The sequence below is a fragment of the Aulonocara sp. 'chitande type north' Nkhata Bay genome, linkage group LG12 (assembly GCF_057382095.1).
Source record: "Aulonocara sp. 'chitande type north' Nkhata Bay isolate Kocher_YH1m ecotype deep benthic linkage group LG12, A_spYH_male_GT1.1, whole genome shotgun sequence".
Classification (NCBI taxonomy): Eukaryota; Metazoa; Chordata; class Actinopteri; order Cichliformes; family Cichlidae; genus Aulonocara; species Aulonocara sp. 'chitande type north' Nkhata Bay.
The window spans coordinates 17,107,289-17,249,739 of record NC_141355.1 but is presented as its reverse complement, the minus strand read 5'-3'; the positions used below and the strand labels follow the sequence as shown (position 1 = coordinate 17,249,739).

At 40.5% G+C, this 142,451-nt stretch overlaps 11 protein-coding genes across 18 annotated transcripts in view; 6 read left to right on the top strand and 5 right to left on the bottom strand.

The window, feature by feature from the left end:
* Window positions 1-12,427, bottom strand: part of abhd17b (abhydrolase domain containing 17B, depalmitoylase) — a 13,597-nt gene extending 1,170 nt beyond the window's left edge. Inside the window, exons 1-5 of one of the 2 annotated variants that reach the window (XM_086313940.1) lie at window positions 12,256-12,427; window positions 11,831-12,131; window positions 10,248-10,724; window positions 1,504-1,683; window positions 1-937 (exon numbers count right to left, since the gene is read on the bottom strand). The exon at window positions 1-937 is cut by the window's left edge and continues 1,170 nt beyond it. In XM_086313940.1, coding sequence (XP_086170066.1) covers window positions 718-937; window positions 1,504-1,683; window positions 10,248-10,714 — 867 coding nt within the window. In that variant the 5' untranslated portion in view covers window positions 10,715-10,724; window positions 11,831-12,131; window positions 12,256-12,427 and the 3' untranslated portion in view covers window positions 1-717. Of the gene's footprint in view, window positions 938-1,503; window positions 1,684-10,247; window positions 10,725-11,830 lie in introns of both variants that reach the window. The other variant, XM_086313939.1, reaches the window with a different exon arrangement.
* A 314-nt stretch (window positions 12,428-12,741) lies between these two features.
* On the top strand, window positions 12,742-19,367 carry lg12h9orf85 (linkage group 12 C9orf85 homolog). Its single transcript, XM_086313938.1, has 4 exons — window positions 12,742-12,911; window positions 13,793-13,899; window positions 15,255-15,368; window positions 16,771-19,367. Exons 1-4 carry the CDS (start codon window positions 12,810-12,812, stop codon window positions 17,012-17,014), a joined length of 567 nt encoding a protein of 188 aa, XP_086170064.1. The 5' UTR covers window positions 12,742-12,809; the 3' UTR covers window positions 17,015-19,367.
* A 5,668-nt stretch (window positions 19,368-25,035) lies between these two features.
* On the top strand, window positions 25,036-33,844 carry gda (guanine deaminase). The gene is made up of 14 exons (XM_086313937.1): window positions 25,036-25,311; window positions 25,834-25,922; window positions 26,101-26,272; window positions 26,480-26,567; window positions 28,335-28,440; window positions 29,415-29,442; window positions 29,535-29,642; window positions 29,843-29,950; window positions 30,051-30,148; window positions 30,268-30,335; window positions 30,820-30,966; window positions 31,144-31,262; window positions 31,365-31,392; window positions 32,510-33,844. Exons 1-14 carry the CDS (start codon window positions 25,051-25,053, stop codon window positions 32,572-32,574), a joined length of 1,485 nt encoding a protein of 494 aa, XP_086170063.1. The 5' UTR covers window positions 25,036-25,050; the 3' UTR covers window positions 32,575-33,844.
* Window positions 33,845-35,245: 1,401 nt separating this feature from the next.
* On the top strand, window positions 35,246-40,459 carry LOC147317204 (uncharacterized). 2 transcript variants are annotated; one of them, XM_086313936.1, is made up of 5 exons: window positions 35,246-35,472; window positions 37,457-37,711; window positions 37,860-38,026; window positions 38,122-39,323; window positions 39,739-40,459. In XM_086313936.1, exons 2-5 carry the CDS (start codon window positions 37,474-37,476, stop codon window positions 40,130-40,132), a joined length of 2,001 nt encoding a protein of 666 aa, XP_086170062.1. In that variant the 5' UTR covers window positions 35,246-35,472; window positions 37,457-37,473; the 3' UTR covers window positions 40,133-40,459. The 2 variants fall into 2 exon arrangements, with proteins under 2 accessions (XP_086170062.1, XP_086170061.1); XM_086313935.1 differs by having other exon boundaries at window positions 37,449-37,711.
* Window positions 40,460-41,188: 729 nt separating this feature from the next.
* On the top strand, window positions 41,189-47,143 carry entpd4 (ectonucleoside triphosphate diphosphohydrolase 4). 3 transcript variants are annotated; one of them, XM_086313931.1, is made up of 13 exons: window positions 41,189-41,390; window positions 41,757-41,875; window positions 41,955-42,152; window positions 42,234-42,439; window positions 42,560-42,710; window positions 42,824-42,927; window positions 43,288-43,347; window positions 43,521-43,825; window positions 44,103-44,269; window positions 44,380-44,704; window positions 45,386-45,471; window positions 45,583-45,744; window positions 45,952-47,143. In XM_086313931.1, exons 2-13 carry the CDS (start codon window positions 41,859-41,861, stop codon window positions 46,184-46,186), a joined length of 2,016 nt encoding a protein of 671 aa, XP_086170057.1. In that variant the 5' UTR covers window positions 41,189-41,390; window positions 41,757-41,858; the 3' UTR covers window positions 46,187-47,143. The 3 variants fall into 3 exon arrangements, with proteins under 3 accessions (XP_086170057.1, XP_086170058.1, XP_086170059.1); XM_086313932.1 differs by having other exon boundaries at window positions 41,190-41,390; window positions 43,521-43,675; window positions 45,952-47,141; XM_086313933.1 differs by having other exon boundaries at window positions 41,191-41,390; window positions 43,521-43,651; window positions 45,952-47,141.
* A 4,782-nt stretch (window positions 47,144-51,925) lies between these two features.
* On the top strand, window positions 51,926-58,093 carry slc25a37 (solute carrier family 25 member 37). Its single transcript, XM_086313930.1, has 4 exons — window positions 51,926-52,545; window positions 56,236-56,464; window positions 56,815-56,871; window positions 57,298-58,093. The coding sequence occupies exons 1-4, from the start codon at window positions 52,351-52,353 to the stop codon at window positions 57,831-57,833; spliced, it is 1,017 nt and encodes a 338-aa protein (XP_086170056.1). The 5' UTR covers window positions 51,926-52,350; the 3' UTR covers window positions 57,834-58,093.
* An 8,749-nt stretch (window positions 58,094-66,842) lies between these two features.
* Window positions 66,843-68,046, bottom strand: nkx3-1 (NK3 homeobox 1). The gene is made up of 2 exons (XM_086312879.1): window positions 67,799-68,046; window positions 66,843-67,554 (listed from the first exon to the last, which is right to left on the bottom strand). The coding sequence occupies exons 1-2, from the start codon at window positions 67,983-67,985 to the stop codon at window positions 67,157-67,159; spliced, it is 585 nt and encodes a 194-aa protein (XP_086169005.1). The 5' UTR covers window positions 67,986-68,046; the 3' UTR covers window positions 66,843-67,156.
* Window positions 68,047-73,635: 5,589 nt separating this feature from the next.
* Window positions 73,636-74,962, bottom strand: nkx2.7 (NK2 transcription factor related 7). The gene is made up of 2 exons (XM_086312878.1): window positions 74,707-74,962; window positions 73,636-74,183 (listed from the first exon to the last, which is right to left on the bottom strand). The coding sequence occupies exons 1-2, from the start codon at window positions 74,960-74,962 to the stop codon at window positions 73,636-73,638; spliced, it is 804 nt and encodes a 267-aa protein (XP_086169004.1).
* A 12,367-nt stretch (window positions 74,963-87,329) lies between these two features.
* Window positions 87,330-94,168, bottom strand: stc1 (stanniocalcin 1). 2 transcript variants are annotated; one of them, XM_086313928.1, is made up of 4 exons: window positions 93,862-94,168; window positions 92,051-92,193; window positions 91,727-91,938; window positions 87,330-91,214 (listed from the first exon to the last, which is right to left on the bottom strand). In XM_086313928.1, the coding sequence occupies exons 1-4, from the start codon at window positions 94,040-94,042 to the stop codon at window positions 90,914-90,916; spliced, it is 837 nt and encodes a 278-aa protein (XP_086170054.1). In that variant the 5' UTR covers window positions 94,043-94,168; the 3' UTR covers window positions 87,330-90,913. The 2 variants fall into 2 exon arrangements, with proteins under 2 accessions (XP_086170054.1, XP_086170055.1); XM_086313929.1 differs by having other exon boundaries at window positions 92,051-92,190.
* An 18,909-nt stretch (window positions 94,169-113,077) lies between these two features.
* Window positions 113,078-115,128, top strand: LOC147317198 (E3 SUMO-protein ligase ZBED1-like). The gene is made up of 2 exons (XM_086313080.1): window positions 113,078-113,546; window positions 114,098-115,128. The coding sequence occupies exons 1-2, from the start codon at window positions 113,078-113,080 to the stop codon at window positions 115,126-115,128; spliced, it is 1,500 nt and encodes a 499-aa protein (XP_086169206.1).
* A 24,156-nt stretch (window positions 115,129-139,284) lies between these two features.
* Window positions 139,285-142,451, bottom strand: part of ido1 (indoleamine 2,3-dioxygenase 1) — a 6,850-nt gene continuing 3,683 nt past the window's right edge. For all 3 annotated transcript variants that reach the window (XM_086313927.1, XM_086313924.1, XM_086313926.1), the window contains 5 exons: window positions 142,291-142,390; window positions 142,053-142,170; window positions 140,799-140,850; window positions 140,549-140,697; window positions 139,285-140,461 (listed from right to left, as the gene is read on the bottom strand). In XM_086313927.1, the coding sequence (XP_086170053.1) occupies window positions 140,064-140,461; window positions 140,549-140,697; window positions 140,799-140,850; window positions 142,053-142,170; window positions 142,291-142,390 (817 nt within the window). In that variant the 3' untranslated portion in view covers window positions 139,285-140,063. The remainder of the gene's footprint in view (window positions 140,462-140,548; window positions 140,698-140,798; window positions 140,851-142,052; window positions 142,171-142,290; window positions 142,391-142,451) is intronic.

Here is a 142,451-nt window from a genome sequence, read left to right as displayed (position 1 = left end):
ACATGATTTGTAAAAGTACACTTCCTTGTATTCCTAAATCTCTGCAATGTATCATACTACACATTTGGCAACACCGACACGGAAGGGTAATATGTCAGTTTGTCTTGTACAGTTCTTCAGTGACAGTTGATACGTGCAATATTAAGTAGAATGTTAAGAAATATATAAGAAACAGTACTCAAAAAAAAGAAAAGAAAAAAAGAAGAATTCATGGTGACTGCAGTGCGTTAGTCTGACTCTACAGACAGATTTGGTCTGAGTTCAGTTGAATTTGAGTGAGTCTGGTCCAGCACAGCTTGTCAAAAGTTTCTGTGGACCATGTCCTTCACAAAAGGCAGCAAAAATGTGGCACATACACAGTCATACATGGCAAGTACACATGGTTTGTTGCCTGTGCACACGTCTGCTTCTCCTTTTATTCACACACAGAATTTCACAATGTGCAATTTTCAACATGATAGAAAGAAAATTTAAAAAAAAGAAAGGAGAAAAAAAAAAAAAAAAAAAAAAAAAAGAGTACTTCACAGCTGCAGCGTGTGGAGCAGACGGTGTGGGCAAGCCCGATTTATGGGCAGTCAACCATCAAAATGTTGGTACAACACACAACTTCTAGTTGAATTAGAATAAAATGTTGTACCCCTCATTCATCATTCGGCTTCTCCTTAAATCTGGGGCGGTGTTCTCTTCTTCCCTCTCCGCCATTTTCCCCCAGCTCCTTTACAAGTTGACTAGCTCATGTGCAACAAACTGCTTCAGTCTCTCCAGGTACTGTCCATAGAGCTCCACATCGTTGTGGCCGGCCCCTTCTACCCAGAGCGGCTCCACTGGGCGCTGACAGCGTTCATATAGTGCCAGCCCGTGGGAGAAATCAATGACCTCGTCTTCTGTACCGTGGATCACGAGTACTGGTGATGTTACCTTGGAAATCTTGTCGATGCTTTGGAGAGAGAGAGGGGGGGGAGGGAGAGAAGAAACAAGAAAGAAAAAAAAAGAGAGAGGAAACATGTCAGAAATAGGGAAGTTAAAAAAAAAAAAAAAAAAAAAAAAAAAAAAAAAAACCCACACACAAGAAAGAAAAAAGGGAAACGGAGGCTTAGTTAATGTTCTTGCTACTAAAAGTATTCTCTAAATGAATGAATTAAAACAATAATTAACTGGAAAAAAAAAAAAAAAAAAAGGAGCACAGCTAGTTTCCTGATTTTACACCAGGGGGAGCTATTGAATATCTGCTTTTTTAAGGACTCTCCTGGGTGCTTAACTAGGAAGAGAGGTGGGAGGAAGGAAGGGGGGGGCCCATAAAGAGAAAAAACAAAACTTACTTCCTGAATTGCTGTCTTATAAATAAATCCAGTTTTCAACTAAGCTGTGTGCTTTCCTTGGCACATTTATTCATACAGTGCTGCGTTATTAAATGCACGTGAGGCCGCAGCCCTTTAAGTGTATACTGTGTGGCAGATTTAGCCTGACTACCACATATGCCATCTGTCCGTACGGTCCACTCACTTTGGGAAGGCATCAAAGCAGTATGTCTTCTTGGTGTCAGGGAAAGCCACTCTCATGCCAGAGGTGAGCGGGGAGTGGAGGATGACTGCAGCAGTCTCATAGCGAGAAGCCAGGTCTACAGAGGGCACGGTGCCAATGCTCTGACCATACACGATCACATTCTCTGGACGGATACCATACCTACAAGGAGGATAAACAGTACAGGAACATCACCCTCTGCTTATCGTGAATAGGATATTTACACTACTAGTAGCTAGATACATTTTGTGTGCTCATCCAGACACTGGCAAGCATCCAGTTGGGCCTTCAGTTAATTACACAAAGCAGCTTAGCTGGCAAAACAAAAAGAGCAAATGCTTTATTTTAGGATCCACATTTATTTATCAGAAAATGAGGCTTACTCATACACTTATCAGTAAAACCATCATGTCAGGGACTCTGTGATTACAGTGACTCCTAAAACAAGCACACCAAGATGTGATCAAGCTATAGCTGAGTAAGTCTGTCTTTGTGCTGCTTTTCAGGGCAGCTTAAAAAGAGGACCACCCCTAATGTCTCGTGATTCAGAAGGGGGGGGGGGGGGGGGTGAGAGCAAAAGAAGCTGAAATAGAGCAAAAGGGACAGATACTGTATTTAGGGTGAGGGAGAAATAAATATAGGTGGGGGGGAGCGGCATTCCACAGCTGATTACAGAGAACGTGACCCACTCTTGCTGACGACCTGAAAACTAGTCTGAAAACACTGCATTGCTGCTGTCTCTGCCGCTGCACTGCTGGATTTTGCACGGTAAAGTCACAACATGACAAATAAAGCTCTACTCTAGTATTAAAATTAGGGACTTCAAATGAACACTAACATTAGAGCCTTAGCTCTGCAGCACTCCTATAATACACTGATGACTACACGAACACCAAAGTCTAGCAGCGCTTTAAAACGCTGTGATGGATTAACATACTTACACCCTTTGCAAGAGAACAACCTGCAATAATGTAGTGTTGCTGCTATTAAAGGTAACAGACTTTAAGTGCAGGGTGATGTATTAAATATGGAAATGTACACACAGGCGCAGCAAAGTCTAGCTTGGACACAGTCACGAGCAGCAATATAGGAACTGTTTATTGGTATCAGCTGGTCTTTACACAGTATAAATAGGGGTGAAAAGGTTGGCACTGCATGGGAAAAGCATTAGCAAAGGCTGATGCTACAGTATTAAAAGCAACTTGACTTTCAGCTGACTGCAATGTACACAATTCGAGGAATGAAAGCCTATCTTGGTTATACAACACAATATAGCTGCTTAGGTAACAGACGAATTGTAAGGACAAGAACAAAATGTCAAGTCTTTGTACAAAACTGTAGAAGAATGACAGCGCCCTTTCTGATGTGGCAGCGCCTTTGCCTGAAACTGAACCATAGTTTGAAAATTGCCAAATTTGACGAATGGATTATTAAACTTAAAAATAAAAAATAAACAACACTCACTATAATCAAACTGCCGTCCCCCTTCCCGTAGCCCTACTGAAGAAAGGCCATTTCTCAGAAGCTAAAAGCTAATATAATGCTAAATATTAACCTAATTGCCTGATTATGAGAATTTTTGGCAACAACTTCTGTTATTTATGGCATGTTACTTTAGCTTCAAATAAAATAAATAAATAAACAAAAAAAAAAAAAAAGGAAGAAACTGTAAGGAAGGTAAAAATTAAATAAATAAAATTAGAAAAATCTGAAAACCCATCATTCAGCTGGACTGCTGAGAAACCTCCAAGGGCAATGGCCATTTAATTTGGGCTTCTGATGTAGCCAGCAAATAACTGGGCCATGACTTCTTGTTCCATCCTTCAGTCACTGTCTGTAAATGGGATGGCCATGGTTTCAAGACTGAATTACAGCAAATGCAATTTGTCTTTTACTCTTGACACCAATTGTGTACCTGCTTACACTCAAAAATTATTAGTCACTAGAACTCCGACAACAAAAATAAATCAGACAGCAAACAAGAATCATTTCCACATATAAAATGTAGTAGTAGTAGTATCACCTCCTCTCTATAGGCATCTGGGAACTGAGGAGAACAGTTGCTTTGGTTTAAAGAGCAAAATGTATATACAAATCTGTGTACACTGTTCAGCATTAATGGTGCACTCACAGATGTGAAAGCTACCCTTGCTATGTATCCTAATACCGGCATACAGGCTTATGAACCCAATGATCCTATAACAGCTATCAATGGGCCAAAGAGCAGGGAACACCCTGGAAGAACCTACCGCAGAGCCAACACAGACAGAGATAGTATTCATGCTCACAATTACTCAAATGGTAACATTTATAATCACCAGTTATCCCAGCATATACCTCTTTGGACTTTGGAAGAAAGCCAGTGTACCTCGGGAGGGCCCATGCAAACAGGGTTAGCACATGCAAACTCTGCACAAAAAGCCCTCAAACCAGGAAGCAGGAACGTCTTGCTGTGGAGCAACAATGTTAAACACTGGCCGGGATAAGGAACCTTTAAGATGATAACTACACATTGACTGTTTCCTAGTCTTTTTATTTAGTTGCTTAAGTCCCAGCCAACACCACACTCCACTGCCTTTCGGCTTGCTCCATGGTTCCGAGTTGCACCAATCCCTCAAACCTTCAATTTAGTCCCTTGACACAAATCCATTCTATTATGCATCACGTCCTCCCTCATTCCCCTATTGTGTGTCTCACTCCCTCTTGACCACCCACCTCTTGCGCATTGAAGACCAAAAATATCCTCCTTCCACAGCCGTCACCATCACAAACATATGCTCAGGAAGTCCTGCGCATATGTACAGCAATTTATAAAAAAAAAAAACAAAACAAAAAACAAACCACAGATTAGAGTACCATCTGCACTACAGCAGGGGAATTCTTCACTGAAATGCTCAATGATCCATTATTACACTTTGTGTACAAGTACATAGGGGTGATGTGGACTGAAGTCAGTGAAAGTGAATTAAATCTATTAGTATGTGAGGACATTAAGAAGAGTTTGTTTCTGTGCTGAAGAGAACAGTCAGGTGAGAAATCAAACTCCACCCAGATTACTTCATAGATAAAGCCGGCTTGTCTCCAGGCAACTAGTGGTATTTAAAGGTAAGAAAAGCAAACAAAGAGCATCGAGCTGCCTTCCTCGTGTCTTGATGCATGCTGATGTTTGGGAATTTCTCCCCTCCATTCATTTCCAAGAAGATGGATAGTGCTTGCGACCTGGATCAATAAGATTATTGATGAGGAAGTGAGTTTCCTGTTTGTTTTTATTGGCCACAGTGTGGAAACACCTTAGTCTGAAAGCTCAGGCATTGGTTGCTAGGCTACCACTCAATATTAGTCTAGTAGGATTGACTGCTGGCATGCCTTCACCTCCAAGGCAAAAGAAAACAATACAGTGCCACTTCATGTTTAAACACACAAATACAGCAAGGAATTGGACCAGAGGCCTTCATCAACTACTCGCCCACTTCCGGCACTTGATTTCACAACATATAGTTTCATCGCTTCTAAAATAATCTTTTTCATTCATCCATTAAGCACACTCCTAGTGTGATACTGGAGGATGTACGTGTAGAACCCTGCTGACTCACATTATCTCACCCACTCCCAGCTCAGGTGAAAGGTGTGCCGTATCCAGTGAGGCATGGGAGTGTTTTGGTGGCAAAGGCTGTGTAGTTGTGCTTACACAGTCAGCAAAATGACAGGTGGCTGGCCTCTGTCAGTACAGAGTAACACAGTAAAGTGAAACCCACACGAGTAAGTGAATACTCAAGAGGAGGTGAATTTGCACATTGCTGAATCATACAGTGAAAAAACATTGAAGGATGCAGAAAAACAAGAAAAGGAGAAAGTGTCAGGTTACAGTGTTCAAAATTCAGTCAGAAAAGAAACGCAGACCGCTAGAGTTGAGAGCTCATTTCTTCTTAAAAGCTGGAAGCCTGATCTAACATGAGATACAAGCACGAGGTATGTAGGCAACCGACTAATGTGAAGCCATGCAGAGAGGCCTTTTGATGTGATAATGCCATCTAGTCGATTCATGTTCAGCGAGGTCAAAAGGCTGAATTGTACTCTCCATCACATACTCAGTCAATTATAAATCTGGCACAGCCCTCAAGATCAGGCAGAGACAGCTGAGAGAAAGACCAATATACTAGAAACCTTATTTAAACCAATCTAAAGATTCTGCATGCAAAGACTAAAATATTGATAAAACTGTAAAAGACTCCCTACAGACTTAATTTTGGAAACAAAATTAAGTCTGTAGGGAGTGTTAAACTACCAAAATATAATTCAGTGATAACCAAGCAAGTAATCCTAAGTGTTGATTAAAAAATAAAATCATAAAAGTCAGTCATTTTATCTTTCTGTGAAAAAAAAAAAAAAAAAAAGCCCAACGCAGCATTAATATGAAGTCGAGTTACTTAGAATTGAATCTGATGTACTGCAGCACTGGCCTAAAAGCAGAACTGAGTCCTGAACTGATATGGTACAAGCTAGCAAAAGGGTGTTGTTGACATTAGCCAAATACTACCATCCAGAACAAAGGAAGAGTGTTGATGTTAGATTTCTGATAGTGGGAATATTTACATAATGTGTATATAAAACGTAACAGGAAAATGAGCAGAGCTAAGGAGAGAATGACACAGTCAAGGCTATAAACCAAGAGATCCAGGGATCAAGGGAACCACAAATTTCAAATGGACGCACATCATTTGCTTTAGCAAAAAAAAGAAAAAAAAAAAAAAAAAAAAAAAAAGCTTTGTGTGTGTAATGTTGTAAATTTTAAGACTGATTTGTAAACACAGAATGTGATGCAATCAGCTAGACAGCACAGTAAGTGGTCAGGTTTGCTCCAAATCTGATTTCAGTCAGGAGTGGGGTTGTAACCAGCTGGGGAAAAAAAAAAAATTAATAAAATCAAATCATTAGCATTTCATCACAATGTTTGTTTGAGGGTTTTTTTTGTTTTGTTTTACATCCGGGTTTCATTTACTCAAGCAAAAATAAGACATTTGTTTAAAAAAAAAACAAAAAAAAAAAAACAAAAAAAAAAAAACCACACAACCAAAAAAAAACAAAAAACAAAAAAAAAACCAAAAAAAAACAACCCTCTTAAAATAAAAAACATTGATTTCTGTGAAATAATGTTAGGTTGCTTTTAATGTACGCAGGAGATGTGTGCTTTAGCGTATGGTCACCCCCCAAAGGCATGTGCAAAGCAAGGAAAAACCCTGGTATGACCACATTCCTACTACCACAAGGTGAAACGTCATCCAACTCCAACTCTTCCTGCTAACCAAGAAAACTTGAGAGACCTACATGTAGGTGCAGTGATGTTAGAGTAACAATGGAAAGAATGAAAGCTTAATCAGAAGCGTTGCTTCATGTGACGTGGGACACACCATGTCGACAAGTCAGCCAACTTTGCCCAACTAATGAGAACTGAGATCAGATATTGAGGTAATGCACTTTGACACTAGGTACATCTGATGTTATTATCAAGATACAGATTAAATGCTACCTGCTCCAGTGAACCCATGTGACAAGGAAGCAGCTGAAAGTAGCTATACACACACAGACACAAATACAACTAGTGTCTACACTGGCCTTTAGACTGAAGAGAAAAAAAAAACAAAAACAAAAAACACTACAACTTAATGTCCTGCATCTGTTTTGCCTTGTACGCAGAGAGTGGATTTTCTAAGAATCACATTGAAAAGCTAAATTCTAAAGCTCTAAAATACCTTGATGTCTCATGACCTTTTCTTAAATGCTGACCATTCGGGTACAGAAAGCTTTCTCAGACACTCAGCACCTGCCCATTACTAGGACGGACAGATTACAAATGTGTGCATCTGTAATAAAACACTGATATGAAGCACAGGACTGAAAAAACAAAACAAAAAAAAACAAGTCATCTAACCTTGTTCAACTCGTCTTTGTTGCAAGACCCATGGGTCACGTAGTTTAATTCTGCTGTGGGACTGCTAACCATGTGACTACAAAGCACGAGATATGCAGTCAAGCCCCAAGGTTAGGCCTTCAGGAAAAGAAAAAACAAATTCTTGTTCCTAAAAGGCTCATCTTATCTCAAAGACATTTCTTCCAAATAAACCTACAAAACCATGAGAACCTGTATTTGATGCCCTGCTTCAGTGATCGTACCTGATGGTAGCAAGCAGTGTAAAAAAGTTAAAGTGGCCTGAAGGTGTTAAATATGGAGCCGAGTGAGTAGTGTTAGCTTTTAAGTCAATCAGCTAATGACAACATGTTGCCTTTGCATATTATAGCTACAGTCCAAGCAGTTTTACCAGTGTAAACTAGATTGTTATTTTGACTTGGAGAAGTCGTTAGTGATGTTTAAAAGAAGGGAAAGAGAAAAAAAAAAAAAAAAAAAAAAAAAAAAAAAAGCGGGGACAAGCAATCAGGTCATTCCAGGAGTGTGGTTTCGAACGGGTGATGAGAAAAGAAAACAATCAAGCCTATACCTACAGACATGTGACTTTTAACCACCAGAAAAGCAGGTTCTTTTTCATCTTTACAGCAATGGCTTGCTTCTTAAATGCAAAAGCCTTACCGTCAATTTTCTAGTTAAACTCTGTAGCTTCCTTATATAAGAGGTCCTTATTTACAGAAGCCCATTCATTAGATTCTGTGAAAGTGCTTGGGGAGGTTCACATCAAAAGTCAGCAGCTAATAAACTGTAAGATTTGTTGTCAGTGGCTCTTAGCAGTGTTATCAGCACTTTAAAGCTCTGCAGTGCCAAAACCTTCATTTAGTACAGAAAGAACATACTCCCACACTAGCAATAACACAGGAGGAACACTCCACACTTAAAGAACAGCTTTTTTTTTTTCCCCCCCAAAGGCTGATCTCGATCATTTTGTCTCCTCTCTTCCAGCATTTTTAACACTTCTGAAGTCTCCCCATCTGCTCTCTTAGTAATTTGTCTTCCAGCAGGAAACATACAGACAAGCAGTCTTACTGGATGAAATTTTATCTTTCCCTTCTCCCAAAACAAGAACTCACAGATATAATGGACATAGTACTCACACACACACACACACCCTCCACATCCTGTTTCATCGCAGCAGGTTGATGTTTGCTTTCTTGCTTCTACCCTGCATGTATAGGTAGAGCTTCAACTAAAAATTATTTTCATTTTTAATTCATCCCCCCCTAAATACGTTCCAGCTAGCTGTTGTGTAAAATATCAGGAACACAGTGAAATAGGTCTACCACAGATTCCCCAGATCAAAGATCTACCTTCATCCACTTCCCCCAAAATATCTTAGGAGCGGGAACTAACAAGTATTTTGGGCTTTGATTCAATAATCTGAAAAGCGACTGATGAATTCTGTTTACGTTTCAGTTCTACTTATGTTTTGTTTGTGGGTTTTCAGTACAGGCACTCTACTGGCAAACCTACAGACTTCAAGCACAATGTGGTGACACAAAGGACAAAAGAAGGAGATGACGAGATGGTTGGAGACAATAAGCAGACGTCCTTAAACACAAATGGAAGGAAGTGAAGGCCACAGCGTTAGACAAACTGATAAGCACTGCTTACATGTAAGACGACCTTATCTGGGGGAAGGAACTGAAGCTGAACAAGAGTTCACACCTGCAGTAATAAACTATTCATGAGCATGAGGACCAGATACAAGTGATGCAGAGAACGAGTTCTTTATACAGAGTCTTTCATAAACCAATTACTAAGAAGTTTGATTCTTTAAAAATAACTATCGAAGTGTAATAGAACAAGACTTCAACTGCAAACTGAATTCCTGCTGGGTCGTGTGCACTTTGAAACCACAATAAGATAACAGAAAGTCCTGAACAAGTAGGTTATCATCAACTGGGAAAACATAAATACCAGTTTCCAATCAGCCAATAATTAGTCACCTGTACAAACATGTAGCAGAGCAACCGCTCACACCTACATATTATTGGAGGAGGGGGCGCAGCGTAATCACAGAACCCACGTTTCTTCGCCTACAAGAACATCATGTCATCCCCACTAAGCCATTCCTCATCATCTTCCCTCATGATTTTGTGAAGTTCTGTTAAGTAGTCATCCCTCCGCCCCCAGCACCTTCAGAAGTTCACATCTTCTCATTTTTGCCCTTTTCCATCTAAATCATCATTTCCTTCACTAATCCTCATCATTTAACACTTTCTAAAATGCCCCCATATTTCTACAGCATGCCAGAAACACAGGTTGACACTGTTGTTATTCATAATATTCCTGTTAGCAATACAAAGCTGCCAACCAAGACATAAAACAGGGACCTGCTATTAATATGACTAATAAGGCTTTAAATATTACCACCACACACACTGTAGGGGATTTTTTTATTTTTTTTTATAACCATATTCCTTACAGTTTTTTGTGTTATGTCACTTCACTTTCCCCTTCAGATACTCTAATTTAAAAAAAAAAAAAAAAATCCAATCATTTCAAGTACTGTGGGAACTTTACTTTTCCCTAAAGTTCATCGGGTTTAACTCCTTGTTTGTCATGAGTCATCTAAACGGCCATTTAGGTTCATTTCTCCATGCTATCACATCCTATCACATCCTAATAAACAGGTTTTGAGTGACTGCAGGAGTCTTGTGCATTCACAAATAAGTCTCTTACAGGATTCTGCATACTGCTCAGTTGTTTTAATATCACGTCATTTTATATTACTTATCCATCCATTATAACGCTTCATTACCGTGATCGGAGCGCCTGCCAGGCAGCATCTACATCAGCGTACAGGTTCTTCTCCGAAGGCTTCCCAGAGCTGGCCCCATAACCAGAGTAGTCGTAGGAAAAAACGTTGCAGTTGATCCGTGAACCGAGGCCAATGTAGAAGCTGCTCATCTGGCCCAAGTCCACTGCATTACCGTGGGAGAACAACAGAGTATACCGGGCGCTGGGTGAGCAGCGGACAAACATGCAGGCAATGCGGCTCCCTCTTGAGGTGCGTGTCATGAAACACTCGATGGCCTCCTTCTCACGGGCCGAGTACTGCCAGTCAGCACGCTCGGAGAGGTGCAGCGTCCATCGGCTGCCACTGTCATCACACATGAGGCTGTAGGTCGGCTCAGGGGGTAGAAAGGCCAGCTTTGAGGCGATCTTGCTGGGGCACGGTGGACAGCAGAACAGGCAACATAGCTCACTGAGCGATAAGTGGTTCATCCTCAAAGTGCTGCAACAGAGAGAACCAAAAGGATTAAAATAGAAATATCCCATAGTGAGGAAGAAAACACACCGATATGCCAATGCATCCCACAAGAAAGATGCTACAAAAGCAAATCTCTGCCAGAGTTTCGAAATTAGGTTTTTCTACATATACAACTATATCTGTTAAGCAAAGCAGGGGATTTCTTGGACGAGGGGCTTGAGCCAGGCTGCTGTCATTTTTAAAATTTTATTTTTTATTATTACACTAAACAATCTCTCTCTCTCTCTAAAATGCAGAGCTCTCTCGAGACAGGATTTTAAAGGGAGATGACCCTAGCCGAGTGATTTTTCTCTCCATGTCTACCCTGAGGCTTCACAGTCACTCAGAGAATTAACTTGAAAGGCTTTTTTGTCTCTCCCTGCACCTGGACCCCTACCTTAGGTTACCTCTTAAGATATTCTAGCTACTATGAAACTGCAGCAGTGATGTCAGCACAGCTCCTTTTTGGTAAAACATATGGCAGCTGGAGGCAAATCTCCAAGTTATCTTAGCCAGTCATGCTGCTTTGTAATGTGACTCTTTAACCAAGCAGGGGGAAAAAATGCTCACTAATATCAGATTATGACAATGTGTTATATGGATTACCTTTCCTCTTTCCTTTGGCGATAGCTCCTCTGACCAGCCACAGCACTTAGCAGCTTCATAGATGGACATTTCTGTCTGATATATTCATAAATCTTGCAACTGATTTGCTTAGATCAGTCTAAAGAAACGACGCTAAACAGCTGCTGGAAATTACTTGATTAATCTTACTCACACGCTGCTGATTTTTAACTCAGCTGAACTGTCTGTATGATACGTGGGTAAATAAACGGCTGTGTCAGGGATGACTGAGGATGGGGACGACAATGGAGCCTATTTGCTTCCTACATTCTTACCACAAAGTCCATTCCAAGCAGAGGCTAAACGGAGCCCCGCGGCGATTTACTGTAAAATGGTGGTGGATGTAGCAATGTGTTCACAGAGATTACAGTTACACCAGGCTATTTGTGAGGGTTTCGTTTCTAGCAGCTACAATTAGCTGCAAAGTATGGTGTACCAAGTGTACATATATTCCAAAGAAAGCTTACCTGGACGGCGGCTGGGGGTTTGTTTTGGTTTTCTTTCTGTGTTTAAAGGTGATAGTACTAGGTAGACGTCACCGCAGTCTTGAGATATCTTCGCACCAAGCCAACTAATTTATCTTCTCGACACCTAGAGCTTGTCGAGGTTATCCTTGGCCAGATTATCCTCGGTTAGCGATGTCAGTTTGAGTGTGTATTATCCTTCTTTAATTAGTATTAGCTGGCAGCTTCGTTCTCCGGACCACACAGTCTTCTGAACTGTCGTTTCCTTTATTTTCCCTCCTTTCGGTTTTCTCAACATACGGTCCTGGACGATAACGACATCGACTCATTCGAAACGTTCAAGTTTCTAAAGCACAGCAGTGAAGCTGATAGGAAAGATAACAGTTTAAAATTCACTCAAATCTAGCAGACGTGTCCGTGCAGCTTACCAAACAATTCACAGCAGTATCACCTGCCACCGAAACATCACTGCTTTCGTTGTGAATATCGCCCAGCCCTGCTTGTTATCTTGGCTTGAGGAAAAAGAGGCGTTCATTGACAGCTCTGTGGACCAATGGGAAAAGAGGTCGACAAAACGACTCCCCCAATGACTTTGATGTTTATGGGCGGTCCTTCTAGACGCCGCAGTCTGAGGATTTAAGTTTTTTAGGATTGACAACCAATCAGAAATTACTATTGGAAGGCATCGTCCAATCAGCGTCCACAAAGGTGTTTCTAGTTCTAGTCGGTGATGTCATTGACAAGCTATAATTTATTAAGTGTGTTTGTAAATGTAAAAAGAAATTCTGACTTTAAAAAAATAAATACATACATGAAATATACTGTTTATTAAAATAACAAATTTTTCTTTCCTTTTTTTACGTAGTTCTCAATGACGTTTCATGACGCGTTCTTACTTCTTCCGGGTTAGTGCTCTTGCTCGGCGGCATGGTGCTTAGTTTGTGTATCTGTGTAACGTGTGTGGCTAAAAAGGTTTAATAACATGAGTTCTCAGAGAGGTAATACATCTCGATCGCGGGGCCAGAAGCATCAAAACACAACTGCGTTTAAAAACGACAAGTACGGAGCGACTACACAAGTGAAGGTGTGTCAGCTTTGCTGAGCTAAGTTATTTAGCCTTGTATTGCATTTTGCATTTGGGCCATTTTATCAATCTTCAGAATATTTTCGGCTAGCCCATTTCAGATTTTTCTAAAGGTTTTATGGTCCAAAGTTTGGACGTGTGTGTGCTGTGAATTTTTTTTCTTCGTGTATCAAATACTTTTCAAGATATTTGAAAACTTGAGGTGTCCTACCATGAATTTAATTTCGAAAAGTATTCTGTGTGTTTAATTTTGCATTATTGTGAAACACAATTATATCTAATAAATGTTCAGAAATTACCTGAATAGTCTGAAGACTTCAATGTGAAGTTTTTATTAGCGTTCTTGAATGAGTCTTGAATTTATTATTTTATTTTATTATTCTTAGTTTTTCTATGTTATAACTAGTCAATACATTCTGATACATGGTAAGAAAGTAAGAAAGGCTAGTGAAAGTTTCTGACTTTTATCTTTAATAGTTTTTGAGATACTCGTGTGTCACGTCATTTTACCATAGTGCAAAAAAATAATAATAAAGTTGTGTGTGTGTAGCTATACTTGTACAGAAACGATTATATAAGCTAACTATGCACAACAAAATTTGTAGGTAAATCTTCAAACAGAATGGTGATTTGAGACAGAGTGGTCTTATTGCTTAATTAATGCTTCCAATAAGTGTTAATTAAGGAAAGTTAAACTTATTCACAATATTCATTTATTTGAGAAAGGCTGAGACTGTAGGGAGTTTGTACTTTTTTCTTCCTGTCATTTCTGCCAGTGATAAATCATTTCCTGTGAAAACTTGTTTATAGCTCTTGCTTTGTTAAACACACATAATATTTGAACATCTCTATTGTCTTTGCTTCTCTAATCTCAATTGTAGAAGGCAAATTCAAAGATCCATGATGGGCTTTGTCAACGCTGTAAAGGTGTTCTTGAGTGGAAAGTTAAGTACAACAAATACAAGCCGCTAACACAGCCTAGAAAATGGTAAGTATACATAAGTATTGCAGACTTTGATTTCAGTACGCAGGGCTAGGGGCAAATTCTTACAGCTGTTCATGAAAATGCACATCAAGTAACAACAAAGCAGTCGGTGAATTGAAGAGTTTATTTCAGTTTAGGGCTGCCACAAACGATTATTTTGATAGTCGACTAGTCACCGATTATTTTTGCGATTAGTCGACTAATCAGATCATCATCCATTGGACATACAGCTTATTGCACCAGCAGCATCTGCTCTTATATAACTATCATTAGCTTACAGCTTTAAGTGTTTAAGGTATGTGCTAACTAAAAATAAAGACAAGATGATAGTTTATTAAATTTTAATGAAATCTGCAGATTGTTGTGGTTTAATAAACTCCTTGCTATCTAAAATATAACAGGACACCGGAGTAAATTCTTGAGCATCTCACACTTCTGATAATCAGCTGTCTGCTTGTAAAAACTTTAATCTCAGCCAAACCGATTTACTCAGGAACAAATAAAATACTAAAAAAAAGCCAAACAATAAAATTTTGAAGTTATCTAAGTGACTTATATATATATTTAACCTGAGTAGCGAAAGACGGCGGTGGGTTTGAAAACGATTTGCCGGGAGTCCGGTGTTCTCACGGCTCTAGTTAGCCTAGCCTAGCCTCCGGCTAGCTATCGAGCTAGTGGGTAACAGACGTCTCTGAAAACGTCGGAGCACTTTTGAAAATATGTGGTGTCTTGATAAACTGAGCAGATATTTGAGGTTTACACAGCTACATTCTCGCCTGAAAATATGTTAAACATTTATTTTGTGACCCAGAAAGAATAATAAGAGTAAAACCAACTAGCTGCCACCATTGTTGGAAACTGAGCTGGGCCGCGCTATGAATTCTGGGACACAGCTTCTTCTTCTTCGGGGTTTAACGGCAGTTGGCATCCTTGTACATGCAGTGCTGCCATCTTCTGTGTCAGTCTGTTATTACACTCTTAAATCCTGCTACTTATTCCTGCGTCTTTCAGGATCTTACAAAGCTTCAAACGACACGTCGACTATTAAATCAGTCGTCGACGATTTTGATAGTCGACGTAATCGTGACTAGTCGACTAATCGTGGCAGCCCTATTTCAGTTTATCAGCTTCTTTTTTTTACCTGTGCAAAAAATGAAACTACACCACAAACATTCTTTGCTTATTTCATATCGTGCATGATTTTAGCCATCTCATTTTTTCATAGTGGCAGACTTTGAAAATTAGCCACTAAATATTTTATCTCCACTGCTTAGAAGAATTTTCCCAACACATGGATATATTGTTTTAAGTGGCAAGTTAAATACATTGGTCTTAATAACTGATTGTTTTTTTTGCAGTGTCAAGTGCTCCCAAAAGACAATAAAAGATGCGTATCACATCATTTGTAAGCCCTGCTCTCTTCAGCAAGAGATCTGCTGCAAGTGTGGGAAGAAGGAGGAGATTGTTATTCCGTAAGAGGATAAGTTTGCGTGTGTTTTGTCCTTATATACATTAATGTACAAAGTACGAACTCACCCATCATTTCTTCATATTTTGCTTCCAAGGTGCCAGAGCTTTGTCCTCCGCTCAAAACCTGTTTAAAAAAGGTCTTGAGCAATAGTTCCTCAGGCTTTCAGAAAGTCTTTCATAGTTTTTCTTTGAACATTGGCTGCTTTGTCCACTCATTTCCAGTTCAGTCCTTGTACCTGAGCATTTTTTTTTTAGGATTTTTTCTTTGTTAAGCCACTTAATACTGACCTATGAATCATTCAAGCTTAACCCCCCCCCCCCCCCCAAAAAAAAACAACAACAAAAAACAAAAAAACACTGCTAACCCAAAGGAATAAACCAGTGTCACATCTCCATTTAACAGATATTCAACAAACAACAAATTGTATGTTTAGGCGTTTTGTTCCCATTTCCTTAGCTGAAGCTTTGAAAGTGCCAAAGAGAAAACTGACAGCCAAAAGAAAAAAACCCAAGAAATCTTGCATATGGTGTGCAGTATGTCTGCAAAGAAATTTGACGAAATTAAACAAAAGAAGAAGTGCCAGGCCTAAAAACAAAAACATATCTACAGCAGATGAACAGTATCTAAAAATGATGTTCTTAAGAAATGGGGAAAAAAATTCAGCAAAGATCTGACACAGGACCTGTGAGATGCATCTGTTGTGTTCACTGAGGCGTCATTACAAATGCTCTCAGTGGAAGGGTGGTTGTCAAAAAGCCATTCTTAAGGAATAAGGAAAGGCTGAGGTACGCCGCATTACACAAAAACTGGACTGAAAATCAGTGGCAACGGGTCTGATGGAGTGATGAAACCAAAGTTTTTGGTTCAAATCATCAATCAAGCTGTGTGGGATCATCTTGTCAGAGAAAAGGCAGCTGACATCCAAAGAAGAGCTTTCAATTTTCAATGTTCTGAGAAAATCAAATTTGATGACACCAGTTTATTTTTTTTCCTTTCACACTGGCAACAAGTTTTTAAAACGAACATGAATTACAGGAGTTTCTACATGTGTTAGATTCCTAAAGAGACGGGATAACACCGAAGTGATTTAAGCAAATGTATTTTCATCTTTTATCACTGACAAGCACATACACATAATACTGTAACTACTGTAAGTCTGCCACCTTGTGGAGAATAAGATACATTGTAGCCAATACTTGACCCTGAACATCATTTCATGGGCTTCTCATATTTTTAAGCATTGCTTTTGGCATCTAAATGCTTCCACTAAGTGTTAATTAAGGAAAGGTAATTTCCTGTAGCTTGTTGAGTTACTGACTTTGTGACAACGCAATACTGGAAGATTTGGATTGTTGGTGCAAAGTTAAACAACAGTTCTTATGTCTTTTTTCTTCACCGTGTAGGGTGAACTCACATCTGGAGCAAAACGAGCAAGAAGTTGATGAACAGAGAAAAAAGGGATGTCGACGAAGGAAGACAGACATGGATGGTTTGGACAGTGATGATGATTATGATGATGATGAAGATGACTTTGATGACTGTGAAGAGGAGGAAGATAAAGATTTAGACGAGGACTCTGCAGCAAAAAAGCCACAGAGAAAATCTGCTGTGCTGCCGGACCTGTCGCCAATCAATATTGAAGATTAAACACAATAAGAGTTCTTTTCAAACCTGTGTAACAAATGGGATTTTTTGGGGCAAAATACAGTATCGGGTTTGTTGCAGAAGCTCTCTTAGATTAATATATGGCAATAAGCCGATGCTGCCTGCTTGAATGCAGAGCATGAAAAAGGAAGTCAGGTGGTGAAATGCACAAAAACTGCCAGATGACATCAGAGGGAGCAACGTAATTTTTCTTTTTAACTGAGTCGGTGTACTTTCTAAAGAATCTTTAGTTCTGTAAATTGTTTAAACTGCCATAAATAATGTTTTATAGCCTTTCATGCATTTTGCAAACATTTTGCAATAAATCACACTGGTTAGTAATGTGTTTGCAGTGTTCAGCTTTATGCCGCTGCTGAGCAGTTAGTACACCGAGAGATGTTCCTAATATTTTGGCTGTTGATGTTTATAGGTTTGGCTATCATAAACTGAAATGTATCCAAGACGCACTGTATATGTTTTTAGTTAAGTAGCACCAATTATTGCCGTTTTTTATTTGATTTTCTTTTGTTTTATTTGTGTTTAAATATTAAAATCTTCAGAATATCACTGATTCTTCTAAAATGTACAATCACATAAATGTAATACAGCAGTTTTTCCTCAGACTAACTTTAGAAACACTGAAAATCTTGATGTTGCTGAATTTGAAAGGAGGATATCTTGAACATTTTGATTACAACTCACATTAGTAAACTCACAAATTATGAAAGGCTCTTGGTGTGAGGAAAGCTAGAACCTCTACTACACATTTAAACATTTATCATATTCTATACAAACATTCACCAGTGTCATCTGCTTTTTGTACATACACTCATGAGACACTTTATTACGTATATCTCGTCAGCACTGAGTTGGACCCCTTACGCTGGAAACATTCCCCAAAGATTTTGGTCCATACTGGCCTGATGGCTGCAGATTTTTCAGCTACAAATCTATGTGATGAATCTCCCGTTTCACCACATCCCAGAGCTGCTCTACGGGATTGAAATCTGCTGATAAGTTAAGCCAATTTGAGTGCAGTGAACTCGTCATTTGCCAAAACATAGTATGCCAAAAAGATACCTCTGTTACACCAACAACGACCAGAAATGTTGATCTAAGGCAGAATGGTTGCATGCTTTCATATTGTCTGTGCCAAGTATCACCCTACTGTCTGAATGTTGCAGAAGAAATGAATCATCAAACAAGAGAACATTTTTCCAATCTTCTATTGTTCAATTTTGGCGGCTCTAAGCAATTTATATCCTCAGTGTCCTGTTTTTACAGGCACTGGGTGTGGACTTCTATTGCTGTAGACCATCTGTTTCAAGGTTGAACATGTTATGCGTTCAGAGATGTCCTTCTGCATACCTCAGGTTGTAATAAATTGTTATTTGTTGCCTTCCTATCTGATTGGTTTTGCAGGAAAATCCCAGCAGATCAGTAGTTTCTGGAACACTCAGACCAGCCTATCTGGGACCAACAACCATGCCATGTTCAGAGTCGCTTAAATCGACGTTCTTTCCGTTTCTAATGCTCGGTTTGAACGTCAGCAAGTTGTCTTGACCACGTCTACATGCCTAACTGAGTTGGTGTAATGTGATTGGCTGGGTAGATATTTGTCTTAACGAGTGGTTGCATTAACAAAAAGGCTCGTAAGTTTGTTTGATGAGAACTGTTACACATACACTCATTTTGTTTCTGTAGTGTGAAATCTTTAAGCCGACTTTCCGTTACTGAATAACCTGGAGTTACTTGAAAGCAGGTCTTTTTGTGCGTGCTGGCATCATCTAAAATTAACATGTGTTGTAATTTATCATGTGGGCTTCATACATTTAAAAGCACGTGGTGATGTTTCAAATACTAATTCCTCATTAAAAAATGAGTCATTGTAATAAAGGACAAGAGTGGGTGATCACATCACTGGGCTCCAAGGGTTCCCTGGAAAATTTGTGTCACATGCCTTTGTTCTGCTTATATACTCATGACTGAGAATTAAAAAAAAAAAAAAAGCCTAATTTGATGCTGACACATAATTTTTTCCAACTAAAGAGCTTCCAGAAATACATTAATAACTGGATGAGGTAACAGCATCATCATGAGACCCGCTGATTTTCATTTAAGTTTAATGCAGTGCAAACCAACAATGCCAGTTCAAGGTTGCCACACATAAACTCCACAAAGAAGTGGCTGTATTAATAAAGGAAGAGAAATTGAATATGTGTTTTTGAAGGTGTAACATCTAATATTTTTATACTGTTAACCGATCTGTTGTTGCCTCACATGTCATGTTGTCACCGTCTGGCTAGCAGACCGTGGGGGTGTAGGGAAGGAGGACCCAGGCGCGGTGCTCTGTGTGTAAACAGTGCGTTTATTTACAGTGTATGAAACTAAACAACAATAAATCCCCGTGCTTTCCCCAGACTCCCGTGTCGTGTCTTCTCCCAGTGTTTGTGCTCTCCGCTCCCCTGTCTCAGCACTCCCCATGATGGCTGCTGTCTGGCACTCCACACCTCTCGTGGAGTCTAATGGAATGATCCCGCGTCGTTGGGAGCTCCAAGACTCTCCTAAGTAGCTCCCCCGACAAGGCCTGATCAGCAGCAGGTGTGTGGCTTCGGGTGTGGCCAGACCGTCAGCAGGGCCACACCCACCAGGCCAGAAGGCGCCCGCCGAAACACATATACATATACACACACACACGCAAACAGGGAGAAGGACAGCAACACCAAATATACATACAATAATAATAATATAATTCATAACTGTTCAGGTGAGGCTTTCAAACGTAAAAATACTGTACCAGCTGTCAAGCATGGTGGTAGTAGTGTCATGCTCCTGGGCCGTTTTGGTATCGGCTGTACCGTATGTTGCACAAAGTGAATTGAATAATGAAGAAGGAGGACAGTGACCCCAAGCACACGTCAAGCTTGGTTTTGAAAATGGATAAAGCAGGCTAACATTAAACTTCTGGAATGGCCTTCCCAAAGTCTCGAACTCAACTCTATTGAAAAAGTATGGACTATGCCTAAAAGTTGAGTCTGTGCCAGGAAACCAACCAATTTAAATGTACTCTGTCAAGAGGAGTGATCAAGTCTTCAACCAGAATTATGCCAGATATTTATTGATGGCTACCAAAAAGCATCTAGGTGAGATGCAACTTACTAAATGACGTTTGACCAAATATTTGTGGGGATGTATGTATAATTGAGCCTGTATGTGTACTTTTGAAAATCTATAATAAATTCAAGTTTGTGCCAGGAGTTCTTGGTAAAAAAAAAAAAAAAGGAAAAAAAAGTATGTTGTAGATCATTCCACCCTGGAAAGGGAACAGTAATGATGAATGCCTGTAAACATCTGACCAGAGCTGTGGGTTGATTGGGGTGGCTGCAGCTCAGGTAGACCAGGTCATTCTACTGATGAAGGTTAGTGGTTCGATCCTTGGCTCCTCCTGTCTCCATGCCAAGTATCCTTGGGCAAGATACTAACTCCAAGTTGCTGATTGTTGGGAAGCACTAAAAGCTTAGAAGAAAGTGATTGGGTGAATGCGACATGTTGTACAGTATAGAGCGCTTTGAGTACTCCAGGAGAGTAGAAAAGCGTTATATAAGAATCAATCCATTTACCATTGATAGTTCTGTTTCTGGGGTCATCAAATGTATCTAATTAATACAACTTTTGTATTTGTCGGAAATTATAGGCTGTATTTTTTCAAATGAAAGACTAATTTTAAAGACTGTTTCACCTCTGATTGCTTATACAGGGAGTGCAGAATTATTAGGCAAGTTGTATTTTTGAGGAATAATGTTATTATTGAACAACAACCATGTTCTCAATGAACCCAAAAAACTCATTAATATCAAAGCTGAATGTTTTTGGAAGTAGTTTTTAGTTTGTTTTTAGTTTTAGCTATTTTAGGGGGATATCTGTGTGTGCAGGTGACTATTACTGTGCATAATTATTAGGCAACTTAGCAAAAAACAAATATATACCCATTTCAATTATTTATTTTTACCAGTGAAACCAATATAACATCTCCACATTGACAAATATACATTTCTGACATTCAAAAACAAAACAAAAACAAATCAGCGACCAATATAGCCACCTTTCTTTGCAAGGACACTCAAAAGCCTGCCATCCATGGATTCTGTCAGTGTTTTGATCTGTTCACCATCAATATTGCGTGCAGCAGCAACCACAGCCTCCCAGACACTGTTCAGAGAGGTGTACTGTTTTCCCTCCTTGTAAATCTCACATTTGATGATGGACCACAGGTTCTCAATGGGGTTCAGATCAGGTGAACAAGGTGGCCATGTCATTAGTTTTTCTTCTTTTATACCCTTTCTTATTATTTAAATATTTAAATAAAAACAAGCTGCTGATTATTTCACATTTTACTTGTGAGCAACGGCACATTTAAATCTTACAAATATAGTTATTTGGCTTATATCGTGATAGATATCGTTATCGCCTGAAATGAAAAAAACATATCGTGATATGAAAAAATCTCATATCGCCCAGCTCTACATCACCATAATTATATATACAGCTTCCCCAAGATGCAAGGTTTTATTTATTTATTTTTTTTTTCCTTTCACTGCATTTTGATCTGGTAGTAGAGCTGCTCTTTGTAATTCAAGTACAGCTACTGGCAATACACCTGTTTATTCAGATGCTTTTCATTGAAGTCTGGGCCTGCAGTCACTGTTATCTGGCTGCGTCATGTAGTTAATTATTTTTTCCTCCTCTTACTCCAACTCCCTTTGTTGTCACTCTTGAACTTTGTGGCAACACACTTTACCCTGTGCTGACTAAAGCAGTGAGGGTGGCGCACTGTGCTGCTTTTGTAACTTTGGTTTGGAGGTGCACGCTTTGAACAGTGTTATCTTTTTTTAGCTTTAGGTCTTGGGTAAATCTGTGATTTATTACTGACTTACCTCTGGATTTCCTGACACACAGCTCTCTCCCTTTACGGTCAGCAGGAAGTGTTGTTTTGTATTGATGTATAGAGTTACTGCTGGTAACATTAGTGCCCCCAGATCCTGCTGTCATTAATGTGCGAGTCATTCCCTTTTTGTATACCATAATTATCACATTTTCTAACAGAGTGGGAAAAAAACTTTTCTAAGTCAGATTAGATAGTTTATGCCACCTTCTCTTTAGACGATCTCTGGTTTTTCTCCCTGTCACTGCAGTGTTGTGCATATGTTTGTAAACAGCATCGTAGTGGTGAGGGCATGTGCTGTGTCTTAGTCTAAAGCCTAGATGCTTATTATGCAAGTTCCATTACACTGACAGATTGTAACTGAACATTACAAGCATTGGTGACACTTTTCATTGCAGAGCCCAAAGGTTTATTTTTGTGTGCATTTACAACTGTGTTATAATCATTTTACGTCAAGGAGTAGTGGCTATTTTTAGCTGGACTTATTTAGTCACCCCGTCTCCTGAGACAGTAGACCACTGCTAAATGTTACTTAAGACAGCCGCTAATCCCTCTAATTTCTAACAGGCATCTCAGATTAGACCGTGCAAGACAGCAGTGGATCAGATGCCTCTGCTCTGCTGGGCTATACACACACGTGCCCGCCTAGTCTCTGCTCTTTATTCTGATTCAATACAGGCCTCAGCTCTTAATTAAACTTCATATCTCATCCAAGCAATTGCTTTTCATGTCATAACACTAATTACTGAGCAATGTGCTCTGCCAGCTCCTTTTTCTTATATGCAGAGAATTTAGCACTTCATTGTGAAACTTCAAGTCATTTAATTCATGTTGACAACAGTAAAATGACTAAGTTTCCTCATTCATGCTGACCCACACAGGATGGAGGACTGAAGCCCACATGATTTCATATTTAGTGTGGTTTCCTGTTAAAAAAAAATATTGCTGTACTCTATGAACGTCTTTAACAATGCAGCTCGTATTGAGTAATGCTGATAGTAGTAGAATAATAATAATAACAATGATAATTGAATCTAAAATATCCAGATATCTGCTGAGAGATACTCAGTTTGTGCTTTATTTATTAGTGTGGTATGATTCCTGGTGGTTTTAGTTGCTATGGTTGTCACTGTCATCATTGTGACTAAACGTGGGATGATATATTCTCTCACTTCCTGTCTTGTCAGTTTTGTCTTCTTGCATCTTTTTGGCACAGCTGCTTACTCACACAGTTTTGTTTCAAGGTCTTGTGACTATTGTGCCAGCCAGCTAACTCACCACACAGTGTTTACAGGGAATGCAGAATTATTAGGCAAGTTGTATTTTTGAGGAATAATTTTATTATTGAACAACAACCATGTTCTCAATGAACCCAAAAAACTCAATATCAAAGCTGAATGTTTTTGGAAGTAGTTTTTAGTTTGTTTTTAGTTTTAGCTATTTTAGGGGGATATCTGTGTGTGCAGGTGACTATTACTGTGCATAATTATTAGGCAACTTAACAAAAAACAAATATATACCCATTTCAATTATTTATTTTTACCAGTGAAACCAATATAACATCTCCACATTGACAAATATACATTTCTGACATTCAAAAACAAAACAAAAACAAATCAGCGACCAATATAGCCACCTTTCTTTGCAAGGACACTCAAAAGCCTGCCATCCATGGATTCTGTCAGTGTTTTGATCTGTTCACCATCAATATTGCGTGCAGCAGCAACCACAGCCTCCCAGACACTGTTCAGAGAGGTGTACTGTTTTCCCTCCTTGTAAATCTGACATTTGATGATGGACCACAGGTTCTCAATGGGGTTCAGATCAGGTGAACAAGGAGGCCATGTCATTAGTTTTTCTTCTTTTATACCCTTTCTTGCCAGCCACGCTGTGGAGTACTTGGACGCGTGTGATGGAGCATTGTCCTGCATGAAAATCATGTTTTTCTTGAAGGATGCAGACTTCTTCCTGTACCACTGCTTGAAGAAGGTGTCTTCCAGAAACTGGCAGTAGGACTGGGAGTTGAGCTTGACTCCATCCTCAACCCGAAAAGGCCCCACAAGCTCATCTTTGATGATACCAGCCCAAACCAGTACTCCACTTGCTGGCGTCTGAGTCGGACTGGAGCTCTCTGCCCTTTACCAATCCAGCCACGGGCCCATCCATCTGGCCCATCAAGACTCACTCTCATTTCATCAGTCCATAAAACCTTAGAAAAATCAGTCTTGAGATATTTCTTGGCCCAGTCTTGACGTTTCAGCTTGTGTGTCTTGTTCAGTGGTGGTCGTCTTTCAGCCTTTCTTACCTTGGCCATGTCTCTGAGTATTGCACACCTTGTGCTCTTGGGCACTCCAGTGATGTTGCAGCTCTGAAATATGGCCAAACTGGTGGCAAGTGACATCTTGGCAGCTGCATGCTTGACTTTTCTCAGTTCATGGGCAGTTATTTGGCGCCTTGGTTTTTCCACACGCTTCTTGCGACCCTGTTGACTATTTTGAATGAAACGCTTGATTGTTCGATGATCACGCTTCAGAAGCTTTGCAATTTTGAGACTGCTGCATCCCTCTGCAAGATATCTCACTATTTTTGACTTTTCTGAGCCCGTCAAGTCCTTCTTTTGACCCAATTATGCACACCTGATATAGGGTGTTGATGTCATTAGACCACACCCCTTCTCATTACAGAGATGCACATCACCTAATATGCTTAATTGGTGGTAGGCTTTCGAGCCTATACAGCTTGGAGTAAGACAACATGCATGAAGAGGATGATGTGGACAAAATACTCATTTGCCTAATAATTCTGCACTCCCTGTATATATGCTTACGTCTAAATTTGCGCAAAAGAAACGACGGAAAGTGCGAGCTTTTTCTGTCTTTTGCGCTGATTTCTGAGTGGTCATGTTTCTTTTTAGAAACCTTGACCACTACAAAGTTTACTATTCAGCAGAAAGCATTGACTCGTGGATAACTTTGATACTTTGCATTACGCACCTCATACTAAGCCAGGATAACAAAGGCAAAACATGAAATTCATCCTTAAGCTTATCAGATCACACGTTACAAGTGTTATAACATATAGACGGGACGATCCCGACATGCACACCCTGTCCTCTCATTGGCTGCTCAAGACCTCTGCCGTCAGGTGGTGTTTGGCACTGGCAGAGGACAAATACCCGACTCGATCCCGCTGTATCTCACTGCTGCACCGCGACTTACATGGAGAAGAAATGGCGAACTCCGACCGAGCCGACACTGCAATAGCCTTCGTCTACAGGGGCACGTTTGTCCACTCGACTCAGCAAACGGCGCTACAGATCCTGAAAGATGCGCTCCTGGGAGTGGATGCACAGGGAAAGGTTTGTGGAATTCCAGAATACATTGTTTGCGTTTTACATTTGATAAATATCTTGATGACTATTTTTAACTGACAAAGGGGTAAATCAGGCTTCAGGGCGTAAATCTGGTATAACAGGCAAGGCTATTTTAATTTTCTCATATAATTAGCTGTTGCTGAGCAACTTTGGCAGTATGGCCAACAGTAAACCCCCTGGTACAGAACACTTTATATTATAAATAGACGCCTACAGTGCACCTGCCTGATTACAACGTGTCTAATAAAAAAAAAAAAAGATATATAACTTTTAATATGAATTTTTTTTAATCCATAATAGATTCTGGTCTCGGTTGTTGTGGACAAAGGAATATGTTTGTAAACTGTTGATGAAAATACATTTTAAGCAAACGTATTAAAAATATACAGCTGTCTATTTTCTTCCAAAGCCTCCCCCTAAGCTCTCAGTTCTCTCAGCTTGCTTAATTACAAACACCTTTCTGCATGTATGCTTTTAACCCCGGTCTAATTTACATTCTGCGGTCAGATTGCTTTTATTAGGGAAGGCAAGGAGTTAGAAAAACTGTCCCAGACCTTTGGATTCAAAACATCTGACATCACTCAGCTGGCACAACAGTAAGTTTATTATATAATCTTGATGTCATTATAGTAAATCAGAGCTTGTTTGCATTATATTGTCACACATATAGATATAAAGAAAATGGATGGATAGATGGATGCTCATCTTGTATTGGAAGAAAGTGATTTCTTTCATATGTCATAAAGCAGTTTTTTTTGGCTTGCTTCATTCTAGTGAGTTCTTCATGCCAGGACTTGTAGATACCCACATCCATGCATCACAGTACAGCTACGCTGGCACCGCATTGGACATGCCGTTACTGCAGTGGCTTAATGCTTACACCTTTCCTGTGGAGTCATGCTTCAAGGACTTGGAGTTCGCCCGCAAGGTCTACACTCAAATAGTGGTGAGTTTGCCAACATCAAGAGACAAGTGACTTTGGACACTTATTTCTTGATGTGAAACTTTGAACATTTGCATCAGTTCAAAGTTGTTGATTAAAGACATTCAACAAGCCAAAAAAGAAATCGGATTGTGACTCAGCCTGTGAGTTAAGGGTCTCAGAAGTGTTGATTTGGTCTTAATCCTGTGATATGATCCCTGTGCTTTACAGAGAAGAACTCTGAGAAATGGAACAACGACTGCATGCTACTTTGCTACGATTCACACTGAAGCTTCTCTTTTGCTGGGCCAGATTGCAAGTAAGATGTCTTATACTAAAACACATGCACAAACACACACTTTGAGCTGAATGTTTATTTTGAAGCATTACAGTAGGCCTCTTAATTCTTTAAATGTATATCACATTTGTTTTTTATGTGTAATAAGCTACGATGATATTTTTAAATTTTCCATAATTTAAGATGACAAGATAAGGAAGCGGACTTTACTGAAGGCTGTGCTAATAATATAAAAGTGCCTAAAAATCATCAGAATACTAGTTTGTCTCACTTCTTTACAATCATCATCATGTGCAGTATGTTATGATGCTTTGACTCAGACTCAGTTATTTAATTTTTTTCTTGCCTTTCTTCACTCTAACGATATGTTTCATAAACACTGCAGAGAAATGGTCCTTCACCTTTATACCCTAGCTTTATCTTGTTCCTGTCATATTATATAACACTGAACACACACGCACATGAATTTGTAATGATGTAACCCCAACGCATCAAACCCTGTTATTGGCAACTTTACAGAGTCATTTTGTGCAATCAGGGGCATTGAACTCTTAACTTTGAACTCTGAACTGTTGAACAGAGGCATGTGCTTGTGTATAGGCAAGTTGGAGTATTTCCAAACCGTACATTTAACATGAGAAAAGCTTAAGAATATACTTGCAACAAACCAATTTGTTCAGTCCAGGTTCAAGCTCGGATACAGCGATATAGTTTTTCCGACAGATCAGACACAAAATGTTTTATCATAGCTGGACCACATAATTTTAGAGTTATGAAACCACACCTGACAACAGAGGTGTAGATCTGAGATTTGTAGTGACTAGCCTATCAAGCTACACCCTAAAGCATGCCACAATGTGTAATATTGTTCTCCGTAATTGAGAGGGCCATTTATTAAAAGAACATCATGTTCTGTTGTATGGGCTTGAAACTTGTGATCGAGAACATAAACAAACTAGGCAAATGTTTACTGAGGTCATATATCAAGTGAGCAGTAGCGTCATCATCCCATAGAAGTCATTCACTTCACTTTACAGGGGGAAATAGAAATTTTTCCATCTTATATACACAGATAATAAACAAGCAAAGACGAGACACACCTAGAAAGCTTAAATCACGTGTGGGCATGTCCATGGATGAAAAAGAATGCAGCTGTCTAACGATGGGATGTAAAAGAAAGGATGTAAGACGGTTGAAAAACTGCACTAACTTCTGTAACCTGATCACCTGAGGATTTTACAGCACAATAATCTGTTTAACAAAGCATTTTTTAATGGTTGCAAACAGTACATCTCTGGGATAAACTCAGCCTGGTAGCAGGAGTATTCCTAATTATTTCACTTAGCTGCCTCCGTATCAGGCCTCTGGTGTCGTGCTAACTGAACGACTGACCTAAACTATCTTTAGTCCTATCAAAACAAAAAGCCATATTATTGCAAGCGGTGCTGCTGAACCCGTTTAGCACTAAAATGCACTAACTTCCACATTACACAATATTTATTTAGAAAATGGCTCTGCGTGCATTTATATCAGATGACTGGCATAAGGAGTTAGAACAAGATTTTACTCTGACATGTGTAGGGCCTTTCAAGGACACACAGGTGACATTACGGAGGCTGTTTATTATATGTGAGCATCGCAACTGCACAAATACTCTTCATTTAACATGAGTTGACAATGACTGAGCTTTGTCCTCAAAAATCTAATTAAATCAAATACTCAGTAACAGCTTTGAAAGGATGAATGTTTACTTATGTTCCTGTTTACTCACTGATGCCTTTCTTGCAGATGACTTTGGACAGCGTGCTTTGGTTGGCAAGGTGTGCATGGACAGGAACGATTGTGTGAAACATTACAAAGAGACCTTGCAGGACTCTCAAGACGAGACCTGTCGGTAGGTATTAGATGCTTAATACCGTAAAGCAGATGTTGTGTTACAATGTTCTTTCAATGTAAAGATATTCCATGACAGAACAGGTTTGGTTACTTTGTAATTATTTAGTCTGGATCGTAAAAGAGGCAGTTAAGCTTTAAGCCTTTATGTCAGAGACCCTGATACAGATTTTTCCAGATTGATGCCAAATGTGTTACAAACTTTTTTTTTTTTTGTGGGAGTTAATCTGATATCATAGACAGACATGTCAACACTATATGGTAAAAAGAAATACTTTTTCAGTAGTGGAAAAGAACAGTGAAGGTATCACCTGTTTGGTTGTAATTGTGGTCAAAAGTCAACATAAACTCATGGGCTTGGCTGCCATGGTCTTTTTTAACTGATTGTTTTCTGTGGTGGAATGATTGTACAGCACACATCTTTGATGAGTGTAAAAGCCAAGAATAGGTTCCAAAAGTTTAGATTTACATGGGATTTTCAGTAATCAACACAGCGTCAAAATATTACATACGGTTTCAAATATATAAATACACTTAGCAAGTTGCACCTCAACCATAGTCTTCTGGCATGATTCTGGCTGAATATTTGACCAACTGGTAGAGTTCCTGTGTTTCCTGCACAAACTCTGCTTTTGAGCGTAGTCCACAAATTCTCAATGGGGTTGAGGTCGGAGCTTTAAGAAAACCAGAACCTTAATGTAAGGGATGCTCCCTTATGGCATAACCTTGAATCTAATTCTACTTAGGATCTTTCCCTGAATTAAAATTTTAAGGTCCCAATTTAACAGAATCACACATGAAAACAAAATATATGACATTAAATCACACAAATATGCCAGTTGTGCTTCAGTACACATGATTACCAGCAGATCTGTTCTCAGCACAAGTTTCAGTTGCAAAAATAGATAATTTTTGATATCAGTAAATGTATCTGCCACAGATAAATAAACTACATTGTTAATTTGCTCTCTGAAGGTTCATTAAAGAGCTTCTGGAGAAAAAGGTAAGATTCTTTAATACAATAAACAGGACTTTTCAAAGATATTAGAAAAAATACGTTTTCTGATAGTCTCTCCTTCCGTCCTCTGAGGGCAGTACCCTTTAGTGAAGCCTGTGGTGACTCCCCGTTTCGCTCCATCCTGCACAGGAGCGTTGCTCGAGCAGCTGGGAGAAATCGCTAAAAATAACAACCTGCACATTCAGGTGAGTCAAACTAGGCTATGTCTGCAGGAGACTTGTATTCCAAAGAGACAATGTAACGTTGGGACGATGAGGTAAAATGCACACATACATGTTTGGCGTAATGCAGCAACTGTGCTGCCACTCAATCTGAATGCTAGAGCTTTTGTCAGAGGTTTTCTTAAGCTATCACTTGAATATCTGATGTGTTTCTTCATTGTCAGAGTCATATCAGTGAAACTCATGAGGAAGTAAAGCTTGTAAAGGAGCTGTTTCCCGAATCAGAGTCTTACACAGATGTCTATCGCAAACACAACCTGCTAACTGACAAGGTTAGTACACTCCTGCCTGCACACGATCAGACATTTTTACACAAAACATTATATAAATACTTACAACCACTGACACTATTAATGATGGGGTGATTCACAGACAGTGATGGCCCACGGGTGCCACCTCAGTGATGAAGAGTTGGCTCTGTTCAGAGAGACTGGAGCCTCTTTGTCCCACTGTCCCAATTCCAACTTTTCGTAAGTACTTTATGGTTTCTAGAACCATATCTGACCAAGAGCCATGAAATAAAGTCTATGAAGTTTTACATAATGAATGAGTTTGATTGTCATCTCTCTCTCTCTCACCATCTATCCAGGTTGTGCAGTGGAGTGTTAAATGTCCGCAACGTCCTGAAACACAAAGTAAAGTTGGGGCTGGGAACAGGTGGGAGAGCAGAGCAAGTGTGAACACAGTTTTAATTTTGCAAACAGACCAATTCACACCATAAGGAAGTCATAAAATGATGTGTGATGATTAAGCTTTTGTAAACTCTGGCCCACACTAGTGCACATTGTTATTAATTAACTAATCTTCAGCAACAATCACTTTAAAGTTTTATTATACAACTGGGAGCTTCAGAATCCAGCTCAGCTTAAAGGTGTGAAGTTAAGCTCAAAGTTGATAAAACTTTTGATTTAATAGATGCTTTTGCTGCAGCACGAAGTGGTGGGGAATAATAAGGAAAAGATCCAGGAATCAGTGATGTCACACACTAACACTAGAATGGCGCCACAGCAAATGTTCAAAACGTTTTTACGATTATAGGGAAAACCTGACAACGCCGTCCTGGAAATCCTGACAAACCAAGTGGCTGCTTTTCATATTTTTTCATTGCCCTGTCCTGTCTGTGTCTGTGGTGCTGTACCAGATGTGGCTGGAGGCTACTCCGCCTCTATGCTCGATGCTGTGAGGAGAGCTCTGGATGCATCTAAAGTCTTGACCATCCAGGACCCAAAATACAAAACACTCAGTTTTGAGGAGGTGTTCAGAATAGCCACACTGGGAGGCAGTCAGGGTAAGCCATTCAAAACTAGAAGTTCTTTAGTAAACATTATGATTAGCACTATTATGATAACAGAAATAGTAATAGGCATGTGCTCAGTAGCTATGTAGTCATATATCTCATCTTTTTGATGAACTAACTGTCCCCACATTAAGAAACTGTTTATTTATTATGCCTGTCTTTCTGTAGCCTTGTCCTTAGATGACCAAACAGGGAACTTTGAAGTTGGCAAAGACTTTGATGCCCTGAGGATTAATGTAGCTGCTGAGGGTGGGCCTATCGATCTCATCCAGGACGAGGAACCAAAGGTTGGTCTAAATTGGTTGAAATGAATGAATTAAAGCAAAACAAACTAACTAAATAAACTCTAATTGGAGTCTCACAATAATCTATAATATCTTGAATTTCAGATTCTTTTGGAAAAATTCTTGAATTTGGGTGAGTGTCACTTTCTTTTTGCTCCAGAAAATCTCAGTTTAATGTGACTTTGATGTGTTACGAGTAGGGATGGGTATCGTTTACGTTTTATCCGATACCGGTGCCAAACCGGTACTTTTGAAACGGTGCCGGTGCTTAAAGAATGGAGAACACAAAATTGGTCCAAAAACCTCTCATGTTCAGCTGTTTTTTTTGTTTTGTTTTTTTGTAAAAAGATAACAATGTGTGCCTTTTCTGCAGCTATGGGGCATATATGGTGTCACTCTTGGCTGGAGGCAGTGCTTAATCAATGGAAAAAACACAAACTTTGTCCAAAAACTTCTCGTGTTTAACTGTTTTCCACTTTTTCTTTGGTCATTTTAGCCTTTTTGGCCAAGGTGAAGGGAGTATCTGCCATCAAACAAGAAGACAGCTGCATGTAGCTATGATGGTGTTTGCTAGTTCACCTTACATGCATTAATGTAATAACGTGGTTAGCCTACTCAGCGTAAATTACACGAACAACATTAAGCTACTCACGCAGAGAAGAACGGCTGCTGCTGCATCAATATCCTCATCATTTCTGCTACACTGGCAGGGCTAGGGGCCAGGACTCTACTCTTCGGGTTCTCTGGGGATGTTGCAAACTCCGAATCCGATAACAGGCACCACACCCGCAGTAGATGTGCACGGTGTGAGGTCTCGCAGCAAGCTATCAAATACGGCGCATTTCTCGGCTTTTAAAAAAAAAACGCTATGCGTCGCCAGGTGTTTCATCGGATTTGAGGAGTTACCTCCTTTGACAGTATCAGCTTAAAGCACTTGTTGCAGGCTGCTGAGTTTGCATATTTTGCTGTGAAGTACAGACAGACTTTGACCGCTTCGCCTTGGGCATTTTTAATCTGTAGCTCTGCTCTAAAAGAACGTACGTACCTGGGCCCGCCTACTATCCTCGGAAACGTAAAATGATTGGCTAGAATCTAAAGTGTTTCACAGCTCAGGAAAAAAAGCACCGAAATGTTCGCTGCTTTTCGGTCTGGTTACTACCGTTTATGTCAGATGGCACCGGATACCGGTACCCATCCCTAGTTACGAGCCATTTGCTTTATGCTTATCTCCCTTTCTTTTTCTGTGTCAGGTGATGATCGTAACATCGTGGAGGTGTTTGTAGCTGGCAGGAGGGTGGTGCCGATCACAGAATAAATACAACTGTACCTGTCTCACAGCCTAAAATACAGGTCCAGGATATCCAACACGACAGAAATCAACCCTGTGCCTGCAAAAGAGACAAAATTGAATTAATCAGAGCATAAAACAGAGACTGTATTTCAATTCACACAAGCCCAGTGGTAACCTGAGCTGGAATACAGTCTGCTGCATGAGTCTTTAAACATAACTGCTACATTGTAAAAAGGAGAATAAGGGATTTAATAACTGAACTTTGCACTTTTTTAGACGGTTGTTGCCAGAAGAGAGCCAGGTGTGTGTCATTTTTGCCTACTACTAATGCACCACCACTCTCTGATTAACAAAGCACTTTTTTAAATCTTCCATTTGTTCACAAAGTCATCATGCTTATTATTTAAACTTCTTCCTTAAATTTTTTTTTTTTTTTTAAATCCTGGAGAAGTTTTAAATACTAGTTTTCTATTGCGGGTTGATGTTTCAGTGTCACAATTGTCCACGAAGTTTTGTGCTTGTGATTTAAAGATGCTCAGTGTGCCACTGCAGTGCCTGACCCGATTATCTTCAGTGGTTGATGCTCCAATTTTTAATGCTTGTGCAGCTAAAGCATCCACCCAGATTCTTCTACTATGAAACCATGCTGTTTCTTTTTAGTACCACTTACCTTTCCAGCCTTTTCTTGTCCTCTGCTCACTGTTTTGAGACGTGCTGCTGATGTCATATTCATAATCAACCAAGATTTATTCATAAAATCGTACATTTTCTCATTTTAAACATTTGATATGTTTTCTGTATTTTATTGTAATTTAAATATGGGTTTTTACATAGAGTCCCATCTTTTTGGGAACTGGGGTTTTGCTGCTTAATAGAAAGCTCTTGACTGAGGTCTTACATTTTAAATTGTGAGACTTTTTCTATACATATATACGATAAAATGAAACATTTCCAAACTTTTTTGTTACTAACTTACCTGGTGGTCATACAAATCCATAGTCAGCTTTAATTCACTGAGAATATTTTCAGTGTGTCAGTGCTGCCAGTTATAGTTCAAACAGACTATGTATAGGTTACTGTAACAGACTTTTTCAGCTGTTAGGGAATGAAGAGAATAATAATTTGAACTTATTGCATAATATGTATTAGCTTTAATACTTGTATTTAAGACAAGTCTAATTTTTTTAACTGCTAATTTTTTATCGCACTGTAATAAAAGTCAAGTCTTGCAAACTTGCTCGTCTTTGATGTGTGACATCATCTGTGATTGAAATAAAGAATGACGCCAAGATTGTATTGATTTCTTTTGATATTTAATTTGCAGTTATCAATTTATTTTTTGTGGAATAAAAAAAATACACACTGGCCCTTCTTTCCAGCAAAACAGGCAGCTTACACATCCTTCAATTAGCAATTTTATACAGTCTGGGAGAGACAGCCTGGAGACATGAAGCTGGCTGTAGTGGCATGTCCTACTGACATCAAGGCTTCTTCTCTCTTTTTTTTTTAAAACGTCCCATAAAACAGAAGATGTCACGCTAAAATTCACAGCCACTCGTGGGAGAAAACGGTAGTCGGAACAGTTACAGTATAAAAGCATCATAAAGCACTTTTATCTGAAATAAAAGTAAACAAAACAGAAACAGCGTTTTTATTTCACCCATTGTAAACATACAACAAAACAGCAATACAATTAACTTGATGAGGTGGTGTTGTGTTATTTGTGAATGATTTGTTTACAGCTTACAACCATAACACCTGAGCACACCTGATCTCATCAATCTGATCTCAGGGGCTGGGCAGCATCAGGCCTGTTTAGTACTTGAATGGGACCCCACCTCAGAAACCAGGTACTGTAAGGTTGGAGGGCGGCTCACGTGGTGGAGCGTGTCATCCACCAGTCTGAAAGCTGATCTTGAAGCATTCTGGGTAAAATATTGAACCTTGCTTCATTTGTGTGCGAATGTTAGATAAATGGACTTCTATGGAGCTTTTGTACTCTAGCTGACCATTTAAAGTGCTTTTTACTACAAGCCTCAGTCACCGTCACACACACGTTCATACAAGTGCTTTTTTCGATATCTAAGTGCAGACACACTCAGGTAAAAGTGCTTAGGTATATAGATAAAATATATACATGTGTGACTGTGTGAATGAGACTTGTAGCAGAAAGCTTTTGAGCGCTCACATTGTGTAGAAAGACAAGCGGAAGTTCAATTATTTATCTTAATTGCCTACATCGATATTTACTCCTCTCAATCGTAGACTCAGTCCTACTATTGTCTTGCAGCACCATCGTGTGGTACAAAGTGGTATTACATAAAGTATTCGTATTTTGCGTCGTGGCATTGCAACATAAGTAAATGTTGGAAGGTTGTAAACCTTTTTAATTAACAACAAGTATCTTAAACACAATTCAAGATTCATTTATAAGATTCACGAATATCAGCATTTAAAGTTACTTTACAGGCACATAATTAAAAGACTTTTCCTGAGAGTAATACAGAACGCCTTAATTAATGATTAGTATTACATTCATAGACAATTTGCTTGCAGATAAGATAACAAAAGTGATAATAATCAGTTAATTTGCATTTATAACATTTTTTTCCGAAACTTCACACTGACCTTGAACGTAACTTGACGTTCAGTGACACTCGGTCCCTCCCTAAGTTTTTCAGAAAGTCCTACCGGGTTACCAGTGAAGTCTCGAGCACTGCTTTTTTTCCGCTGGACTTTCAGACCGGGGAAGTTCACTTGAGTCAGGCAACCTGACACGAAGTGCTCCTGGGAGACAAAACTCAGGGAAAAATGTTCCATATGACGAGCGTCCAGTCAGGAAGTGTTGAAAGCGTCAGAGCAAGGCACAACTGTGCTTTGTTTTCGCATAACGACAAGACAGCACACTGTTACATCTGCCAGGTAGGTGTCAGTGCACTGGAAACTATTCTAAACAATACATTCTGCTCCTTTCAATCTTTCCGTAACTACAAAGGCGAGTTAGTTAGACAGCAGCACTGATAGTTAACAGTTTACTGTATCAGAATCAGAATACTTTATTGATCCCTGGGGGAAATTATTTTTTGTTACAGTGCTCCATTTTAAACCAACATTAAGACAAGACAGACAATACGCTAACTAAGAATAGTACAATATATACATACATATATATACATACATACATACATACATACATACATAAGTCACTTATAAATAAATATTTGGAAAAGAAACATGTGTAGCTGTAGCAGCAAACAGTGTGTTAAGTGGATGTGTTGTACAGGGAGATGGCCACAGGCAGGAATGATTTCCTGTGTCGTTCAGTGGTGCTTTTCGGTAATCTCAGTCTCTCACTGAACGAGCTCCTGTGACTGACCAACATATCATGGAGTGGGTGGGAGGTGTTATCCAACATTGTCTTTATCTTGGACAGCATCCGCCTCTCCGACACCACCTTGAGGGAGTCCAGCTCCATCCCCACAACATTGCTGGCCTTACGGATCAGTTTATTGAGTCTGTTGGCATCTGCGACCCTCAGCCTGCTCCCCCAGCATGCAACAGCATAGAGGATCGCACTGGCCACAACAGACTCATAGAAAATCCTCAGCATTTTCTGGCAGATGTTGAAGGACCTCAGTCGCCTCAAAAAATAGAGACGACTCTGGCCCTTCCTGTAAAGTGCTGTGGTGTTTTTAGCCCAGTCCAGTTTATTGTCAATGTGTACTCCAAGGTATTTATAGTCCTCCACAATGTCAACACTGACCCCCTGGATTGAAACAGGGGTCAAGTGTTTCCTGGTCTTCCTGAAGTCCACGATCAGTTCCTTGGTCTTTGCCACGTTGAGCTGCAGATGATTCTGCTCACACCACGTGACAAAGGAGTCGACCACAGCCCGGTACTCTGTCTCATCATCCCTGCTGATGCATCCAACCACCGCAGAGTCATCAGAAAACTTCTGAAGATGGCAGGTCTCTGTGCAGTGGCTGAAATCTGTGGTGTAGAGGGTGAAGAGGAAGGGGGAGAGGACAGTCCCCTGTGGTGCCCCTGTGTTGCTAATCACCTTGTCAGACACACACTGTGGGAGACGTACATATTGTGGTCTTCCTGTCAGGTAATCAACAATCCAGGACACCAGAGAAGCATCCACCTGCATCGCTGCTAACTTATCACCCAGGAGGGTCGGCCTGATGGTGTTGAAAGCACTGGAAAAGTCAAAAAACATGACCCTCACAGTGCTCGCCGGCTGGTCCAGATGGGTGTAGACACGATTGAGCAGGTAGATGATGGCGTCCTCTGTTCCGAGACGAGGCTGATAAGCGAACTGAAGGGGATCCAGATGTGGTCTTACTATGGGTCGCAGCTGGTCCAGGATGAGCCTTTCCAGGGTCTTCATGATGTGGGAGGTCAGTGCCACGGGCCTGTAATCCTGGGGGCCACTGGGACGAGGCGTCTTTGGTACAGGGACGAGGCATGATGTCTTCCACATCACCGGGACCCTCTGCAGACTCAGACTCAGCATAAACAGTTTATGAAAGACTCCACACAGCTGGGGGGCACAGGTCTTGAGGACAAGGGGACTCACTCCTTGGTAGCTTGGTTAACCACCCACACTCTCATTCACACACGAACACCAAAGTAGTTATTAACATCAGCTAGTATGTTTTAATGTTTAGATATGAACGCTGATCGGTGAGAGGAGGGGTGTGTGCACCGTGTCAGTTTTATATGTGTCTATATATGGGTTGTTTTTTTTAACATTGTTGGTAAAATAACTTCAATCCTAATGACACCATTCAAATTACACAAGAGTTAAAACTCCTTATCAACATTATGAATTTATGAAAGAAAGCAATTTCTACTTTTAACCCTTCATCACTTGTTGCATTTGACCACTTCAGCCCTGAAGTCAGCTGAAATCCCACAATGCCCCTATTTCGGGCTTTGGCTGAACGTGGTGGGGCGAAGGCTAGACCTGGGCGCAGGAGGCAGAGAACAGGAGACTGCTGGAGGACAGATGAAGATGGTCCGGTCCTTTCACTGAGGCAGCTGTCTCTGCTAAGCCTTGCTGACAACATGAAAAAAGTGTGGGTGAAAGACTATACCGATAACTACCTGGATCAATATTCATTCAGATACATCATGGGGCCTTTCAACTTACTCAGTGAGTTAATTAAAAAATGATAACTGGAGAAATTTAAAAAAGCAGCAGCACAGATTTGATTAAATCACTATAAGTGATCCCCTGCTGTACGTGTCTTAATGATATCTTTGTGGATGTTTCTTTTTCTACTCTTTAACTCTGCCTGTAGCCAGTGAACTGGTTGAGGAGCTGACATGCCTGCTGTGCAGCAGAAAGAAGTTGTCCAGGGCAGCCCTCCACCTCCTATTGGTTCCCCAGCTTCGAGGTCTGTCTCTGGAAAGTTGTCCTGCTTTGGTCACCCCAGCCCTCTGCACTCACATTGCTGCACGCTGCCAGGTTAGAGAGAAACCACCGCTTCCATGTCCGTGTCTCATCTTTTACTCTGTCTGATTATTTATTGTGAGTCTGAATTTTCTGTGTTTTTGTCTCAGGATTTGAGGAGTCTGGATTTGTCTGGAGCCCAGCAGCTACCTTCAAAGGTCATTTCCGAAACCCTCCATGGCCTTCCTGCTTTGCGCTCCCTCTCTCTGACTGGCATGTCCTGTGACAAGCATGTAATCAGAACAATCGCTCACCGTTGCCGTTTGTTGCGGCATCTAGATGTATCCCACTGTCATTTGCTTTCCCCAGGTGCATTGCTTCCTCTTGGAGGTGGGGCTTTCTGCTCATCCTCAGGCAGTCCCTTTAAAGCTCAGAGTTCTGTTTCCACTTCCTGCTCTGATCAGTCCTCATCCTTTCCTGCAACCTTGGCTCCTCTTCCCCTCAGCAGTCTGCTGGCTCTGGATATTGGGTTTGGGGTACAAGAGGAAGAACCTGTGGCTGCTGCAGCCTACCTCCTTCTCTCGCTCCCCTCCCTGGAAAGAGTAGCCATGGAGGGCATAGAAAAGGCCTGCTGCCTCATCGAGCACAGAGAGTTCAGCCTGGCAGATGAGTTTACAAGCAGGGAAGGAGTTGCCAAGCTGGAACAGGTTTGGCAGGAAAGAAGGGACAAGGAGGGCAAGGATAATTTAAGAATGAGGAGAGAAAAAACAGCAGTGGATAGAGAAAATGAGGATGAAGAGGAGGAGGGGATATCATGGGAGGAGTATAGGAGTGGGAGTGAGGAAGATACAAGTAGAGATGAAGGGCCGCCTTGCTCTCAGAGGCAGTCAGGGCAAAAAAGGACACATCGGTCACAGTCAGACTTTGCCCTGAAACTGAAGGATGTTAAGGGCTTAACCTTTGACTCTCTGGATAGTTTAGGTCGTTTATGTCCAGGCATTTGCTCCATGTCTGTGAGTGTTGACAGTAATGAAAACACTAGAGGAGGAAGCAAGGTATCTGTGTTAGCCGCGGGCCTCAAGGCCTGGTCCGGTCAGATGCAGAGACTCTCAGTCCAATTCCCAGGAAATCTGGACAACCTCCTTCCCTCTCTGTTAGTTGCAGGGTCCTCTCTGATTTCTCTTACACTTGAAGGGGTGAAAACCAACTCCTACACCAGACTCCTGCCAGTCATCAGGGCCTGTCCCAGACTCAGAGACCTGCTCATTTCTGCTGAGCCTTCTCCCTCCTTCCTACAAATAGAACATGAGGAGGATCAACAGGACAATGGAGATCTTCCACGTCTGCCTAACCTTTGCTCTCTCACACTCAGGTAAGGTTACTGCTGAGGTACTATTTATGGTATACCAGGAAGTATTGCCCGTCAGTAAAGATTCTACACTGTTTCTTTGTGTGTTCTTGTAGTAGGCTGCTCATAATGATGTTTCACATCAATCTGACATTTAATCATGCCATTAGAGGAAAATCAAGTCTATTCTTGCTGCCAGGCTTAAGAGGCCCTATTGTACAGATAACGCTGGCCTTTATAGTGTTCATATTCTTCTTTTTAAGCTTTTTTTCTGCCTCGGTAGCACCTATCTGTGTTGTGGCATATAACAAAATAAAGTGAGAGGAAGTAATTATTTGAAACTTAAGAAATGAGGCCAGAAAATTATATTTTGATAAGCAGACAAGACTTTGGCAATCTATCAAAGATCTTTCCTCATCTTCTTTGTCTCTCCCTGAAGTTTCTCCTATGAGCACAGCCAAATAAAGCCTGCCATGTTCTGGATGTCCCTGAAGACGGTCCTCAGGTGTCTCCTGACCGGTTCCCCTTTACTGGAGAAGCTCTCACTCGTCTCCCTGCCGTGCCCCTTGGACTACACTTTACAGAGTGTGCTACGCACAGAGAACTATGAGCCGCGTGCTTCTGCAGAATCCACAGGCTCACCTCTCGTGCCGCTCGGTCGGGTACGCCACGTTGATCTGCAGCGGACAGACGTGACGATTAGAACAGTGAAGAGTTTATTACAGCAGAGCAAGAGACTGAAGTATATGGATGTGAGTTGCTGCTGGCAAATTAGTTGCTCCGAGTGGCTGGCCTGCAAGAAGTGCAGTAATGTTCAAATTGTCTGGGCATAATGAAGAGATTACCAGTGGATTCACGTACAGCAAATAAAACTACTGTGCACCTTTTATAGTGTGAGGTTCTACTATAGCTCTACGAGTTTTGGCAGGTTATCACAGGTTATTTTTGCACTGAGAGAACATATTGAAATTACACTTGATGACTTGTCTTATATAAAAAGAGTTATTACAGTAACTTGGATACATTTGAAAATGTGCTGTATAATTTATACCATGTTTTAAATCATTTGTTATTGTTTTTCAAACTTATTAGAAAGTCAATATTAATGTCTTGTCTTTTCAGTAAGCTATAAATCTTATATTAAATACCACATGAGTGGATTTGTGTATGACTTATGATTTTATATCCACTATCAATCCACTGCACATGTCCAAACTATCTCAGCCTTGCCTCTCTACCTTTGTCTCCAACCCGCTCAGCCTGTGCTGTCCCTCTGATGTACTCATTTCTAATCCTGTCAATTCTGGTCACTCCCAATGAAAACATCTCAGTGCAAACATCTCCAAACCACCCACCATAGCAGATCTCACTACCATCTTGTAAATCTTCCCGTTCACTCTTGCTGTTGCCTTTCTGTTATAAATCACTCCTGACACTCCACACTGTATGCTCTCTTTTTCACCTCTCTCTCATTGCCTTGGATATTTGACCCCAAGTAATTAAACTCGTCCTCCTACCTCTCGCATATTAAACTGTTTCCATCTCATTCATACACGTGTTGTGTCTTCGTTTCAATACCTGTCCTTAATCACCTGAACTTGCTGCACATGATCTCTGCCTGTCAGTCAATAAAAGTCATTTTCCTTACCCTGGTGTCCATCCGTGCGCACAACTCAGTATAAACCTTTGACACCTTTCTTTTTCTTTCCTAACTTCTCACTTCTCACATTTCTTTCCTAACTTCTCACATCACCTTCTCCCCAGGTGATGTGAAATCATCGTGTTTAAAACACGATGATTTCACATCACCTGGGGATCATTTCTTACCTAATTCCAGGAAGTAGGTGGCGGTATTGCACAATAATCCCTACATTAGACGTGGAAGAAGAAAAAAAACAAGACGGGCGGCTGTTTGCTCACAGGCTTCCGATCCGGGCTACGCGGAGATAAAAATCAATCACCACGTCTCGACTACCACGTCACTCACCGGATTCCTTCTCGTACCTTTACGTTAGTTAGCCAGAGGTTAGCATCTGGCTGCTAATAAACGCCACATTTTCAAGAAAAGGGGGGATTTTCACACCTTTCCTAGTAAGTAATAAACCGGCTAGGAGCTGTGAACACGTCACATTACCGGTTTTAGTGACGATCAGTAAAAACGCGCAAAAATAGGATCATTTAGCTTTCTACTACAACCAAAGTCAAACGTTATTAAACACAAACGTCTGAAACGCAAATGTTAGGTCGTGTGAGCGCTTATCGGCTTTCCTTTTATAAGCAGTGCTTTTCCTGTTTGGCTAATGTCTGTCTGTAGTTTAAATACGTTGCCTTTACAGCGATAATATGCTACATGTCCTGTGTCGTACCGGCTCTGCGGGCCTTCTTGATAAAAGAGCTCAAGTTCCCCTCAAAATAAAATGCGAATAACTGTTAATTTATAACATTGCCCCCTAAAAGGTCACAATGATAAATGAAGACATGAGGACGTTTGGAACAAGGCAGATATTCATCTTCCAGCTTCATGCTTTATAGTGATAAGTAAAGCAACAAGTAGAAGAAATGTCCATCATGGGAAGGTTGGTTTCTCCTTGCATACCTTTCACATATCTGTGACGTTTCATACTTTGCTGAGGCTCTCTTACCTTTTGTTGACAGGATCAGCTTTTCGTGCCTTTTCCCAGCTTCGTGGCACTTCAGCCTCTCATCCCAGGTTCTTCCTCGGCTCCTGATACCATCAATCAGACAGCTGCTCTTCATCAGTCTAGTGGTCTGCCTCATAGGGCTGCTCTACCTGCTGCTTGTTGCTGGAAAGGGGCACGTCAGCTGGATCACAAAGGAAAATCACTTCCACAGGTTTTACACAACTACTATCCAGTTGTAGATGTCCTAGTAAACATGGGAAGCATCATTTCTAACTTTTACGATTCTCAACAGGCATTTAGCCAGGGTCACTGATATCGACGCAACAGACACAACCAACCCCAACCTGAACTACGGTCTGGTAGTGGACTGTGGCAGCAGTGGCTCCAGGGTGTTCGTGTACTGCTGGCCCCGGCACAACGGTAATCCCCACGAACTGCTGGACATCCGGCAAATGCGAGATCAGAACCGCAAGCCAGTGGTCATGAAAATCAAGCCAGGTGAGATGTCCAGTGTTTGGCTCAAACTGTTATCACAATATTATATGGTGATGCACGCATTTCAGCATCTTGTACTGCCTTTTATTTACCCGCTGCGATCTAATGTGTGTTTTCCTTCAGGTATTTCCGAATTGGCTAAAACACCGGAGAAAGCCAGTGATTATATATACCCACTGCTGAGCTTTGCAGCCCAGCACATCCCCAAACACAAGCACCAGGAAACACCCTTGTATGTCCTGTGCACAGCTGGAATGAGAATCCTACCCGAAAAGTAAAACCCCAATAAGAATAAAATCGTGAACTACAAATCTGTTAACACCTGAGCTGACCTGAGTTACAGTTAAAAATAGCAAAGTTCTTGTTATTTTGTTTGTTTGATTTCAGTCAACAGGAAGCACTTCTGGAGGATCTGCGCACAGATATCCCAGTCCACTTCAACTTCCTCTTCTCGGATTCCCACGTGGAAGTGATTTCTGGAAAACAAGAAGGTGCGTAAATGGAAACGTAATTTGAATTTGTTTATTTCAAAGGGACAGTGCATGTAAATGAACAAATCAGTGAAAATATCGAGTTCCTGGCACGTTAGACGAAAACAATAAACAAGAAATTTAACACATCATCAGACAATTTACAACGATGTAGTTCAGGCAACAAATACATAAAATTACAACATGAAATTTTATAGTACACAAGAATGAACATCAGTGTGTTATACAGAATGAGAATGGTTTGTGTTGTTTTATATTTAATACAGTGGGAGTTTATTTGATTCATCACTTTGTAGCCACTGAAAAGTTTTCTGACACTAAACCTTATATCATAATTTACTTTGTATTTATTGGTTTTAGGTGTCTATGCTTGGATTGGAATCAACTTTGTCCTTGGAAGATTTGACCATGTGCACAATGGTAAGAATCCAAGAAGGTAGCATTGCAGTTGTGTACTAAGTTTTTGCCACTAAAAGGCTGTTGTGCTGCATGTTAACTAAATCCATGGAGACTTTTGTATCTGCTAACGCGGTGCTCATACGATACGCCTTCACTAACTGAATCTCAAACCCCTTTGCTCTGGATCACCCAAGACGGCGAGGCTGTAGTGGAGGTACATGTTCCAGGCGGCGATCAGCAGGAGATGCTGTTGAGGAAAAGGACTACAGGTGTCCTGGACATGGGTGGTGTCTCCACACAGATTGCGTACGAAGTGCCCAAAACTGTAAGCTTTGCTTCTCCACAGCAGGTTATTATCCACAACCAATTCTGTTTTCGTGCTCTTTGGTTTTTGCCACTCACCCTCTGTTTTTCTCCCCCACTCCCCTTCTTCCACCCTCTATCATTTCCTGGTAAAACCTGTATGATCTACTCTCCATTCATCACTATTGACTCTACTGTAAGCCAGCTGCAGGCTCAGCAAATATGCCACTGATTGACTGTAGCCTCCCTTGATAGTTCATCTCTGCTTCTTTGATGTTTTGAGATGCCTTATTTGAGACACAATATTTAGCTTTCTCTTTTATTTTCTTGCCTCGACTATGGCTGCCCTGCTCTAATAATAAAGGTGTGTTTATATGCATACACGCACTTTAGAAGTGCGGGTGTGTAAATTTGAATATGCGTAAGTAGAGGGAGGGAGTCACTTCTCGTGCTGATGTGTGTTTGCTCTGTAGGAGGAAATCGCCAAGAACTTACTGGCCGAGTTTAACTTGGGGTGTGACGTGCATCGCACAGAGCATGTGTATCGTGTTTATGTGTCCACCTTTCTGGGTTATGGAGGAAATGCAGCACGCCAAAGATATGAGGAGAATCTCATCAGAAATACTGCAGCCCGAAACAGGTGAGATCTGCAGGTCATTCTCTTGGCTTAATTAAACTGTTTTTGGGCTTGTTTGTTTTTTTTAAAGGTGGCACTACACAGTATTGCGGATATTTATTATATTTATTCAGGCTCTTAGATCAGCATATTGGTGAAACAGTGGAGTCTCCACTGCTGGACCCATGTCTACCCACTGACCTGCAGGATGAGATCGGCCCACCTACGCAGCACCTGTATCTGCGAGGCACTGGAGACTTTGACCAGTGTAGGCAAATTCTCCAGCCATTCCTAAACCGCACCAATGACACCCAAACCTCCCTCAATGGCGTCTACCAGCCGGCAATTGACTACAGCAACAGTCAGTTCTATGGCTTCTCTGAGTTCTACTACTGCATGGAGGATGTGCTGCGCATGGGTGGAGATTATAATGCTTCGAAGTACGCCAAGGCTGCCAAGGTGAGTGGCGCTAAAAAAGTTTAAGTGCCAGCAGAGCTCCACGGTACTAGGTGGTGAGCGCAGAGCCTGCTGAAGGACTCGGGGCCCTGATGTCACTTTCATGGGCTCTTTCTGACAGTTTAGTCAGTGACATACACATGAGTATCCCCCTAGCTCGTGTAGGGCTCTGGAAGTGTTCCTCCTGGTCCTTCAGTCTTGCTTGCTGAGTTGATGCCCTTCTCCTTGTATGTCCTCCACACTCTTGAGACTGTGCTGGGAGACAGTAAACCCCATTGTCATAGGGATGCACCATGCTCGAGTAGCTGTGCAACTTGAATGGGCTGGGGGAACAATCTCATGCTACCAGTAGTGGCAAGTGCCATCAGTAAACAGGGATGATGGCAATGGTGCTCACCACCTGCTAAACCACTCCCTTTTTGAGATGTGTTTTGTTACCTCTCCACTGTACCTGTTTTCAATTTGATTGAAAGCAGGTGAAGTTGATTCACAATGGCTCACGCTTGCTATTAGGGTGGATTGATCCCTCAAGTTTAACTTTATTTAGGCTGTGATGATCCAGTGTTCCTTTAACCCTTTTGAGCAGTGGAGTAGAGTTATTTTGAGCACTAGAATGGTTATACTAATGTTTATCATTCACTTATCATTGGAAACTTTGCAGACATTTTTATTAAACATTTACAGAGTTATTGTGCCACCCAGTGGAAGATTCTGAGGGAACGCTTTGAGTCTGGGTTATATGCCTCACATGCAGATCTCCATAGATTGAAGTAAGTCAGGACTCTCCAGCAGTTTCTGAAAACAACATATAACTTGTCACGTTCCTCCAATATCTCTGCTGCATGAATGTTCAGCATGTGCTGTATTTTTCCTGTCTGCAGGTACCAGTGTTTTAAATCAGCATGGATGTATGAAGTATTGCACACAGGCTTCTCTTTTCCAACCAATTATAAAAACCTAAAGACTGCTTTATTGGTCTACGATAAGGAGGTCCAGTGGACTCTTGGAGCTATACTTTACAGAACACGGTTTCTGCCTTTAAGGTAAGATGGATTTTCTCGCACATGTTGCCCTTTCCTTGTCAGTTTACTAATCAAGCTTTAAGTCATTTTGCCCAGTGAAAATAATGCTGTTCATGTGAATGAGTGCAGCCATGGTTAGTTGAGCTGGATTTCACTACAGAACTCTCAGTCTTTGTTTCCCAAACTGTTGTAATATGTGTGACTTGTTCTTGTTGTGACCTCTTCCAGGGACATCCAACAGGAAAGCCTGAAAGGAGCGCACTCTCACTGGCGACACAGCTTCTCCTTTGTCAACAATCACTACTTATTCCTGGCTTGCTTCTTCATCGTTTTGCTTTCTATTATACTGTACTTACGGCGACTCCGCCGCATTCATCGGCGCACAGCTCAGCGTTGCACCCCCTCGTCTGTACCGTGGCTGGAAGAGGGCCTTGGCTCGCCAACAATCCTCATCAATCTCTAAAATTTGTAGAGCGTAAAGTCTGGGCAGCGCGTCTGTTTCCCATCGCCAATTTTCGCTCCTTTTCTCTCTAAAGCCATCTCCTTTGTCAGTGACTCTTTGAAGGCTGCTCCACCTTAATGTGTTTTGAGAGATGGTACAAATAAGGAACACCTTGCATGAATCTTCAGGCTTGCCTAAGGAAAGTATGTGCGATTAAGTTAAACATTCATAATTATATTTTTGCCTGTCTAATTCAGAGGGCAGCTGCCCTTAAGTGTCTCTTATTTATTTCCAGAAATAAATGGTACTTTATTTCCAGGTTATCCATAGGGAAATAATTTCTTAGTCAAACTTTTTAATTTCACAAAGTTTGACAAATAAACTATAGTGGCTTTTTTTTTTTATTTCTATTTATGTGTGGATATTTACAGTTCTGTATGCCTTTGCCTTTTCTTTGTGCATGTACACATCTTTTTTGTTGTTGTTCTTAAAGTTAGATGAAATAAGCACTCCCCTATTTGTATAGAAACCTCAAATGCAATTAATTATAATCAGTAGAAGGGGAATTTTTTATTTTTTTTTTGCGCTGCAGTTGAGAAGCACGTCTAGCAGGAATAGTCTTTTTCTGTTTGAGTGTCTGTGCGCATCGCTCCAAAAGTGACAAGTAGCCTTGAACAGCTATGCTAGTGCAATACATGTCTTATCACTGCAATGCATCTACCCTTTTCTCGTGAGCCTCAGTCTTTTCTAAGGCCTTGCTGAAAGTCTTGCGTGTGGATATCTGGCTGTTCGGTTGGATACTGTTGCATATGTTTATGTTTAGGCTTCGTTTTCAGAAGCTATCATGTCACTGCTGTGTGTGTGTGGGGGGGGGGGATTGTAAACAAGAGCACATGCCCCATTATTTATATAATGAAATGTTTTCACAAATGAATGTGAAATAAATGTGACACTGCAACCCAGTAATAAAAATTTTATGCTATTCTGATCTTTTTTTATTATCTTTTGGATTAAATGTAAATTTCGTGGTCTTTGGGAGTAATGTGAACACAAACCTCTCTGTCCTCTTTTATTCACCAAATGTGGTTTTTAAACTTATTTCCTGTTTAAAAACTGCATGGGGAAAAAAAAATCAATGGTAATAATCAGCATGTAGCCAATAATGGCCACAGGGCTGCAGGGTTTTTTTGTTTGTGTGTTTGTTTGTTTGTTTGTTTGTTTGTTTGGTTTTTGCCTGTCCCGTTTGGTTCTTTAGTCATCAAAATTGTTGTCTGAAGGCCAACAAAGATACCCAACGAATTTACTTTACCAAGTGGATCATCAAGGCCTCGCCGTATTGGTCCATTTGATCAACCTTTGTTATTCATTTTTATTTTTAGTTGTTACTGATGGGCAGTGGCGGTCCTAGTCTGTTTGGTGCCCCGGGCGAACACACAACATTTCACCAGAGAGAAACACACACATATGAAGAGAGAGAGAGTATGCATAGTATGCAAACAGCCATCATAATTCGTCATACAATGAGAACAGGACAAATCAACAACTGACAATGACTAATATTAAAATCTGTAACAATGTATTGTTTGGAGTTTAGTCTGTTACTGTTACTATTTTTACCATTTCTTTTTGGAGCAACTGAAATCCACATAATTTCCTTAGGGATTAATAAAGGATTCTGATTCTGATTGTTTCAGGATGACCTGCCATTATCCAATGACACATCTGCTTACCTGTATCTTTTGCTCGTTTCTCTTCCTCTTCTTTTCTATTTTTTCTAAACTGAGCACCTGATGGCTTTGAACTTTTCTTGTCCATCTTCCATTGGTTTTAATTTTGCACTCCAGTATGAACACAAATCCCTCAACCCGAGGATCGCCACAACATAACCTAATAGACCTTTTCTTACTCTTCTTATATTTATTGTTTGTTTACTTGCACTGCTGTAACTGGAGCCTCGTCGTCTCGTCTCTCTATATACTGGACTGTGTGTAGCGGAGATGACAATAAAGTTGACTTTGACTTCAGCAGCGAGCAGGCACACCGAGGGCTCTCGCGCTCACTTTTCGCGTATAGAATTTCGGGAAAAAAAACATCGGTGCAAATTATAAGTCTGTATCATAATGTCTGGTGTTTCGTGTTTGTTGGTTTGTTTTTATTTTGTTTTATTTTGCGAGTTGGTTATTAGATGCTCCAGCCAGCCAGTGAATACCCCGCTGCCCCGCCCTCTCCTCCCTGTGCAGCAAGCAGCAGGCGCACCTCGCAAACGGAGGGCGCCCTTACTCCCAGCAAATGGGGCAGCATGAGTACGAGCAATGTTTTTTTTTTTTTTTGCTTTTTTTTTTTTTTGCCGAGATCTCCTGAATCACCTGTTGAGAGAGGAAAAAAGCAAAATAGAGAGCAACATAATAAACACAACACCACTGCATGAATCTAGCTAAGTGTAAATAACAGTAAATACTAAAAAAATAAATGTTTTTGTGCAGCACGCAGGACCGACAGCGCACAATGTGCTTTGAGGTAGCAGCTAAGAAAAGTGTAGTTTGTGTCTATGAACAATGAACACCTGTGTGCACACCTGTGTGGATCAGCGCGCTGGTATTCAAAATGTTTCTCCATGTAACAATCTGCTAGAGCAGTGGTTCTCAAACTTTTTTTTGCTGCTGTTTTACAAGAAAAATGTTCGTGCCCCCCGCCTCCATGCACGCGCACACGCACACACAAACACATCCTCCAACCACACACACCCATATTTTGCTCCATTGTGGTTTATTTCACACCTCAAACATTTAGTAAACAATTAAACAAATACAAGTAATCTGCAATAAATGACAGGTAGTAATAAAATAAACTACTAACTCTTTTACGCTACGTCCACACCTACACGGGTATTTTTTGAAAACGCAGCTGTTTCGTCCACACTTAAACGGCGTTTCGAATCACCGAAAACGGAGATTTTTTAAAACTCATTTTTTGCGTTTGGACGAGGAATACAGAGTTCATCACGCAACTCAAAGGTATGTGCCTTTTCTCAGGTCACGCTGTGCATCACGTTATTGTTTACATGAGATGAATTGCACAATGGCAGATAGAGACAAAATACTGTTAATCTGACTATCTTCAGTTTTTACATACTTACATATACACATGCAGTTACTGTCCCTCCATTTAGAAAGGCAGAGGCTTCACGGTGTAATTGTTTTACATGTATTTTCCTGTGTAATAATATTCAACATTGCTATCAATACATTTTTCAAAAAATGCCTCTCTGTGCAAAATCGGTTCAAAAACATAAACAGCTGTGGGATACTGTTTGTCCGTGATTTGAACCGGGGAACAAATCGTGGCAGGATCAGCCACTGTAACTTTACTGTATAAAGAGCTAACGTCTCCAAAATGTCAGGAGTAGTTAGTCATTACAACAAGTGTTTGTGAATTAAAAATCAAGAATGTGGGATACTGTTTGTCCATGATTTGAAGAGCCCAGCGCTGCTGCCGACAAGGGAAAACCAATTATGCAGGGAGACCTACCTGGCACTTGTGCAGGTGAAACCAAAGGGAAGATTTGCTTCACCATATTTTCTAGTCTTTGGCTTAGAATGAAGTTGGTTTGGAAACATATTCAGCGATGCTTCATCTCCTGCTTTGCGTTTGTGTGGGAGCCCCGTGCTAGCAGTGTGGAAGGCTTGTTTTTTTTGGTTTTGTTTTGTTTTGTTTCCCTTTTCATACCGCCCCCCCGCAATGGCTCTGCGCCTCCCCCCCCCCCCCCCCCCCCCCTAGGGGGCAGGCCCCCCACTTTGGGAAGGTCTGTGCTAGAGGGTGTGGGGAGCCATAGGCCTGTCCCCCAGGGCATGAAGCAGGCATGGAGGAGATCCAGGCCTCGACATCCAGAGGCCCCAGAGAGCGAGAGCCAAAGGAGGATCATCAGAGGGGCATTCGTGCCACCCTCTGCAGAAACTGCTGTGTCACCATGCAAATACTTAATTTAAAAAATAGTGTTTCCAAGCCACAGTCTGGCATTGTTGTGTTGGATATCTGCTCTGTTACAAGGCTGTAAGTGCTGCATCACTGAGAATATTCCACTCGTGGATTTGTTTCCAAGCAAACAAAGTCATGCACACAATGCAAAATCAATGTGACCTGTCTTGAGAACAAAGCAAATGAGCCATGTGGTGTTTGAAGTCCTCAGCAGACACTCCAATAGTAACATAAACTAATGCACTCGCTTATTGTTGCTTTGAGTGGAAGATAAATTCATTGCCACTTTTGCTAGAATTCAAAACATGTTCTAAACTCCCACGTTTGTTTGCTGTGAAGTAACCTCTCAGACTGAACTCGTGTCTCAATATTAGTATTATATATACTGTTGATATTATTAGTCTGTTATTAACAAAGACTGACATGATTACATGCAACAGTTTGTGAAGTACAAAAGGCAGGCTGGTCATTTTCTTTCTGCTTTTTGCTGCATCATGTCTCTGGTCTCCCACCTTCAGCGTTGTAATAACCAGCTGTAGCTTTAAAAGTTCATTTTTTATTGGTACACTACCTGTTCATGTTAACCTTTTTGTGGTATGTGATATGTGAACAACAGCTGTAACGGCACCCTGAAAACAAGTGGCTCTTTAAGGTTCTTATATTGCTGAGTCACTGGGATGTCACCGTGCCTCACAAACACACCCTCAGTGATGCAATATGCTTTTTCCCATTGAGCTTAAGTTTCAGTCAATAGTACATAACATAGGACAGTTTAACTCATTTTTATAGGTATGATTACGATGTTTTTGTTTTGATTGAAGACAAATCCCTTAAAAATGCTATTGTGTGACCGATTAATGGCTCAGAAATTTTTTTTAAAAAGCAGTTGTTCTTGTTCAGATCACTCCCTGTGATGTCAATCAGAGGGTGGGGTGGCCTGACCACTAACTCTTAAGAGCAGCTGAATCCAGTGATAACCGCTGCACACACTGGGATCTAGTGGAATATCAAAGTGAATTTGAAACTTCTGTCCTGCAACATGAGACAGGTATACAGTATCTAAAGACATATAAATAATTAAGAGTAGAAGATGTAATGAAAAAACAAGGAATTGGTTTAAATAACTGGCCTCCAGCGGGGTCCTTGGACTAAAGCAAATGGAAGGAACCTGTGAGGTAGTCCAACAGTTTGACAACAATGTTACACTTTTTTTGGGAACTGGAACTCAAGCGTGTGTGTAAAGCAGCTATTTTCTGAAGCTTCTGCTTTAACTGTAGGCTATTTCATAAGACTATCCACATGACGTGAAGCACGGATGATGTGTGCAGATCTGTATGCTCAGATTTAAAACGGCAGGTGAGGGTGGTTTGTGTTAAAATAATGTTTTAAAAAAAGAGCTTTTCTTCCTTCCCTCCAGTTAGGCAAACATGTGTTATCAAAGGTTCAATGAGCACTACATTACAATAGTGCCGCTAAAGCAGCAGCTAAGATATCACTTAAGATAAAAACAAAAAAGATGTGCACTTCTGTGTTTCTTTTGCTGAATAACTACAGATGTCGCCCTTCTTTTGCTTCTCCAGTTGTGTTTCAGAGCTGTAATTGCGAGTTATGTAACATGCACAGTTCAAATAATTAGTAAAATATAAAGAAGAGTTATTTCTTAAATGAGCGTTCATTTCATATTTATGTGGCATTTCCTGGAAGGATAAGTGATCCTGTTTGTGTACTAAAGTCGGTTTTTCAAGTACTACGTGATAGCGCCATATGCGGTGTAGAGAGACCACGACTTTTAGATAACTTCCCTTTGACATAAGACGATTTCCCTCATGGTTATTGCACATATGCTGCCTGATAGGTAAGCCACACCTACTTATCTAGTCAAGCTGGACTATGAGATTACACTTTTGTCAAACCCATTCAAAAACGGAGAAGGAAATCCAGCATGGATGGACAACTTGTAACAGTGGGACTGTTGAGTGTGAGAAGAATCTGGCATGGAAAGTTTTCATTGGTCGCCTAAAGCAAAGAGCCCGCCCGAACATTAACGACATGAAACGCGAGTGGTCCATATTAATACAACCACGCCCTCGGTCGTTACGTCACATGGGCGCTGGAACTCCAGTAGTGATGATGTTGTGGTTATCCATGCCGCCGTTACCTCTCTTGAGTGTTGTCTGGTAAGGGAGAGCTTCTGGTAGAGCTCCCCACGCATGGAGTTGTGCTCGGACCGTGTGGTGGCAACGCTGGATATGTCGCAGAACAAAAGCAAAGACGAGGAGCCTTTCAACAGTGACGGGGACTACGAGAGCTTGCCACCTCATGTCTCCGTGACGACCCACATGACAGCGGGAGCAGTGGCTGGCATACTGGAGCACACAGTGATGTACCCCGTGGACTCTGTCAAGGTAACTCACCGCGAAGCACAAGTTCACACTTGCTTCGCCGCCACAGATCATTCACCAACAAGCTCCAGAGCAGCGCTAACTGTCCCGACTGTCTACCATAGCTCGCTAACGAGCGCTAGCTATAAAATCTCCGGGCTGCCCATCCTCGGTTAGCCTTGGTGTTAGCCTTCGTGGTACGAGCTGGCTGAACAAACTAGTTTCACAGGCTCGTATGAAGTAAATCAGAGTAAAGAAATATGATAGTTAAACCAATCAAGTACAAACAGTTTCGTTTCTTTTTTTCTTTTCTTTTCTTTTCTTTTTTTTTTTTTGCTTCCTGCTCGATACAACGATTAACTTGCTAACATGTGAAGCTTCCTCAACGCCCGGTGTAACCTTAATTCATAAGAGGCACATATTAGCAAGGTTAAAGCAAAGTTCAGAATCACGGTTTTATTTTCAGCCAGTGAAGCAAGTTAGGTATTCCCACAGTCGTTGTAGGCAAAGTAAAGGTCAGGTCTGAAGTGTGGTTACATCACATATCAGACTTTTTCCAATATTTAAGGCAAGATTTATAAACACCTTTCTGTAAGTTATTACTCTGTAGTGCACTTAAAAGCACACTTGTGGTCCCACACACCCTGCTGTTCAGACAGAACATTTTAACACAGCGTGTGATCTTGGTTTCTCACATTATTACAGGCATCACCATCTATTAGCACAGGAAGAAAATAATGAACACAATATACATTTCATACAGCAGTTACACTCCATTAGAATGAGAAAGCCCATGTTTGATCTTGACTGCTATTTATATAATACTACTACTACTAATAATAATACTAATACCAATAATAACTAGTAATGACAAATGGCAAGCCAAGAACATTTTATTTGCCTTTTATTTTTTAGCTTTGTGTAAAACTGATCTAGTGTAGGCAAAAGGTGAACGTGAAGCAATAAAGGATTAAATTACTGACTCTTTGGAACAATAATGAGTACAGATTATTTAGTTTCATCTAAACACAATGACAGTAAGTCATGAGTAGGAATGACTGGATTTTTAATTGTCTAACCTGTTTTGGTTGTACACTTGATAGTTACCAGACAAGTTTATAAAGAGAGGAAAGTCATTTCTCCCTCCCATTAATGCCATGTTGAAACTAACACCTAAAGGTAAGTGTTCAGTAACATAATGAAATGAGGGTCCAGTTTTGTTAAAAAAAACTTGCATCTGTAAAGTAAATAGTAAACTGGGCGGTTTAGGTGTGGTGAACTTTGTTCCTTTCATTCCTCTCTAAATCCTGCTCACCAGTTATTTTCTAACAGAGTGGCATTGTATTGATGGTGCTTTATTTTGTAGTGCTGCAGTCTCCTAACAATAATTTTGATTCGGCACAGACAGCTTGATTAGCATAATCCATAAAAGACACTCGATCCTCTTTCCCCACAGTGTGATAGTCTTGACATATTTCCACACTGACCTGTAGGCCCTTTGTTGCACAAGCCTTGTTGCTGCTTCCTCTTGACTTTTCAAAGTTTTCATAAGCGCAAAGAGCTGTGGATGCACTTGCTCGGTCCAGGCTTTATACAGTTTTGAAATTTTCCATTTTAACCCATTTACGTTTTCCACATTACACAAAAAAGACAGATGAGATTTTAAGAGATTGGATTCAGAGCACACTGTACTTTATTTCTAGTTAACAAACTCAAATTAGGAAGCTGTGTGGTATGTTTCACATAGGTTTTGAAATGCGAGTTGCAGAATGACCGACTTGGTGTTATTTTGAATTTCAAGCCTGGCGAATCAGGCTGACAATCCACTCACTGTATGTTTCAGTCTTCCAGTAAAACATGAGACTCATCTGGGAATCAGGGAGGGGCTTCTGTTACTGCTAGGAGGGGTGTCTTATCTTTGTTGCACACATTCGGAATCAGCCTCACACAGCAAAGGGTGTGTGTGTGTGCAGTTGCGTTTCTCAAGTGTTGATTAGTAAACGGCCACAGAATCACAACAGACAAAGCTAAACTAAAAGACAGGACAGTGTAAGCCATCAATGGTCATGTTTTCTTTCAGCACATCATAAAGGCCGCATCGATATTTGCTTCTGGGGATTGTTGTATTACATCAGCTGACCATAGTAAAAGATATATATAAGACCATGAACCACCTATTTTTTTTATTTATTTATTTTTTTACTAGTACCTGAAAACACCATTATAATATAATCTGCTTTAAAAAATCATCTCCACTGTTGGACAGTTTTTGCATTTAGTCTCATTTTGAGTTCATAGCTGCAGATCTTTCTTATCCATACATTTTACACCATGGGCCACATGCAGCCCACTTTGATCTTAAGTGGGTGAGACCAGTGAAACTCCACTTTGTGTCAGTGTAAAGACATTTAACTAAACATGTAATCCCTGATGTCTTTATATCAGTGCAGTTTCATCAAAATTTGTATTTTTTTAATGTGATATATATGTAAAATAAGTGAAAAACATCTGTTTTAATACTTTCCTGTAGTCATAATAATGTACTTTTATTTCTATGGTAGAACATTTCTGTAGTAAATGTAGTAGATACTTGAAAAACTGAGGTCTTTATCAATTGAAAAAGTTGTAAAACTTAAGAAAATACAGTAAAATGTACAACACACACACACAAACACACACTTCTTAAAGCCATCCAGTGGGCCAGATTGGAGTCTTTGCCAGGCCAATTATGACCTCCAGACCTTATGTTTGACAACCCTGCTTTTTAAGCTTCTTACTACACAGGCACTGAGTGTGATGCATTATTAGTATTGGAAGGTTAAATAGTGTTATTCCCCAGTTTTCATTTCACAGTTTCAATTCTAAATACAAATTCCCGGGCTGGTTTAAAATCCCTTATTTATAATGTTTCCTAACATGATGCTGAACCTTAGTCAGTTAATTTCCAGAATTGATCTCTTGGATTTGGTTACAGCAGAAAAGAGTTATGTGTTGCACTTCAGATGTTTTTATCATGTATTCAAAAAGTTACCACAAAAATCTAAAACATTTGCTGCTTGTGGTTATTGTGTACCCAGCATTATTTAATGTTCAGAAGAAGTTGGGGGTTTAAAACAAGACCAATTAAATTACCTCGCAGTTCCTCTCCTGATGGTGTGTGACTAACCATTCATATCAGTTCCTCTGTTTTAAGCAGACAGTTTTGTCTTCTTGTGTGTAAATGCAGTGGAACAAGCTTAAACGTAAATTGCACTGCCAAGTTTTATATGCCCAAAGTTCCCAAATCTGTGTCCTGCAGAAATGTAATTGATATTTTATTGTCAACCCAAAGGAAGGAAACACAGGGGAACATGCTGAGGAAGATAGACTTGGCCTATCTCCTGAGCCAGCCCTAGATCGCCCCGCAAATACAAACATGCTTTGTGTTGTCCAGAGAACTTGGCATGATGGAGTAAAACAAAGAGCTGCCACAGCCTCCTACGCCAGCCTGGGAGAGATAGAAATCACTCAGACTCAGGCTGTGACACTGCCAGGAGCACTTACTGTCAGAAAAATATAACACTTACAAGGACAAATATGCCCAATAGCAATGATTTGGCTTATATCAGGTGCTGATTTTAAGGCCACACTTGTGCGTTCATACCAAGACCTCAGTTGGATAATGTAACTGTTGTGCTGGAATAAATGATAAGCGATCTTTATTATTTTCTTCAGACAAGGATGCAGAGCCTGCAACCGGACCCAAATGCACAGTACAAGAGTGTGTACGAGGCTCTGAAAAGGATCATCCGGACTGAGGGGATCTTCAGGCCGCTGAGAGGTCTCAACATCACTATGATTGGAGCGGGGCCTGCCCATGCACTCTACTTTGCCTGCTACGAACGAATGAAACGCTCACTGAGCGACGTCATTCAGAGCGGCGGCAACAGCCATTTAGCCAATGGTACGAGTTTCTGCATCTCAACACAAACCACTTGACTATCTACACTGACTGCTTTTACCGTAGACTAAGCATCACAAGACTTGGAGGAGCTGAGTTAGGAGAAGTCATATCCTGTTTACAGTGGCTGGGACAAATCCCAATCGCAAACACGAGAAATCCAAACAGCGTGTGTTATGATTGGGATATGCCATTTAAGCCAGTGTCTTTTTTTAGTAAGAATGGTAATCCAGCACAGCCTTTACTAAAATGCCAAAAATAAGGGTGATATTAGTCATAAACTAATATGGGGATGTCTTCTTTTTATTACTGCTTCAGATATTTGACGTGTCAACGTGTGTTTGTTTGAATAGGTGTGGCTGGTAGTGTGGCAACTGTTCTTCACGATGCAGTCATGAATCCAGCTGAAGGTAAGAACTGAGAACATTTCCTAACAAGGTACTTCTTTGCCTTTTAACAGTGTTGGTATTTTGTCCTTTGTCACTAATCCTTCTAATAAGAGTTATCTGTGTATGAATGCACTTTTTCCCTCTGTCCCGCTCAGCTTAGCTGTTGTACAAAGTGCACCTGAAAATTTACTTTAGCAAATGCACTGAATGAATTTTAATACGCAGATTAAAGTAGTGTGTGCTTTTTATTTCTCTCTAAGTAAAGTTTTCTCAGACTTGCACCGCATTCCTGCTTAAAATTAGAGCTCTTAAAAAAAAGAAGGGCTAATAAATCACTTTATGGTTGTTGTTGTTTTTTTACCTTTTTTATCAGAGATATTGTGTGCAAAGCATGAAATTATATAGAATACATGCAATCAAACACACTAACACCCTTCCTGTTTCCAGTGATAAAGCAGAGGATGCAAATGTACAACTCTCCGTATCGAGGACTTTGGGACTGCATCCGAACTGTAACATATACTGAAGGCGTTGGAGCCTTCTACCGCAGCTACAGCACACAACTGACCATGAACATCCCCTTCCAGGCTGTTCACTTTATCACCTACGAACTGATGCAGGAGCAGTTAAACCCTCACAGACATTACCACCCCGGTAGCCACATATTGTCAGGCGCAGCAGCAGGAGCCGTTTCCGCAGCAATTACTACTCCGCTCGATGTCTGCAAAACACTGCTCAACACACAAGAGAACATAGCGCTCAGCTCCATGAATGTCAGCGGTCACTTGACCGGTATGGCGAACGCTTTCAGGACGGTGTACCAGCTCGGTGGTCTGTCAGCCTTCTTCAAAGGGGTCCAAGCTCGGGTTATATACCAGATGCCCTCCACCGCCATCGCCTGGTCGGTGTATGAATTCTTTAAGTACTTCCTGACAAAGCAGCAGCTGCCTCAGGAGCATGAGGCGGGACCTCGCCCTCTCTAACAGAAAATGCGTTTGAGCAGCACACAGGTGGGCTGATGACAGAAAACTCCGACATGAAGGTGTAAGAGGTCTTGGTTTTTTTCCACATGCTGCTGATGAAATAACATGAGTCATTTTCGCACAAGGAAGAATGGTGGGGGTGTGGCAGAGAGAGAAACACTCCTAACAGTGTGTTATTTTTCAGTTAATAATGTTCCACAACCATGATATGCAACAAAGATCACTATATATATATATATATATATATATATATATATATATATATATATATATATATATATATATATATGGATGGATGGATACTTGTAGAAGAGGTGATATTGTTCTTCCTCCAGTCCACAAACTCACCAACCCCAGCTTTTCCAAACTCTCCCATGTTGTTTGTTCTTTCTGTTTCTTAATATTGGAACTCTATATTTATTTTCTTAACATGTGTGTATGTGGGTGCGTTTGCACAGAACCATCACAGCACATTCTTTATTTGCACGTCTCTGCTGATGGGACAGCTACACGTTCCAAGTGCCTTATAAGCATATAAAACCCTGCTTAACCCTTTTTCCTTTTCTGTTCTCGACATAGGAAATCTTCCCATATTTACATTTTCTTTGGTCCAAGTTGCATCATGAAAAGCACACAATTCTGTTAGAATGAATTATGAATGAATACAGGCTCTTTGTATTGGCATCAGTCACATCTGTTAAACGCACACATAAATCTGCATCAATTCTCCTGATTGTTTTGGGGTTTTTTGTATTTTTTTTTTTTTTTTTAATTAAATACTAAATACTTTCTTCCTGCCCCCTGAGAGATCCCGTTTCTCTCTCGGCATGAAGGTGTGTAGGCCGTAGCGGTCCAGCTTTTTGCCTGCACAGAACTGCAGTGCATCTGAATCACGCACAATTTAAAGATCGTTCGCTGTTACTGAAGACAGGCAGCTTGTTTATGTGTATTCAAAACACGAATACACAGCGGTGACTATTTCCGAGAAGCCTCTCTGTTAGCCTGGTGTGATGTTCAGCTTTCGTGTGAATCGTGCTGACCGTGAAGATTAAAGCTGTACATTGTATGTAAAATGCTTTTTTATTTTTATCTTCGGCTTTAGCCGAACACGCACACCCCCTGTGATGCAAAGTGCAACGTGATGACTTGACGTCAGACGTACACTTTGTTACCATGAGGTCAGTAAAAACTTGATCGCATCAGTAAGGGTAAGCAGGCATTGTTATTTCTTTTATTTTCACTCATCCTGTTGTAGTTACACGTTTCCTGTGTGCTCTCTGCTCTTTTCAGCCTATTGTCATTTTGCCAGACCTTGATGTTATCCAGAAAGCAGTCAGATGTATTTATTTTGAATTAAGGAGGATATTTTTCTTACTCTGGAAAAGTTTGACGCATTCTCGTTGATCTCGCAGCCCCTTCAGCCACCGATTCCTCACATTTGTACAGTCGGGTAAATGATACTAAACCAAAGACAACCTATGCATTCTACTTTTAATCTGCACGATGTTGCGTGCCTGCCTGCGGTGGATTTTTATTCCACTTTTTGCGATGTAGTTTTCACTCAGTAGTGTTAAGATTTACAGTCACATCTTCAAGTTTGGAGCTCAGTGATGTTCTGAGCAAACGCCATTGGACTTTTATTTTTTGTTGTTGTTCTTTTGAATGTCATAAAAAAAAGTTTGAATTAATCTTGAAAAACTACAGTGCAACCTAATTTTTTACATAGTGATATGGTTGACTTGGAATAGACTACATAAACTATTCATATTGAATTGTTTTCACATGGATGGATAACATGTTTCAATATAAAAGTAGATTGATGTTTCAGTCTGTTGCACACATTGTGTCTTTTTTTTATTTTATTATTATTTTTTTTAGTTGGATCCGCTGAGGAAAGTCTCAGATTTTGAGGTATCTGTTAACAACTGAGATATAAAAGTAGTGTCAAAAGTATTTTGAAACAGAAAAGCTGATGTTCTATGTGGGGATTTGAATAATGTAAATATTTTTATGATCTTTACACGCAAAAGTGAGTGTCATCTCCAGTGACAGGAATGCTTGAAAGTTTGACCCTGCAAATACAAAATGATTGTGATAATGCTGCTACAGTATGCAACACTGGAGCTGAAATAAACATGTAAGTGAGAAATGGCGCCCTTTTGTGTTTGATTTTTCTGGAGTATTTGTGTTGGGAATGAGTGTTGCAGATTGGGGAAGATGTTTGTTCTGTTTCATAGAACAACAGCAAAAGGTTTTATAGTGGAGTTTGATTTAAAGTAGCATATTTTACAGTCCTGATATATCATAGTTCTATTTGAAAAGCAAACACGGCGAAAAACCTTTTTACTACTGTTTGTGTGAACCAGCCCTTTAACTTGTAAGAGTAATACAGTTTCGGTAGAGGGCGCTGTTACATAAAGGTTGACATAACAGGCACGCCAATCAGTGATGTTGACTTGCTGTCAAAGTGTTGGTATCTCTTATTTAATAGTTACAAGGAAGATTACTTATTATTATTATTATTATTATTGTAGAGCATTAAAATAGCAGTAAGGGGCTGACAGCTCACACAGGAAACACGGGATCTAGTTTTCAGGCAGTTACTGCAAAAGATTGTCATCCAAATAATAATATTTAAACAAAAAAGTCATATGCTTACATTTAAATTACATTACTTTTGAGCCTTTACTTTTGTTGAATTAAAGCTGAAATTTTACACTGATTATTTGATCTTAAGTTCCTACACTGGTTTACAAAGGCAACATTTTTGTTTTTTTAATTGTCCTTGTAGAGTACTTCCTGATCTAACTGTATATCAACAGTGCTTTAAAAATGGTCTAGAGCAGAGGCTTTACAAATGTCCTTCATATTTTAGAACTGGTAAGATTTGCTGTGGCATCAGTTTGGTCAGTTAAATGACTAAAAAATCAGTCCCAAAAACTTAAAGTAGTCCTGTTCTTAAAAATTGAACAGTGAAAACGCAATGCTGTGAAAGCCTACTCCCTCTCTCTTTGTTTCCCTCTCTTACATATTTCAAATCAAACAAATTTTAATATTAGACAAAGATAACCCAAGTAAATACAAAATGCAGTTTTTATATACTTTTTTATTTATTAAGGGGGAAAAAAATATGCAAACCTACCTGACTCTTTGCGAAAAAGTCACTATTTTTTGAAAAGCTAAGTTCACTTGCCACACACAGGCCTGATTAATGGCAGACATGCTTAACCAAGAAAACACTTAAATAAAAGCTGTCTGACAAAGTAAAGCAGGCTAAAAGACCTCAAAAAGCAACACATTATGACACAGCTGAGAAACAAATTTGACATCTATCAGTCTGGAAAGGATTATAAAACTATTTCTAGTTTCTGCAGTGAACCACAGTGAGAGCCATTATACAGAAATGGAGAAAGCTTGGAAAAGCAGTGAACCAAAATTACTCCAAGAGCACATCAACACCTCATCCAGGAGGTCACAAAAGTACCCAGAGCAACATTAAAGAATCACATTCTTCACGTCTCAGTTAACGTCAGAGTTCATGATTGAACAATAAGAGAGAGACCGAGCATGGTACTCATCCATGGGTACCATGATGAAAACCACTGCTGTCCCAAAAGAACACAAAGGCTCGTCTCACATTTACCAAAAAACATCTTGACAATCCCCAAGACATCTGGGAAAATATTCTGTGAACTGACAAGAAAAAATTAAGTATGAGTTCTGCTACATCTGGTTTAATGCTGACAGCATTTCATAAAAACAACATCATACCAACAGTCAAACACGGTGGTGATAGTGTGACTGTGGCTGCTTTGCTGCTTCGATCCTTTCTATGTGGACTTTGCATTCTTCCCCCGTCTGTGTGGGTTCACCCCAAGCACTCCACATTCCTCCCACAGTCCAAAGACATGCACTTAGTGGGGTTAGGTAAATTCATTATTATAAATTGCCCATAGGTGTGAATGTGAATAGTATCTCTCTGTGTTGAAAATTAAAGGATGGATCTGAACCATTCAAGTGTGACAAACGTGCAAAAGAAAAAGTAATCAGGAAGGAGTGGGGCAAATACTTCTCACATTATTGTTTTCTACACAAGAATTAAGATTTCATACAATAGTGTGCACTAAGTTCACAAACACAATCTGAGTTTACAGAAACCATTTTACCAAGCTGTTTATATAAGGACCTGTAACGCTCTAAGAGCTTGAAAAAGAAGGCCACTGGAAGTCTCTCTGATGACAGATGAAATGTCTTCAAAAAACTTAAATAAGTCCAGTCCACTTCTTTTTAACCTTCTAAGACTACCATGACCTGATAACTGAGAACCTACACGGTCAACCTGAAATGCCTGCTTCTCAAACTAAAGGCTTTGATGTACAGTTGCTCTCTGTGGCCTCCCCCTTCTGCTGTGGTTAGAGCCAATTTGTGCTATTTACATAATAGCACAAAAACATTTTAGGAAACTCAGGAAAAAAATCCAAAAAAGGTGGCAGGTACCATGAGGTTTAGAGTCGGGGGTTAGGATGTAACCGTGGCTAGGTTTAAGGTTACTAGGGTACAGTTAGGGTTATGGGGTTAGATTGAGGAGATAGAGCCCGTCGCACCCGAAGGAGGAACAGGAAGTGCACGGGGCATCAACCCCGCATCCTTTTCCAAATTGAGGTCAGTCCCTAGGTAAGAATGAATGTCTTTTATTTTCAGTGTTGTCCTTTTTTGTGTCCGAGAATTCCCAGGGTTATGGGGTTAGAGTCAGGGTTTAGTGCATTGTGTGATGTTGTTTCCATATTGCAACTATGTGACTGGTATACTTTCAATGTTGAACTTGGATCAGTATTAATTATGATGATTGTATCTGTTTTGATGTCCACAAAGGCTGATGGACCAGACACTCCTGTAGTGGCTTCTTTAATCAGCAAAACAAATTTAAGTCACGCTAGCATCAGTGGAAACTTCCATTAAGTAACTCAGTGTGCCACTGGACAAGGGGAGCGATTGTTTTTGATTGTTTTATTGGCCTTAATCACCGACTGTCATTAAGAACACCGATGATTGACTGAGTGTTTTTATTATTTTTAAATGAAAACAGGGAATTTGTAGTGACCCCAAACATTTGAGCATCAGTGTACTTAATTTCTTTTCATTGACCTCATGTTGGTTCCACTAATCTTCTTGGTAATTCTATTATTTTATTTCCAGCATTGGTGCAAAGGTGAATATGATATTTCAGATGTGTGTCCTGCCCATGATTCCCTGTTTGCTGACAAAAAAATAAATCAGATTTTTTTGAGATGCAGGCAGCGCGGAGCTTTCTTCCAAACCAGCGTGCTGCAGGACACGTACACTTCTGCTGTAACCCTGAAGTGTTTAGTTTTCGCCCTTCTCCACATACAGGTTGTTTATCTGAACAACACAATGAAAGCCCCCCTCACCCACGTCTTCTGTCCTCATTATAGTTTTCTCTAATCACCTTAATCTGCCGTAAACTGTCTCACTACTTTATATCTTTATCTCAAAGTACACTGGGGGGGGGAAAAGTCTCTTCTCCCTCAGCATGCCTATCTCCTCCCACATCCTTTCTCTCTGTCACACACGACACGTACTTAGGCACAATCGATGTCAGCCATCGGATAAGTTGGATGCTGTTATGTATCTGCTGATGAGGAAAGAAAGGCAGCTGTTCTACAGGGTCCGTAACATGAGGGATCCAGTTACACTATTCAAGGAAGTTTATGAGTGTTCCCATGAGAAGATCAGGGCTGTTTTAAACGTCCTTATCAAGTCCAACAAATTTGTAAGACAGTCACGGCATATTGGAGCACTGACAAAGGCTGTCTTTGTGGTCAGGGTTGGTTTTCTCCCCATCTGTTAAGAAGATCTGCTTGTTTTTCAAAGCATCATTGGCCACCGTGAAGAGAAAGGCTCTGCGACCGTGCTTTTTAATGCGTATTGCAATCAGACCTCTGAAAGATAAAGTTATTGCCTTATACCTGTTTATTCCCCAAAAAACCCAACAACAAAAACAGCTCGAATAGAGGAAAAACAGATAAGAGAGTGATGTTTTCAACTACTCTCTGTTTTCATCATGTGCTTGCCAAATCCAGTTAATCCAGGTAGGCTGCAGACAGGCACTTACCAAACCTGAAGAACAAAAGAGAAAGAAAAACACAAGATGATATAGTTGTTTTTTAAGCCTTGTGTGTTTGTGAATCAATGTACCATGTCTCTTCAAGCCTGCGGAAGTGCAGGTATCACAATGGCAAGTATAATAATGGCTCTCCCAACCCTACACCCTTCAACAGGCTCCCTTATCTGATGAGCATGAACATATACACTGAGAGCCGCTGAAAGACACAGAGAGTTGCTGAGAGATACAGTCAGAGTTTCAAATGCCGTCAAAACAGATGCTATCTGCCCCTCTTCATGTCTAATTACCTGTTTACTCTGAGGGCCTATGAATAGTGAACAGCACGGCCGCTGGCATCGCTGATAAGGAGTCACTTTAGTTTGAGGAAATATTTAGACATCAAGATTGAGGAATGATTTCATTTCTCCAGCTTCTATACCGGCATGAGAAACTGTGTGCTTTTTCCTAAGCTGACACTCCAATACCTTATAACTCCCCGTACAGGTTTAACCTCATGACCGACGAGCGAGGCTTTCATTTAGAAGAATGATCGACAATTAAAACACAGAAGTGGGCAAAAAAAAAAAATGCCCGCAGTTGTGTTTTTAGCATTTGTTGCCCTGTGGGGTTTGCATAAGGGCATGCGCTGCACAAAGTCAGACAGATTAGCAGTGTGAAAGAGCTGAAATATCCTATCACCTCCATCAGACCTGTGCTCACACTTCAGTTATGTTACTACAAACATGCCCTTCTTAAATATGTAAAGCCCTAAATCCTTTGTGTCATCTTATCAGCACCGTCCCGAGTCAGACCAGCATGCCATCCTGAAGGAAGCTATAGTTGCTTCTTAGTTTTCAGCGCTGTTCCTCAGCTTTTGTATAAATAAGACAAGTCAAAAACAGCCTCGGCTGCAAGGGGCTGTACACGTTATACAAAATATACACAATAGATAACAGTCGCTAAATCAACAATAAGTACACAACAAATATCTAATTGTGCAAGAAAGAGTGTGTTTGCGTAATCAAAGCCAGGATAGGATGCTCAACTAGACTCAAACAGGATTTTTAAGGGTTTTTAAAATAATTGAGGGACTGGGCACCACTGAAAAGACTCCATCACCTCTGCTTTTAAGCCTGGATCCAGGGGTAACCAAACCAGTGTAAGGAAGTCAGTATAGATTTAGATGCATTTACTATGACGTAAAATCTCCCCGATGGTGAGTTAAATCTTTAAAATTGAATTCAACATTAAAGTGGCTATTATATTCTATAATTGCTTTTGAGTTGGTCATTCTTTCCCAACACTGAAACACAGTATAAAGAGGAGCAGAAGTGAAATCAGTTGCACAGATGATAAAAAATCTCTGAAGTTTTGAATATTACAGACTAAAAAAACACGTTACTATTAGCAACTTTAGAAAGAGAAAAAAGGTCCACACCCACATGCCACAGTTTTTTTTATCAGTTACTAACAATATTAAAAACATCTCCAAGTGTTCCTTAAATAAAACTCAGTACAGTGTCATCAACAAGCTGTTGATTTGTTCACTTCCCTAATAAGTAAAACTCCCTCATAGGATTTTACTTAGTTTGTCATCATAATTTTTACATTGTTCACTGAGCTGTCTGGTTCTGGACCCCACGGGAGATTGTCACATTTGCTTTTCAACCAATCAAAGGACTGAGATACCATCTATCTCCACATGGGTCAGCCACAGAAGCTCATATGGAGTAAATTCATTGTCTTTGTTTGTTTTTTGTAGCCATGGACTAATTCGTTATCAAGTTTGGTTCTGTTTGGGTCAGTCCACAATCACTCTCAGCTGACTGGGATAGTGCGGTGTAAGTCTCGCTGCAACGTTAGACCTGTTTCCGAATTTTGTCTTTGTTTTTTGTATGTGCACAGCATGTTTAAACTTGGTGTTTGGTGAACTTGAGGTTATCAAGCATTGGGATTTCGTGGTTGTAAATTTGCAAGCCAGAACATAGCAGTTGTTGTTTAGATGCTTGATTAAAAACTCTTTAGGGTTTGGGGGATATGTAAGTGAAGCACAGCATTACTCAGTGGGAAGGAAATGATATGAAGAACATTCATAAAGGAAACTTTGACCTCATTTACTGAGAGGGAAAAAAGAGCTCATGAGAAGTCCAGGTGATAACACACCTGCAGAACACTCTGCCACCGAAATGCTTCATAGCCGCAGTGCAGCTGGTGTGAGTGTAAGTCTCACTTTATAAACTAACAAGACGTCAGTCAGTTTGAAAAATCGTGCTGCCAGACTTCTTAAAATTTTTATTTGTACAATCCAGGTGCTTAGAAAAATATGTTGATTTGTAGTATGTGTTACATGCATGAGTGTACAGGGCTATGATTACACCAAAGCTTCCAAAAAGGGGTCACAAAATGTGCCCAGATCTAAAGTCTACATCACATTTTGTGTGTTATCCTCACTTATTGTTATACATCATACAGAACATACCTTAAGAAACACGTTCTGTTACTTTTTTATCTACCAACTGCCAGGTATACTCACAATCACCATGGCATGCAGGAGGTGAGCCACATGACAGCTTTACCTCCTCATGCCCCACTTTCAAGAAAGCAAAGCTGACAACTGCTGATTGAACTCGATGCCTTATGGAGCTCCGTTTATCTCTGATTTAAACAAAGATGCCTCTTGGCCAGCCTTCATATTTGTATTTATGTCAGCATGTCTAAGCATCTGGAATGCGTGATGTCAGCTGACTCTCTTACTGTTTCGTTTCCTCTCGTTTTCCGTGTGGTGCTGTCTCTAGAAAGAGCAGTTTATCTTCCTGCAATCAGGGCATCAGCTCCTTGAAGAAATCGGGTCTCATTCTTTCGCCTTCATTGACACCAACTGCAATTTTATCACAGTTTAACTTCATTCAAATGCTCGAAATTTTAAAGCACTCTTAACAAAGGTTAAATGTATAAGCATTAATTTATTAATAATTTATTAATCAACAATGTCACAAGTTGGCTGTGCAAATCCATGTCATATCCATACAGCAAGATTTGTATGATAGCACATTTTCATGAGCGAAATCACTCCACAAGATGGATAAAGTCAACACATGAGCAAACACCATGTTCCAAATCTGACAAAGAATCAGCTGTGACAGTAAACATAGATTTTAGAAGCTTGTAGATGATAAACTTTAGGGTTATACATTTATTTTCACCATAACACTGGGCCCCAGGGGCCACTGTAGTCCCACAGGTAGGGTCTGTATTGGTAGGCTTTGTAGAAGGAAGTAATCAGTGATGATCTGACCAAATCCTCTTTCAGACCCAGTCCTTCTGCATTGTACAAATCCTTACAAAACTCTGATGTCTGCTGCTTCCGCTTCGTTTTGTACCTCCTGTTCTGAAACCAGATTTTCACCTGGGTCTCAGTTAGTCTTAAGGTTCTGGCCAGCTGAGCTCTCTCTGGGGCCGACAGGTATTTCTGGTGATTAAATTTCTTCTCCAGTTCGAGCACTTGGAGGTGTGTAAACGCAGCTCTGGAGCGCTTCTGCTTTCCGGGGGAGGGCAAAGTTGACTCTGAGGAGCTGGGGCATGATGTGTTCAGAGATTCTGTGAAGCACAGATGAGATCCAGTCATTAAACAGGTAAACTGGTTTACAGCAGGCTTTGTGAACTGGTTTGTGATCATTGTAAGATAAACAGCTGCCATTACAAATAAAATTTTAAAGCAAGTCTTTTGTTGTTACACTGCACCATTCTGCACATTCTTCATAGTAAACAACACACATCAAACTGATTTGGTCACTTTATCTAAGCGCAGTAAACCTGCTGTTGAAAGCCTGCAGACGCTCACCTGTCTGTAATCCAAAGGCTGTTTCCTGAAGACAGAGCTGTGGTGAAAACTTTCCTGATTCTTCATTCCACTGCGAACATCTTTCCTCCTTCTGCGAGCAGCATTTATCATTGAATCGCGCACTGTCTTTGTTGGAGAGGATGTCCTCGATGAGGAAGGAAGTCAGAGGTTTGGCCGAGTCAGACATTTCCAGCCAGTAATAAAAAAAAATCCGAGGACTCTCGGTGCATCAGAGGCGCAGTGGGAGAAGTGGCTGAAGCACTGTGAGTCCTCACACACTTACACAGTCTGAATTTATACAATAGCAGGGGCGGGCTCAGATTGCACTGACGCGTTAAGGAGACGGGACGGCTAAAGTTTACTTCTACTTTCACTAACTTTCATTCAAGTTTCCAGCTCTGCTGCAATGTATCAAGTCCATAAAAATACTGAAACATTCAAAAGGAAGTACTGATCCTTTTTTTTTTATTTTAGAAGTGATCTGTATAGAGAAAGATTTTAAAACTTTAGACTGATTGTAAAAAGATGAATTTATATATTTATAGCTGTCCTTATGCATGCTTTTATGTTTAAATGAAAAACAGTCTGATGTGGTTCTACTTATACACATGTGCAGAAAGGTGTCGAATATGTGATCTAAACTCAAACAAAATGATTAGAAACTCATTTCTGTACAAGAAAATATAATGGGTGCATGTTGGCAATGTACTTTTTTAGCTATGATCTATTCCTAACAGAGAGAACTGAGTGACATCCAAAATTAGCTAATAAACTAGTATCAGAAAAGCAAGCAGTGCATGTTCACAAAGTGTGTTTAGTCTTTCTGTGGAGGAAGTTTGAGTCCACAAGGAGGGACGGAGCTACCTGCTCCAGACACACTAAAAAGTCTCGAATTTGAGCCCTCCATCAGCTCAGTATTGTAACACAGCGGCTTCAGTGAGACAAATGTACCAGTAGCGGGGGTGGGTGGGGCCGGTGGCTGGGGTCAGAGTGGGTGGTCATGCCTCCTGAAGCACTAATGACTTGGACACATTTAGGCCGGCTCCTGAATGGACACGCTCATTGTTTGACGGCTGTTTATTTGTTGTTCTCTGCGGTCCGGTCTGACCTTTCTCCGTCTACTAAGATGTTTACAGGCGTTGTCGGAGTTGCTCTGGGATTTCATGCTTCCTTTGGAAATGCGTGAATGTTGGTATGACAGACACAGCCCTCTCCGTGGCCCCTGATGGCGCTGACGCCACCAGCTTCTCTTCACCAAATACACACTTACATCACACTGATGACTGCTACTATTATCAGCAGCACTTAAACTGCATCCTTGTATGCATTATACACTATGTATCAATATCCAGCATTATATGTTATATATATATACATATATATATATATATATATATATATATATTATCCCCAGACTAAGTCATGTCTGCCGTGTTCTTTCCTGTGTTGTGGATAATCATTTATGAAAGCTATCTGTGTGTAATCTCTTAAGGTTCCTCGTTTGCATTACCTGCTGTCTTGTCAACAGCGTATTAAGATTAAATGCTTGATATGTCTCACCGTGAAATCTTTGCATGCGACTGTCTGCCTGTTAAAGTATGTTGAACTGTAAGCACAGAAAATCCCACTTTTGTCTAGACATTGTTTGTTACCCCATAAAACTCCTTACGTTTATTTTTGGATCATACTATACTGAACGTGGAATCAAGCAAAACCACAGCTGTGTGCAAAATGACTTTCTACTAGAAATGCATACATTGCATTTATTTGAGGCATATGTCACTTTTATTTCACTATCTAAAAAACGTTTGATTGTGGTTAAAAGGATGTTTTGCAGAATAACAAAACTCACGTACCTGTCTGATGACATAAGCAAAAACAAGGTCAGCAATGACAGCGAGCACCTGGGCTGTGTGAGGAGGGGAAGTCCTACGACTGAAGTGGTTCTTTTAAGACTCTGTGCAGTCATCCACCACCCTTATTCTGTGACAATCGGCATGATTGCTCCAAACAATGGCATTTCCTCTACAATCACTCTGTCCTAGACAGTCGTGGCATAGTTATCTAGATGTGCATCAGAGGTAGCATAAGAGAGCTGCTGACCTTTCAGCCTGGAAAGGCATTTGTCCTCCCCGGTGCAGTGGTGACGATGTTTTCTTTGAGCCACCAAACGTGCCATCAACCTTCTGTTATTTTCCTGCTGTTTCATTGTCTGAGAGGGTGACTGCGAGGACTTGTCGCAGCAGCAGATTTGTCAGCATTCTGTCTTCTTATCTTCTCAGCATCAGAGTTGTTTTATACAGTATCCCTACGCCTGGCTGTTGCACAAGAATCATCTTTGTAAAGTGTGCGACATAACCAATATGTCATCAGAGGAAACAGGTCAGTTTAAAGTTTGTACAAAAACTAAATGATAAAGAAACAATTACTCTGAATTTAGTAACTGTGAACCATTTTTTTCTTCTCCAAATTCAGTGAGGGGAAAATTAAAGTAACTTATCTTTGGTCTGTGTGAGATAGTTTTGTAAATGCAATTCTAGTGTTTTCCACCAGAGGGAGCTTTAAAGCCAATCTCACAGCTACTTTAAAAGAAAGGGATTATGTACCATGGACTGTTATTTCGTCTACAACCAGCTCAGCTACAAAAATCAACAGTTTCTTATTTTGTTTAGGCGAGTTGTTGCAATGTGGATGAGCTCCTGCACAATCATATACAACAGTTCATCATTTCATCATCACACTGACATTTGAAGTCTCTGACATAGTCAGGGACGCGTCTTTCTTTCTAACCACAGCATGACTTAAACCCTTTGTGGATTTTGGAAACCATAATGTCTCTTCAAGCGATGGTCAGACTCACGTCATTCTCTATTTAAACTGCCCCTCATCACAAGCAGTGTAATCAAGCACCTTTTATGTGGACGAGGAGAAAAGAAAAACTCCCTCTCCACCTTTTCAAAACAAAGCAGAGCTACTGCGCATGAGCTCACAGTTTTCCTCCCTGAAAAGACACAGATTTGACTATTCATTAGTGAGATGTTGCTGAATGTCATTTAAAAAAAATCTTTATCTGTCATGAGTGACAGAGGACCTTTTCACTGATTGCAGTAACCAATTACTTCAGTTGAAAGACAGTTACTGTGTCATGAGATCACCGGGTTACGTCATTTTAAGGCTTTTCTTTATGCTTCTAAATTAAAATTGAAATAGTTCACACCAAAGGTTATGGCTACACGTGATCTATAATGTAATGTATTAAGAATAAGAATAAGAATAAGATCTATATATATTTTTAAAGTTACATTTTAAAGTCATACACTATAAACATAACTTCTGAAAAACCCTTTTACTTACACACACACACACACACACACACACACACACACACACACACACACACACACACACACACACACACACACACACAGTGTCATTATCTGATCTCTCTTGGTCTCCTCTCTGTCTACAGCTTCATCCTTATCTGTGCAGAGATGCTCCTTCAGCCCGTGACTCTTCTCTGAGAAGTGTTTATTCTCTGCGTTCACGCCCAATAAAAAAATTACACAAACGTATTTTCCCCCCAATCAAGTGATTTTGACGGGAAACGAGTCGCGCTGATGTGTATCTCTGATTTATTTGATTTTATGGTTTTATAATTTTAAATTAATGCCACGCTTTGTTGTTGTGGAGATATAAAGGGACCGTTTTAATGATAAAAAATAACTGAATTTTATTTTACAGAAATCTGTGTTTTGAAGTTTGATTGGCGCTCACCTGGCTGTGGCTCGTCGATACACGACACGTCAGACTGGAACTGTTTCCCGCTTGATTGAAAGTTTGAAGAAGTTAAAGAGCCACTCTGTCTGCGGGTTTGTTTACCAAGCAGAGCCCCGGGACAGGACAAGCTCTCCGGCCTTATCAGCGGATTTGTGAATGGGGCAATAAGGAGCTGAGTTTTGATAGAGGTCAGATGTCACTTCATCCATTAGCTGTTTGATGGCTCTCTTTGATAAACCTGGCAAACGACAACGCCACAACCAGTTACACTTAAAGGTTCCTAATAAGGTATGCTGTCGTTTTTTGAGCTCCTCCTGGAAAACTGGGTGACAAAGTCTTACAAATTTATATAATTTTCAAAAAAGCTTCTCCTTTGTTTTATTTATTTTAAAAGCTTCACTCAAAAGCTACGGAGAAATAAAAAAGGAATAATTTGATGAAAAGCAATATAGTACAGTAATGATATTTTTAAAGCTCACTTTATATGAAGTCATCACATGTTTATAGACTACATGGAGGTAGAGGACGCATGGGGCACTGTGGGTATTTCACGCGATCGTTTTGCACCGGTCAATTTGTGGAATTTTATGAAAAGCTCACGCAACATTAGTCGTTTTAAAAATGCACACTTATGAAGAAAAGCCAAAAGTAATCACTTTGATTTGAATCCGTTTTTTACTGTGGTAACTAAATCAAAATATTTGGAATTTTTGTGTTTGCCAAAAAGTGATTGGTCGTATTTAAACTGCTATAAATAACTTTTGCCATGTAATATGTGAAATATATCTCGAATGTATCACTAGTGAATGACATCAAGCCACCTTGAGTCACAAACAACATTCCTGTCACAAAGTAGAAACCGCAATCAGTTTTTGGCAAAGTGACTTTTAAAAACTTTATTTATCCAGATAAAAAGTTGACATAAAAAATCTCTAAGAGTAATCTCGCCAAGAAGAAGAAATTGCAATAAATATAACAATAGTTCTGTAAACATATTTTACGTGGTCAAAAAGGACCGGATTGGTTATAATGTATAGGTGCAATAAGACACAGTCATAAAGATGCTTGAAAAACAGGTGATTTTTAAATTGCATATATAGACCTTTTGTAAATCCTGCTCGATGAGGTCTGTTTACAAATACAAGTAATTTTAAGTAAAGATATTACACATAAAAATCACACTGGGAATCAGTTCTTAGCACCAATGAGGCTTCCGTGTGCTGTTGTCAAAACTGATCTCACACAGATTATCTCAGGCGATCCAGGAGTGCGCATTTGACTCGTGTGATTCTGATTGCAGTAAAGGGTTCCCACATTAAAACTAGCAACCTTAGAAGAGAGATCCCGGAAACCTTCCTTATCTAGGCGATCGAGCATGACCAAGACTTATAATGGAGAGCAGTTCAGAGTCAGAAAGATAATAATGTGGTTCATTTTTATCGTGTTTGCGCTGACTCGCTCAGTTTACCTGTTGCAAAACCCGTTTTTAAAGTGATACATGAGTTCGAAAAAATATGACATTTATTCTCAGTTGTTTTTGTATAAAAACACTGTAAGAATGAAGAATATTAACTATAATAAATAATAACTGTGACTGGTTCAGATTCATGGCTTAAATGGAAAAACGGTTTAAAATTTCATTTCTAAATTTTGATACATTGATATATTTATCTAAATAGAATAAAAAGTTGTGCTTTTTTTAATCACCATTTTTTACTGAAACCCACTGATAACCAACCCCGTTACAGGGCTGGTTGTCACAGAGTGTCGTTGATGCTTCATTAGTTTTTGTTCGATTCATGACTCATTATTGAAAGTAATCCAAACATCAGCAAGAGCAAAAAGTGTATCAACCAACCCCGGATTGCCCTAATTCAGAATTTGCGTCTAGACACAGAAAAGTATAATTGAATATTAAAGCGTTTATTCTTCATAATCGATTCATCAGAAACTTTTTGAACAACGGGAAATTACAATACGACCCCACACCAACTATACAATATACATTTGATACTGAAATGTCTCAGTGGTTCCTGCTATACAGCCGTTTAGTCCCTTTATCACCAGCCTCTTATACCGTGTAGAGAGGCCTGAAACGGCCCGTGGCCGAAGTGCGTCTCGGTGTTTCCTGTTAAATCATTTAGCTTGCTGTTGGACATCTGTGCAGCAGAAGGTGACGCGCTGTGATAACTGCAGCCGTACATGCTGCTGTTTCCGTATCCAAGCGCGGGGTTATAATGTCCAAGTGTTACATTGTAAGGCGCTGAATGGGAACCGGCACCGCACAGCTTCCCGTCCCGCACCAGCACGGGAACCGCGACCCTCCTGGGTGCAGGCAGATAACCCGCCAGCTCCAGAGATTTGTCCTGCCTCTGACGTTTACATTTGTACCTGCGGTTCTGGAACCAGATTTTCACCTGGGTGGAAGTGAGCTGGAGCACGTGGGCCAGGTGCTCTCTCTCCGGGGCGGACAGGTAGCGCTGCTGTCTGAAACGCCTCTCTAGTTCGGACACTTGAGACTGGGAGAAGAGGACCCGGGGCTTCCTGCGCACGCTGGGCCTCTGGGGGGGTTTGTCACAATCAGATGGACTGTCGAACCCGCTCATCTCTGCACCACAAAACAAAAACACAGTCACGTTCTGACACCATGACCTGTTTACTGCCTAAAATTTTCCAAATCATTTGTAATTGTTCGGAATGTGCAACACTTTTAAGAATAAAGCTTAAATGAAGTGGAAAATTGTAGTAAAAAAAACCAAACAACTAATTTGATTATTTCTGAGATTTTAAAGGCAAAATTTACAAAACTGCAAACATTGACAACATTAAAAAATTTTGTTTAGCTCACATTTTGATCTTGAAGTCTGCAGTTTGCAGAAAATTGTCAGAATTTTTTTTTAATTTATTAATTTAGGTGCTGATTACTTTAGGGAAACATTTCTCACTGGTTCAGTGAGATTCTTGTAGTCTGTTTAGGTTATCAGACTAAGATCTAAAGGGAAAATGAAACTGTTTCATTCGGGCCCCGTCTCATTAACGCGTCCTGTATCGTGTTTTTGTGGAGCTGCCTAAATCCACAACCAGCGGCTCCTGAATTGAATCTTACTTTGTTGTCCATCGTGTCACATCACCTTGCTCGTGTATCTCCTCTTCTGCTCCCGGGTTGTGAGTATCGAGTTTGTCAAGTATCTCCGAGGCGCGCGGCTCCGAGTGGCATTCATAAAAGTCTCTGTTCTGGGGCGCAGCGTGCACGTGCTGATGATGCAAGGGCACAACCTGGTCAGCCGTTAGAAAATCATGCTCATAGTCGTGGTGGTGCTCCATCCTCAAGATATCCTTCACGGAAAATGGTGTCGAGGTCGTCAAACTGGGATGCATGCCTTCCATTTCAGTGCTTAGATTTGATCCTCGATGAGCTCGAGCTGCTGCTGATGAAGCCAGAGAGATGTGTTAACTGACTGGTGAGTGAGGGCCTGATTTGAATCATTCAATGGTCCAAGCTAATGAGCAAGGTAGATAGTCAACATCATCCCCTTTTTGACCAAATGACCAACACCCACAGCCTGCTCACACTACCCTGAAGCCCCAGCTTTCCTTCTCACCTTACAGAGACACCTTTCATCATGTCCGCCCTTCTCTCCCTGCGAAACAAAGGTGCAATTCCCGAGTTTAATTAAGAAATGAGACTTTTGGTGAGCGCATGTATCAGTAAGCACGCGGCCTACCGCAAAACTCCTGGAGTTGCGGAAAGTATGCGCTAATTAGTTCATTGTGCACAAAATATTGTGATTGCCGATGTTTCTATGCGGGTTTTTATGACTAATATCTTTGTTCAAGCTGGAAATGAGGCTCCAGTAAACGTGGTTTACGAAAGGCTTATATATAAAATAAAAAATGAGCTGTTTTGCTAGTATCTCTCTGTTTCTGTGTTATATATGACAATCAACATGGTCTTTTTTGCCCAGTTAAAATATCTTTATTGTTAGGATCTCTCCAGAAATGTTTGAAAACGTCTCTGTTTGAGACATGATTGACAGAACATATACCTGCAAATGATTTGTAGCAGTTTAAATACCTGCAATCGCTTTTTTGTTTTTGTTTATATATAGATAGATAGATAGATAGATAGATAGATAGATAGATAGATAGATAGATAGATAGATAGATAGATAGATAAAGTTAAGCTGCTATAGGAAAACTATAATAGCCAATCAAGGGAAACCATCGCAGCCTAATTACTCTGTTTTAAAATGGGAGGCACTTATTCAGAGTCTCGCCAGTCCTCGTTCTTTGTGAGCTGAGCCGCTTAATCAGCGTGCAGGTCCTCGGGGGTTGAGTGATGTCGGGTGATGTTGACCAGCTTTACCGTCAACATTGTTTTCAAGCCATGTTATTAGTGTTCTCAGGCCACAACAAACAGTAACATTACACCTGATGTTGTGGAAGTGGAGAGGCAGCGGCGCCAGCCTGCAATGCTTGACTGAAGGCTGAGACGTGCTTCCACAGACACAGGAACACGGATAGACACGGCCTGTCCACTGCCACAGATATATAGCCTAGAGGGCATTTGCGGGGATGGGTGCTTTTGAGAGTATTTAGAGGGCCCTTTAATATTATAGAACAAGTGGGGTTCTAACAGACGAACATGTTCAATTGTAAAGCACAAATACAGAGAACTCGATGGTCTTCAGGGCTTGCCATATCAGGGTGCTGTGTGCCGCGAGTTAAAACAAAGATAACTCTGCCTTCCTGGTCAGGACCCTGACAGAAGGTATTTTTATCCTCAATGAGACCTTTACCTGGATGAATAGAGGACTGTGTTTGCAAGTTAAGAGCTAATTCATTTTGAAGTGTGTCCGCCAGTTTTAAAACCACCCTTAAAATATTTTCTCTTAAACAATTGCTAAAAGCTCCTGAGAAGTTATTAGATTAGTTACTTAGACTTATGTGGTACTAACATTTGTTCAGAACCTGATAGTTTTTTTTTAGTTCGATGGTTTTCATGAGTAAAAGAAACCAGGAAAATATAGCAAAATGAAAAGTAACACAATTAATAAAACGGCAACAAAACACCCACAGTCCAGAGGAAAGTCGTGAGTCAGTGAGCCACAGTGGGGCGCTGATCTGTGACAGTTTTTTAAGTTTTTAAAGGGCTTTCTTCAACAGAAGGAACACCTCACGTGCGCTCCTGCGCAGTTTCCTCTGGTCCAGATTTGCACAACAGAAATGAATGTATACTTTCTAAAAGTCAATATGCCAACATGTTTGAGCTTTGAGCTAACAGATTAGGAGTTAACTCATTCTGACTTACTTATTAGGCATGTCTGGTATAAAATCTTCCAGATCCAGTAAAATAAGTCAGCTAATCAATAGAGAAAAGAATTCAAATAGTTTATAACGCAATAAAATCGCAGCTTAAGCCACAACGAATCATTAATTTATTTAATCCTAAAGGGACTCACTTATGTCAGATGTTTGAATAATGAACGTGAATTATTCTGTCCTGTGTGGAAGTTTAATTCATTCACAGACCTTATTGACTACCTGCAGTGCAAAAGTTAATATTCATAGATTTTTACTCCATCATTGTGCAGCATGTGTACAGTGGGGCATTAAAAGATGTAATAAAGGTGTAGTAAACAAGACAAAACAAAATAAGCGATATATCTTGTTTTACACACAAGATGTGTCAGTGATCATCATGCTACGGAGATTTGCTGCTTGCCTTGTTTTATGTCATACTTGTTGGATTTGTTCTTTCAGTAAGAAATGTGTTGTTTTTGTTTCTTCAGAAAAGGTAAGAAGAACTTTTAAAATGTGCTCAGCTTCAGGTGATATTTTGACAAACAAGCTGACAAACCAAGAAACCTGAACTTCAAAAGCAGAGAGGGGCACAATCTCAATGTCAACTTTCAATTGTTTAACACCTTGGGTATTTCAGGGTGTCCAGTTTGATGAGTAAATTACTGCTGCAGTTTTCTCCAGAGGCTTGAAGCAATGCTCTCCCTGGGTTTCTGTGACTGCTCGTGTTTAAAATCAAAGCCTTTCTCATTGCTTCCACCACATGTCCTCTAACTGTAATATAAGAAGGTAGCTCAGTACAGTTTACCATAAATACCCCTAATTCATCATACAGCAAAATAGGAGGTTGATAGCAGCTGAAAGAAGAGATGGGGTCTCCTTACACTGAGTGAAACTGAAACCAGCCTTGCATTGATGTTTCCATTCAGGAATGAAGGAGTCTTTCAGGCAGATTCTATGTAAACTCATACAGTAGTTACAAGATATAAGATCATTTTCGTACACTGAGGATCACTCAGAAAATTGCTGACATTGAAAAAGGCTATCAGAGGCACCAGGGTGCGCTAGTTGCTTGAAATGACTACACACAGCCTGACTGCCACCACCACAGTTTCTCTGTGCTTGAAAAGTCCAACAACCAGAGCAACATTACTGACGATAATACGTGGTTAATTTTCTGGGACATGCAAATAACATTTACGTTTGCAGCAACTCTGAGTGCAAAAAATTGTCTCACTGTTCTGATTATACGCAACTGGAGATGTGAGTACTTGCTGTACTTTCACAAAGAGGGGATTTGGATAATATACTTGCAGTAGTCAGCTTTGGAAACTTTATTATAATTGCCGATCATATCCGGTATCTATTTTTGGGATTAACAGAATTTAGATGAATTTCGATTAAAGATAAAATTTGAGCAAACTTTTCTAGGCTATGCATTGAGTGTTCGGACATGCAGTCGTCTTCTTGAGGAGTGGTACTCAAACTCAAACTGGTACCAGGAAAGAAAAATGTGGATTTAAACTGAACTGGATGAATGTGATCTATAGGGGGGAAATAAACAGCAGTTTACTGATGCCACTCAAGATCTTTATTCCACCAAAGTTCATCTTGGGTAGTTTATTAACTGTTAACTAATTTCTGTAGAAATTGTGGTGGAATTGTTGCTACAGCCAGACATTGTCTCTTGTATGTTTTTACTGTCTCTCCTACTGAAAAAGTTACCGCCAGATGCACAGAATCAACTTTTTGAGGCTGGACCTGAATGTTGCTTGCTATTAAAGGTTGAATGTTTGGGAAAAAAAACAAAAAACAAAATATTGAAAATATGGTATATACGATATCCATTAAGTAATTGGGAACTACTACAGAGAAAAAGAAAGAGTTTAAATAATTCTGTTCAATTCCTAAAATTATTCCAGGGCTTTTATTTTGAAAAAAAAAGAGAGACTGTGGTCAACAGAAAGATTTCCTGTATGAAACTGAGCAATCTTATTTACAAAATCTGAGACACCTGTTGCCTCCTGTCGGTCACCGTAAACTGGAATTTTAAATGTGGAGAGGAGGGGTGGGGGGGGTGCTGTGATTTCAAGGTTACCACGAAGAAACATCCACTATTTGCCAGTTACTGCATTTTATATGTTGAACAGCTGAAATAAGCCGAAACTCGTAGATGTATTCAAGTCACTGGTTAAAGACCAATGGATAGATGGATAGATGGAATGAACTACAAAAGATAAGATAAGATAACTCTTTATTGTCCTTGCACATTCATACCTAGTACAACAGTACAACGAAATTGGAAACTGTCCCACGTCTGCACTGCGCACAACTAAACACAACTAAACACAACTAAACACAACAAAACACAACACAGTAACTTAAAGTGGATTTTTTTAAGTGCAAGAAAGGTATGAACAAAGGAATGACTTAATAAATAAAAGAATGAGTGTATGTTTATTGTACATTATTATTATTGTTGTTATTGTTATTGTTATTATTGCGACTGGCAACCTGTCCAGGGTGTTCCCCGTCTCTCGCCCTGTGACAGCTGGGATAGGCTCCAGCACCCCCCGCGACCCTGAAACGGATAAGCCAAAGTGAATGGATGGCTGGATGGATGTTATTATTGCCCCCCCCCCAAAAAAAAGGTCCACAAAGGTAGCCAATCGGGTCAGCTGATTGCATTGATTAGGGCTATTGCCCTGTAAAAGCTGCCCTTGAGTCTGTTTGTCCGCAACCTCAGCAGCCTGAATCTCCTGCCAGACGGCAGCAGCTTCAACACCCGGTGTCCTGGGTGTGTGCAGTCTTGTAGGATGCTGCGTGCCCTCTTAAGACAGCGAGTGCTGTACAGGTCCTTCAGGGAGGGAAGAGGATGTTTTTTGGGCCACATTAATGACCCTCTGAAGTGCCTTTTTGTGTGCCATGGTGCAGCTGGAGAACCATACACAAATGCAGTCAGCACACTTTCAATGGAGCAACGGTAGAAGAGCAAAAGAAATCTTTTGCTATCAAAGTTATTCAGTACTATGCTAATACATAATTTGATTTATTTATGGGGTTTTTATTGGATTTTATAACACCTGTTGTCCTCGGGGCCAAAAACGTCCCCAAAGTACAAAGTGTTGCAAAGGGCCATATTTTCACACCATACTGCTTTCACACATCTTTGATCTTGGATCACTGATGTGTGGGGTCAAGCAATGGTCATAACAACAACAACAGGCAGCACAACGAGGAGGCAGGTGCTCTACATTCAATTTAATTCAATTTTATTTATACAGCGCCAAATCACAACAACAGTTGCATCAAGGTGCTTTATATTGTAGACTCTACAATAATACATACACCTACAATAATATGCTCACAAGCCTCCATTGCACTGGAGCTAATTTCTTTTTACCATGTTGTGGAAAGGAATGACCAGTAGAACAATGCATATATTGTCCTCTAGTATAATGAGGAGGAATAATCAATGTTCAGGAAGATCCAGGGTTAGAAGATAAAGAGAATATTGCCAATATTTAGATCACATGGTAACCTTTCTCTGAAAAAGCACATCACCCACCTGCAGAAGTGGAAGAAGGCTATGAAGTGAAGGAAAGTGATGAAGAATCTGAACTATGTTCAAGTAGGTTCTCAGGCATCCAGGACATGGTAGTCTGAGGAGCTTGGAGAGAAAGTGACTGGGCTTTTTGAAGTTTCTTGAATTTTCAGAATGTGAAACTGAAATAGAAGATGTGTCAGAGGACTACACATCTTCCATTTCAATTATGATGAAGATCAAGCAAGAAAGAGGAGTCAGCTGAGACAGAGGAATATTTGCAGTAATGTGAGGAAACATTGATCTGGTCTTCTATCCTTCCCAGTGACAGACGATGCATGACTCTCTCATGCGTCACAGAGAAAGACAATCTACCATGATCTAAGCACATATGCCAGGTCCCATGCTCTTTAAGTGGCTTTTCTACTGGAGTACTGAAAGCATTATACACAATGTATTATGTTTGTATTATGCGTTTTAATTTTCACATGCCCATGGATGCATCAGAGACCAAGTTGGGGTTCAGTAACTTGCCCAAGGACATCTTGGTAACAACTCCAGACTAGAGCACACAGAGATTGAACCAACATCCAGTTAGTAGATGACCTGCTCTACAGCCAACGCAATGACAAACAAGGAGGGACAACAAGTGAGGAAGAAAAATGGATCAAATGCAGCTGAAGGTATATGTGGGTATGTTGATTCTTATTGCCGTGCATCCAGTAAAGTCGCCACGGCCAGTTTATGACATCCTGAGTCTGGTAGGGAAGTTTTCATGCTACCATGACTGACACAAGATTAATCATAGAATCGCAAAAAGGATATCATTTCATGATAAAGACCCAATAGATGATCATCATTCATGACGCAATTATTGAGGTGTATGGGACAATGGGTGTTTTTCCTGCTGTTGATGTAAGATCCAGGTACTGATGTGACTGTGTATGAGCACCACGTCCCCTTCAGAGGACTCTGTCCATTCCAACAGAACATCCCAAGTAAACCGGGGAACTATGAGATAAAAACATGGGCAGTATGAGATGCCAGGTCGAGCTGTGCATGGACATGCTAGTGTACGATGGCAAACCGTCTGGCCTGCAGTCAGGGCACGCAAGTTGTCCCTAACATTCCAGCAGGTTTCCAAAAGAAAACAATCACCTGTAACAACTTGTTTACTTCATGTGCCCTTGGCCTGCAACTGCAACTGTGTCAAATATGGACACCCCTTTGTTCTCATGAAAGTTTGCCTTCACAAAGACCCATGCCCTAGTGTACCTACCATGCCAAAATATAGAAAAATGTCATGTAATGAGTTGGAATAAAGATGAATAAAACCTTGAAAAACAGAGAAACAAGGTCCGGTGCCCCTAAATTGTAAAATGAAGGGTAAATTTGTGGTAATGTGTTAGTCTGAAGTAAAACTAAGGTCTAACACTGAATTGATTGACAATTTATATTTTATACTTTAAAAAACACTCAAATGAAGTGAGGACATTTTTGTCCCCTGAGGACCACAGGTTTATGGAAATCGGGGGGACATTATGAGGGTTAAGCCCGTGACACCCCCTACTGAAGGTGCTTCTTTTAGGGATATACAGAACACTGTGGGTGTAAATCAGAAGCCCAACATGGAGGAGGACACCAAGACCAAAATATACTACTGTAGTTATACCTTCAGTGGCTCCTTTTAACCCTCTTCTTCAACCAGATATCAATATTATAGAGAACTTGGAAGACCTTCAAACCAGGAAGAAGGCAATATATGTGTGTGTGTGTGTGTGTGTGTGTGCGTGCGTGCGTGCGTGCGTGCGTGCGTGCGTGCGTGCGTGCGTGTGTGTGTGTGTGTGTGTGTGTGTGTCCACCCATCCATGGCCATAGGTGAGTCTGAAAATGTAGATCGACCAGTAAATCGAGAGCTTCACTCTCACACTCATCTCTCTCTACATCACATCAGCGTCACCATCACTGGAGACATAGCTCAAATCCATCTGTCAATCTCCTGTTCCACTCACCCCTCATTCATGACAAAGATCCTGAGATACACTTTCCTCACCCGCATCAGCTTGGCAGTTGTCAGTTGCTTGCACCTCTGTCTGTTAAGCAGCAGTTAGTGATGGCATTCTGCGTGTTTTACTGGAACAAGTCAATGTGTCTCTGAACGCGCTTATGGCTCCTCTTACAATATGGCTTATAAAATCCAAAGTATTTTTAGTTCAGTTTTGTTAAAAATATGTTCAAAAGAAGGATTTAAAAGGAAAATCCTTGATCGAATTATACTCCATGAGGCAGTTATTGCATTCCTGTCACTCAAATGCCTACAGATGAAAAGATGTACACCTCTTTAAGGAATGCATCATTTGAAAGGAGACACATTTTTCTGCAACTTGGTCGTAGGCGATAACAGCCATAGACTGAAAACTGAGAATTTCCTCTTCAGTTAACTGAGCAACTGTAGCACCGCACAGTTTATACCAGATGTAACAGCAATCCAACAAACCTGCTAATGAGTAATTAAAACTTTGAGAATTAGTGTGGAGGATCTTGTCAGTTATTACAACAATATCCATGCACCATTGAAAACAATTCACATAAAAAGTAATTTTTGAAAACTAAGAAAACTCAGGTTTCAGTTACTTTTACTGTTATTAATAATAAGTTATTCACTTTCCAACATTTGAATCAGCTTCCATCTCTTCTGATAGATTTGATCAGATAAATGGGAATCCAAATGCTTCACGAACTAACTTCCTCTCTACATTATCCCCGTAAAGCCTGAACCTTGAAATAGCTGCCAGAAAATTTCCCTAAACTGGAGTGTTCATTGAATCGTCTGACAAATTTTAGAAAAACAAAGGAAGGTGCATTTGTTTTTAATTTGTTTCATATTTGCTACATACAGCATTTTTTGTGCAATTTATTGCTCACTGCAAACTGTTAGGGGTTAAAAAAATCCCACTGACAATACAGAAGTCTCAAAAACTCAAATACGATACATTTGGTGTTATACGGTTAACACTGACTTAAATTCACCGTCACATTCCCAGTAGGCTGGTAGTGATAAAGACTGTGTTTTTATCATCATTTTAAATCCATTATAGGTAGAAAAACAGTCAATCCTTTGAATTAACCACAGCAAAGCTGGAGTCAGCTCCTGAATGGAGAAAGAAATCTGTGAGACCTGCTTATGTCCACTAGATGTCTCTGCCACTCTGTATTCATTTCAGACATGCTTTTGTCCACACTCTGCGATCAATAAACGAGAGTACATGACTCTTGCTGTCAATCTCTTGAATCCACATGTCATGTTCAGTTCACATTTCATATGCAAAACTGCAGTAAACGTATTGTGTCTACAACACCAAGATCATCTCAGAATGAAGTAGTAGCAGCAGTGTGTTAATGTTAATCTCATCTTGTTAGCTATCCTGTTAGTCTCCAGCATCAAGAAAAGTCATACAATATCTAATGGTGGCTTCAGCCATACCAGTTAAATCTGCCTGCGTTTTCCAGTGTTCGTCATTCAGCTGGAGAGCTGTTAAAATAGCCAGGCCCTTCAAGAGAAAGCAAGATTAAAGAGTGTTCAAGAGCATTTCAGCTGCACTCATGGATATGATGCTCAGTTGGCCCCGTCACTTTGATTGGCTGAGGCAAAGATGGGTGCACAAATCTACCCATCTACCTGCGTTTTCTGTGCAACTGAGTAAATGTTTAGTTTTTTGCAATCAGCACAGTCACAACTATAAGCTGCACTCGATTCTAAGACAAATCCTTTGAGAGAGACGCTTTGGCACAAATGGAAAACGCTCCGTTTCATCTCTTTCCCCTGCCACTCCAGCTCTTTCTTGAGTAAAAAAATTTGATCTCATTTTCTTTCCCGTCCTTGGGTATTTCCCCACAGAAATGAAGGGATAGTGATTGCTGGGTAAGATTGGAGTGGATCTAATCTTCCACTGCTCTCAGTCATACTCCATTTCACTGCACATCTAATTTGTCACACTGCTGATGAATATGCCACAAGTTTCATGGGAAAGAGAAGAACATAATGAATATAAAACACACTGGGAGAGAGGAGAAGTAATTGCCGTACCGCACAAACCACAGTGCATTGTTCATTTGTCCCATCAAATTGCTGACACTTTGCATGCACTGTGGATACATTGCTTTGCTCCCTCAAAATTCAATCAAGAGGTTAAAACAATGACAAACAATGGTGGGTCTGTTGCATGCCTGCAGGCTGGTATCAGAGGCTCTGTGGTCTTTTATGCCTTCAGGGTCATTCTCCCCATGCAGCGCTGTAGGGAATGCATGCATTTATGGCTTATATTCATGCGATGCTGTGATATTTGATGTTCTTTACGGACGTGCATGTACTGTAAAGCTGAAAGGATTTTGCAATGTAGCGCTGTTTCACAACTGCTTTTCAAAAGGAGCCACATTGAGGTAAAATAAACACAAGCAGATGGTATGAATTGCATCTGCATAATGATATTCTAATTTCGTCATTATTCATTATTATTCTGGTTGGGATTGTCAGGATGGTGATACACTCGGCAGCAGTCCAAGCAACAGGCAACGAAGTGAATAGGCAGGGTCAAAAATCTGTTCAAATGTTTCCTGGCAACAAGATGATCCTGTGTGTTGAAAGCAGTAATTCCATCCAAATTGCCTTCAAAAGTTGCCCACTATATATAACTGCAGCTGTGTAGACAGACTGTGAGACGCAGACCATATGGAAGAATTCATTTATGTTGTGTTCCTGTCCATCATGCTTGCATTAGAGCCACTGATTGAGTTGAGATTGGATGTCTCTTTCAAGCAGATAATAGAATCTGTGTGCAGAGCTGCTGCATCACCTATCCACGAGACTGGAGAGCGGTTGATGAGAAAGCCCTTCAGGACTCTTCTCTAAATAGGCATGAAATTATATCTCCCTCTGACTGAGATTAGCGTCCGTGGAGCCTCTTACGTTCTGCCCCCTCTTTTCCTCAGGCTCTTAAACCAAACAGTGCAGTTTCAGCTTGTTTGTGCTGAAGTTTAAGAAAGTTCATTTTCATCAGGAGGTGCTCGCTCCGTCCTTCAGCTTCCTTCACGGGTCCTGCGGGATTTGTCACACATACTTAGGGTGTTTGGTAAAGCAATTACTTTGCAAGTCAGCCGGATTCTCTTGTGATCCTTTTACAGTCATAAAGACTGCGCAGGCAAAGACAGATCATAGATGTGAAGTCACTGAAAAGTAATATCACAGGCTACCACAGTGATTAATACGAAAGTCTGATATCACCAAATGGGACATGATGCTTCATTATATTCTCTGGCACTAGTAATCACGACCACTGCGTGTTCCAGGTTACTTGTGTTTAAAAGATCATCTTTAATAGTGTAACCTTTATAGATGAGGCCTGGTTAGGCAGTGGCAGAAAGCCATATTAGATTACCTCTTCATCTCTTATACAAACACAAATAAAGCAAAGCTGGTGTGCCCGACAGGCGGCCTGTGTTCATTTATTTAGACTCACTCTTGTGACAATGCACCTTTCTCAATGGTGGCATATCATAGTGATGTTCAAGAGGAGGTTTAAAGATAAAGTTAACTAGGCCTCCCACATGCCAAGCTTTACAGTTTTATTACATAATGTTCATTCATATAACCGATGTTTGAGAAAGTCATCTCTATGACAGCAAATGGAAAACATTTTACATCTAGACGGTGAATGTAGTGGTGAGCATTTAGCAGCTAAAGTGCTACAGTTGGACTGAAAAGCAGAGTTAAAAGGAAAAGGTATGGTAGTCAGAAAATAAGGTTCAATTTTTGCCGTTCCTGCCGCCTTGCTGCTCACCTATAATCTGTCTTGACTCTAACCTGCTGCCACTGCTGCAGTTCATTTCGCAGTTCACTGCATTTCACCCCCTCATCCACTTGCACCGTAGGATCCACAATCTGACATAATCCTGCAAAGCCCCTTATTTTTGCACTGGTGTGAAGATCAAAATCTATACATGCCATTGCTTTATGTGCATTTATAACACAGTGCTAATCGTAGTTTCGTGATAAAGGTTGTAGCTGCACACTCTGACTGCACTGCACCATCGCAAAGCTGGAGTGTGCAGTGAACTTAATATCATTTTAAGTGTCTTTCCAGTGTGCGGTGCAATGGGCAACACTGTTTACGGTCTAATAAAAAGCATTGTAATGAGAAGGATCAGCAAAAGTGTTGCAGAAAAGAACACCCAGTACAACACTGACACTTTGGATTGGATAATTGGGAGGTCGTCGTAGTTTAAAATCTTTTATAGTCTGAACATAAATGCATCTCAAAGCTTATGTAATGAGAAAATTCTCTCCTCAGTTTCCATCATTAAACTGCACATGTTGCAGTTTGCCGGTAGATAAAATGAAGGCGTCAAGTCAAGAGACATTTGTGAATATTTTTAGGCAAGCTGGTGGGAAAAAAAATGCGAGCCTAAGGGACTTTAAATCAGCATATTATAAAAGATCGGAACGAGTGAAAGAAGAGCAAAGCAACATATTGCATACCATATGCCAGATATGATAAATATTTTATTTCTGATCAGCAAAAGACAGACAACTGATGCATTTGTATCTTTCATGACTTTTCAGTACAGAGGAAAAACCCAAACATATACACAGTATGGGCATATATGTATATGGGTATATTTTAAAGTGCAAGTGATTCACAAGGGTCAATCATGCGTTACATAGCATCTGTATCAGGAACTTCAGTAATTCCCTAAATTAGCAATAACTTTTTGAATCTGATATTAAAATAAGTGTCGTATTCATATATATATATATATATATATATATATATATATATATATATATATATATATATATATATATATATATATATATATATATATATATATATATATATATATATATGAATACAAAATAAACTTTACTAGTCACTGAAGCATTTCGATTTCGTTTAAGCACAACAACATTTATTTATGCATTTCAAGTCTTGAGAGGAAAGAGTACCACGAAGTGCCAGAGGTCAGGGAGATTTTTGTCTCTAGCACTGACAGAAACAGTTTCACAAAACTCACCATGGGTCAATTGAACAATATTCCAGTACCACCTTAAGCGCCCTATATCTGAATTCAAATCTGAAACAGAAAGAAAATAAAAGCTTTTCTTCTCTTTTTTGTTGTTGTTGTTTGTTTTTCCCCCAAATAACCTTCACCGGTCATCTATCTCGGTCATGTCCTTGTCGAACGAGACATTCAGTATACAGGTACATTCTCTAAAAGTACCAATACATTTTACTTGGTGAGGAAACAGTCAATTTGCCCGTGCCAAATATATTTGACATGGAGAATGTTCATAGGAGATAAATATGAAGACATGGATAGACATTAATGTGTGTTTAAATGCAAATATGGACCGATGCTGAGCTCACTGCACGTTGACAGATCAGAGCGGCCAGAGTGGAGGGGCATCCAGACAGCATCGATCAGGCTAGTAACAGTTTAGCAGCAGCTGTTGGGTTTTGGATTTACCCATGGACAACAAAGATATAGACATATGTATCAATAGCACATGAAGAAGCCCTGACCCTTCAGGATGCAAAATATTCCTACTTATCTCCATTCGCTGCGTAAATAAAATATGTCTCAGTTGCACATGTACTGAATGTTTCAATGCCCTTTATAGTGGTTAAGATGCAAAGTGCATATTTAACAGAAAATATAAGCTAGGATATACTACAGTGTGACTATAGCTCTTAACTTCCTAAGAGATTCCTTCAGAACAGCTGTCCATTTGCACCACACGACACAAAAGAAACGATTCACAGAACAAAACGAATGCGAGTGTAAAATAAAATCTGAAAGAAGTAAAACACAGAACCATAAAGCATTATAGAGGAGCATCGCCTTCACACTGTGAGTGCAGTATGAGAGCACACATGCTGCTGCTTGATTCACACAGCATCAGCTGGCACTGAATGAAATAAAGGTCAATTTCTGTGTTGCTGTGAATCCTTTGTGTGTGACTATTGCATAGTTTGGAATTTTAACATAGCTATTAAATTGACACTGAAAAATAAAACATCTCTTTTTCTGGTCTGAGCGTCACTCGGTTCACTAGTAATCCTCTGCATTTTTTTTTAAACAGGACTGGGTCCAGCTCATTTTCTATTGACTGAAGTCAAACGTAAGGCAATTACTTCTCACGACTTGGGAGTAAAAGAATTTCAAGACGACCGAATTGCGAGGTTTAAGATTAAAAATGGGATAGTTGCTAAATAAACCTGTATAGTAGTGAACTCAACCCATTCTTAGTTCAAACTTCAAACCTCCACACTGCATTTTCAATGTGCACAAATATTTACTCACTTACTCAACATACTTTTATTCTCTAAACTAAGCCATGGATTATCCTATTGAAGTTCCACCATCTATCTATAAAAGCAAACACCAGCATCAAGACCCTTCTTAGTGACTGTGGCTCTATGATCGTGCACTGGTTTGGGATGATTGTCTTGGTCTCTCAAAGCTGTGAAATTTGTTTTTGAAAGATAATCACTTAACGGATGCACGACTGCTTGGCTACAGCCTAAAGCATGAGCGTCCAAAGTAACCCAAAATCATTACGCTATTACATAAACGCTGCCTATGTTTATATTTCGCCTTGCTACCCATCGAATCATTAACTCTAGCTAAATACAAGGCCAGTCTTAGCAAAAATAGATCAAAAGTTTTGCTGTGAGAGATGTGGCTCAACCTAAATCAAAGGTTATGTCTCGGATTATGTGTCATATATTTGTTAAATTTATGCCTCACCTTCATTCTGCGCAAAGAAAAGCACTGCAAGCAAGTGTAGAACCATCGAGAAGCTTCCCTAACAGGCCCCCCGGTGCTGATGTTTGTTTTACCTGGTTTAGATTCAATAACGTGCACGACTCCCCAGCACCACACGTGAGCATCTAGCAGCTGCACCGACAACCAGAAACTGTGTCAAAAAACTAAGCTAATGTTTTGCTGTGGTCCCGTGTAACCTCCGCGAAGTAGATCACCTGACCTGAATGACCAACCTTGTTCCCCTATGGCCAGCACAGAGTCATGACATGGGTCCCATTCAGTCACCAGAGTGTCAGCTCACTTTTTTTTGGCATAGAGCTCATGTTCAAATAGGAGCCATGACTGAACTGCTCTTTAAATCTGTAAATTAGTTAAAACTACAATAATGCATTAAAATAAAAATAAAAACATTAAATAATATAGTAGGAAAATAAATATCATTCCAACAAGGCTTTTGTTTTTCTCTTTAAATAGTCATTCTCCATCTTGACCTGGAAGCCAGTGTGCATGTCACATGATTCACCTCAGAGAGTGATGCTCATCAGTCCGAGAAGACACTCTGCTCTCAGTCTCAGCGGTGAACGTGCTAATCAGCTACTGCGCGCACACACGACTGCTTCGCACTCAGTTAAGAACATGGACACAGATCTCACTAAGCATGGTCCCATACTAGATATACTATAGAGCTCAACAGTCTTATGCATTGCAAGTGTCTGGATACAAGATATGCTAAAAGGACTTCTTCTGATAGACTTGGCCATGACCTGAACAATCCTTACATGCAGGATAATGATTTAAAACACATGACCATGGCTACATCTGCCATCAGAAATAATAAAAAAAAAAATCTATAAGTGCTATAGCTATACGCAATTTTGGTATTTCATGAATAGCATTCAGGGCAGTTAGAAGTTTTTTGGTCAGTTTAAGGTAACCTCTCAAAGGTTAGCATGAAACCTCTACAGACCTCACTCCATTATGAGCGCTCTCTTTTAGAGGGCTAGCTATGGCTGTCTCTGGTAACTTAGTATACAGTACATTTAAGTGTTATGATAGTGTCAAAAACAGTTATGAAACTCATTGCCACATCTCATGCTCACAATTCGACTAATCTCAATGCAGAAATATTAGATAAGTCTACTAGTAATTACCCATTCCTACAAATAAACCAATAATAACCAAACTACTGATTTCCTATTCATGAACAAATATCAGGATTATGAAATTGTATTTTTTTTCTTTTTACTTTTAAAGTACTGGCTTGTGCTCTAGATTCATGAAACACTTTTTTTCTCTTTTTTTCTCTCCTTTTTTTTCCTTTTTAGCTTGTCGTCAAAAGACTTACGAATTAATCTCTGTTAAAGGACGATAAGAGGAGCGAACAGGAACACGTCGCACAATTGTAGCAGCCTCCTGTTCAACACTAACTGTGAGCGGGCACATTTGAAAACAGTCTATGGAAGATGGGGTTCTTTCGAGTCTAAAGTGTAGGATATATAATATAACAACAATCAAACTGATATCGACTCTATGGACTCTACGGGTGGTCCGGCATTCCCTAGAGGTGGGATTTCTGTAACTTCCAGTCTAGCAGAGGAAAAGATTGGTATCACCTCTAGGGAATAGAGGAGCTTTTGTGGTGTTTTGAGGGTGAGTGGAAGTGGAAGTTAGGAGCTGTCGCTGGCGGAGCGCTTTTTGCCAAAATGACTGGCAGAGTCTCTGTTTCGCAGATTAGGCTGGATCTTGTACACATGGGGACCCATGGACAGCCGCCAGCTCCCACGGCTCTCTGCTCCAGTTGGGATGACGGCAGCTGCAGCCACAGCGGTGGATGGGCAGGGCTTGTTCTGCAGCAGCTGAATAAGCATGGTCATCTCTGGGCCGAGCCGCGACACCATGCTGGTCCTAACGCGATCCACCGTGTCCTCATCACAGTCCATCAGGCTCTGTAACAGCTTACCATAAAACCTTGGACCACAAAGGCATCACAGAATGAATTTTTACATTTTTTTCAGGGGCTTAAAAGGGAAAAAGGACAAAATGTGCAGCACAGCAAGAAAGCATGTCGTCGTAATCTGTAATGGTTCAAAATTAGCATTTCTATGCACGCATTCTAGATGGCCTGATGTCATCTCTATGGGCGTAACCATCCCGGCTCCAGTCGCTGGCCTACTAAGCTTCGTGCTCCACCCTTCTATCCTTTTGTATCCACTCCCAAACTGCAATTCTATATGTATTAGAACAACAATAGGAATGAAATCATCCAAAGTTGACATTCCTGTTTGATTTTCTTTTGTTGCATGAAAGAATGCAAAACGCTGATGCTAATCAAAACATGCAAATCAAGACAAGTGTAGTCATTGCTTATGCTGCTCATAAACAAGCTGCACTCTCTTATTTGCCTGAAATTCACAGAGGTTTTTTCCTCAACTTGGTTTTGGGAAAACTTGTAAAGCACATACAGCAGAGGACGATCTCACCTGTTGGGAAAGTGACTTGGCAGCTGTGCCACTTCACCAATAGCATCTGGATTTGATCGGGCAACCGTGCAGATATCCAGCTTGCTGTAACACTCCTCTTGGACATCGGATATCATTCTTTGAAAGGCGGAGCAGCGGCGGATGGTGAGGAATGCCTTCGAGGTGATGCCATTGGCAATGCACTTAAGGCTCTCCTTCACAAACGCTTTACCCTGTAAGAAAAAACAAAACAGCAGTGCTTTACACACTCTTGTCCTGACACATACGCCCATATAATCCTCCACAGCTCATGTGCACATAGCAACAGAGAATGAAAGCATATACCTGAGTGTCAAATTTAGCAGCACTGTATAGGAAGGACTTGCAGATGTCATGCATGCCATCTGTGTCGCAAGTTGAGTTTTCCAGGCAGGCGAAGGCTCCGCACCCAACTTGGAGGGCACTGCTGAGACAGCGTGCCACATCTGCTGTGGGCACAGAGAATGAACCATCAGCAGGGGAGTCAACAGTGGGTTCACTGGGAAACATTGCACACTCACTAAGCTCATTACTGAAGGGTTGCCAGGGTTTCAGCTAAAAGAGAAAATGCAGCGAACAAAAGAGAATTTTCATACTTTGGTGCTTCACAAAACACAGACAGTCACTCGGGGCAAACAGTGACTTGACTGAAGATTGGACACCTTACAACTCAAAGAGTCTCAGACATTATTTGGCACCACTTCACTTTTCTTTTGGCAGGAACTTATATTCCAGTGTTTGGTTCTTTTCAGCAGCGCTTGGATGAACAGCGCCAGAAATACCAAAGAGTTTCCTGAAAATTGTTGGCATGCCTGTAGACACACATAAACATACAGTTGCACCCCTCAAACACACACACACACACACACACACACACACACACACACACACTCTGTCACCAATCTTTGTCTTCAATTATTTTACACAAAATAGCTGTCAAGTTGATCTTGAGGACTCTGCCTCCAGAACCGATCCCGTGTACACCTACATAATGAATTAAATGTTCACAAAATGCTGCCATGCTCACGTCATGATTAACCCACTAGCAACCCCCATCTCTATGACAGAGCTGTGACACAGCCATGCTGCAGCAGCATTCGATTCACACAGCTGGCTTAAATCTTGACACTTCTAGACAGAGGTCTAAAACAATCCGTTTCTTTATCCTTGATCTCAGAGTCCGCTAAGATGGCAAAAAGCCTGGCTGAAGACCTTTGTAATAACCATTAAGACATGTCACAGAGGAGCCCAGAGCCTTCTTGGGCTTTGAATCTGGGCCCTTTTGTTGACCTGCACAGTCAGATTAAGTCTATCTGCCACCAGATTGCTCTGGAAACACAGAGAGTGAGCTGCAAATCTTATGATGATGATGAAGCAATTCCTGCAGATGGGGAAGAGCATCCCTGTTACCCACTGCCTTTTATCACTGAGCTGTGCCTTTGTAGTCAAAGAATATTAATATTTTTTAACACTCACCATTTGAATGAAGCCAAACAGATTTATGCTGTACAGCGGCGGATCTTTTTTTTCTTAGTGGTTATTAGAAAGATTTGGGCTTTTTCCCTTTACACATAAGGAAACGGAAAAAAAGAGGTTGCATTTATTAATCCCAACGACACAACCCAGTGACAAGCAGTTTTGCTTTTTTCTGCTTCGTGCAACGGTGCACAATGCTGTGATCTACTTCTTCTAACTTCAAGGCTCCAGAATGCTCCGCGATATCCAGAAAACGCCGTGTTTAAAGCCTCTCAATCCGCTTTAGTGCTAAATAGTGGAACCGATGCAGCAGAAGGAGGAAGCCAAGAGAAAGACACTAACAGCATGACACAGCCTGCACTCTCAGGTGTCAGCACCAAGCTCCATGCTCATCTGTTGCCGGCAGGACACCGGCAAAAACCACAGCGTTAATCCCGCAGCCTTCTCCGCGAATCAACGCGCTCGTTAAGACAGAAACGGCTGCATAGGCCAACACATTTATGAGAAGGAAAGATCTCTATATAGATTAGGCTGAGCATTTGAAAAAATAAATAAATAAATAGATAGATAGAAGTAAATAAAAAATAAGAAAGCAAGCAGTGCACTCTGAGATGTGCAGATGGAAGCAGCGTGTTACTTACTAGGGCTATTGGCAGAAAAGCGTGCTCTCCTGGGCGAATAGGACTCGTTTTGATCCACTTCATAGGCTGATGCATTCAGCACCAGCAGGAGAAAAAGTCCGGTTCTCAAAGGCATCATCCTGTCAACACAGATAACACAACTAAACGCAAAGAGACGCCTCCTGCTTTGTGTGTAATTCATAAGAAGAGCGCCCCGAAAAAAAAAAAAGAAAAAAAAAAACCTTCTGCAGCGCAAAAACAGAACAAATGAAGGCTACTGCGAGTAGGCTGTCAGCTGTGGCTCTACACTGGACTCCTCGCTATCCTTTTAACTTGCATGACAGATTGCACGTCAAGTCTGCACGGGTTTATATGGGAGCGCTGAATATTACGAGCTCTGCGGTTGGACCAATCAGATCGTATTCAAGACCTTGGGCTTAGTCCGTCCACTATTAATTGATGAAATGATTTAACAGCTGCCAGTTTTGTACATCATACAGCTCCATATTCAGGTTAGGAAATTTATTTGAGTACCGTAAGTGTTTTTGGTCATGTTTTTCAAATGAGATTCAGTTTTGGGGCTAATTAAGATTATCTATCACATGCTACAGGCATGTGGTCTTTTTCCGTCACCATTTTCATCAGTTTTCAGCTCTATGATCCGCTAATAGTCCCTAATTGCAGAAGATCAATGTATTCCTCATATGTAAGACACAGTTGATCTGCCATTAGATCAGCCATGTCTCGTATATGTGGAATAAATTGATTAAAGTGATTTGTATCCAATGGTAACTGAAAATGTCTTTTTCTGATTGGCTGTATAATCAAAGTGAAGGTAAGACGCTGTTGCAAAACGATTATTATTATTATATAAGAAGGAGGTAGCAGTTTATTCCTTCCCTTTTGTAATTTATTTTCCAAATGATATTTATTGGAAAATCCAGATAAATAGCTATGCATTTGTCATCTAGGTCAGCTTTAACATGTGCACAAATCTTGACTTGGTATCATGACTTTATTTTTTCCGTCACAATCAACAATTACATAGACAAATGTGTCAGCTAGCGGCGTCACATGATGCTAAATTTTATATTTTACTATGAATTCAACATTGTCTTAACATTTTTCCACTTTTATAATGTATTTCACCTTTCCAGTGAAATTTGAGGCAAAGCAAAAATATGGAAGCAGAAGATTGGATTGTAGTTCACATAGCCACACAACTATCACACATTTTCATCAGTACGGCCACGGACAATTGGCTCTAATCACGGGGTTGGAGGGGTTCGAGCCCTGGTCCCTAAACATGCTGAGGTGTTATTGAGCAGGAAACTGAACCAGACACTGCTCCTGTTGCCAGAACAATGCCTCGCATGGTGACTCACTGCCATTGGTGAGTGTTTGTGAATGGATGGCTTAGAAACACATTGTAAAACATTTTGTAGAGCTACTATACATCTGCCTGCATTTACCAAACTGATACTGGCAGACTTTGCAACTCTGCTTTATGCTGACTATCTGGTGCCTTGAGCTACTGTTAATGCCACAAATTTGCTCATAACCCCATTGCTTATTGGTGGTTCTTGTTATTTCTCTTGCTCTGACATTATGGAGATATTATTACATTTTATTACAATACCACTTCTTCTTTAAAATGCTTAAAATGCTTTTTGATCATTTTGGCTATAGGGTACTCTGAGATGCCAGGGTTTGGGCTACATTACAAGGAAACACTAATACCGCCGGGGCAAGTCTTGCTTGCCTTAAAAGGAAAACACGAGAATTAGCCCTAAATTATTTTTCTAAAGCCCCTAAGCTCAACAAATGCAAATCCTTTTAACCGCTAATATAAGTGTATTTAACCACCTTCTTTTTTTTTCTTTAGTCAAATGTTCTGGGTACTTTGCCGGATTTAAACAGCTTTGTCCAAATATCAACCCAGAGCATTCAAATGACATGTCTTCTTTATCAGTCTGGCATTTTCCTGAACTGTGCTTAATGATGGCACCATTGTTGCTTTAGCCTGGGGAATTCATGTAACAGCGAGATAAACTACCTGTAGTGTTGATGTGAAGTGCGGATGATTGCTCTTAACTATTTTCCTCTTCCTAAAACTGGAAAATGTTCAGTCTTGCAGTGCACTTACTTGCAGTTGCACGTGCCGGCACACAGAGGATGATGTGTGGGACTCTAAGCTATCATTTATCATGGAAGCCTCACGCCTCTTCACCCACTGCAACGCTCAGCCAATTCAGGCCGAATCAGACATTGAGGAAGCTGAAATGTCCTGATAATCAGAGTGTGGAACATTTTAGACTTACACCAGAACCATGCTTTTCTTTCTCTCTCCTCCAATGTGGTTTTCTTCTCATCTGTCTTGTCACACGTGTAGTTCATTTACTAGGTTGCCTCTCTGTGCCAAGTGTAAGTGTTCACATTAGTGAGGGGATTTTAAATATTTTCCATGAAACTAGCGTAACTTTTCAGAGAGCACAGCTTCCCCTCGTCAAGCCCCTCTGCTGCATTCTGGTTATCTTTGGCAATAATTGCACTATAACCCTAATTTAGGGTTATAGTGGGGCAGGGATAGCTCAGTAGGTAAAGTGGTTGCCCCATGATCGGAAGGTCGGCAGTTCGAATCCACTTAACGGCTACCCTGAGGTACCCCTGAGCAAGGTACCGTCCCTACACACTGCTCCCCAGGCGCCTGCTTAGTGGGCTGCCCACTGCTTCACTGAGTGAATGGGTCAAATGCAGAGAAAAACAAGTAATTTCCCCATGGGGATCAATAAAGTATCCATTATTATTTTTCCCACAGTGCTGTAAGGAGACAGGCATGATGTAAAGCTGCTGGCACCTTATCTCTCGCTGGGGAATCCAAATATGGCCACATGCCGACTACACCAATAGCCTTTGTAATGAAAAGATAACATGAACTTAGCAGGCTAATGAATGAATCACAATAAATCATCTGCGAAGGGGCCTAAGTTGCATGTTGTACCTAGAAGGTCTATCATCTAATTCATTTTAATCCCCTTGCGGCTTCCCCTCTAGTAAAGAAAAAGACACATTTTTTATTTCGAGGTTAAAGTTTTGGTGTTTGATGCACATTTTTACTTTTGTATTTACAGTAAAGTGATTTTTTTTTTTACTGCCTTTTCTCGATACAAAGTAAGTTTGGAAAACAGCGTGTCAAAGCTCATCCTGCATGCTTACTGGTTTTGTCAGCGCTCCCTGGAAAAAATATGTAACAAAGCAACAATGTGAACAATGTAAGATTTGAGTCAGATGTTGAGCTGATATCCATGCTTTCTGAATTTGTTGCTGCTCTTGCATTTATTGTCTCCCCCCCCCCCCCCCGCAAGCTTTGGTGTGCCTCAACTGAAACTGAAGACATGAAGTCTCATCCTTGTTAGCACATCACTGCACTCTCTTGCTTTTTTGGAACGTAGCCATGCCACAAACACATTTGAGAAGACCAATCCTGCGTCCTCTGGGAGGGGGAAAGGATAATGAATTCCTTTGTCAGGTAGAAGAAGGTGATTCATCTTGTTTTCAGAAAAATAACAGGCAACATCAGCATGGTGCTGGAGACAGAGGGCAGAGTTCACTGAAAGGGCAAATCTGTTACAGAGAATAAATGTACAGTAAAAACAGCCTACTGAAGCGTGAGGGTTTTGCATTCATTTCCATTCACGTGGACGGACTGATTCTCTGATTGGAGGTCACTTTGCATCTAAGTTGAATTTTGCCTGAAGCTTATTGCAGTTTGCCTGATTGAAACTTCCTCTATAGTTCTAAGATTGGTAATTGTGAGCAAGAAATTTGAAACTTGGGCAATGGACGGGAGTTTGATACTACTAATGCCTGTGCATAAAGCATTTTAGCAAGTTCTTGTAATCATTTTTAGCAAAGCAAAAGCAAGCTGAAAATCCTAGTCTGCCTGCATCCAAAAGAGGGACTTTGGTCAGATGCAATCAATTTTTGTAAACAGCAGCTGTGGTGCAGCATCTTCAAACTCCTGTAGATTTAGTTTGGGGTATATTGGAGGTGTAAAGAGAAAACACGATCCCCTTGTCAACACTGAGAACAGTGGAAACCGGGTCGGAAGCTACACGCACCAGTCAGCAATGATGTGTTTGCACCGACCGTTAGAAATGTGTGTGTGTTTTGATGTGTGATGTTTTGCCAAGGGGGGTAATGTGTTTTTCTTTCTAGCAGCTGATGCTATTGCTGTTCACATGAGAATAACACTTAATTTTTGGGGAAATATTTTGAGCAGGAGGTGAGCTGTGGGCAGCCTTCCATTAGACTCAGCACCCAGTGGTGGCCATCAGACGAGATCACCGACGGTAAAAGAAAATGTCGTTTTATATGTCGAGAAACACACTCAGCCCCCTGTTGTTGAAAACACTGTGTTTTATTCATTATAACTGTTGCTACAGATCCACTGATCCCAGCCACTGCCTGCTAAAGCCACAGTCATAAGCATCTATTGTTAGAGGGACATCTACTGAAACAGCAGAAGTAGAGTAGCCAAACTGAGATTTGGTTTCTGTGGGTGCAGTGAACAGCTAAGCCCATTTACTATTGTGAGTGACATTCACCACTCAGAAAATCAAAAACACTGCTGTGTTCAGATCCCTCATTCTGTTCTGGGCTTGTGGAATTTATAATTGTTAGAAGAAATAAGATTTAATGGGATAAAACACTCATTTCTGCATCACCAGAATCGACGGTGTAACGTTTCTTGTCTTTATTAAGAGTCTTAAATTCTTTTTCTTCGCCTGCAGAACCTGAATGGGTTTTAGCATTCCTTGGGCAGATGCATGCATGACTACGTAATGCAAAAGCTCAGAGGATCTGCATTCCTGTATAATGCGAGTAGCATAGCGGAGCTGGAATGAAAACACGCTGCAGCTCGTGTACATGAAACGTTAGGCCCAGAACAATGCATAGCACAAAATAAATAAAAATGAATATTTTCAGGGGGATTTTCAGGTTTTTCAAGCACTACACAATTCACTCAAATCACAGGAAAGGCAACAAGAGCCATGAAAATGTGGAAACATACAATGGTCATATGGCGTAAACATATATCATATTTATATTATGAAAATGCATAAAGCGAGGGCAGTGTTCAAGAGCCTGGAAACCGACTATTGCTATCAAATCCAGGGGCTAAAGATTCAGCGAATAAAAGTACAACCTTGTAGTCAATTACATGAGCCGCATGCTCGTTGTGCTTGGAGTGAAAGCACTGCATTCTTCTGCAGATTGGTCTACCTTTTTATTGCTGCTCTCACCATCCCTTTGATAAAGGATTCCTGCTCAATATTTCATTAACACAAAAAACTCAATAGAAGTAACTAATTAACTTTGCTTTATATATGACACCAGGCAACAATGCTGTAATTCATAAAATACTCCTTAATTGAGTTAGACAGATTATTTATTTATTTATTCCCCCATTGAATTTTCATTGCTAGAGCTCGTTCACTGCTTCAGAGTTTCCACTTCGTCATTGTTAAGATGTGGAGTCACACATTGAAGCACCTGCGATGAGAAAGTGTCCTCGAGCAGTTTGCTGAGAATCTTACCTCCCCTACTGCTGGTGCTGTTCTGCAGCTGATCACAGTCGTTACCTCCTGAAGTGAAGAATTTAAAAAGGACACTGCTGTGCAGATTTGGGCCACACAACGATTTCAACAAAATATATTTATATATATACTGGATATATTTTTTTTCCTTTGGATCGATGCCTGTGTGTCTGTTTCTCTTTTTGATGCAAGAAGCAGAATCTAAATTGGAAATATTTTAATGGGACTGCTTTTGGTGGTGGAAATAAGTACTGTCTACTTACAGTATGTGAGGAGTGCTTGGTGTTAAAAATACACTTGAGATGCATTGATTTATCAGTCCCACACTGTTTCCCAAAAGCCAAAGCCACTCACAGAGTTCTGTACAAATCTGTACAATATTATTCCCCGAGCTTCAACTCTCCCTTTGCTTTTTCAGCTCGAAACACCTGCTGTCTGCTAGAAGGTGTTTTTTGTTTTCTTGATGTCCTCTGGTGCACAGGTGTGTTTGCTGCAGCATAGGCTGTGATTTCAGTGCAGCAAACAGATCATCTGCATGGCTTCATCAAGTTTAACATCCGCTGCAAATTATATCCAAGGAGAGAATCACAGTATTGGAAAAGAAACGTGACCTCGAAAATGTGCACTTCAAGAAACACAGACTTGCATCTTTTTCTGTGTTGTTTTATTTGTGTCAGATTCCAGCGCCATGCCTGCTTACTCGAACATCTAATGACTTCAGTAAGTCCTGTTTTAATGTCATGGACTGTTGTGTTCCAGTAAAAAAAAAAAAAAAAAAGAATACTTTAGTATATTCTTATATTCAGCTATGTTTACGAGGTCATTTAAAGAATAATTCTTCCTTTTTTTCTGTTCAAAAAGATCCTTTTATGGACTTTACATAATTAGTGAAAAGGCTTTTCACATTCCACTGCCCACGTGTGCTTTTGCGCATTAACACTTCAAAAGCGTGCACACTCACGCAGGCCGATCAACCAAAAAACCAGGGTACCTGTACCATAAAAGGAGCCCGTCTATATGCAGCACGCAGTGGTTCTCTTCACCCAGCCATCTGGTTTCAGTTCAGACCCATCTGGATCTGACTCCAGCCCAGGCATCTCAGGAATACATTTTGGAGGGGTGCCCACATCCGTTCACACAGACAAGTGTTTTCACTTACTCAATTTTAAATGTCTCCAAAACCCAAGTGATTGAGCTCTTTTTTTAAGGCAGCAGTGAGGTAAACACTGCTTTAAAAGTCTGCTTCAAAGGGAGATGGGTAAACAGTACGCAGCGTGTTGACTGAGTTATACCTTGGTGACTGGAAGGAGCATGTGACTGCTCAGCTCTTGCGAGCACAATTACAGCTTACACAGACTGCGGGGGACTGCAACACCACAAACTTTCCCAGAGTCTACGCGAAGAAACCAAAGATCCGCAAATTGATGTGAAGCATTGAAAGCATTATCTCATACTAAAACTGACATGATGATTACACCAGCTCACTCACCAAAGGGAACGAGTTATGTCTAGCTGAGGGTTGTATGATGAAGAGCAGAAGACAGTTTAGGTTTATAGCAGTATATCAAATTTATATTGGCTGTAGGATCATGTTATTTGATGCATTTGTGGAGGAGCAACATCAGTTTTTGATTTCAAATTTATTATGGGCTTGAATTTATTATTATCGGTCATCCCAACATGCTGCATCAACACTAGTCAGAAACCGGATAAAGAAAGCTTTTGCATCACTTGAACTTTTGAGTGTTTTGCACAGTTTTGTCTGACACCAATAAATTTTCTGATTTTGTCTTTTGTTTTAAGTGGTGGTGTACGTGCACATTTGTACAGATGTGCATGTGTGTCACACATTAATCCATGCCAACGGTGTTGGATGGAGTGATGCTTGCACTCCTGTATACTCTAAATGGTTACCAGTAGGGACTCCTTTACTGAATTATTTAAGACCTTGCTAGAAAGCCCAGGGGCATTCACTCCTACGTAATAAGGTCTTAACAGTTAATAACAAGGAAAAACCACCATTGCTGATTTAAATTTCATATTAAAGCTTTTGATCCTTGGAAACAAAGAGAGTGTTAGCGTCCACCGTTCAAAGTTAAAGAAAAAAAAGAGAAATTTGAACTGTCATTGAGCTACCACAGATCTATGAGTAAATACTGTCTGTGAGATACTGGTGAGTAAAAAAAAAAAAAGGGGGGGGGGGGGGAGCATGTAAATGGAACCAAGGGGCAATTCCTATGTTTGAAAAGAAAAGTCTGATTGTGTGGAAGTTTATGGAAAATGTCACTACTTCTCACTTAATTTATGACCTCAGTAAACAATTTCTTATATTGTTTACGGCCACAGTCACTATTTTCAACTGTTATTTACAACCATTTCAAAATAGTTGGGGTTCTGTGTAAAAATAAAAACAAAATTCAATCATCGGCAAATCTCATGTACCCGTATTTTATTCACAGAACACAGAAAACATGGAATAGCATAAAATCTACCATTTTAAGAAAATACAATCTCATTTTGAATTGATGGCAACAACAGTGCCATGTTTACTACTGTGTAGTGTCCCCTCTTCTTTTAACAACAGTCTGTAAACATCTGGGAACTGATGAGAGCAGCTTCTGGACTTCTGAGACAGGAATGTTGTCTGATATAGGATCGTAGCTGTGCAGCAGTCCTGGATCTTCACATGTTTCATGATGCTTCAAATGTTTTCATTCGGTGAAAGTTCAGCACCAGGACTCTTCTGCTATGAAGTTGTAATACACTGTTGTAATAGATGCAGATTGCTGTTTGGCATTGTTTTGCTGAAATATGCAAGGCCTTCCCTGAAAAAGACATCATCTGGATGTGAGTGTATGTTGCACACTGATGTGCCTTTTTAGATGGGAAAGTTCTCAAATCCACCGGTGCCACAAACTGGATGGTCCGTCTCCTCTTTTTGTAGAGGACAACATCCATATTTTCCACAAAGTATGTCTAATTTTGATTTGTCTGACCTCAGGATGTAATTATGTATCAGTCCATTCTGAATGAACTTTGACCCAGAGATTGTGCTCTGGATTCTGTTTCTGTATCGTGCTCACATGTCGCTTCTTCTTTGCTTAAAGGAGCTTTCACTAGCTGGGCCCACGTCCTCATTTTAGGTTTGACAGAGTTTTAGTAGGTAAAGGTGAATGCTTGGACATGAACTGAGCATGAACTGGGTTTGGAGAAGGCCTCGAAGGGGACTCCCGGGCCTGGCAGATCCAAAAGTATTAAATAGAAGTGAAGAAGTTAAAGGAGGGTGGGACACGTAAACAAGAATGAACAGCTTGCAGAACTGCGGGAACCTAGATGAGAACCCGAAGGAGCGTTTTTGGAGGCATGGGCCTGCTCCTGAAATTCCGATCTCCAATTAACCCAACTTTATAGATGGTACAGTGAACTGTGTCTTTCTGGGAGTGTTCCCGAGTCTATGCAGTGTTTTTAATGCAGCGTTGCCTGACGACCCAAAGATCCCAGGTATCCAGTATTTATTTTCAGCCTTGTCCCTTGCACACAGAGATTTCTCCAGGTTGTCTGAATCCTTTGATGATATTATGTGCTCAAGCTGATGAGGTATAAAAAGTTAACATTGAACATCATTATTCTGAAATTCCTTTACAGTTTGTAGATGCAGATTGGTGAATCTCTGCCCACCTATACTTCTGAGAAACTCTCGCTAACACGCTCTTTTTACATCCAATCAGCTGTCAGCTAACCTTATTGTTTCCAAAATGTTTTTCCAGCTGTTTGTTTTTAGTGCCACTTACTTTTCCAGCCTTTTGTTGCTCCTATGGGACATTTTGCTGCCATCCAATTTAAAACAAGTTTTACATGAAATAATAAAAAGTCTCAGTTCGAACATTTGATATGTTTTCTATGATCTATTGGGAATAAAATATGGGCTTCTGAGATCTGCAAATTCATTGCATTCTGTTTTTATTACGTTTTACCCAACATCCCAATTTGGGGGAGAATTATGGTTATAATAGCACGATGTTTACTTTGTAAACCGTAGTCTCATTTAGAGTGAAACAGATGATAAAGTTGGGTGTGACTGAATTAATCGAAACTTTCTTTTATAAGATATGTTTGTCTGTATCGTTGTTAATTGCTAGTATATTGTATTTCAGTAAAAACAGAACATGTTTTGCCCTGTTGTGGCATGTGTCTTGTTCTGTAATGGAAAAATATTTTTGTCTGTGTATATACACCAGATTTATTGTTGCACTGTGTACCCTGTGGTTAAATGGACACTATTAAGAACCAATAGTTTAGTGAAAAATAGTCAGTGAAAGTCATATAAAATTCTCTTGTCTGCTAATGTTTCTGTGTCTCTTTCTGAAAAAGTAAAGTCTCAAAGTAAATAAAGTCTTAAAAATCCACACAATCACTAACAATCTATAATTCTCGCCATCACACTAATTCCCATGTTGTTAAATGTGTTTTATATACAGCCTTTTTTTGTAATGAAAGAACTGGAAAGAGGTTGAAATGCAGAGGATCGTTGCGCTTTTGATTTATGCTGGAGTGTTTCTCAATGGTTTTGCGGTATTCATTACATCTATGCATAATCCCTAATCAGGGTTATGTACATAGCACTCCATCAAGAGCTCTTCAGCATCACTTAGAGAATGTTGATTTTTTAATTGAATTTGAGAAAAGCTTATGATGGGAACATAAGCCAGATGCCAGAATGCTTATGGCGTTGTTGGTTTGTGGGCAACGAAGTACACAGCCTCTGTCTCTTGCTGCAGCCAAATTTTTCCATGCCATGCGCATCTTCATGGTCAAAAGCATCTCAAGTAATTTAAAGTAATAAAACTGGTGTTTGCACTGATATGCACATTGGATATAAATCACAGGAGTCAGTCAGATTCTGCTGAGGAAAATACAAGTGGATGCCACGTTTGTGTTCAAATGAGGGTCGCTGAACGGTTCGATGAGGATTAAAATGATATAGATTATATACTATGGTGTTAAAAGTCAGCAGGTTTTTATCTAAAATTCAGACAGGCTGTCCATAACCCAGCGAGGGCTGTTCTCCCTGCAGACTTGTGATAACATCAGCAATTCATGCCGTGGAAAACTGAAGCTTTTCAAGATATTCCTGGCTCCCTGGCAGCTTCCACAGATACTTAATTTGTGTCTCGGTGCTGTGTGAAGCTCTTTATTTCTTCTTTTCCTTTTTTTTATTTCCTTTTTTGTTTATACAAAATAGAACAAAAAACAACAACAAGAAACCCCAAAGAAAAACAAAAAAAACAAAAAAAAAACAGACACAATAAGCAGTTTGAGACATGAAAACAGAGAACTAATACAGTATATATAAATCGGTCTACCACTCATTTACACATTTGTCCTGACAAACTCAACCCACCATTGGAGTGGGGCTGTCCCTGTCACTATGGTTTTCTTCAGATCATCAGGTAAGTAATCAAATAGCGGGCGCCATATATCCAAAAAAATATCATCATTGCCACTTATTTTTGCACTCAGTCTTTCCATTTGTAAAACTCTAAAGATTTCTTTATACCACTTAGTTATTGTTGGTGGTTTTTCATTAATCAAAATGAAAAGAATGCATTTTCTTGCCAAAAACAATAATTTACATAGTAGAATATATTTGTTTTTATCTGGAAATTTGTTCAGAATTGGCAGCTCCAATAAATACTGAGCAGGAACTTTTTGTATTCTGCTTTTAAATATACCTTTTAATTCTTTTGTTACACAGAGCCAAAATTTTGAGATTTTTGAGCAAGTCCAAAGACAGTGCAAGTAGGACCCCGCCACAGATTTACATTTAATACATTGTGCAGACCTGCTCGGATCAATTTTATTCAGAAAAATAGTATACTGTCTATGGAAAATTTTATATTGTATTTCTTTAAATCTGTTACTAAGAAATAAAGAATGCACAAATTGTATGCACTCACTCCAGGCATGATCATCATAATGACACTGGAGGTCACCCTCCCAACTCCTAATCAGTTTTCCAATATTATATTTGTTATAACCTTGTAGTGTATTGTAAAACTGTCTTATAGTACTATTATCTGCATTTAAGTGTAAAAAATGTTTTTTCCATGGGTCCTAGTTGCATTGTATTATGCAAAGTATCAAAACTTGAAGTAATTAGGTGACGAGCCTGTAAAAATGCAAAAAAATGCATTTGATGTATTCCATATTTCTTTTGGACCTGCTCAAAAGACATACAAACATTCCCATTAAACAATTAAACGTATTCCTCCACCAAACCATCTCTGAAATATTACAATTTTCATTCCCGGTTAAAAGTGCCGATTATTTATAAAAGGTGTTAGATAACTCAGTATAGGATTACTTTCAGTGTATTTATTCATATCACGCCATGTTTTTAAGTAAGTATCAATCATTACTTTTTATGTTTTTTAATATATTTACTCACTAGTTCGCTTAGGAGATTAAAGGGCGAACATGTCCAGGCTTCAAGGGGATTCTCTGTCTCTTTTAGATATGCGTGGAGCCATTCATGTATAACTCTACTATGACATGACCAGTTATACAGCAAAATGTTAGGAAAGGCAAGACCCCCTTTATCTTTGGGCAGCTGTAATGTTTTCATACTTAATCTTTTTCGATTTCTTTTACAATTTTTTTGGTAAGAGTTATTGGGAGCATTTGTAAGGGATATAAAAGCCGTGGCATCACATTCATTTTAATTAAATTTATTCTTCCCATCCAGGGGTCCGGGAGATCCATCTATCTAGAAAGATCTTTTTTGACGCTTTTGTGAACTATGTCTATGTTCTGTTTCAATATACTCCTTATATTAGGTGAAATGTGTATCCCCAAGTACTCAAATCCCAAACCCGACCAGGTAAATGGGATATTGCATGTCATAGGCAGATTTCCCAGTGGCATAGCAATAGTTTTGTTCATATTAACCTAATACCCGGACAAATATCCAAAAGTTTCTATAATAGATAACACAGAGGGTATAGAATCCTGAGGATTGGTGACATAGCTGGACTGGCCATCGGTGGGCCGCTGGCGATTTTTTGTTTTTATGGGCCGATCAATTTTTTTTTTTTTTTTTTGGAAGGGTATAAATAATGAAAGGTGTTGGATTGGCCAATTGGTCATGATCGACTCTGGGCTGGACCAATTACAGCCGAGGAGGTCGGATGCACCCTCCCCCTTGTTTAGCAATCTTATAGACGAATTAAAGAAAATGGAGAACAAAAAAAGGAAAGGAGGTGCAGAAAAAATTAGGGCCAAAAAGAAACAAGCCCTTCAGGCAGACGCTGCCAAATGTGTAAAAATAACTGAATTGTTTGGCGGTAGCTATGGCATAGCTTCCACAGATTTAGCAACATCAGCAAGTGGTGGAGGCCAGCAGGTGGATAAGGGAAAGCGGAGGCAAGAGGAGGAGAGACACCGGTCATAGTGGCAGAGAAACTGAACTTCAGGTAAGAAGTTATGACCTGCTGTCTATCTGTGTCAGATATAAACCAAGTTTAGTTGTAGTTTGTTTAAGTTGTGCTGACTTTTTACAGTCGCTTAGAATAACTGGTACTGCGTACTAGCTAGCATGACGGAGTTTATATACTGCTGGGCGGGTGCTATGAAGTTACTGATAGTAAATTTTATTTTATGCTTAAGGTTAGTTTCTCAAACTTCTCAAAATCTTAACAAATTGTGCCAATCCTTACATGTTGCACCAGGCTGATTTATCATCAAAAGTGGAGAAGTCTGTGACAGAGGAGACAGAAGAGCAGCAGAGAGAGATGGAGCAAGAGAGAGAAATAAAAGAGCAGGAGAGAGAGATGGCTTTATGTCATCCATGAGGGATGCATTTGACATATGTTTCACATATTATAGCCCAACAAGTTACTTATAGCTAGGGCTGAACGATTATGGAAAATAATCTAATTGCGATTTTTTGCCCCAATATTGCGATTGCATGCGATTATTTTTTAAGGTCTTTGTCTTCTGTATTATTAAACAAAGACAAGCAATACATCATATAGTATGGCCAATACTATATTACATTAATTTTAAACTGTTCTTTCCTGGAAGACAGACCTCTGTTATGATGACATGAGGTGATGCATGAATTGATGACTGACATTTTTATTTAACTTCTTCAATCACAACAGTATATTTGAACATACACAATAGTTTATTTTTAGCTTACAAACATCTGAGCATAAAGTGCTGACAAGGAACCCTGGTGTAAACATTAAAATGAAAGTCAGTACAATGTGCAGATTGCAGAAATATACATAAACAAAATCAGTGGCTTTACCACACTCAGTTTTTCGACATCTGTGAACTACTAGACAGTCATTCAATTAAAAAATAATATTAAATAAATAAAACTAATAAATAAAAAATACACACATCTTACTGATCTCTGCAGTCAGTAACATTACACATAAAGTGCAAACATAATAGCAATTGTATAAACACACACACAAACACGCCTTTAAAGTTTAAAGGCGTGAAATTGGACGGTCTAGCCTTCTGATTAGCGTCACCGCTGTCTCGGTGGAGTTTAATAAACTCGGCCGTCTGCTTCTTGCTATCTAAAATATAACCAGACACTGGTGTAAATTCTCGACTGTCTCATACTTCTGTTTAATAAGTTTTCTGTTTGACGTTTAGTCAGCTGTGTGAAAACCAAGGAGGAACCCACCCGGGGGATTAATAAAGTTTTATTTTATCTAATCTAATAACTTTAATCTCAGCCAAACCGATTTACTCACGAACAAACAAAACACTGAAAAAAGCCCAACAATAACATTTTTAGGTTGTCTAAGTGACTTATATATTACGTTTAACCCGAGCAGCGAAACTCCGCGGTGATCTGAAAATGATGTGCCGGGAGTTGTGCCGTTCTCGGCCGCATCAGTAACCCTCGAGCTCCCGGCTAGCTGTCGAGCTGGTGGGTAGCAGACGCCTCTGAAAACGTCGAAGCACTTTTGCAAATATGCGATATCTTGATAAACCGAGCAGATATTTGATGTTTACACAACTACTTTCTCGCCTGAAAATATGTTAAAAGTTTATTTTGTGACCCAGAAAGATTAGTATGAGTAATTTTAAAACTTAGTAGCGGCCGCCATTGCTGGAAACTGGAGTTTGGCTGGGCCGCGCTATGAATTCTGGGATATGGTAGTAATTTGGACAGCCTTCGGCACGTCGCTGTGACGTAATCGGTCTACAAATGCGGCCTCAGGAGGATGCAGCCCATGAATTTGGACATGTCCAGAGTATAATCGCAGCCTTTGCGGTTAGAAAATTGCACTTGATCATGTCGCGATATTATCGCAAATGCGATATATCGTTCAGCCCTACTTATAGCAATTTAAATTTTTTGGGAAGTCTGACCACAACGGCATCTTTCTCATTCCCCAGTATAAACAAAACATACGGAGGGAAGACGTGACCACGAGGGAGGTAAAACGGTGGACTGCCCAATTAGAAGCTACGCTACAGGACGCACTCAACGACGTCGACTGGGACATGTTCAGAGCATGCGCAGTCGACATCAACGAGTTTACGGAAGTAGCAGTATGCTTCGTCAATATGCCAGTGGAGGAGATTATCCCCACTGCGAGAGTCACCACATTCCCAAACCAGAAACCATGGATGGACAGATCGATCCGCACTGCAGTAAACGCCAGGACCGCCTCCTACAACGCGGGTCTCGCCACTGGCGATATGAGCGCCTACAAAGCGGCCTCATACGGCGTGCGGCGCGCGGTGAGAGATGCCAAACGCAGGTACCGGGAACGTGTGGAGTCCCGCTTCCACCAGGGCGACACACGGAGTATGTGGCACGGACTACGCACCATTACGGACTACAAAGCCAGGGACACTGCGCCGATCAACGCCGACTCTGCATTCACCAACGAACTGAATCAGTTCTACGCCCATTTCGAGGTTAGCCAGGCGGCTAATGCTATCTACCGCCTGACTACCGAGGACAGTGACGTCATCAGCGAGAGACCGGTGACCAGCATCGCGGAGCATGACGTCCGAGCGGCACTGAGGAGAGTGAACACAAGGAAAGCGGCGGGGCCAGACGGCATCACCGGCCGTCTGCTGCGCTGCTGTGCTGACCAGCTAGCAGGTGTGTTCACTTACATCTTCAACGAGTCCCTGGCGAAGTCTGTGGTCCCCACATGCTTCAAAAGATCCACCATCATCCCTGTGCCCAAGAACAGCAAACCCTCATCCCTGAACGATTACCAGCCAGTTGCACTGACCTCGGTAGTAATGAAGGTGTTTGAGAGGCTGCTGAAGAACATCATCTCCTCCTCCATCACAGACACCACAGATCCGCTGCAGTTCGCCTACAGATCCAACAGATCCACAGAGGATGCCATCGCCCACGTCCTACACACCACTCTCAGCCACGTGGACAAGAAACAGGGTAACTATGTGCGAATGCTGTTTGTTGATAACAGTTCAGCGTTTAACACAATAGTGCCCTGCAGACTGTTCACAAAGCTCAGGGATCTGGGACTTAACAGCCGTCTGTGTGCATGGGTGTTGGACTTCCTCACTGGCAGAACTCAGGTGGTGAGGGTGGGCAGGTGCTTCTCCAACAGCATCACCATCAACACAGGAGCCCCTCAGGGATGTGTCCTCTCGCCACTGCTCTACTCCCTCTACACTTCAGACTGTGTGGCCACCCATGGCTCCAACACCATTGTGGAGTTTGCTGACGACACAGTGGTGTTGGGTGCCATCTCCAACAACGATGAGGCGGCCTACATGGATGAAGTGAAGAATCTGGCATCGTGGTGCCAGGACAACCACCTCCAGCTGAACGTCGGCAAGACCAAGGAGCTGGTGGTGGACTTCAGAAGGGGTCAGCACAGAGACTACAAGCCCATTATCATCAATGGAGCTCCAGTGGAGAGGGTGCAGTCCTTCAAGTATCTTGGTGTCCACATCTCCTCAGACCTGACATGGGCTGCCCACATTCAGGTCCAGACCAAAAAGGCTAGGCAGCGCCTGTATCACCTACGACAACTGAGGAAGTTCAGGGTCTCTCCAAAGATCCTCAGGATTTTCTATACAGGCGCTGTGGAGAGCATCTTCACACAGAACATGACATCGTGGTTTGGGAACAGCTGTGTGAAGGACCAAAAAGCTCTCCAGAGAGTGATCCGTACAGCAGAACGCTGCTGCAGGATTGCTCTCCCCCCTTCAGGACATCTACACCAGGAGATGCCGGACTAGAGCAGCGCAGATACTGAAGGACCCGTCCCATCCTGGTGTAACCCAGATCATTGTTTGAGTATGGGATTTCTGATTATTTGTGGTCACTGAACGCACCACTGTGCCATGCGCATAGCCACTCTCTAGTCCAGCTACAGAGTTTTTCCTTCCGTTCGTCCGATGAGGCGCATGCTGCTCTCGTGCCCTCTACGAGCTGGAAATTCGGGTACAGTAGACATTTGAGTCGCTGTAAATAGTTTTAAAAACCTTTATATGTGAAGCTAATGATTTAATATGTTGTTAGGAAAAAGTCTTGTAGCAGTTACAAACGTGAAGCGGAGCTGAGTCCGACAGCATTCGCCATTACACGAACTCCTCTGGTGAGTTAGCGTGCAGCTCATGTTCGTATGAAATGTTTTGTGCCTTATTATACTGCAGCGAGGTATCAAATCTACCGCTGTCATGTTGTTAAGAAAGAGGCTAAATATTGTATAACGTGTGTTATTGGCTGACTGTTAGCAAGCTAGCCGTTAAGTGAGCCTAGCTAATGTCCTAAAATGGCGGCCGACACGAGGTCAGTTACAGTGTTATTATGTTATGCCTAAGAGAACAGCATTAATGAGCATTGTTAACAGCATTTATTTTCTGTTATATTTTTATTTTGACAAACCTGTATTATTATAATGGTAAGTCTGTTAAATAAGCCGTTAGTGACATGGACACTGAGTCAGTGGTACTGAGACTTATGAACATTTCAGTTAATTCTTCTGCACACTTGTGTGTAGGCTGGTTTGTTTGCCCTTTTGGTGCCCTGGATCCTACTGGATGAACTGCCTTGTGGAAGTCCTCATCTGATGACTCTGCCGAACCGTCCTGGCAAATAGATGGTCGTTGCTGCTTGCTGGATGCTATTATTGGATGCTACACCGTTCCAACAGAGCGGTAGGAACAATTCAAAGGGCCCCAACGATGCGCTTTATTTTTCCCTGAGCTCAGGTGATTTTCTTTTGGCCAAAGGACCTTAAAGGATACATATTTGTTTTTATTTATTTATTTTATTTTTCTTATGACACTGAGTGGAAAGACACTACAAAAAAAAAGGGGTTTATTATTTAAAATTGTCTAATAAATGTGTTTATGTTAAGTAAGTGTGGTGTCCATTGTGTGCTGGAAGCCTTATTGTTCCTGTGGTGGAGCAGCTACTACCAATCTCCTTTACGAAACTAGCTTCTGACAGGATATAGATATTTGGGATACATTTGATTTCTTGTAACCTATTTTTAGAGAAACTGTGATTCTGGGTTAAACATCGGGGTGAAATTGATGACACCGACACCTAGTGAACTGCCCAAGGTCAACAGTCCTGATTTCCACGCATTAAAGGTTTGGCGTAAGTACAGATTGCGTTACACTGGCAACAAACTGTTCCAACTTCTGCAATCTGGTAGAAGGTTCCGCATCTTCCGGGCAAGGACAGAGAGACTCAAGAGGAGCTTCTATCCCCAAGCCATCCGTGCCCTAAACACACACACCCGCCCTCTCACATCATCTATAATTGACTGAGACAGGACTCTTCCAGACACTAAACCAAGGCACAATGTACATTTCAATTCCTTTAATTTTGAATATGTTTACATTGTCTATCCTGTAAAATAGTCAGATGTCTATTCATATTAATGTACAGAATTCACCTGCTTGCTGCTACTACTGCACATTCACCCAATGTACACACTATATATATATATATATATATATATATATATATATATATATATATATATATATATATATATATATATTAGTGCTGGGCGATATATCGATTTTTTAAAAAATATCGATATATTTTTATACAAGACATAAGCTGTGACAATATCGTTTATATCGATATAGTCTATGTTGCGTTATAATTACACTTGTGGAGCCGCTATTTTGCCTCTCTCTCGTCTGGGTTTGTTTGCCCCGCCTCTCACCCTCACTGAACACAAACCCCCTCCCCCATCGCTAAACCTCCAGTTGGCAACAAGATGGACACAGGAGCTAGCGAAGAGGAGCTCGTCGGAAAAAAGAAAACCAATGGCTCAATTATTTGGAGATGGTTCGGGTTCAAAGTGTCAGATGAGCAGCAGAATAATGTATTCTGTAGGGAATGTCGAAAAAGCGTCGCAACGAAAGGTTCGAGCACCACTAATCTTTACCACCATTTACAACTGCGCCATAAAGTGCAGTATGAAGAGTGTGTGAAATTGCGTGCTGTAGCCCAGACCGCAAAGTCTTCCGAGGTTCCTGCCGTGAAACAGACCACCTTACAACACTCATATACTCGTGCTGTGCCATATGATACAAAAAGTGAGAAGTGGGGGGAAATTACTAAAGCAGTGGCCTATCATATTGCTAAAGACATGGTCCCCATCTCAACTGTGGAACAAGAGGGCTTTATACAGCTGCTAAAAACTCTTGACCGAAGATACCAGTTACCTAGCCGGAAATACTTCACCAGAGAAGCACTGCCAAAAATGTATACTGATGTTAGACAGAGTCTCGCTGCCCAGCTCACCAAAGTGTCTCACTTCGCACTGACAACCGACATGTGGTCCAGCAGGACATGCGAGCCATATATGAGTGTGACTATACATTTCATGGAAGACTGGGAACTGAAAACTGCCTGTCTCCAGACCAGCTACTTTCCTCAAGACCACACCGGAGAGCATATAGCTGAAGCCCTGCAGGATGTGCTCAAAACCTGGAAGCTCAACCCGACGGGACTGGTTGCTATAACAACTGACAACGGGGCTAATATTGTCAAGGCGGTTCAACTGAACAAGTGGTCGAGAATCCAGTGTTTTGGTCACAGGCTTCATCTGGCCATTGGTAAGTGCAATACTGAATTTTTTGATTTGGAAAAAAAAAACGCTAATAAATGAAAAGTGTATAGAGTCTCTTGTAGAGCTAAACATGCCTATGGACCACAAGACAAATATTTTTATAAGTCATAGCCAGCATATACATCTATCACTTAGAAATCGAAAGTTAGTTGAACAAATAAATAAACTATCCCTATTAAATCCAATAAACGTATTGGGGTGTATTTGTCTTTGTATTAGATTGAGTTGTGACACTAAATGAGGACCACAGTTGAGACAAGACAGGGATACATTTTTAAATACATAGTGAGATTAAAAGGTGTAAAAAAACCGAAAAAAAACATGTTCTAATCATTTGGTGATCTGGTGATTTTACCAAGATAGTTTAACTAGAACCATTTCTAGGTTATACAATACACGACACATTTTGCAAATATTGTTAAGTCTTATGCATCACATTCTATACAACTGAGATGGATGTTAATTTGCCTTTGAGTGATTTGCATCTTAACATAACAATTAAAGTGATTTTAAAAGTTTGTATTTTGTGTGTCACAGGACATGCTATGGATGATGCCCGCATTACCCGGGCTATTTCTCTGTGTAAGAAAGTCGTCAGCAGCTTCTCCTACAGCTGGAGGAAGAGAAGAGAGCTGGCTGAAGTGCAAATACAGCTGGGTCTTCCAAGTCACCAGCTACTCACAGAGGCAACAACTCACTGGGGATCAAGGCTTCTCATGATAGAGAGAGTTCTGGAGCAGGAAAGAGCACTTTCTAAAGTCCTCTCTGTCGACATGAAAACCAGACCTCTAGTCCCTACTTGGCAGGACATAGAGGTCCTGGAAGCAGTTCAGAAAGCTCTCAAACCCTGTCAGGACTTCACTGATGCACTTTCAGGAGAGAAGTATGTGACCCTGTCCTATGTCAGACCTGTGCTACACCTGTTTAACACTAGTCTCCTGGCACCTGGAGAGGAGGATAGTGAGCTGTGTAAATCCATCAAGACCCGCATTGTGGATTACCTCAACAATAAATATGCAGATCCATCCACCAGTGACCTGTTGGACATGGCTTCTTTTGTGGATCCACGGTTCAGGGCGAAATACATCCCTAGTGAGAAGATTAATGCACTAAAACATAAACTCATCTTGGAGGCAGAGTCTCTGCTCAGCTATCAGGGTACGTGTTTGTCTGAGCTGACTGATCCAGCCGTGCCTGAGTCTGCAGACCAAGAAGAAGCAGCAGTAGGACACACAGCTAAAAAAAAGAGATCACTGGCAAGCTTCTTCCAGCACAGCACAGCCACCAACACTGGTTTCACAAAAAGGGAAGCAATCGAAAATGAATTTTCTAGCTACCTGTTGTCAGTTTGTGTAGAGAGTGATGCTGACCCTCTCAAATGGTGGAAGGAACATGAAGTTGCCTTTCCAGCACTGAGCCTCCTGGCCAAGAAATATCTTTGTGCGCCAGCTACCAGCTCCCCTTCTGAAAGGATTTTTAGTTGCAGTGGAAACATTGTAACCTGCCACAGGGCATCGTTGAAGCCTGATAATGTTGACAGATTAGTTTTCCTGGCACAAAATCTGTAAGCTGTACAGTTGTTGGCCTTGCTTGTTTGTGTTCTTTCTATATTGTTATTGTCATTGGAGATTTGCACAAAGACCCACTGACCAAAGAATGTAATTTTGTTAATTTCATTCAATCTGTTTACATGTTTGGTTTTTTGCACAAAGTACCAGATGATTGTTCAGCAATACACACAAAGAAGCACTTTAGAAAACTTTAATTCAGTGTAAGCACTTTTTAAAGAGCAAGATGCCTTTGTTATTTTAGATCTGCATCTTTTTAGTTTACATTTTACATTTAGTTTACAATTTTTAGCTTTTTGTTATGTATGAAAAGAAAAAAAATGGAGCATTATTATTTAATAAATGCTGACAATTTATTTTTGACAATTTTTTCGTGTACATCTACAGTTGTATCTTAATAAAAGTTACATGTGTGACATCTGGGACAAGTACCTTTGACCAAGAACTCTCTTTTTGTTCTTACTTTATGGGATTAAAAAAATATCGAGATATATATCTTATATCGCCATCCAGCTAAAAAATATCGAGATATGAATTTTGGTCCATATCGCCCAGCTCTAATATATATATATAATGTTCTTCCTCTACCCCCCCCCCCCCATTTTTGCACATGTCGAGGAGCGTGTCAGGCTACATTTCACTGTGTGTTATACTTGTATAACTATGCATGTGACAAATAAAGAACCTTGAACTTGAACTTGAAATACGAGCAATCACTTTTTGGCAGACAATCACTTTTTGGCACAACACCGGCTATTGCAGTTAATAATACAACAGCTTCTTGCCATTTTTTGTGGTTTTTTTTATCGCTGTGTAACTGAGTTCAATTCAAAGCCTGCATGCGCTAGTACCTCTTGCCACAAGTTCCCAGAATCCCTTGCGGTTTTACCCCTGAATGACGTCACATTTTTGGTGGGCCGGTCTCTAGTCAAAATGCCCGGGCCGATTTTTTGTCCCAGTCCAGCCCTGATTGGTGACAAACAGCAGAACATTATCTGCGTATAGCAAAATTTTAAATTCAAATCCTTGAATTTGGTATCCAGATATACTTTGATTATTTCTAATGGCCTCTACCAGTGGTTCAATTACTAAAGCGAAAATTAATGGGGAAGTCGGGTCCCCCTGTCTTGTTGATCTCTGTAAACAGAATTCTGATGATTTAATACCATTTACTAAAACACTTGCTCTTGGTGTGACATATAACAGTCTGATCATGTCTATAAAGCCCAAGCCAAATTTCTCCATCACAGCAAACATATAAGTCCACTCAACGCAGTCAAAAGCCTTTTCCGCATCAAGTGATACAACAAGTCCTTGTGTTTTGGTTACATTGGAGTGTTCTATAATATTCAGTAATTTTCTCATGTTTGTAAATGATTCTCTATTCTTGATAAAGCTCGTCTGATCTGCCTTAATAAGTTTAGGTATATAGTTCTCTAGTCTACTAGACAGTATTTTGGACCAAATTTTGCTGTCAACATTTATTAAGCTAATTGGGCGATAGGAAGCACATTGATCAGCTGGTTTGTCCTTCTTATGGAATAGCGATATGTTCGCAGAGTACAATGTATTGGGAAGACTTCCCCTTTTAATAGAGTGCAGATACATATTTAAGAGGGGTATAACTATATACTGTAATACTGTAGCTGTAATCGGTAACAAGAAAACAAGGAGAAAACCCGTGCAAGCACAGAGAGAACATGACCAGCAGAACAGGAACCTTCCCACTGTGAGCGGACAGCACTAACCATTATACGCCAGCTTGCTACCTCTATAATCTTCTCCATTTTAGTGAAAAACATCTAGCAAAGCAAAATCCCCTGCACTCCTGTTGCTTGCAGTGACATTACTCTTTCACACAGTGAATGAATAAACATGCACAGCAGCTGTATGGTACTTGTCTTATACTCAGTAATGAGTCAAGACAAATGTGCTGACGAATTTCAGTCCCAAGCTTTGAAAAAATAATTCTTACACTTCTTAATGTGAGCTGTCCAGATTTATTTCTGACTCGTACATACAAAAAAACAATGTCACGGTCAAAAAACTGTTTGCTGCTACAGCACACAAAAATTTCCATTGCCATCCTGGCTCATTCTAACCTGCTACCACACATGCGCTGTGATGTTTTCTTACCTGACACAAATTAAACACGCAGCATATATTCTCTAACAACATATTATACAAAATCAAGCATGTAACATAATAACTGAAACAGTATCAAAAATATTTCTCTGTAGATTGGCTCTAACAACAAAATAGATGCTAACTTTATGTAATTCTAGTTGTACAAAGATACTGAACTTCAAAACTTCATTTGAATGCAAAATAACACATAGAGCCCGTTTTCCTAAATTTCCTAAATTTGATGAGGTTTAAGTGAAGATTATGTCTCACAGGTCGTTACTAAGACACAGTATTACCAGTTAGTAGCATTGTGGTATTAAATTAGTTTAGATCTTGTTTTATTAGACTGTAATAAGTGAAGTTGTGGTTATCAATATGCAAACAGTAGCAAAACCATTGGAGACTCACAAATACTGGAAGGTGCAATTGAGCTGGACACACAACACAAGACGCAGACATCTCTAATTCTGGATCAGCCAGTCTTGCATCCGCTGCAGCTAGCTTTGCACGCGCCTCTGCATGCAGTTGGTAGTCTTTAACTTTTTCCTCCATAAAACTATTTTTCATCATTCTGTTCCTATATCTCTGGTGCGCGAGCTACATGTGTGGTTTTCACTTTCCCAATGCTCAATTAAGACTGGTTACATAACTTACTTTGGATTATGCAAAGTGCCTCTGCAACAATGCAGGTAATTACAAAAGAATGACTGTTCTCTCATTGCCAACATAAGCCACTCTTCTATAAAGCCCTGTGATGTAGATCTGTGCGACACAGATGCAGTCTTTTTTCTACCTTTGCAACTGGATCCTTAGAAAACAGGGCCATGCATCCCTACTGAAACACAGCTTCCATGTCCTCCAGAGCCTCAGCAGCTTGGCCAATTGCTATGAGTGAATGCAGATGGGAGAGATGCCCAGCAGTGGAAAACAGGGAATAAACTAGTTTAATGAAAGCATCATGGCACAGCGAAAAGCCAGTCTAAGCCATCAGTGAGAAAGCCCTGGGGGTAGGAAGATGGGCTGGTATGCGTGCTGGGGGCTGGAAGCTTGCCTAGATCCAGGAGCTGTGCTGGCCCTCTGTGGGCTCACAGCAGTCCACTCCCTCACCACTCGGGTCCTCCTGGGAGCAGCCAGAAGGCTGATTTACCATATTACTAGTTAGGCCTTGGTACTAAGTACCAGATCAGGCAAATTAGATGCTTAGTTGAAAAATGGCAATGGCCCAAGCTTGCCATCACCAACAGGCTGAAAAAATGTGGTAACTATTTTAGGAGCCAAGATCAGAGTTAAAGTTTAAAAGTTAAAGTTGGTAAAAGTCTCCATCTGTGTGATGTGTTAATAGACATCTCTAGACCAAGTTCACTATTTGTCTGTGTTGTTTAAAGGTTTTTTCAATTCAGTTCACAACAGCAGTCGTCTCAAGGTGCTTTATACTGTAAGGTAAAGACTATAGCTTTTATTTCTTTTGCCTCTAGTGACAAATGAATAAATAAAATGATCGTCCTGCAGGAATGACAGGCAGTTCTGCGGTGCTAGATGCTAACGGACATCCAGAGATGAGATTCAGTGTCGATGCCAAAACAGGTCATAACAATAAATTATTTTACAAGAACACACATAAAGTACTACAGGACGTACACAAGATTACAGTTTGCTCAAATACGCAGTATATACTAAAACAAGACACCGTCCAACGTAATCCACTGTTGTCTCCACAGTTCCCTCATGCGTATTTTATAAGAGTTATGTAATTTTCATTTACACTCCAAGATAAAGATGTTATTCATCAACCAGCTAGCTGTTTTAATTTAAATGCTAAAGGTTATTTTTTTTAATTATTCCGTTCTCATGGACCTTCTTTTCTGCAACTGTGAATAAAGTCTGTTAATAAAAGCCATTTTTCTTCCTCTGCACTGTGAGAGCAACCTTCACGATGAAGTTATCTTCACCAAGGCTCTAGCTGTACAATACCACCTATTCACTGCTCGCTGCCGCTGTCTCACTTTGACAGATGTCAAAGCGCAAGACTCTGTGGTGAAACTTAATTTTAAACTGGGATGCCTAGACAACACTGACAGCACTTATGAAATTGTGTTGCAAGTATTTTTATTACTTTATGTCAAAGCCTTGCGCGCTATTTAAATATCTGTTTGACATCGCGCTTTTTTCTGCAGCACCAGAGCACGAGTACTCGTGTCATGGAGACGGGCAGATTCTTATTCGGTGAAAGCAATGATCAACAACACATCTGTTCATTGTTAGCTTAATGGAAAGAAGACATCCACATATAGAGTAAAACAGGTGATGCTGAGTGACTTTTAAGACCGTCCAAAAATGTGCAGGCTGAATTCTGCAAAAGGCCAGCTATGTGTCTGCCACGTGTCCTGTCAAACTGTTCTTTAGAGCCAGACGGTACTGTTTCTATATAAACTAAGCCTAATAGCTGATGTATTTGAACAGTATGGGCAGCTTTCTCTCTCAGTCTATTCAGTGCAAAGTCTACTGACAGAAAGGCCATTCACAGCTTCCAAATATATCCTCCCGCATTGCTGTGCAACAGACTGAGATGGTGAAATTGCCATACATTTTCCACTGATCCATCAAGAAGCGAATCAAACTGGGAGTGCTGGGGAAGTGCAAACAAGGCAAGGCTGGGCCTCTTTGTGGCTGTTTGCAGAAGGATGGATATTAATACAGAAATAGAAGATGCGGCAGATAAATTAAAAGGTGACACGAAGAGAAAGGAAGACGCACCAAGGTATTTTTTTTCCTGTCACTCACTTCTAACAAAACAATTACGCTTAAAAAAGATTAATTACCATTAAGCCCTGCCATATTTTCCTGGGTGACAAAAGAAAACATCATCCCAAAAGTCATTATCATTGTCAGCAAGTGCAGTTCAAAGGGAATTGTTGGACGTCTTCCAAAAATACTATAAGGTCTTTACCTCACAGTGGAAAAGGTGCTGAGATGACTGCTGTGGTGATGTGGCACTGTAACAATGAAAACGGAACGTGGAAGAACATATCGCTGCTGCATTTGGTTTCAGCTTAGTCGGAGCTAAATAAGCCACACAAGCTGCGCACACTTTATTTAAAGCTGAGGTAGCAAAGAACATTAGAAAAAGTTGTCCACTGAAACACTCAGCAGGCACAGATAAACCTGGAAAAATATCTGCCTTTAAGTGTTCCTTGTCTATTGCCTGTGCGGTATTGTAACAGAAGCATACAGTGGGTTGATCACAGCTTAGACAGCTATATGCAAACCATAATAATGGTCTGAAAGATGCTAAAAACACTACGAGGGAGCCGCAGAGATAGGGTGTTTATTTATGGATCACTGCAAGCGACACTTGTCACTGTGCAGAAGTAACTTACTGGAGACTATACCTCAGACCAATGACCATACACTACAAATTAAAATTCTGCCCTTGTGATGGGTTACGCTCTTATTTCATCTTGCCTGGACTACCTGCCTCAGGCATCCTCCCTGGATCATCTGCAAGTTGTACAATATGAGGAAAGCTCTTGATCAGATCAGCCAAGCGTTGCTTATGATCTCACTGCACTGGCTCCACGTTAAATTCAATTTCTGGTTTTCACCTTCACTTTCCTGCATCACTGAACTTCTGCAGCCATCCGTCTCCAGCAGGATCTCTGATCAGAGCTGGTCATCCATTCCAAAAACATACATAACTAAAGGTGACAAAGGCTTTGCAGACTTTGACCTCTCTGCCCTCCAATCTATGATCTGTGAGCTCAGTGAATTCGTTCAAAGAGCAGATGAAGACTATTATTTTAATTGCGGCAGTGTACTATTTAGTGTTGTTTCTTTTTGTGGTTTTACTTATTGTGAAGCACCACATGTTTTGTATATTGAAAGGCGCTACATACATAAATCTTTTTTTATTTGCTAACTTACTCAATAACCTACTTATTTACTGTAATACAAATATTTCTGCCAAGTGCTGAGTCCATCCAAACTTTAAGTTAATGACAAGGACCAAGTGACTGATGCTGCCATCCTTAGAGAAGAATTATACCATTTTATATCTTGAAATGTGATGTGTAATATTTTATTTGCTTGTGTACTTACTGTAGTATGAATGCTTCTGACACATGTTCAGTCCACAGGAGCTTTCAAGTCCAAGAGTTAGCATTTAGACATTAAGCAACTTTCAGCGAAGATTACTCCAGGAAACAGCTTAACACACACGCAGGTACAGTGTCATGTCATGTTACAGCTGTAGCACATTGATTGAATATGGTTGATCAGTGACTTAAAACTTAAGTCTGCCGGCTCTTGGCACATATTCCCACCATCTCTCAGACTTTTCATTAAACCTGTTTTGGAAAGTTTGAGACCGGTTTACTCCTAGATGTCCGCAATCATTAGATGTAGAAGAAAGGGCACAAGAAAGTCTCGCTCAAGGTATTTTCTTGCACGGTTGGTGTATCTGTGTGAGTCAAAGGGAAAGTAAATGAGTGCTTTATGATTTCTTTTCTGCAGCACTTTGGTCCCGTGGGTTTATATAAGTTTGCAGAATAAACCACATCGAACACTCACAGTGAGTGGGACGAATAACGAAAACAAAAGGGATCTTTGCAACCTTTCATGTGAGCATTCTTGGCAAATCTATGTTGACTTCCCTGAGACATTTTAAATTTCAATTGCCCGGTTGGAGAGCTCATTAAAGGGCTGCAGTTATGGTGTATTAATTGGCACAGACATTATTACAGTTTTGGTAAGGTTATGTGTTTCTGAACTAGGAATAACGAACTGTCTCATTCCGTGGCCTCTGCATAGCAAAGTAAGTTTCATCTACCTAACTTTGACCCAGCTCTCAGTGATTTCACTGACCACACCACCAATAAAGTCAGTGATGTACTCTCTGGTATTTGTTAGCGCATGTGTTTGGATTCTTATCCAGGATGACAAATGAACCAATCTCGCTTGCATGAACAGAACTGAAGATTGACTATGTGCACAGTGGGGAATGTGTAAACCACAGCATCTGCAAATGTCCTCACTGGACCCCAGTGAGTTCTGTTGGGGTCCCTGAAGTTTTAAGATGTAATAGTTTACATGCACAGCTGCCAGCGCAGCAGAACATCAGTCATAGTTATATTTGATTTGAAGCAAGTGGATTTTCTTCACATTATTTATGTATGGCTCTGCGGGGCTGAAAGGTTTGGTTTTTACGTCGTATATAATAATCTCCAATATTTTCCCACATTTTTTGACAGACCGCAGGAGTTTCACAGTGATCCCCTGCAGTATGTCAAGAAGACAAGACCAGAAATACATGTAAAACATTCATAAACATTCAAAAGCCTCAATATGTTGCAAAAATAGAGATGGATGTCTCCACCCATTGGTTTGTGCACATGTTAAAATTCAACATTTTGGCCCTTTTACTTTTCTGGAGATAAATTTATCTAGAAAAATTAAAAGGAACAAAGACCCACCAAAAAAACATAATACCCAATATAGTAATAAATAAATAATAACATAGAATAAAATTGAATAAAGTCACTTGAGGCATCTGCAGTGTTTTATAAGAATATTCAACCATTTGGTGATTTTCTTTATTATGAAAGGCCACGGTAGTCATGGTGAAAGTCTTTAATATATATCTTTAAAAGAGTGTGATTTTTTTGTGTGTATTTAAAATGATTTTTCCTGTTTTCTCTCCACCTTTGCATGCAAACTGACTTCGAAGACGCGTGATCACTCTGAAAAAGCCTTAACTGAGCACGACACAATTTAAGAGTCAGCAGGTTTATGTGGAAAACGGGAGGCATGCACCTAGTAACACATCTAACAGTACTGGCGGTCACTTTGTTGGGGGCAAATACTTTCCATTAAGAAATTCATGAGCTTGTAAACAGCTCAGGTCCTGGGAAGCACAGTTACATCTGTGATGATAACCAGCCTGTTTGCAGAAATCGCGATCGCTTTGTTTTCGTGGATGCACGAGAAGAACTCAATCTGCGAGGCGGTGCGGGGCTAATCCTGTGACGTTAATCTGCTCAAACAATTTGCACATTTTTAATTTCCTTTTTTTTTTTAGCATGTTAAACATTAAATGCTGTCTTTCTTTCAGCGCTTGGCAACCTTGGCCTGCATGCGAGCACGCAGGTGCACGCGGAGCGGTGTGCTGGTGAAGATGAGTCAGTACAAAGTCACTTGGCAGCTTTATAGAGGATGTTTGTAAACTTTAAAGGGCCACCTGTGAGCAGTCATAAAGCTGCCATTGTGCCAACCGTGTGTGAGCAGAGTAACATCGTTTTGCTCTGCTCTGTTCGCATTTCTCGTTTTTCTATTCTTAGGCTTGGGCTCTTTAAGGTGACTGTGCTCACTGTGACTGATGCTAAGGACACAGCATGGAATCCCTTCATCTGTGGATGATGTATCCCCAACTTGCGTGCAAAAAATAGAAAGAAAGAGACTAATTTCCAAAGTCAGTCATCATAAAACGGTACTCTATTAAAAAGCCTTTGCATTGCCTCTAGAATATTGCTCTATAAAAACACAAGGCCTTCCTCTGTATCCCAAACGAGTCTGCACTGCAGAGCAATCACTTGTTCTGGTGAATTCATTTTTTATGCTATATTTTTTTTTTCTAACTTTAACTATGTGCAAAAGTCTGGTATTCATTTGCGTTTCTCTGTCTCCCCGTGCTGCCAGAGTTTTCTAAATTAACCTTACTGGAAATAATAATGACTAGTCGGTTAAATATGAAGCCTGCTATTGCTCACTTTAGTGCATCTCGTATACTTTATTTGTGTTCTGTGTAACGTCAGGCTTTTATGATTGATAGTAAAGACTACTGCAAAAAAAAACAAAAAACAAAAACCAATCCTGTGGCAGTAGAAGGAGCGCATTTGGGAAAATAAAAAAGTGGCAGTAACACAGCCTTTCTCATGTCAATAACATGACAAAGTATCACATTGTTATATCTGAGAGCACTACTGATAAATGTTGGCAAATACCAAGAAGCTGTGAATAACTGCCCTCGGAGCACTCACAATCATTAACACCAATTATGTGCATCTTGAACGGGAAGTCCGGCAGCTTCCTGTTCACTTGACTTCATTTCCTTCTGTTGCTGTTACTGTATTGTTTATCCTGTGTTTTTTTCCTCTGCACATTCTTTTCACACGTAGATTCATACAAGCGTCTGAGATGCACTGCCAGGATTGAGACTATCCATCACGAAATACTTCAAACGGCTTGCCCTTCAGTTCACACTAAATCGCCGTTCTCTTTCACACTTATGTTGGTTCCCATGTGTTTGGGGAGCAGTTCAATCCTCACTTCCTCATACTGGGACCCATCATCGTCACAGAGACTTTCCAGTCTTCACATAATGCGCAGCTGCTTTTTTTTTTTTTTTTTGGTGCTCCACTTGCTGGAAAGTCTATCTTTGTGCACACAATATTAGCTGCATCTCCTGTTTACTCAGTGCTGAAAACCAAACCATTGTAGCCAGGGTCCCTGGTGGCTCAGTGTTACAGCTATTGACAGTGCAAAGGGCATAGGAATTATAGGGCATTTAAAGATGAGGGATAACACTTTCCTACGTACGCAGTGAGCAGACTATAGAGAATTGGAGGAAACTGAAAGGAGGTTTCTGTTAAAACCACAACTACTTCCAAGGTGCATGGAGAAGGAAAAGGATCTAAAGAGGCTGACAGTCCAGAAACGCTTGTGATATGACAAAACGATTTATTACTTGATTAGTGCTTGCAGAATTAATGACACCTTGGTTTTGAGGTTTTAAAATGACTAGAGCATAAACATGGACCTTGGGAAAAGAAAAATTTCTTAATCATCAAGGTCATATCCATTTCAAAGGCAAGGTGAGGCTGGAGCATCATAAGGTTTCTTCCTGTTAAAAGGGACTTCTTCTTCTCTACTTTTTCCAAGTGCTTGTTCAAATGTAGGTCTCTTGATTGTTGCTGTATTCTTTTTATCATTGTAGAGTCTTTGCTTTTCAATATAAAGCACCTTGGGGTGACTGTTGTGGTTTGGGGCTATATAATAAAATTTAATTAAAAATTAAAAATCCACACCTACAGCCAACTAACGCTTAAATTTAGCCTAACATGTGTGCCTTTGGCTTGAGGGAGGACACTGGAGTACTAACCCACACAGGCACACGGACAACAATTCCACACTGAAAGGACCCAGCCAGACTTTTGCTGTGAGGAGCCATCGCTAGCTGTCACATCCCCAAGCCCACCGTGTGAAGGGGACACCTTTAAATTAAATACTGAATGCCAAAATGAAAAAAGTATGCTGCTTTTTTACCCCAATATTGGACCTAAGTTCATAGTAAAGTACAAACGTTTACCTTTGGCTGTTTACGCCATGAATTTACTGTTATCATCCACTCTTTCCTCCAATTTAACAATGAACAATTATTGTTCAAAAGTGGTGGTCCAGTGACTAAGTGGCTGCAGGCATCATTCCAGACCTACAGCAGCACAGAGCTTCAGTATATAAACATTGCATTGATGTGTTAGTGATATATGTTTCCACAGTGAGTCGATATCAGCAGAAATTCTGACCTGCTACACGTTCTTGTTTTTAACATTTGTGTGAAGTGCCTCTGTGGAGCCATTACATTAATCACTCACAAAGCTTGGCACCTGATATAGACAAAATATGGAAGTGATAAGTGTAAGTTTAAAGCTGATCTCATCTTGGTCTTTGCTGCTTCCAAGAAAACCTGAATGACTTATTTGTGAAGTGGGGGAAAAAATCCTTCCCTGTTTCTGCTTTGTGACTCAACATGAGTAAGGTGGAAATGTTACAAAGCAACAGGGAACGGTGCTTTCCTTTGGGTTATGAGTGCAAAAGTTTGATGTGTGTTTTTGTTGAGTCACAGATCGCTTTCCAAACCAAGCAGGATTGTGGCCACATCACAGCTTAAAACTTGCTATACAAGTGAGATTTAAAGCCCCGCTCTGGCCAAGGTTGCAGGTCTGTATCCCATTTAAATAATACAGATTCGGCACCAGTCTGAAATTAACTGGATACTGTTCCTTTACCACCTTCAGCGTACACAACATCCTCAACAACATCCTTTGTGATAGCTGAGGAACTGACTCCTTTCCTCGGCATCATATCAAACACAGTCAGGGAGATATTTTTAGACCGTCCTGTATGAATTAGGCTGTGTTCAGAGTTCTCTCTGTGGGGCAGTTCAGATCTACCTGACTCTAGGGTTGCTATTAGCCCTTGTAATAAAGGCCAGATTGTGGGAAAACTGGTAGTTAATGTGACCCGGCTGTGGCTTGCTGACAGACGTTCCCACCAGCGGTGTAGGACAGAGCCTGCTCCATTTTCCGATCCACAGGAAAAACGCTATCAGCTCCCTCGGTGCTGCAGACCCTTTATTTGCATTATTTTCCCTTGAGAGATTTAATAGCCCTCTATCTTACTCTCGTCATCAGCTGTGAGAGTCAATGACTCCATTTTCCATATGACTCTATTCAGCGCTTCAGTGGCAGGATGGCAAAAGCCAGCTAAACTTTTCAAACATGGATACAAAAACCCAGTCATACACCTGGACGCTACTGAAAGTAACTGTGACAAATGAGAAAGGTGTTTATATCCAGCGGATTATCTCCGAGGTCTCCAGGGCAGAGACATGTGCACACTCCTGCAGTTTTTCGGCATCCATTTATTTTTCTGTTTAATCTTTTAAAATAAATTGACAGAGTACAGTTACATGAAAAGTTAACAATCTCGAAGAAATTTATCACCACCACACACTCGCTCGGCTCTGCATGTTGGCACTCGTTTGACTTGTATATACCTGAACTGGCTCCTTGGGGTCTGGGTTTTATCTCGAACATCTATTATCTGATGTTCTCATAATTCACATTAGGTAGAAAAATAGTAATGTTGGAAATTATCCACAGAGAAGAAGGGGATAACCGCAGTTCTCGGCGGGATCGCTGCTTTTCTAACACAGTTGAGTACAAACTGTGAAACGCATTTTGTGGGATCTGATTATTGAGATTAATGGAGAAAATCAGGATTGGAATAGAAACATTTGTTGTCATTTGAATTAACAAAGGACTGTATCAAAAACTCCAATTCAGAGATTCAATGAAACAACTTTACAAGACATGCTAAAGAGTAAGCCAAAGTTTTAGCTTACTCTGTTAACTGTGTCTGTGTATTGTACCTGCACTCTTGTGAATGGTGTTCTTTTTGAAAATGAATCTAACCTCTCAATATTATCATTTTCATGTACTGTTTTAGAAATTAGCTCAGATTTTGAGGTACAATACTGTAAAAAACTAGGTGACACTTCATAATATGGCCCACGACTAATTCCCCTGTGATTAAATAGAATTTCAATGAATTTTGAAATTATGAAATTACATGTAATTATATTTACCTGCACGTACTTAACGGTAGGTACACTTGAATAAGTAATGAGTCAGGTTTTTGCAGGAAACAAAAAAGTAATTATACTGTAAGTAATTTCCTTTTGTGAGTAATTTTAAGTATTGCAAAACTTCATGTATTTTACAGGAAAGAAGAAATAATTACAGTGTAAGTAAATGTAAGTAGTGTATAAGTAATACTAAGTGGTGCATACATTCTGGGTATTTTACAGGACAGAAGACACACCTGGTTTTTAGTACTGCAGCATTTCTTGGTCATTTTGCAAAACTTCGACATTGCCCATCATCTTGTGAACTTCCATTTTGGAGACATCAAGCGTTTTGGCCATTGAAGTAATGGATTATTGTAAGAGCAGATCCATGCATCTATTTATTTTCTTCCACTTCTCCAGGTCATGGTCATGGTGGGGCCTCTGGACGGTGGGAGGAAACCAGAGGGACAACAGGGAGAACATGCAACCTCTGCACAGAAGGGCACCAGCCAGTTTCAAACCAAGGACCTCCTTGCTGTAACAGTGCTAACCACCACACCACTGTGCTGCGATTGGATGGAAATCAAGGACACTACATGATCATTTGGTGGCGCCACTCCCTAAACCAAAGCATGGTTAATCATTCGTTTTACTCTAAATGGGCAATTCTGAGTTCAATGAGACTGGAAACTAGTGACTGAAACACTAAACCCTTTTGAGCTGTTTATTGAGATGATAAATAAAATCAGTAATTGTCTCATTCTTTCATAGATTTCTATACAACTCGAGGAGCTGCCTCCTGCTGGTCATTAGATAGAATGCAGGTTTAAGGCTGTACCTTGAGCATCTTTGACATAACCCTTTGTGCTTATATGCATCGTATATCTGCATTGTCTTTCTTAAGCTATGACTCACATTATTCTCCTGATGAACACATCATGTTCCAAGAGTTTTCCTTTTAAAGAAAGGTGTAATTGATGGTATAATAACGAAAAGAAACCAGTAAAAACATCTTTCTCCATCTTTTGCACTTTCACGCTGCTCTATAGAGCCCCACTCTCTCCATCACACACGCAGATCCTTTCCACCTAAATCATGCTACAAAACCTCTAATTGGCATCCAGCTTTGTAGCCTTAAACTTCAGACACAACAGGAGCACAGTGGAACATGCATGTCTACAAGGTACTGTTAATGAAACGAGCCTGTCTGCATTTTTCAGACTGGTGCATGATAATTTCTTCTGGGTCTGCTTGGTGCCAGGCCAGCAGGTGAGGACTACATAACCAGAGCATGCTACCTAATTATCCTACATTTTTGTGACGATAATTTGACGCGGTTCTCATAACCCTCCTCACACTCTCTCTCACACACACACTCTCGCACACATAGGGGTGGTAACATAAAGAGACATTTATCTTTTTTTTATGGAAATCTGGATTTTTTTTGGGCTGTGTGAATAGCACTTTAAAAAGAGCTGGTGACCTTGAAACATGAGGTCAAACCGTCCCTTGCGCTTTTGTTTTCACCTATGAATTCTATTCATCACGTTGCAGGAAAACCCACAGATTTTTAAACGAATAAACCCATGTCATGAGCTGATATTACCAATAACCAATTCGCCAGCAAAAAGAACAAAATGTACTGAGCTAAGATGAAGACACTAAGTCACTAAACCTCATAAAAGTCGCTGGGTGCACTGCAACACTGCCGATGGTTTTTAGCAGAGATGAGGCATTCTTCACACCAGGACGAAGTGCTGAAGGATAATCAGCTCACTTAAAGTACATCTGTTTTTCGCACTGTTGTGCTGTATATTGGGTCTAATAAGGACTCAATGTTCTATTGCTTTTCAACCCTCGTGGCATGATGAACTTTTTGTAAGTGGTGATTTTTCCACTTTTAAAACAATTGAAGGGAAAACGCTGTCCAAGACTGAAATAGAAAAGCAGCTGTTTTCACGTTGCATCATGAAAACTTAATTTTACCTTGAATACTATGTGTACTGTCACTGAGTCCATGTTAGAATCATAATTTTTTATACAATTTAAGTGTTTCTCATAAGTCAGAGTATAGCACGGTGTTACTGCAGCGTTTTCAGGGTAATTACATTTTATAGACCTCTCTTGCTCAGAGACTGGTGTTGAAAAGTGAAATTTCGGCCCCTGCTGCCGCTGCTGAGGATTTGTTTCCTGCGTGTGTGTGTCTGTATGTGTGTGTGTGCATGTGTTTACATATGACCTTTTGCCAAAAAACACTTTTCTGTTTCATGTCTATTGGTGATTGCATGACCGATTTCAACACCGCACTTTGAAAAGGAAAAGATGAAAATGTCAAGCGCGGTAATTTCACTACTAATTTTTATGATCAAACGTGCTTAAAGTTATTGAATTAGCTTTGGCCAGACACACTGTCTTGACACAGGAGAGAATCATTGTGCGAGGGGTTATTCTTGGATAGGTGTTTCATTTAGTGAGGAGGATTAACTATCTGCATGCAGCGATGCACACAAGTGCTGGAAAGACAGAAAATGGTGGAAAAAATGAAACCCCTGCACTCAAATCTCACAAGAATAAACTTTACTCAAAAAAATATATAAAAATCCCACAGTGGGTGCCACTTGGTGTTTTTAAAACTTTTTTTTTTTCTAACATTTACTGCGAGAAACTGAATTTGAAATGGTTTGGTCTCTTTATGCCATTCAATGGTCTGTGAGGTTAATACAAATATCTGAGTACAAAGGCTCTCTAAGTATATTTAAAATATCCTCAGTTTGCTTACCTAATGTGTATTTGAACTCCACATATATAATCCAGATGACACCACACACACGAGACTCCCAACTGCAGCAGCAGTCTCCAGATTTCTGTTATGAAAAGACATTTTAGCTCTCAAAAATTAATTTTATCCATGAAAATATTGAACAAGGCTGTAAAATAACAAGCAGGCTCCCCTCAGTTTGGTAAAATTACATGGTGTAACTGCAGTATCCTAAATCTAAATTTGGTTGTTTCTGGCTAAGGTGAACTTGTTTGGCAGAACAAATTGTAATAGTTCATTTTATGAGTTTTCAGGACAGTCCCTTGGGAACACAGACGAGCAAAATGTGTGGGAAGCAAGAGATGGAAAGGATAAAAGGTCAAAATGTACTCTTATTTGGATGCTTTTTGGTCCATATGAACAGCTAGGCTTGTGGAGTAATTGAACCAGTATTTCTGGTTAATTTGTGGTAATAGGTTTTCCTCAAAACAACCAAAATTGAAAACATTACGGGATCACACTCCACGTTATCAGACCAAAACCCTCTTCGAACTCATTGTGATGTCAGCTCCACACCTGCAAGGCTTCGTGACTGAATTCAAAACAGATGTGAAGCTATCGTGAATATACAACAAAAAAAAAATCAGTGTTTATAGAAGGACGACCGGACAAAAAGACAGATAAACATATAACACCTGCTTTACCTGCTGCCGTGGGTGTAAGGGTAGCTCATGATAGTTCCAAGACTGCATTTTGTCTCTGTTGTTGATAATACACCAACGCACGCACAAACACACAAACACCAACAAATGCACCCAAGGTAAACTCAAAAGGCACAAACAACAAAAAGCACCCTGTTGTGGTCAGTAATTACTCTATATCTTTGCAAACAATGATGATATCAAGTGTTAGTTTCCACTGTAATATAATATAGACTAAATATAGTCACATAGTGTGGGCATGTTGGCTGACGTCAGCTTCATTCAGTAGAACCACTCAATGTTTTAAGCTTGAATAACCTTGAACAGTACAGTGTGTTAAAGCCTTCCTGAAACATGAATGAAGGAAACAGAAGCGGTTATGATGTAAACAGCACAGCCCAAAACAACTTTGAAATCCATTTATTAAAAAAGAGCATATCGCAACTTGATCTTTTTTGGTCTTGTCAAACTGCAAAAATCTTCTAAAGCCCATATGATTCTTAAAAATATGCAAATAGTTATAACGGTTTGCTTCAGTCATAAAATCTAGTCCCAAATCTTATTTGGATTTTCATGTAGCCTGCATGTTTAATCAGTGAAAATGCTGATATGCCACGGTCAGGAGGAGCACAAAGAGGTGTTGGATCTGCTAAAATGCAGACTTTTTTTTAAATTGTTTTGAGTCACAAAAAAAGAGAAAGAAAAGGCTTTGTTTCAGTGCTGAAACAGTTCTGCATCTAAGCCCTGTGACGAGCACCTGACCATTCTTCCCACCTGCATGACCTTGTCCGTCTCCACCTTGTCCCCCGATTGGAGCTACCCACCCTCTCCCTGCCATGTATGCAAACAAGTCGGGATCTCGTTTGGAAGGAAGTGGAATGTTTTTCCAGGGAAGTTTGGAATTAGTCGACCATTGCGAGATTTTCATTCCATTTCTCAGCAGCTGCTTTCCAAAGGAAGTCCCAATTCTTTCTTGCGTAAGTAAGCCAGCACCAGTGTGGATTAATGAGCTTTAGCTCATGCAGAAAAAGCAAACCGGGATCTGTTTCCAACAACTGCAGTACAGAATGTCCATGACTGAATGGCAGGAGGGTTTGGGAGGAAAGACTTTCTTCTCCCGCTGCACAAACAGTTTTGTGGTGAATTATAGTATTTATCTTTTCACTGCTTGGAAGCCTTTACTGAGCAGTGAAATCTGATCTTCCAGTGTTTGTCTATTTTTGTCTATATAGCCATGTCACAGATTTGGCTTGTCACTCAACCTGTTGCAAAGCTCCTGTGGATGCCAGTGTTAAATGTGGAGGTGCGAACATCATTAGTGCAGATATCATCTTCATCTCCTGAGGTGACCAGTAGCTATGGTGTAGGTGTACCCTTGAGCCAGTTCATGGCCCCTTATCGCACATTGTGTCTTTTATCATGAAGTACACGAGTGTGCGACAGGGAGAGATGGACATTTCTTTTCCATGCAGGAGATCCCCAGGAAACTTCCTGTATTTTCATAACCCGGATGAGAAGCCGTTGATAAAAAGAGTGTGTGGGCGCCAGCAGGGAAGGTGACATTAGCGACAACTCAGAGGAAGAGGAAGTCAATCAGCAGAGCGAGAGAGAGAGGACAATAGTGTGGCATGAGAGGAAAGCCAAGCAGGGAAAGCAGGAGTAAAAACACACACACGCACGTTGTTTCTGTCAGCAGGTCATGACGGAGTGCAGGACTGCACAAGCATGCATCTGTCCTCACTTAGGGATGGCATGTGCCTGCTCATTAAAGTGCATTTGCATGTGTGTGTGCACTCACGTGTAGGAGTGTGTGTGGGGGATCAAAGGGCTGTCTTATTTGCACCTGGTAGGACCATGCAGCAGTGACTCAGCAATGACGAGTGGTTGTGGCTGTTCCCTGTCACACAGCTCAAAGTTGTGTTAACCTTTAAGACAAAAGGCTGTGACGCGTGTGGGCCTCTGCTAATCCGGTGAGGAAAACCATCTGAATGTCATGTATTCTTCCAGCAGCTATTGAAATCAGATTTAACACGTGCGGTTTAGGTCTCTCGGGAAACCATTCAGCAAGTCTAATCGAATTGTAGGGGAAATTTTGGTCACCGGGAGTTATCCAGCAATCAATTGCTAGAACAAAAGTAAGAAAACTCAAATTATAAATGCTGTAATTTTAACTGGCAATTTTCATGCAGACTGCAATTTAATTGGATGATGAAATCATCCACCTATCCAACTATTTTTCTTCATCCATCCAGCTGCTTATCCAGTTCACGGTCATGGGGTTCGGGGGGAGGAGGACTTGGGCATGTCACCAGTTTATGGTAGGGCTTTATATAATTATATTATTGAAAATTATTCACAGCTTAATGTGATTCTGACTTTAACTTCTCTTTAACTTCTTTGTTCATCACTTTCCTAAAGTCCCAGTGTGCCTGACATGTCCTCACTTTTTTTGAAAATATCCAATGGCCATGAATTCAATGTTCAGCCACTACAAAGCAAAGAGGAATGAATGCATCGCTCGGGTACCCGTTGTCCTAGAATTTTTTATTTCAGTTTACTGACCTTGTCAGAGCATATTTCTCTGAAATAGCTTTGTTTTTCTTGTTGCTGCATCGGTGCATTTATTTAAAGGAGGCCATCTTTCACACAAACATGGATGAAATGAGAGATAGGTCAATAAGCTAGCTGTGCTGAAGGTCACTACAATGGGAGTGTGTCGTAGTTCAGTATTTAAACCCTGCAAAACAAGATGGATTGCCATGAAATTTTCTTTTGACATTTATGATCCCCTGACAAATTATTTGAATGTCTTTAGTAATCCTCTCAATTTACCTCTAGCTCCAGCATTTGCCAAGAGAAACCACTCCGGTGGGAATGTTGTCAGAGATTCATCGATCATTTAGTTAAAATTTAAGTTCATCCATTACTTTGGTTTCTGACACATTATTTATTTGTTATTTATTTGTAACTTTATTTGCAAATAAAATGCTTTCTCATGTGATTCAGCTGTATTTTATGTTTAGCGGTATAGGCTAAATGTTAGCATGCTAACATGCTAAGTTAAAACTGATATGTTCACATGACATCTGCAAATCACAGTAAGCATGTAAACGTCTACGGGAAATCTACGTCCAAACGTAAAACGTAACCAGAAACTCCTCTTAACTCTACACCGCAACCTTCCACGCCATTCGGTTGCTGTAGGCTACATCAACCCGACATGCAGTTTTATTTCTCTAGAAGGGAATGTCAAGTTACGTAGAAGGTTACGGCAAAGGGTTAAAAGGAGTTGTAAGTTATGGATTAACTTACAACTTACGGATGTGGATTTCCCAATGAAGCATAATTCAGGCATAAAACAGATGATCTAACACTTAACTGCAATCTACATTCTGTATAGCTACATTCTTGTCCAGATTACACTTCCCAACTCCCACGCCTGGCAGGATGGAGCATAAAGGTGAGACAGTCCTCCTTCCAAGAAAATACTGCAGGAAGCAGTGTATCCATCACTTGTGGAGAAAATTTACAGGTTTTTCAGTGGAAGAGTTCAGGTTGCAAATGTGATGAGTGCTTTCCTTTTAAGTCAATGATGTCATCTGGATTGGATCATCAAATTGGGCAACAACTGTAATTTTACACCTGAAAAGCAGCCTTTCAAGATGACTGTGAACACGACAGCTCCTCTCTCTTTTTTAAAATCTTTTTTCATGTGGGCATGCTGCTCTAGTCTAGTCTGTGGGGAGGAAGAGATAAAGTTGTTGTTCAGTGACTACATCAAAAGCCTTTAACCTGCTCTTACAGACCGCACAAGTAGTTTTACAAATTATGTGAAAGACAGGCGAGGTGAAACATGAGTTTGATGTTTTATTTAACTGTGACTGGTAAGCATGAAAGTGCATTGGAAACCCACAACAGAGTGACTGTGAGCTGCGTTTGGTTTACGAAAAACCTTCACAGGTACTGTAGGAAAGATGATTCACCAGTCAGAGAGCTGTTAGGACCACGGTATTTGAAGAACCCCGTACCCCTGGGGTAAACTGCATCATCTTTTTTCACATGTTTACTCAGACCACCCAAATGCTATCCAACTAGACTGCAAATTAGGATTCCTGATTCCCACCCTCAAACTAAAAGTGTTGCCTAACTTTCTTTAGAAAGAGGACACAGGGATAAACAAAAGTACATTTCAAACTGGCGGTGATGACAGCCTGTTATTAGGGTACTCAGAGCCATGGTTGGATTAACCACCTTGGAGGCCTTGGGATAAAGATTTCTTGTTGGGCCCTTGTTGACCTCTGCTGTACACTGTAACAAACTGTTACAAAGCTGCACTATACAAGAAGCAATTTACAGCACCGTCTCAACCAGAGACCATAGAACTGTGGGGGAGAGATATTTGAATGAAGTAACTTCCACCTGCACGGCATTGTTACTTCTGTAAATAGTTAACTTAGCTAACAGAGCAGCAGAGCGTGTCTGTTACGTGACCAAGTGCATCCATGCTTGGAGGGCTGATTAGAGCAGAGCATTAAATGAACTGACTGGGTTGGGGGACAACCAGGCTTTGGTTACCTAGGCAACCACAGCCTTGAACGTTGGCTTAGTAACCAACTAGCTTCAAAGCAATGTGCAACAAGCAAATCGCTCCTTGTGCATTAGCTTAAGAAAACTGAAAGTCTGACAGAAAACCTTTCCCCATTAGGAACACTAATTGCTGTTTCCCATTAATTGTTCAATATAATGTGAATAGCGTTGCATGCTGGAGGTTAGTTACATTGGTAATGTTAAACACATTCTAAACCTATAACTTTTAACCAAACGGTGACTAATTAGTAACTTTGCATGTATTTTTGGGATGATGATTTAGCATTGGAAACACACAACAGATTGGCAGTTGATGTTTTCATGAAGTTTTGTAATGCTTTAATGTGCACCGTGTTATGTGTGACAGAGAAACCGATGATAAGGACAGTTGTAACATTGCAACATGAGTCTAATGCGACTAAATTTAACAATAGCTTGCTGGAAACCCTGCTGAAAGTATATTACTATTAAGATCTGTATGTACAGATTTACAGCTGTCAGCATTTACTTTCTATACAACTCCTATGAAGTTGATTACTAACAGCGAGTCCTTTGTGCAAAAATGATTGCATTGCAGAGTGCTTGTGACTGTACCTTCTTTCACCAATCAAAATCAGGTTGGGACTGCCTTTAAGATGTCCACACTGTCAACAATGGTGAAGGAGAAAACTTTAAAGAAGACAGTTTCTGTAACCTAGCAACAATAAGCATTTGAGAGAGGTGCTTAAAGCCTTGTGTGATTCCAGCACACACAAAAAAGCTACGTGTGGACAAAAAAACCCTTCTAGAAGCAAGTCTTGTCAGTCATCTTCTGTAGCTCATAATCTGTGCTTATAACACTTTTTTCATATGCGATTTTTGTACAGTGTTCCTAGTCCATCTAAAGGTTCAATCTATGTTATGCTGAGAAATGGAAGACACCCTATTTATTCTGTCATTTATTTTCATAATTGACACATATATTTCATCAGACTTTAATTTCAATTCAGTTTTTCAATTCAACTTTACTTAAATAGTGCCAAACAACAACAGCAGTTGTCTTAAGGTGCTTTATTTTGTAAGGTAGATACCCTAGAATAAAACAGAGTAACCCCAACTGTCAAACAAGGAGGCAAGCAAGCACTTGGGGCCAGCAGAAAGGAAAAATTCCCTATTAACACCTGCCGTGACTGGTTGGGGTGTGAAGGGAGGAAAACGGGACAAAAAGCATAAACTGTGGAAGAAAGATTAAATATTAATAATAAGTAATGATTAAATGCAAAGTGAAGACAAAACACTCAGCATTCAGTGTCAGCCAATCTAGTCTAACTATAAGTTCTATCAAAAAAGGAAAGTTTTAAACTTAGTCTTAAAAGTAGAGACAGTGTCTGTCTCCCAAATCCAAACTGGGAGCTGGTTTCACAGAAGAGCAGCCTGAAAGCCTCCCATTCTACTTTTTAATACTCTAGGAACCACAAGTAAGGCAGCAGTATGAGAGCAAAGTGCTCTCTTGGGGTGATACGGTACTAGGAAATCTTTAAAATAAGATGAGGCCTGAATATTTAAGACCTTGTATGAGAGGAGTAATTTCAGTGGGAACCAGCATATAGAAGCTAATATGGGAGAAAATATGCTTTCAGACAGTCAATCTCAGTACAAATGAAAAATGAAATTAAAAAAAGAGTCTTATATTGTGGCTATGGCTTGTTGGACAGCCATGTGGCATTAGCCTTTCCCAGTGTGTCCCAAGTTAAAGTAGGTAATAAAAGTAGCACTGGGTCACCTTTCCTTGAGAGAATTTGGCCTGTTCTCATTATTGATCTTACTTATGTGACACTTTACTCTGTTTGTAATTTCCATAAGCAGTTTACCAAAACCAGAAATAACCAAACATGTAAGTACTTAAAATTATTTTCTTCACTTAGACCTCTTAGCCCGAGGAGGATGGTATTTAGACGTGAAAATTGGTTACAAATTTTCAATTATTCTACACAGACCAACATGATATGTAGTTGACCTTGCTTCGGGTGCCCCTGGGGGTCTCAGACTCTCTTTGCCCAGTTCATAAAATAGCTTTGAAAAGAGTTCAAATTCAGGGTGTTTCCCATCAGTAAATGATGAAGATGTCTCTGAACTCTGGGTGTGTGTAAATAGATGTTTGACAAAGATAATGAAGTCAAGATGAGTGGAAAGTTGAAACCCAACACCAAGTCACCTACTGTGCTGTATGTGTAGCCCATAATTCCAGACTACACCCGTCATGTGCACGCCAAAGACAATCAGTCCCTCCCTGCTGCCATCGAGGCTGCTCCCTCACAGGGTGAGAAAAGGTCCTGGCTTTGCTTGGCTTGAGGTAAGCAGCAGCATCATAAATTCAATTTTGAAATAACAGAATCCAGGATATCCCGTGGTTAACCACCAAGGCACAGATATCCGATTCTCTAACCAAAAGGACAACCCTTGTCTGTTATCCTGTCAGATAGCTGGAATATGGATGTCTTAGGAGATTTCTCAAAAAACAGAGACTCCTGATGCGTGCGGCAGTGAAGAAATGTCACATATTTAACAATCACGACTAAACTTTTGCAGCCGATATGAACCTTTAAGGCAAAACTTGACACCTTTCACCCTATTATTTACATAATACATGTCACAACCTTGTTAGTACAGGTGTGTTCATGCACATGTGTCATTCCTATACTGAAACCAGCTGTGTGATGCAAGGTGAAACTATAGCGGCCATAGAGGCCCAGCCCCGACTACACAATGAAGACATCCTTAGAGATGGCCTGTGTTTACTGTAGGGTTGTCAGGGAGTCCTCCACCTACATGGCAATAAGGAAAGACATTATTTACTTTGGCTGGACAATGATGGCTCTAATCAGATCCCCATGATGTGAATACACTGTTCGGCCTATCACCACCCATTTCCAGTTTCTGTTCACCTTTCACCTCCTCGCCTAAGACCTCCCTGTCATCTTATAGAAACATTCTCTATGGCTGCCTGAGTGCCTCGGTTTAAGTACAAAACCCACAAATGACACCCAGCTTAATTTGAAATTTGTAGGTATTTGCTCTGAATTTGTCAGAGTAAACTGAAATTAAAATTGCTGTCTCCATATGCACAGACACATATCTCTCACGCTAAAACCTTTCACAGGCCGCGTGTGTAATTGTGTTCTCTCCATTTGCCTCTTCTATTGTCATTCCCGCTCACCAGCATGTGAAAAGAGTTCAAGATAAAGTAGGTCACTCAGGTTGGGGAAACTGTCATGTCTAATTGCCACACCATCTCTCTTATCTGATCTGGCGAGGCTGTTATTGTAATGAAATACCAGTGGAGATGAGCCAGGAAAGGAGAAGATTACACAGCATGAGCCATTCATGGCACAATCCATCCCTTCATTGCCCTGGGTTTTCCACACAGTGGGTTCAGGAAGTATGGTGGGGCATGTGAGGGCTGGATGTGGGCTGGAGGAAGAAGGCAGGATAGCTGAGGTAACCACTCTGATAAGTCGATGCGTCTCTGCTCTGCTTTGTGTTCTGACATGACAACCCTGTTTTGAATCAGTGCCACGAAGTTAAGACACAACAAAGGACGATTATTTTCTGAGATGGAAGAGTCAGGTTCCATCCTGGTACTTTAATGAGTGGATGTCAATTTCAATACATCATCACAAGACTGCAATTAATGAATAACACATTATCATCATGGGGTCAGTTTTGCTTGTCAAGGCCAAATCAGGCTTGCTTCTCTCATAGGCTGCCCACTCTGGTAGCTCATCGTAATGCTGCCCTTTAGTGCCCTACCATGGTTTCACACGGTACTGCAGTACTTTATTTTCCCTGATTATTTTACTTAAAAGCAGAAAGTCAGTTGTTTTTACTTCCATACCAGCGGTGGATGATTTAAGATAATCTTCAGGCTGGAGAAACCAAGAAATCTTTGTGATTTGAAAAATACACTTGATCTTGGTTTCTCAGTCTCATTTACCAAAATTACAGGAGTGTTAGTACTGATTTCAACTGTTTAATGTTTAAATGTCATCAAAATATTTGGATCTTGAAATGATGCTCTTTTTTTCACATTCCAGTTCAGATTAAAGAAGCGATTAGTGGTTGCGTGTAATGGAAAGCAACAGTAGTGGTTTAAATCATGGTTTGGATCGATTGACGGGTATCACTCGTGTCTATTAGGCTGAGGTTTGTTTACAGACCCGCCAAAGCTACATGGAAGACAATCAAAAGAGGCCCCTCGCTTTCATTCTGCCAAAAGCTATCCTTTTAAAGACAAGTGAAATAGTGCGGAAAGTCATCAGAGTTGATTTTTCTGGTGGTTTTATTTGATTTGCATGACTCGCGGTTCCTCTGTGATGACAGTTCAGCTGTGATGTTTTATTTCTCTGCTCGCCTCGGGCAGCAACGTATCTTTTGTTTGATCCCTCACAGTTTTTAGGAAAGACATTATGCTTGAGCCTCCGGTGCCCCTCTCCTCAAGTGCTGTGGGTGCTCTGCTGATCATCTCGCCATCTGAGTTGTGGTTTTGGTCACGCAGTTGTCGAGCACGGGCAGCAGGTACTGTGATAAAGCGGCTGACGACATTGATGTGGTAGCTGCGCAAAGCCAGCAGCTTTTTAACACAGAGATCGAAGACATTGTTGAGGTCCTTGCGATCTTGCTGCTGGACAAAACTCCTCAGGGACGGCTGCAAGGAGATGTCGTTGATCAGTTTCTTGTGAAGGGGTGGCATGTAGTCCCTCATGTAGATTAGAAAGGAAGCTGGGGAAAAACAAAAGCAGTGAATTCTTTACATTCATCTCTGGCACAGTTGGGATCATGTTATTGACAATTCGTCAGCCTTTTTACCACTTTTTGGTTCATGTTTGACTCCCAGAAGCTCGTCAAAACAGTGCAGCAGACTGCTTTGTGCAGCACTCCCTCCTGAATACCTCATCGGCGCTGTCTGGACCCCTTCATAAACCAGCCCCTTTGGCATACACGGATTGTCTTTCCATCTAAGTATGATTATGTGACACGGGCACGCACATAGGTCTCAAAAACATGTTTCACTTTGCAACTATGTGAATCGAGAGAAAACAGCAATAGATTTCTATACCCAGACAGGTAGATCCTCATAATGCCATAGAAGACTGAAGGGTCCACATGCACTTAGGGAAGAAAAGAAAACAGTTGTTAATGGGATTCATTTTACAATAATCACGAAAAAAAAGAAAAGAAAAAGGCAAGAATTGAATCATTTGCAATCATTAAAAAACTTTTTTCTTTCTTTATCAATGAACCTATCCCAGCTGGCTTTGGGCAAGAGGCAGGGTCATACATTTCAAGACAGCACAGGTAAACGTTTCAGTCATTTACAAATAACTCCCAATTTAAATTTAAAAAGATTCAGGGAAGGGAGTTTTCTACCCGTGTTAAACATCATTTAAAGCTCTGAGAAGTCTTTGTATGCTGAAAGCAAACAACAAACAGCTGTGATCTTTGGACCCTCGGCTGCCACTGCATTGCAAACTATACTAAATTATTTAACTGCATAGGGATAAAAACACTTTTTGAAACACAGTTAACAACTCAACCAAAAAAAAACATACATACTGTTTAAACAAGATAGAGAACATCATTTCAGCAATCATACCGCATCATATTCCATACATATTAGAAAAGCAAGACCAAAGTTAAACAAGTCCATGTCCTGAACTAACCCTAACCCTGTCTACAGCATAATGTTTTGGGAGACCTGGGTCGTTGACCCAGAGTTTTGAGTTTTCATTATTATTGAACTTTGATTTTGCCATTATTTATCATTTCTAGTCTTTTGGTGTCTTTGTTAGAGTTCTCTGTCTTATGGTTTATGTTTCTGTGTTCTATAGTTGCTCTGTCTCCCCTGTCAGCTGTATCCCCTTGTCAAGTCCGTGTCTCTGTGTTATGTTTCCTGTTTTACTTTGAAAGTCCGTGTCTCATATTAATGTATCTGGTTTTGCTTCCCTTGTCTCGTTAGCCCTGATTTGTCCCAGCTGTGTTTCTCTCCTGTCTCTCATTCACTGATTGCTCTCTCTGTGTATTTAAGCCCTGTGTTTTCCTCTGTGTTGTGATCTACTGTCTACCATGCTGTGTGGTTTGCCTGTCAACTGGTTTGGGGCTTAGTTTATGTTCTTAGTTCAGTTAGGTTTCTGTTTTCTACCATCCAGCAATAAAGCTGAGTTTTTTGAATTAACGTTTGCCTCCAAGTGTCTGCACATTGGGTCCTCCTTACCACCACTCCTGCCTGCACATCAGCCTTCACATAACATAACGTGCAAACATTTTTGGAAAAAGGCTGTAACACATTTAGGTTTTACATCTGAATAAGTACCTTGCATCAGTTTGAGTGCGTCAGTCATGTCCTCAATAGACCGGCTGATGATCTCCAAGCCTCTGGCCACAGCCTCGGTGTCGCCACACCTCACACCATTGATCACCGTGGGAATATTCTACAAAGCAGTGGTTCGGTTAGAAATGTCCTCGCTTTAAGGGTGCCCTTATATTTGTCAGTTAACAACAATTATCAAGTGCACATTTTAGGATGTTTCCTGTTTTTAATGTATCTTCACCTTCACCGCAGGAACTCCAGCTAGCTCCACCAGCAGAGTGACCAAGAAGAAACCTCGGGCACTTTCTCCACCCGGGAGGCTGACCAACAACTCCAGGTTCCTGTTTGACAAATGTAAGCCATGAAACTTTGTGCATATTATAGTATGATAGCACATATTGT

Coding starts and splice junctions, on each gene's coding strand:
- lg12h9orf85 (XM_086313938.1), top strand. CDS start 12,810: ATGAGTTCTCAGAGAGGTAATACATCTCGATCGCGGGGCCAGAAGCAT. Junction 12,912..13,792: donor GAGCGACTACACAAGTGAAG/GTGTGTCAGCTT, acceptor TCTCAATTGTAG/AAGGCAAATTCAAAGATCCA. Junction 13,900..15,254: donor CTAACACAGCCTAGAAAATG/GTAAGTATACAT, acceptor TTTTTTTTGCAG/TGTCAAGTGCTCCCAAAAGA.
- gda (XM_086313937.1), top strand. CDS start 25,051: ATGCACACCCTGTCCTCTCATTGGCTGCTCAAGACCTCTGCCGTCAGG. Junction 25,312..25,833: donor GAGTGGATGCACAGGGAAAG/GTTTGTGGAATT, acceptor TTCTGCGGTCAG/ATTGCTTTTATTAGGGAAGG. Junction 31,263..31,364: donor TCCAGGACGAGGAACCAAAG/GTTGGTCTAAAT, acceptor CTTGAATTTCAG/ATTCTTTTGGAAAAATTCTT.
- LOC147317204 (XM_086313936.1), top strand. CDS start 37,474: ATGCCCCTATTTCGGGCTTTGGCTGAACGTGGTGGGGCGAAGGCTAGA. Junction 37,712..37,859: donor GGGGCCTTTCAACTTACTCA/GTGAGTTAATTA, acceptor CTCTGCCTGTAG/CCAGTGAACTGGTTGAGGAG. Junction 38,027..38,121: donor ACATTGCTGCACGCTGCCAG/GTTAGAGAGAAA, acceptor TTTTTGTCTCAG/GATTTGAGGAGTCTGGATTT.
- entpd4 (XM_086313931.1), top strand. Junction 44,270..44,379: donor AATACTGCAGCCCGAAACAG/GTGAGATCTGCA, acceptor ATATTTATTCAG/GCTCTTAGATCAGCATATTG. Junction 45,472..45,582: donor GCAGATCTCCATAGATTGAA/GTAAGTCAGGAC, acceptor TCCTGTCTGCAG/GTACCAGTGTTTTAAATCAG.
- slc25a37 (XM_086313930.1), top strand. CDS start 52,351: ATGGAGTTGTGCTCGGACCGTGTGGTGGCAACGCTGGATATGTCGCAG. Junction 56,465..56,814: donor CAACAGCCATTTAGCCAATG/GTACGAGTTTCT, acceptor TTGTTTGAATAG/GTGTGGCTGGTAGTGTGGCA. Junction 56,872..57,297: donor AGTCATGAATCCAGCTGAAG/GTAAGAACTGAG, acceptor TCCTGTTTCCAG/TGATAAAGCAGAGGATGCAA.
- nkx3-1 (XM_086312879.1), bottom strand. CDS start 67,985: ATGTCTGACTCGGCCAAACCTCTGACTTCCTTCCTCATCGAGGACATC. Junction 67,555..67,798: donor AGCCTTTGGATTACAGACAG/GTGAGCGTCTGC, acceptor TGTGCTTCACAG/AATCTCTGAACACATCATGC.
- nkx2.7 (XM_086312878.1), bottom strand. CDS start 74,962: ATGGAAGGCATGCATCCCAGTTTGACGACCTCGACACCATTTTCCGTG. Junction 74,184..74,706: donor AGAGGAGATACACGAGCAAG/GTGATGTGACAC, acceptor TTTGTGGTGCAG/AGATGAGCGGGTTCGACAGT.
- stc1 (XM_086313928.1), bottom strand. CDS start 94,042: ATGAATTACACACAAAGCAGGAGGCGTCTCTTTGCGTTTAGTTGTGTT. Junction 92,194..93,861: donor CTTTTCTGCCAATAGCCCTA/GTAAGTAACACG, acceptor CTGTGCCCACAG/CAGATGTGGCACGCTGTCTC. Junction 91,215..91,726: donor CCAAGTCACTTTCCCAACAG/GTGAGATCGTCC, acceptor TTGTGGTCCAAG/GTTTTATGGTAAGCTGTTAC.
- LOC147317198 (XM_086313080.1), top strand. CDS start 113,078: ATGGTCCCCATCTCAACTGTGGAACAAGAGGGCTTTATACAGCTGCTA. Junction 113,547..114,097: donor CAGGCTTCATCTGGCCATTG/GTAAGTGCAATA, acceptor TGTGTGTCACAG/GACATGCTATGGATGATGCC.